Consider the following 144,179-nt stretch of genomic DNA (forward strand, 5'->3'; position numbering starts at 1 on the left):
AACCTATGATTGCGTTGGATAAAAACCGCAATTTTTATACGTGTGCATGTAAAACAAATTTCGTTGTAGAAGGGTCTAAAAACAGCACAAACAACATTTTCCAAAAGACCAAAAAAGTGAAAATGAAAAAGTATATTTAAACAAAACGCATTTGACTAACAGGTCGAACAACTGATGTTCTTTAACCCTCCTGACTGCCATTGGCGATTGCCAAATAAAATTGACCACGAGATGTAACAAAATGGATCTTAATATAAATTTAATACTAAACAGAAAACCATAAACTTGTGACCAAGATGTCATGCCACAAACACAAGGTGTCAATATTTATTTTGTACACCAGATCTAGATTTCGACAATATATGTCTCTTCGGTGATGTTAGGGATCGAAACGGTAATTGGAATGCCATATAATTTACCCTCAATTTCAGATCGACTCTTGAATTTTAAGCGTCAATATAGGATGAACGGATCATATAAACCGGAGGGAAAATATGATACAAGCCCAAACGAAAAAATATAAACGAGTCTAAATTGAAAACTACGTTCAAACCTATGATTGCGTTGGATAAAAACCGCAATTTTTATACGTGTTCATGTAAAACAAATTTCGTTGTAGAAGGGTCTAAAAACAGCACAAACAACATTTTCCAAAAGACCAAAAAAGTGAAAAAGTATATTTAAACAAAACGCATCTGACTAACAGGTCGAACAACTGATGTTGTTAAACCCTGCTGACTGTCATTGGCGATTGCCAAATAAAATTGATCACGAGATGTAACAAAATGGATCTTAATATAAATTTAATACTAAACAGATAACGATAAACTTGTGACCAAGATGTAATGCCACAAACACAAGGTGTCAATATTTGTTTTGTACACCAGATCTAGATTTCGACAATATATGTCTCTTCAGTGATGTTAGGGATCGAAACGGTAATTGGAAGGCCATATAATTTACCCTCAATTTCAGATCGACTCTTGAATTTTAAGAGTAAATATGGGATGAACGGATCATATAAACCGGAGGGAAAATATGATACAAGCCCAAACGAAAAAATATAAACGAGTCTAAATTGAAAACTACGTTCAAACCTATGATTGCGTTGGATAAAAATTGCAATTTGTATACGTGTGCATGTAAAACAAATTTCGTTGTAGAAGGGTCTTAAAATAGCACAAACAACAATTTCCAAAAGACAAAAAAAGTGAAAAAGTATATTTAAACAAAACGCATTTGACTAACAGGTCGAACTACTGATGTTCTTAAACCCTCCTGACTGCCATTGGTGATTGCCAAATAAAATTGATCACGAGATGTAACAAAATGGATCTTAATATAAATTTAATACTAAACAGAAAACGATAAACTTGTAACCAAGATGTCATGCCACAAACACAAGGTGTCAATATTTGTTTTGTACACCAGATCTAGATTTCGACAATATATGTCTCTTCAGTGATGTTAGGGATCGAAACGGTAATTGGAAGGCCATATATTTTACCCTCAATTTCAGATCGACTCTTGAATTTTAAGAGTCAAGATAGGATGAACGGATCATATAAACCGGAGGGAAAATATGATACAAGCCCAAACGAAAAAATATAAACGAGTCTAAATTGAAAACTACGTTCAAACCTATGATTGCGTTGGATAAAAACCGCAATTTTTATACGTGTGCATGTAAAACAAATTTCGTAGTAGAAGGGTCTAAAAACAGCACAAACAACATTTTTCAAAAGCATCTAACATTTGCGAAAGCAAATTTACAGATCTAACATTGTTGGGTTGATGTTTAGACGAGTTGTATATACATAGTGTCCACAGCCATGTATCACCATCATTGCTGGTGATCCGATGGATAAATCTTGTGTAGAGCTGTCACTGACTCAGACGTACCTATAAATACAATTATTTGCTGTGACTGTATCTTGCATTAATTTGTAGGATCCTTTACTATAGATAATTGAGCTGATCTGAAACAATAACATCTTCATGCTTTATATATCATGTACTGTAGCATGACGCTAGATTAAAACTGACGAGGAAAAGTAACACACGGCCACTGAAAGCTTTATTTTTGTGAAGCCCAGGTTTTCGTATGGTCTACCGGGACGGCTACAGTGCAGGTGATTAGGTGTCACGATATCTCAGTAGCATGGGTTCGAATCCCGGCGAGGAAAAAACAAAACATTTGGGAAAGAAAATTTACAGACCTAACATTGTTGGATGAATAAATCTGTTGTAGAGTTGTCACTGACTCAGACGTACTTATAAATATAACTATTTTCTGTGACTTTATGTTGCATTAATTCGTAGGATCCTTTACTATAGATAATTGAGCTGATCTGTATAAATGACATATCCATGCCTTATATATCATGTACTGTAGTACGACGCTAGATTAAAACTGACGAGGAAAGGTAACACACGGCTACTGATTCGTTATTTTTGTGAAGATAAGGTTTTCGTGTGGACTAGCGGGACGGCTACAGTGCAGGCGATTAGCTGTCACGATATCTCAGTAGCATGGGTTCGAATCCCGGCGAGGGATGAACAAAAACATTTGCGAAAGCAAATTTACAGATCTAACATTGTTGGGTTGATGTTTAAACGAGTTGTATAAAAATAGTGTACACAGCCATGTATCACCATCATTGCTGGTGATTCGATGGATAAATCTGTTGTATAGTTGTCAGTGACTCAGACGTACTTATAAATATTATAATTTTTTTCTGTGACTGTATCTTGCATCATGGTGTAGGATCCATTACTATAGATAATTGAGCTGATCTGTAACAATAACATCTCCATGCCTTATATATCATGTACTGTAGTACGACGCTAGATTAAAACGCAGGAAGAAAAGTAACACACGGCTACTGAAAGCTTTATTTTTGTGAAGCCCTTGTTTTCGTGTGGTCTAGCAGGACGGTTACAGTGCAGGCGATTAGGTGTCACGATATCTCAGTAGCATGGGTTCGAATCCCGGCGAGGGGAGAACAAAAAGTTTGCGAAAGAAAATTTACAGATCTAACATTGTTGGGTTGATGTTTAGACGAGTTGTATATACATAATGTACACAGCCATGTATCATCATCATTGCTGGTGATCCGATGGATCAATCTGTTGTAGAGTTGTCACTGACTCAGACCTACTTATAACTATAATTATTTTCTGTGACTGTATCTTGCATTAATTTGTAGGATTCTTTACTATAGATAGTTGAGCTGATCTGTAACAATAACATCTCCATGCCTTATATATAATGAACTGTACTACGACGCTACATTAAAACTGACGAGGAAAGGTAACACACGGCCACTGAAAGCCTTATTTTTGTGAAGCCAAGGTTTTCGTATGGTCTATTGGGACGGCTACAGTGCAGGCGATTTAGTGTCACGATATCTCAGTAGCATGGGTTCGAATCCCGGCGAGGGAAGAATAAAAAATTTGCCGAAGCAAATTTACAGATCTAACATTGTTGGGTTGATGTTTAGACGAGTTGTATATACATAATGTACACAGCCATGTATCATCATCATTGCTGGTGATCCGATGGATAAATCTGTTGTAGACTTGTCACTGACTCAGACGTACTTATAAATATAATTATTTTCTGTGACTGTATCTTGCATTAATTTGTGGGATCCTTTACTATAGATAATTGAGCTGATCTGTAATAATAACATCTCCATGCCTTATATATCATGTACTGTAGTACGACGTTAGATTAAAACTGACGAGGAAAGGTAACACACGGCCACTGAAAGCCTTATTTTTGTGAAGCCCAGGTTTTCGTGTGGTCTATCGAGACGGCTACAGTGCAGGCAATTAGGTGTCACGATATCTCAGTAGCATGGGTTCGAAACCCGGCGAGGGAAGAATAATACAGATCTAACATTGTTGGGTTGATGTTTAGACGAGTTGTATATACATAATGTTCACAGCCATGTATGACCATCATTGCTGGTGATCCGATGAATAAATCTGTTGTAGAGTTGTCACTGACTAAGACGTACTTATAAATATAATTATTTTCTGTGACTGTAACTTGCATTAATATATAGGATTCTTAACTATAGATTATTGAGCTGATCTGTAACACACGGCCACTGAAAGCTTTATTTTTGTTAAGCCCAGGTGGTCGTGTGGTCTAGCAGGACGGATACAGTGCACGCGATTAGGTGTCACGAAATCTCAGTAGCATTGGTTCGAATCCCGGCGAGGCAAGAACAAAAAATTGGCGAAAGCATGTATATATCATGTACTGTAGTACGACGCTAGATTAAAACTGACGAGGAAAGGTAACACACGGCCATTGAAAGTCCTATTTTTGTGTGGTATATCGTGAAGGCTAAAGTGCAGGCGATTAGGTATCACGATATCTCAGTAGCATGGGTTCGATCCCAGCGAGGGAAGAGCATGGGTTTCGAAACCCGGTGATAGAAGAACAAAAAATGTTCGAAAGCAAATTTACAGATCTAACATTGTTGGGTTGATGTTTAGACGAGTTGTATATATATATATATATGATATATGATAGATGGATACATGTGTTGTCGAGTTGTCACTGACTCAGACGTACTTCTATATATATATATATATGTATATATAAATATACACAAATAAACGCCGGGTTTACGTCAACAGGTACTTGTACATTCCAACAACAAAGAGACACTAAGAACAGACCTGATAGTACTCGCAGCTATTTACAGTTCAAAGCCAATAACAACAGATAAAAAAACATGCCTCTAAGACTAATCTAGATTTTTACTCTCATATAACATGTTACCTTCTTTTAGTCACGACTTTTTTCCCATGTATTGATGATACATTTTTTATCATTTAGAACGGATTTGCAACCAAAAAGTGCAAATATTGAACTTGTTACGTTCTTTTACGCAAACTCAAATAGGATTTCATAAATTTCGTATATGAGATTGTTGCTGTTCTAAATCAGTACTAAAGATTATACAACAACAAACAGAAACATGCATCAAGCAACTTTGTATATTATATGTATTTTAAAATGATTTGGTATGCAAGATAGCTGTCTACTTGTTTTAATACATATTTTTTCTTAATTATTTCGTCATTGACTGAACTCAAGCTTGAGCTAAATAAAGCCTTGCCATTATGGCATTGATGGGTGACAATATATATCTTTTTTATTTTGATACTGGCTATATAATTTTATCTCAGTTTTGTGCTGAAAATATCTTTATTTTGTAATTTATGACCTAGAGACACATTTTAAATTGAACATGTTGAACGAGGAGTAAAGATATGCGTACCATTTTAAAATGTTTTTTTGTATTAATTATCTATTATAAATGTTAAATTTAAAGTGAAAATAGGTTTACAGGGATCAAAGCTCAAGTAGGAATTGATTCAGTTTTTTAAATTATTATTTTGGTTTAAAACTGTATTTTGACTTTTAGCTTGTGTAATGTGTAATACCAGTGCAAGTGTAGTATATACTGTTTATATATTCTATACGACTGCCCATATTATTTAGATTCTATTCTTAGTTATATTTACCTGAATGATAAATCTCCAAATAATGTATTGATCTCGTTTTGAGATCTTTTATAGATCTGGTGTATCTAACTATCGGTATACCCGGAGTCCTTGTCGTCTCCATTTTATCAATTTCAGCTTGACGTTGCGGTAATTTTGGAAAAAGTGCCACATCGGACATATTAGCAGCATCTTCAATTGCTGTCTGGATTAAATTGACCTTGTGAAGGTTGTAACTAAATTTGCTATTCGCTGTTGACAATATCTTTAGATTCATTTCCTCATCTTCCTTTAAAGATTTTAATAAGTTCTCCTGCTTTTCTATCGATCAAATCTTTCATTCGTTCGGAATCCTCGATAATGGCCTGTATAGCAGATTTAACTTCTGACTGATATTCCATAGTTTTCTGATCAAGCATCGCAATGTCTTTTCGAAGTCCTTTAACTTTTAATTCAGCATATTTTGTGAGTTGTTCTTTCAGTTTCAGAACTGATTCATTTATCTCGGACATGTTATGTCTATTGTGTCTTTTAACGGCACATATTTTACACACAGCTGTATCACAATCTACGCAGTGAAATATAAAAGGTTCCTCATGATCAGCACAAAATGTTTTTTCTTCCTGATGGCTAACACATCCAATAGAAAATGTATGATTTTTACTAATTTTTGTTCGCAAATGTGACGTTTTACAACTTTCACAAAATAACTGGTCACACTGTTGGCAGTAGTGATGAGCTAGCTTGCCATCACATATTTCGCATGGTTTAAACGCTGCCTGTGCCATTTTGAGTGTAATGTTTACACAGTGACAACATTACACAATGACTGTAAATCAATAAAGTCTACAGGTATCCGTACAATTTTCATAACATTAAATAAACTATGGTGTGTGATAAGATTGTACGTGGGATTTAGGCAGTTGATAAACCGCGGTAAATTTAAACACATTTTCCCTCAGTTTTAGACTGTTACCCGATTTTGTTTTTTGTCCATGGATTTACGAATTTTGAACAGCGGTATACTACTGTTGCCTTTATTTATGGAATAATCACCGAATAACTCATTATAATGCGATACTTTAATAGTGTTTAATCAATGTATGGAATGATTGTAAAACAATCAGATTTGTTTCCATTTGTTTTTCTTAGTTGTAAGTTTCTGTAGGGTTCGTGTTGATCTATCTCCAATTTATATGTAGGGTTTGGAGTCTCGTTGACTGATGACTTTTGGTTTTCATTTTGATATTTTCCGCCTGTTGTTTTACTTGCTTGTTACCAAAATTCGATATCAAATGATTAAGCTGTATAACTCATTTTGGTGTTTAGTATTCCTATCGATGCTATTTTTTTATTCCATCGGTACACCTGGTACACTTTAGTACCCGTTGTTATATCAAAATCACTTAACACAGGTTTTAAAATTTGAATTGTTCATTTTATACATTTTTACTTGATATATCGTTTTAAGGAACCGTAAAACGAGTGTTGTACTTCATTTCGGTAAGATATCGTAATTAAAAGCAACAGTAGTATACCGCTATTCGAAAGGCATAAATCATTTGAGAGAAAACAATTCCGGGTTATAAACTAAAACTGAGGTAAACACATCAACTTGATCAAGTATAAGAGGGAAACAACGAAACAACAGAAACACTGAAGTGCAACAAAAAACAAAACGACAATGCAACACACACAGAAACGAACTATCTGATTACAACTGCCATTTTCGTCACTTGGTACAGGGTATTTTAATAAAAAAAAAGGTGAGTTGAACCTGATTTTAATTTACTATACGGAAACAGATAAGGACCACACATTACATGTCTGTTAGTAACAAATGAAATAAATAATATGTAAGCGGTCACTTGTAGTAGTAATACATATTTACTTGATAATACCATATGCAATAACTGAAATATTAATATATGACCCTTAAAATACTTATGTTTTTCAAACAAATTCAGAAATACCAGTTGTTTAACGGTTAACTTTAAGTCTAAATGCTTTTATGAGCAGCCTATTCCTCTGACATTTTTATAAAGATTATTCACTGATTTTATAAAATCATATAACGAACAAAATGGACGTCCCTATCATCACAGATTTGATAGTTTTATGTAACAAACGTTCAGCAATCATCAGGAAAAAAACCAACTTTAATTACAGATCAAAAGCTAATTCGAACATTTATTTTGGTAAAGGAATCAACTGTTATAAATCAGTTTAATATTTTGGTAGTTTAAGGGGATGATTGGCACCTCAAAACGAGTTAAACTTCGCCACATTCTGTATATGTGTGTCCCAGGTCAAGGTCCTCTTATTCAATGGTTGTCGGTGTTGCTGTGTTGCATAATTGTTTCTCGTTCATTATTTGTTAGCCGTTAGTTTTCTTTTTCTTATTGTTTTAAATTTGTCATACAAGGGCTTTTATAACTAACTGTGTGGATACATGCTTTGAATATTGTTGAAATCCGTACTCTGACCAATATATTATTCTGTGTCATGTGGTCGCTTGTTGAGAGTTGTGTCATGCCATATCCATTTATCTTTATATTCACTGAATGTAAGTCAAATGGAATACAATACACATGCATGATCTTATCTATGACAAACAAAAAAATGTAATCTTAGGACCTTTTTTATTAGAATTCCATGGGCAGTGAAAAGCTAAATTGTTGTTAAATCTCTTAAGAATTATGTTAATTAAAAGTAGATATATGAGTGCCAAAGACAAAAGTGTCAATCGGAGACCAAAAGGACATAACAAAGACCCGGCATGATCAATTTTGAAACAGTTAGAGATAGACAAAGAAATTAAAAAATCTTGATTGTGTACAACACATTAAACGAAAAAAAAAATATGATACATAGCAATATACGACAACCTCTCAATTACAGGCCTCGTGAATACTGTGCAGTGTTAGCAGTGGTTTGCTATCAAAGGCTGTTCCCTACCTGTGATAGTGCTGTAAATCATCAATAACAATATCCGTTTTCGAAGATCTTATTATAGTGTTCATTTGATAAGTTATTAGAATAGATTGCCTTTAGTTAGCTGTATGTGGCAAAAATGAATTTTTGGGCCTCAACGCTCTTCAACTTTGTACTTTATTTGGCCTTTACAATTTTTGATTTGAGCGTCACTGATAAGTGTTTTGTAGACGAACAAGGCGTCTGGCGCAAAGACAAAATTTCAATCATAGTATATATGATTAGTTTTTTGTACTATCTATGACACACAAGACGTTATAAGGCTACAATTCTTTATCTGATCTTCATTAATAAGAAAAGACGTACTAAATGTATAACTTGTACTATTCTTCAACTGCAAGATTATACCTGTCAACCTGTAACAATGAAAATCCAGGTTATGAGCTGCATTGAAGAGTGAAATCTCAGGTAATAACGTGTGCAAACGTTTTCGAGCTGACTTTCAGTATTTAAGGGACATTTTTCTTTTAATTAAAATCAAACTTTCCAAAACATGTTCACTTGGTCAAGAAATTAGTTGTTTTATTAATTATTATTTCATTGCACTTTAAAAAGCTTTTGATAATTTTGTCCAACACTGTCTTAATTCCTTTTGTTATTAATGTTTATTGCTTTTCATTCAATGTACTACTTTTCATTTCTTTACATATAATATGATATCATCTTCACCCTCAATCACCATTGCTAAGTTAATGGAGGTATATAGAGATATGGTCCGAGTACACAGTTATCGTCCTTTGATTTTCGTTGTCCACGAATATAGTCCTTAGTGTGGACAGTGTGTAACTTGCCAATTTTTGTTATACCCCTTCCAAATTTATTTCTCCATGTTTTATGCCTCATATAGTAAGTTGGGGGGTGAAATGACACTGTAAAAAAATTTGGGTCATAAATATTAATGTAAAGTAGTGATTGGGTCCAGCTGAAAAAGGTCAAAAATTAGCACTTCGGCAGCTGTCAAAAGATTTCAAGACCCCCTTATCATAAACATGTCCATATTTTGAGTTAGAGCTGATGAAGTTTTCTATAATTTTGATATAATTTGTTCCAAAAGTAGTACAACACACTGTAAAAATATTATTGAGAAAGTGCAGGTGGGATTTTTTTAATTTTCATTTATTGTCTAAAAGAAATGCACTACGAAATAACTGTGTACTCGGACCTAAGAGGTGAAATCAGGAAATATAGAATCTGTACTTTGGCAACTTCCCTGAATTATTTGATGGTGTCAATTTGTCAAATAGCATAAAACTAAAGGATTTAAACTTTTATTTGATAGAATTTCTGCAAAAATGACCAATTTTGGCATTATATGGTCAAAATAAGCATTTCATAGCTTTTTCAATTCTGATGCATAAGTGGCATTCTGACTTTCTATCTGACATGATTTCATGTGTCAATTTCTATGTTTCTATGCTTTAATCCAGTTTTATTACTCATTTGTGAACTCTGAATCTACAGAAAAGAAGATTATCTCAGACAATATGAGCAAAATGTGTTGTATAAATGACCCTCGTCTAACGCCCTGTTTGGATCAAGTTAAATGTGAGGAGCATGGCACATAAAAGTTGAAGTCCATAATAAAGACCTCACTAAATTTGTATAAAAAGCACTTAACAATGTCTTTTGTACCTTTTTCATTTCACATAATATCTTTCTTTACTTCTGTAGGATAGCATGTGGTTCAAATATAGGCCTGTTGAGACTAAAATTGCATGCAAGTTTTTCACTAAAAAGTGAAAAATCTTTGTATCAGACCATACTGTCTGCTAAAAAAGTTGAATGTAAGAGCCTTTTTGTGCTCAGATTTATTGTATCATGTCACATGAGTATAGAAATGATAGAAAAGACACAAATTTTTATTTCCTATAGCTTCAATATGCATTTTTAAATGTAAATATGTGCTACGGCCAAATTTGACCCTAAATTAGTTTTAGTCTTACTTGGCCTAAGACCCTTTTAAACTAATATGATATGTTATTTGTAAGTTTTCTTTCCATTTAAAGTACATTAAATACATATGTAAGGATTATTTATAATCAAAAAGCTTCACAAATTTAAAATTGCTGGAAAATATTACATCTTCATGTAAGGCCCCCCTTCATTGGAAAACCTCCATTTTTAGGCACAGGCTCATATAAATTTGACTTTTGAATAATTATGCTAAGTCTGATATATCAAATGAGTACTCTATTGCATTAAATACATGATATATTATATATTAAGGCATTTTAAAAGTATTTTTTTGCAATATTTAAATTTTAAAAGCCCCAAATGTTGATAGTTGAAATTTCTCAATTTTAACGTCTAAATTTAACACGCAAAGTTGAATATAAAATTAATCATATTGTCTATAATATATATCCTATTGCTATGAAACTTTGTAAGCAGTCTTATAATATGTTAAGCTTTAGTCATACCAAGTTTTATTAAGATTGGTCAACTTTTTCTATCCTATTAGGTCCGAGTACATAGTTATCGTCCTTTGATTTTCGTTGTCCACGAATATAGTCCTTAGTGTGGACAGTGTGTAACTTGCCAATTTTTGTTATACCCCTTCCAAATTTATTTCTCCATGTTTTATGCCTCATATAGTAAGTTGGGGGGGGGGGGGTGAAATGACACTGTAAAAAAATTTGGGTCATAAATATTAATGTAAAGTAGTGATTAGGTCCAGCTGAAAAAGGTCAAAAATTAGCACTTCGGCAGCTGTCAAAAGATTTCAAGACCCCCTTAACGGAGCACCTGAGATCACCCCTAGTTTTTGGTGGGGTTCGTGTTGTTTATTCTTTAGTTTTCTATGTTGTGTCGTGTGTACTATTGTTTTTCTGTTTGTCTTTTTTATTTTTAGCCATGGCGTTGTCAGTTTGTTTTAGATTTATGAGTTTGACTGTCCCTTTGGTATCTTTCGTCCCTCTTATAACATAAAATTGTCCATATTTTGAGTTAGAGCTGATGAAGTTTTCTATAATTTTGATATAATTTGTCCCAAAAGTAGTACAACACACTGTAAAAATATTATTGAGAAAGTGCAGGTGGGATTTTTTTAATTTTCATTTATTGTCTAAAAGAAATGCACTACGAAATAACTGTGTACTCGGACCATATTGACTGTCTATGCAACACTTTCACATTTTATTTTACTCTGAGTCATTGAATGTAGAGTATAGTAAAATAAAGTTAAACAGTTAAAGGAAGCATAGATGAAAAAAAAAATGTCAACTATATATTCTATAATTGTGTTACGGTATAAAAATAATAGAAAGTAATATTTCAATATGAATATGCATTCTATTTCTTTTAAATTTAATCTTGTTTACCCCAAAAAAAACGTAAATATAAGGAAAATTTTTAAATAATGATAAAAAAGTGGAAGTAATTGTAAGACAACAGTGAAATACGACCTAAAGCTTAGGTAATTCGTGTTAATTAACAGTGTGGTTGACACCAAAGCTGTCAAGTGAAGCCATGCACTTAATGGGTAACTTAATATTTGACATTTTATACAGTTAGCTGAACTTCCTGTTCATCGCAAATTACAATTTTGACGGTATTTCACTGATGAAATCAATCTCAAGGCTAAGAAATCCAGGTAAGTTCCCGGGTTATTCAATGACCCGGTGGATGTTCAGGAGAATCCCTCAGAATTTTAAAAATCTCGGGTCACATCCGCAAAATACGGGTCAGTTGACAGGTATGCAAGATATTTACCACCAGACGTTAAGCAACCAATAAGCAATCAGTCAATCAACTACAAGAAATGACTTAAGGATATAAAATGTGTTATACATCATTCACAAGGCGTTGAGTAATTGGTTTTATTTATTATATACCAGATTTGGTATATATTACTTGAACCTTTCATCAAAAAGGGTCGTATACACATACCTTGGCCTATCTCAAAATGTATTTTAACGGTTCCAGTTTTCTCACTTATACACAATTGCTAAGAATGGTTTATTGTTTGTAGATGTTTAGTGTCACATTCGGCACTCGAGTCTTCATTATAGTGGTTCAGTTGCTTTGTATTTGTAGAGGAAGTGGACAGCTTTGTGAATACTAATAATTTTTTTCACGAACAATTTCACTTCTAGTCTGTTAAGATTGAAACCAAACGAACCGTGCAACATGTAGCATACACTCAGTGTTGACAAGCTTGTGATCGTTGTAAATTAACTACTATTTAGTCTAAGATGCATGATTTTTTTTCTTAGTTGTTAGTGGCTTTGAACTAGTTGTAAGTAACTGCGAGTATTGTCAGATCTGTATTTAGTCATGTTAGTGTCTTTTTATTTTTGGGATGTACAAGTACCCGGCTACGTCCACTTGTATGTTTAGTATTTGTATTTTATCCATCTGATGAGTTGAGGCTTTTTCAACTGATTTTTATTGTTCGTTCTATATTGTTTTGTAACACCACTGTCCCAGGTAGGGGGAGGGTTTGGATCCCGCTAAGATGTTTAACCCCTCCACATTATGTATACATGTACCGTTTGTTTATGGGTTACATATTTGTTTTTAGTTAATTGTTTTTTACATAACTTTAGCCGTTAGTTTTTTCCGTTTAAATTGTTTTGCATGTCATGTCGGTGTCTTTTTTATAGCTGATTATGCCGTATGGGCTTGGCTCACTTTTGAACACCGTACGGTAACCTACAGTTGTTAATTTTTGTGTAATTTTTTGGTCTTTTGTAGAGAGTTGTCTCATTAGCAATTATACCTCATCTTCTTTTTATACTATGACCACTTGACCACTGCTATAATTCGGATAAAATAATGCATTTCTTCGGAAATAAAAATACACAAAGAAGGACAGAGGAACAAATCGAATAAAAAAAGGCCTTGAAAACAATTGAGCGACCAACTGTTATGTTTTTGTTCATTTTAGATTTGCATATCTGTCTGGTTTCCGAAATTGTTTAATGACTTAAGGGGGTAGACCTTGGTTCAGGGAGATAACTCTTTAAATCAGTTATGCGTTTGTAAAAGTCGAGTTTCGTCAATGAATTTTAAGCATTTACCTGAAACAGATTGGAAATAATCTATGTATCCAAGAAGCTTAGAACATATTTATGAAAATGGCTGACACAAACGTACTGATGATTTTCAGAGTTATTTCCCTTAACCTAGGTTTACCTCCTTAAGTTATACGATAAACATGTGTCATACTCCTTATAATCAATCTCAAACATTTATTTATTATTTCGGTTAATGTTTTGTCTTCTGCGGGCTTCAATATTAAGGTTAGCGTCCAACGCCCATACTGAAAAGATAAAATTGTAACGTTAAAATATATAAGAAATACAAAAAGCAGATGCAACCGAAAACAATTAGTCTAAGTGAAAACAAAATTACAAAAATCTTAGTAAATTAATTCAATTTTAAAACTAAAAAAAAAAACAGCTTTAACAGAGTTTTACATTTTTTTCAAATGTTACACTTCTGACCTATGATATGTGTTATTATGGGGAAGGTGCCTGCAAACATGATTAAACAAACTAAGTATGTTCGTGCCAAGTGTTTCAAGTAAGGGGTCTGTATTTTAGTGGTTGTCATTTCGCGGCCTTTTACATTTAAATAAATAGTGTACTTTTTATCATTGCTGGAGGCTATTAAGTCATCTATTGTTAAGTTCTATGACATTTGGTCTAAAGTGGAAAGTTGTCTCATTCAAAAATACATATCACATATTCGTAATTTAAAATCGATATTTTAAATAGTAAGTCAAGAATTATTTTTATACACTATTATGGAAATGCACATCATCCAGTTGTTATTGCTGTTTGATATAAATTTTGTTTTGTTTTGCACACATTATTAGTTTAATCCAAGGTAAACCACAAAATAAATATCAAATTGGGAAATCACGTAGTTTATAGAAAAAACAGGGTCTAATTCAGTGGATATCAACAAGTATGAATTGCGAAACTCTTACAATGTGATTAAAATTTTTAAAAGAACATTGCAATTTTCGAATATTCAGCTCAGACCTCCATAGTCAATATCTTACATGTCGGTCGTAGTAAATATCTACAGAAATTATTTTTTTAGTATAATTTTGTCCTATTCTAAAAAGAATTATACATTATGAACTTAATTCGTGAAGCAGGTCATCTGTACAAGAAAATCATTTCATTCGGTTTGTTAATTTAAACTTACCAACATGTCAATCCACAGCACTCTCCTTCCCTCATTAAATCTGGATGACACTCGTCCTTACAACCAACGATACAATCTATTTCACCTGTAATAAATATAGTAAAAACAACTCGTTATAAACCCTTTTTTGGATTCACCTACATCAAGAACGCTCAAAGCAGTATAATTGATGTAAGGATGCATAAGAACTGACAACGTTAAAGAGATACATGTAGTTATCAAATATAACCTAAAAATATAACCAAATCCATATTTATTTTCCTTACTCACTTACTCAAAATGATTTTGAGTAATCTAAAATAAAGACGGATAGGTTTTTGGAATTTTGGGTCCTCAATGCTCTTCAACTTTGTACTTGTTTGGTTTTACAACTATTTTGATCTAAGTCTTATGTAGACGAAACGCGCGTCTGTCGAATTAAATTATAATCCTGGTACCTTTGATAACTATAGGTCATTTTCTCAATTTACTGATTCCAGGGTTTCAGCTATCCTTATCATCCAGTATTTTAAAACTTTGTCATTCATAAGATACAAGGATGATTGTGATTACTTACATGGAACCGGTGTCGTTATTGGAGTTGGTGTACAACAAAACTTGTTACCACAACAACCGTTTGTATCTTTGGTTCCATCGCAGGTTTCACCTTCACCCATACATGTAGAACCATCAGGACATGTGTCTAGAAATAAGATTATCAACGATTATAAGATTTCTCACAGTAAATACTGCTGTGTGATTAAAACAAAGGATTGGTCAATCGTAATTCATATTTCATAGATGCAATGTTCGGTGACTGTTTTTATATATATTTTAATTCTATATAACTATCAAAAAGTAAACTCAATATGGAATATTTGTACAAAGTTTCAACTTGACATGACAAAAACGTTAAATTTACTTAAAGTAAATTGAATCATACTTAAAGCAAAACTTAAAGTTTCACTGTTACCAGAGAAATGGATTATCAAAATAACTTAACAAGGGGTGTATCATATGCGCTTCCATAATTATCAGACTGACTGTCTTGTTTTTCCTACATTTAAATGTAATATATTTTGCCCAGTAACACCCACTTATCTCTTCATATAAAGCTTTTAAAATACTTCGTTAAAAATCAATAACAAAAATTGAAGCAGAATCTTTATTTTCTTTCTTTTGATTTGATACCCAAAAAATACCAATGCAAATATGCAATGAAATGCAAATATAAGGTAACAGTCCGAGTAAGCCTTTTCCCGCCATATTTTGAAAATCAACTATCTCGAGCGTCGAAAATGGGTTCCATGACCTATTAATATTTTAGCTTATTTTGATCCTTATTCTTATTATAGTATCAATTCAAAATTCTTTATTTATCTAAGTTCAGATAACATTGCCAAGACAAAAAGTTAAAAAAAAAAAACAGTTCGCCTTTGAATTGGTTTACTCTGTTCACGCACTCGGTCGCGATTCTCTGCCAATTTTTGCAAATCCTTTGGTATTAAGTTTTCTCTCGTTTAAATGGATTAACGAGATTGAGCATTGGTGAACTATTGCTTTCATATTTAATGTCATGAAAATTCTATATTTTAGTTTCTATTTATTTTTGATAAATGTTGAAAGTTCGACAGACACGGAATGTATTCCGAATACATCTGTTTTGTGTATTTGTCCAGCTTCTTGTCCCTCATTTGTATTCCTGCCTTTTAATAAAAAAGTCAATCGGTATTGCTGAATAAATTCGTTACTTACCAGTACATTTGCAACATGCCTTTCCACATTTACACCTAACAGATAGTGTTTCTACCTCGCCTCCTGAGGAAGGACATGTATCCGAGTTTGAGCAGTATCCACCTCGTTTGGTACATGCAAAGTTTCGCTCGCCTGTAATTTAAAAAAAAAGTTTGGAGATAGATATGAAACATTCTACTTGTTTTCAAATCCTTATATTTGAACGGTTCGCATAGGTTATTCTTGTGAAACGCATCATTAGTATACTAGATGATCATGATAACTACCGGAAGTAAAAAGTAAAATCACAAAAATAGTGAACCTAAAGGATAATCTAATTGGAAAGTCCATAATCACATGTCAAAATCAAATAACAAAACACATGAAAAACGAATGGACAAGAACTGTCATATTCCCGACTTGGTACCGGCATTTTCAAATGTAGAAAATGGTGGATTAAACCTGGTTTTATAGCGCTAAACCTCTCACTTTGATAACAGTCTCATCAAATTCCGTTATATTTACAGTGATGAATGAACTAGGAAAAAAGGACGAATAAACAGTCCACAAATTCTTTCGTTGAAAAATTAGAAATGAACCAAACGAATCTCTACGTCATATACTTGGAATAATGTCAATCATTTTACAAAGATAACATAAAAGGTTCTATGCACTAAACAATTTTGTTGCAAACGATTTTAATTGCAGTGATGAGTTTGTGTTTTAATAAAGGAATTTGATGAAAATATATCAATCGATATTTGAAAACAAAAATCAATACAACATTATCTTTCCGATATTATTTAAATTTATCGAAAAAAAACTCGCCCGCTATTTCCTGCTTGTCTTTTTATCATTTTATAATATTTTTTACATTTAGTTTAAAATCTTATTAAATCCTTGTAAATTTATTTTCTAAAGAAAAACAGATGCCAATGTTAAATGCATAAAATATCAAGAGAGAATAATTTCCGGCCAAAATTTCAATGGATTATATCTCGAAAACAAGCACACTGACCTCTCGGGCTTTTTTCCTGCTTATTTAGTTCCTAAATTGATTAACTTTCTATAAATAACAATCTTTTGAAAAATTGTTATTTTGCAACATCCTTAAGCTTCTTATTCTCTTCAAAAAAGTACTCAACACCAATAAAAATGCAGTTTTGATCCGTTTCTCGTCAACGGAAACATCTAAAAGGAACATGAAAGTCCTACAATTTTGACTAATTTGCAAATTGATTTTATTACTATTTGAAAATCATAAATATAAACAAACAAAAACTTACCGTGAATCGTTGTTATTGCCAGAACCAAAACGATCAGAACAGTTTTAACCATGTTTGCTATCTGAGAGATAAATCAGAAGTGGCATGAAACAGCGACAATAAAAGATTTAAATCTAAATAAGTCGGTTCAATAGACAACTGCAAAAGGATGTAGTCTTATTGGATTTTTATTGTTGTAGGTTTTTGATTGGTCAATACATAATGAGCGAATTGTATGATACTGATGAGTGCGTTCACTGTCTAAGACAACGACCGCCTCCTAAAAAATCGGTGATGTTTCACTTTTATATATAAAAATTGAGACTTATATCACATGTTGAAAAACTTCTAATAGTAACATATTTATATCTTAGAATAACTGTTTACGATGATACAATTAGTTTCATCTTTAAGCAACAGATGTCAGTTCATAAAAGCAATATTAAATGTCAACCTTGCTTATTTCAAAGGTACACGTTTGGTAAATTTCCGATTTACACATAAGGCTAAATGATAAGCATGTGATTTTTGTTATTTCATACTGAAATAAAGATAATGAAGGTAAGACAATTCATAGACAATAACTGTTTAGTGTCTTTGGATATAAGCTGATTGAGGCTGAGAAACAGGTGCAATACAGGCTTAAATAAAATCATCATAGATACCAGGACTAAATTTAGTATATACGCCAGACGCGCGTTTTGTCTTCAAAAGACTCATCAGTGACGCTCGAATAAAAAAACGTTAAAAAGGCCAAATAAAATACGAAGTTGAAGAGCATTGAGAACCAAAATTCCTAAAAGTTTTGCCAAATACAGCTAAGGTAATCTATGCCAGAGGTAGGAAAGCCTTAGTATTTCAAAAAATTCAAAAATTTGTAAACAGTAAATTTATAAATATAACCATATCAATAACAATTCATGTCAGCACAAAAATTGATGACTACTGAGCGTGTGATACCCTCGGGAAAATAAATCTTCACCAGCAGTGGCATCATAGATACCAGGACTAAATTTAGTATATACGCCCCGAAAGTGATCTACCAGTCTTTTATTTTCTATGTTTTGTTTTGTGTACTATTGTTTGTCTAATAGTCTTTTCCACAAATGTTTGAATTTCCATCTGGTAACTTCCGCTCCTCTTTGGAACATCTTTCAGGGTAATATCAATCAAATTTAATAGACATTTTAAAGATTTTTTGTCTACGATAAATTTGGTGTTTTCAATAAATGCATTAGTTTGATCTTCATGCTTATCTAAAGCAGCTAAGACATATTATTTGTCTCCTATCTCCTTTCGTTTTTGTCTCCTTAAACATTCTGTGATATATGCATTTGTCTCTCAATCTATTTAACAAAACACAGCAGTATTCAAGAAATCGACACGAGGGCAATAAGACAAATGAAAAAGACTTTTTGAAGCCGATAACCACATTAAAGTATCGAGACAAAACGGCACCTCAATATTACAACATATTTTCCTGGTTTTTTTTTTTTTACAGCCTTAAGACATTCTTTGTCGTCGCTCTTAAAATAAATTCGATTCGAGATTAAACTCAATATATCATACAAGTGGAAGTTAACCGCTATAAAACTAGGTTCAATCCACCATTTTCTGCATTTGAAAATGTGTGTACCAAGTCGGGAATATGACAGTTATTATCCATTCGTTTGATATATATGTCATTTGATTTTGCCATTTGAAAAGGTACTTTCCGATTGAATTTTCCTCGGAGTTCAATATTTTTGTGATTTTACTTTTTTCATTTGTAGTTTTACAATTTGAATGTTAGTAATACGTTAATCTATTTGCAGGCATTTTGTTTCTTTTAGACAATAATAGATCAAACGATCATCATCTTCAAACACAAGATGTGCACTTTAGATCTGCGGTGCGAAAATCTTAACAGGTATGCATGTGTCTTTAGAACTTAAAGATTAAAACGAGCATCATCTTCAAACACAAGCTGTGCGCTTTAGATCTTCATTGTAAAATAATATGCATACATTAATATGAATTTTTCTTTTGCTTGAAACATGAATGTGTATATCTTCAAACAAAATCAACTACGTTGGAGATTTATTTATTTGCAATTTTTTTCTGTTATCTTTTAAGACATAATCAAAAACAAATGCATAGAATAAATAGGTACCGTAGTGCCTTGATCCCCAAATTTCCAAAGTATCGAAATGTCTTAATATCCCAATGTTTTCTGGAATGAGTGATCATCAAATGAAACTTAAAAACCGATAGTATTTATAGTTCTTATAATTATGGCGATTGTTGCATGTGGAACAAAATGTGGTGTTGTATCAATGACCAGAAATTAGCCCTATCTTGTTTAAAAGGGGTTCGTATTTCTTTGTACTGCGGCTTTTATTTTTTTAATTTTTATCAGTAACATATTTATTTTGCAACATTATCCCACGAAACATGTTTAAATTTCAACGATTCTCATTCGGACGAGAGCAGAGATAGACAATTTATATAAGCAAATCTTACTTGTTTAAGATGAGAGTTCAGTATGCAGTTCAAATCTTTATTTATCTATGTTGTGTCTTCTGTACAATTATTTGTCAGTTTGTCTTTTTATTTTTAGCCAGAGCGTTGACATTTTATTTTCAATCTATGAATTGACTGCACATGTACCTTTGGTATCATTCGTTTCTCTTTCAAGCATATTCACTTGATATATCTTATCAAAAACTTTGTAAAATCACAAAAAAACTGTACTCCGAGGAAAATTCAAATAGAAAGTACTTGGATCTAGTTTTATAGCTAGCTAAACCTCTCAGTTGTGCGACAGTCGGGTCAAATTCCATTACATTGACAACGATGCGTAAACACAACAAACAAACACACCTCATTGAAAGAGGTTTATGGTTCAAGATCTGCTAATCCTTTCAAGAGTCTCTTATTATCCCATGTCTTATTGAAGTTCGTATTGGTCTGTCTTAATTTCTATGAAGTATTGTGTAGACTATAATCGATTAACATAGAAATTATTAGATTATCGTTGATCATCTGAACGAGAATGATTTTCTCGCTTAAGCCGGTACCGCGAAAGTGATAAAAGATACATACCAAAGATAATAGTTTTAACGCTATTATACCTGTGACGTAGTTGTTAATTTCATTAGCAAAGGCACGTGTTCACTTAGTTGATAGCGATAATTTCCCATATCAAGTAAACAAATAATCACTATAAAAACAACCAAGTAATCTGATAATCTAAAACCATAAGAAGAGACTCGTGCATAGTTCATGTCAACAGCATTTGATGGTCCTTTTCAACGTTTGACTATACAGCGTGGTTCGTAAAATGAAAAAACGAACAGTTTTCAAATCTGACTTTAAAGGACTGCAATTTAACCTGTAGGAAAACCATATTTTTTGGCAGAAATGTTCATAGTTGACATCAAGGGAAACATTTGCAATCTAATTAAATCGTTTCGCCACACTTATTGTTATGGAAATAAGAAGATGTTTTGTGAGTGCCAAAGAGACAAGGCAACTCTCTATTCAGGTCACAAATTGTAAAAGTTAACCATTCTATAGGTCGAAGTACGGCCATCAACACGGAGCCTTGGCTCACACAGAACAGCAAGCTATGGAGAGCCCTAAAATGACAACTAGAATGGTGAAACCATTCAAACAGGAAAAACAACAAGTCTAATCTATATAAAAACATGAAACCAGAAACACTTATGAACCACATAAACAAGAGTGCATACGCTGATATGTCTCGCCTTCTTTACTAATCATTGATATTATTTTGATAGTCCTCAACATAAAGCTTTATCACAACTGTCACATAAACTTAACATTAACCAAGAAAACTAAAAATTGACCAATGAATCATGAAAATGAAGTCAAGGTCAGATGAATCATGCCAGGCAGACATATACAGCTTACAATTCTTTCATACAACAAATATAGCTGACCTATAGATCATAAAATACTTTTATACACCAAATACAGTTTACCTATTGCATACAGCAAAAGAAAAACACACCAAAAAACAAAAACTTAACTTTGACCATGAAAATGAGGGCAAGGTCAGATGACACTTTTCAGCTAGACAGGTACACTTTACTATTCCATGAACAAAATATAGTAGACCTATTGCATACGATATAAGAAAACTATACCAAAACACAAAAACTTAACTATAACTACTGTACCATGAAAATTAGGTCAAGGTCAGATGACAACTGCCAGTATGCCATGTACACCTAACAGTCCTTCTATACACCAAATATACTAGACATATTGCGTACAGTATTTGAGATATATATATATGTATATATATATATATGGACTTCACCACCAAAACTTAACCTTGTTCACTGATCCATGAAATGAGGATAAGGTCAAGTGAAAACTGTCTGACGGGCATGAGGACCTTGCAAGATACACATATACCAAATATAGTTATCCTATTACGTATAATAAGAGATAGTTTTACATTACAAACAATAAACTTTTTTGTAAGCAGTCAATGAACCATGAAAATAAGGTCAAGGATAAATTATGATGCAACCAGATCTTTCATGCTGAACAATTGGTGTGAGCTCGAATAAAATTATAACATTATTATAGTGTGTAATGAACTATATCGGCTGACGCTACTTAAAAGAAACAGAATGGCTAGAATACTATTTGAAAATTAAGATTTTGGGCTCTTACGTCTTTTTTTTATTGAATGAAAAACGGATATTTTAATTAATATGTTTATTTTACGTAAACATGCGTTCTTCTTGCTACAGGAAGTAAAATATGTAAATCTTAATTTTATTAAATGATAATGCTGCATATCATTAACAGTCATTTCAAATGGGTGTAATGGCAAGGAATTGTAATGCTAAGGGTGGAACATCAATGGTTTGAACCAATCCTTCAAACGTGATCAAACTTAGGTATTATTTTTTTTGTCTTTAACATTGCAATAAACGCACGAGGTTTGGCTAGCCATAAAACTGGTTTCAACCAACCATTGTATTTAAAAAAATGTCCTGTACCAAGGCAGTATTTTGGCAGTTGTTATCTTATAGTTCGTTTCTATATACATTGCATTGTCGTTTGTTTTTGTTGCACTTCAGTGTTCTGTTGTTTCGTTGTTTTCCTCTTATAGTTGATGTGTTGTCCTCGGTTTTAGTTTGTAACCCGGTTTTGTTTTCTTTCAATCGATTTCTGACTTTTGAACAGTATGGTTAAATTCCGTGTAGAACGCAACCATGAAACACAATACCCATCTAAACATAAAAGCTTAAGTTTTCTCAAACAACTCAAATACCATTACAAATATAGTTCTATCTACTCAGTTCTTGGAATATCAACTACAAACGAATTCTTTTAAACTATAATGATGATTAACATATATAAGCAAAAAAACATAAAAAGAAAAAAAAAGCATAATTAATTAAAGTCAGTCACATTTTTTATCCACTCTTCTTTGAATTTTTTTCTCAGATACATTTGTTTGTGCATACTTATTCGGGTACACTGTTGTCACGGGTCATTGGGTGCCATCTTTACTTGAATTCCCATCTATAATATAAAGAATTTGTGATGACAATAAATTAATAATGAATATCTAAAGAAAAGCAAGTGTAAACTGTTATACCACTGTCCCAGGTAAGGGGAGGGTTGGGATCCCGCTAACATGTTTAACCCCGCCACATTATGTATGTATGTGCCTGTCCCAAGTGAGGAGCCTGTAACATGTGTAATTCAGTGGTTGTCGTTTGTTTATGTATTACATATTTGTTTTTCGTTTCATTTTTTTATATAAAAAAGGCCATTAGTTTTCTCGTTTGAATTGTTTTACATTGTCTTATCGGGGCCTTTTATAGCTGACAAGGCGGTATGGGCCTTCTTTTTTTTTTATCAAATGGGCAATTCCAGTTAATTTCTGAAAGGTGGGGATGGATTTGTAGATTTTTTTTAATAGTTATCGGAAAAAAAATAATAGAAAAAACTACCTATCAGGTCATATGTCATACAGACATGAACTGATTGAAATGTTTTGTCTTTAATACATGATATTTTATTACATAAAGGTTGTTGGTTTTGAACTAGTTTCAGTAACTGCGAGTACTCTCAGATCTGTACTGTTTAGTTGACGGAATGTAAAAATTCCCTGAGATGTTCGTTTTGTGTTTTTTTGTTAGATGTTTCTATGCTTTGTATTGTTTTGGTGAGTATTTCTACATATTAGTATATTTGTTTTTACAATGTATGTTGTAAAAACACATCACTTTTAAAAATTAGGAGAGGATTTGTATAACCCCACCATTTTCTGTACGTGCCTATTCCATGTCAGGAGCCTGTAGTTCGTTGGTTGTCGTTTCTTGCTGTATAAATTAAGTCTCTGGAGGAGAGGCATCTCGTTGGCAATTGAACTGATGCTTACAAATTGACAAATCCATATAAACCAAACATAATTATTGACCATTCATTATAGCATTAATTTAATCATGAAATTAAGTTCAAGATAATATAATATCTATCAGACAGACATATACATCTTATACGAATTCAATATTATAGGTTACATAGTGTGTTAGTGACCTTATAGATATACGGTGTCCATAAAGTTACTGACCCAGTATATATCATATTAGGTCACTAACACACTATGTAACGACTTTATCATACCGACTATCTTTATTTGTCGAATTTAGACTAAAATTGTCTCATTTGCAATCATAATACATCTTCTTATTTCTTATTTACATTTAAGTGCTCAAAAGTTCAATTTTAAGAACCTTCTTCAATTGGTCTCCTCTAAAAAACTAATGTAAACAATAACTATCTATTTTCAACAACCTCGATATAACAATATTAAACAGAACTTTCATGACTTTCAAATAATCAAGCAATGCCAAAATCGTATCAAAACCGTGTATTGAAATAAGCCCAGCCTCCCTACTAACAATGACTAACCTAATATGGAATATTCACGGTCTCCACACAGACGCTTTTAACCAATCGTATTCCTTGAAATGTATAGGAGGTAAGATAAATATAGTGATCCTATTATTGCATATAGTATCCAAACAAAAAAAGTAATAAACATTAAAAACTGAATATTTTTAAATGATCCATGAAAATAAGGTTGGATGAATTCTATTTAAAAACGTTTCGATGAAACCATTATAACCAAATATATCTATCGTGTCACCTATAATAAGTGAATATTTCACAAGAAACCATAAAAATCAGATCAAAATCAATGTATATGATAGACAGACAGACAGAAACTCATAAATAAGGCATGCGGATAAAAAAATACGAAGCAACTTGGTCTTCTACCTTCTGAAATGTAATACATTGTAGTATATGTTTTTACCTAAAGTTCACTCGTCGTCGCCGTGTTGTAATCCCTATGTCACGTCTTCTGCGACGAACCATAGGCTAGACCATAAATTGCTTGATTGATTGTTGGTTGGTTTCTTAACATCCAGTGGCAAATGTTGCATGCATGTTCAGGACGAGAACAAGTTAATAATAAATACAATAGGTGCATGTAGGTCTTGTAATAATAGAGGCCATTCGGGATGATGGTCGGGAAAATTTTAACTGCGGTCGGCCATTGGAAAATGAGGTATATTGAATAGGGGCAGAAATTTTGCCTTGCAACAGGCCGACTACGGACCTTTCAAAGAGCTGTTGCGAGGGTTCTTAACGTGCAAAAAGCGTGGTACTCTGTTTACACGAGGCATCGGAATTTAACGTCCGAATTCTGACCGGACGTGGCTGCAGACTTGCTACATTCTGCTAAGCCAAACGGACACCCTACTTAGTCAAGCCTTTTACTGCCGGTCGGGAGAAGACCAAGTAATTATATTTCGTTTCCCCAGTCACCCTTTGGGAAACGATACAATAAAAAAGCGATACCCACCTAGTCCTTAAATGAATACATAGCCAGTTTTATGAGATACATATGCTGAAAATATCTTTTTAAAATATAAATATAATATATAATACATACTACATGTATATATAAAACAAGAACTATCTTTAAAAAAGATATCCGACGTATTGAGTATATGTTTAAAACTATCATTTCGATAACCAGAAGCACAAAGATACCATTTAAATAACGTTTTCTCTGTTTATGTTCAGTATTCTCGGTCCTCGTATCTTTCTGTTTACATTCGCCAAAACCCCGCGGAAATCTCACATGCGTAGGTGCGTTCTAAAAGTCATGTACGTTCGTACAACAAAGTTTACATTAACAATTATATAATTGCCCCGAATAAACAGCTGTCACGGATGCAAAGAGCTATTGGAGAAACAATTATTTTAATAAAAATATAAATCTTTGTAAGATCTAGTTCAAATATTTATAGTTTTTCACTTGCTTCCATCACGATATAATTAACGAGACGTTTTTTCAAACACAACCAAATCACCCACCATGACAGCATTTTGTCTAATCACAGAAAGGATTTTCGAGCATGCGTATTCTGTTGCCATAGTTAAGCGTCCTTGCGTTCAAAGGGCACAAACCGAAACTATACCGACTACGTCGGACTGAAATAGATCTGGTATGATTGCCAATGAGACAACTGTCCACAAGAGACCAAAATGACACAGATATTAACAATCATAGGTCACCGTATGGCCTTCAAAAATGAGCAAAGCCCATACCGCATGGTCGGCTATTAAAGGCCCCTAAATTACACAAAGTAAAAAAATTCGATCGAAAAAAAAAACTAACGGCCTTATTCATACAAAAAAGAGAATCATATATGGAAAAATAAAGTCATAAGAAATTAAAATAAAGAAAGAGATTATAAAATACTGAACCCATTAGTATATTTGACTAATTCGTTATTGGCTCGTATATTATAGATCCACATATATCGTATTTGCTTTCAATACTTGATACATACTGTCAATTTATATCGCCGCCACCGTCAATTTCTATCGCCGCCACCGTCAGCAGGTTTTGTCTTCTTTCTGAAGGAAATACATAAATATAATGATCATACAAACAAAAGAAAAATCTTCTGGAACACATGTTCAACGCAAAGATCAGTACAAAAAGCCTACACATCATAGTTTGTACTGATTTTTGCATAGCGCATGTGGTCAACCTTTTCTGTAGTTACAAATGTAGTATATATATATAGGAATGCCTATCTAATTCTGTTGAAGCGATAAAGCCAGTACATTTTGTACATGAACTAAAAATAGTCCAACCGTTTTTAAATAATATATACAGTAATTTAGATACTATAACAGATACGAACCATGATTACACAAAAAGAAGATGTGGTATGATTGCCAATGAGAAAACTCTCCACAATAGACCAAAATGACACAGACATTAATTGAAAGATCATATAGTTCGTCTTTTTTTTTCTTCCAAGCTTAATTAGTTTTAAGTTATTAAGTAAAAACAGAAGATCCAAAGCGACCTCGTGTGGAACTATTTCTTTCTAGACTTTTAAATCTTGATTTGTAAAACTTCTCGATTTGTAACTTGTGGGTTTGGCAGCGGTTATATCTGCACTGTCACGATCTAAAAAATGTTTCACAAATTAGAAGATGTAGAAATCCATGTAACGAACGAAGAAAATATGAAAACAAATTTAGAAGTTACATTTCACAAATCAAGAGATCATGTATAAATTCGTGTAATGGATGGAAAAAGCACATGTTACATATTAAGAAATTGCATCTTACAAATAAAGAAATTGCATCTTACAATTAAAGAAATTACATTTCCCTTATTAAGAATAAGATAATTATGGCGAATATTCCCTTACATATTTATGAAGTTAGTTAACACTGCCGCCCCTGCCGCCGGATCAATATCCCTATGTCGAGCTTTCTGCGACAAAACTTTTTTAAGTTGCAGTATTGCCACAAGTATTTCATAATATATTTTTAATAATATATACACATGTTACATGTATGCAGCACATCCGGGACAAAATGTGTTAACACTAAAACTTTTAATATTCTTCTATGTAAATAAGTCCAATTTGTTTTAAACTTAGAATTTACCTGCTTGACAAGAAACCAAGCAAGATATCGTTCTCTTGTATATTCTTTGGAGAGTATTTAACTTCCGGCATAGCTGGAACCTTCTTTGTCTCCATTTTGTCTAGGTCACTTCGCAGACTGTTAAGCTTTGGAAGCAGTTCCACCTCGGACATGTTAGCTGTTTCTCTAATTGCTTTCTGGATTTTGTTAACTTTACTTAAAGTTTCCTTTAATTCAGTGTTGGATGCTGAAAAGTTCTGAAGATTCTTTTCTTCTTGTGTCCTCAATGTTTTAATCAGTTCTTTTGCTTTTCGATCAATCAAAAGTTTCTTGTTGTTGGCATCCTCTGTAATTGACTGGATAACAGTTTTAACGTCTGACCGATATCCTCTGGTTCCCTGTTCAAGCTGCTGTATGTCGTTGCCTAGAGTTTTAACCTTTAAGTAAACGGATTTAATGAGTTGTTCCTTGAAATTCCCAACCGATTCCTTCATATCAGACATGTTATGTTTATTGTGCTTTTTCACAGCACATACTTGACACACAGCCATGTTGCAATCTGTACAGTAGAATATAAAACGTTCATCATGCTCTGAACAGAACGATTTATCTTCCAGATTAAGATTTGATGCACCCACAAATGAGTGGGTTTTACTTATCTTTGTGCGCAAATGTGAAGTTTTACAACCATCACAAAATAATTGGTCACATTGTTGACAGAAATGTCTACCAGGACTACTAACACAAATCTCACACGACTTAGACGCAGCCTGTGCCATTTTACTGTCCGTTATTATAAACACGGGAACGTGAATAAAGGGGAAAGTAAGCAATCGTAGTATGCCAGCTAGGATATAGATCTCATTCGAACCTCTTTGAATTTTCCATAGCTTTAAATGATTAAATGCAAGAGGTGAAATTAAAATTAGCATTGTTTCAATAAATTTTTCCTTTTTTTATTCTATTTTTAAAAAGAGTTTGGGTGGCAGATTATCTGCATTAAACGCGCAATATTTCATTTCATACAAGTGTCACTAGCAGTCGGTCGGTGTGTTTGAACTGTTGTTTTAGATTTTGTTTATTTAATATTTGCGTTTGTCTGTGTTATTATTTCATTTTTTTGTCTGCATCATCAGATTAACTGGTCTATACTCGTGCTGCGTTCATTTTGATATAACATGAACCGTGTGATATTGGCATATATTATTAAGCCGAATTTATATTTATGCAAAAAAAGTTTACATTTCGTTACTTATACATCTTCGGATTTCAAATGTTTGGCATTGAGCGTTCCTGATGAAGGTAAATCCAGAAAAGCGCTTCGGACGCAAGAAATTATTAAACGTGTTGTTTTCAATTTTTTGCAGAGATGTAAAAAAAAAAACCACACAAGAAATCTACCTACTACATTGTGAACTTAATATGTACACGTACAAATGTATGTGTCTGTCCCAAGTCAGGGGCCTGTTATTCAGTGGTTATCGTTTGTATATGTGTTACATATTTGTTTTTCGTTCATTTTTTGTACATAAATAAGTCCGTTTGTTTTCTCGTTTGAATTGTTTTACATTGCCATTTTGGGGGCTTTTATAGCTGACTATGCGGTATGTGTTTTGTTCATTGTTAAAGGCAGTACGGTGACCTATAGTTAATTTCTGTGTCATTTTGGTCTCTTGTGGAGAGTTGTCTCATTGTCAATCATACTACATCTTCTTTTTTATATTAATATGAAAAGAGCTATTTCCAATTACTTTGGCTTCTAGAAGACTACTAATATTAATATTAATTTATTTGGCCGAAAACATAAATCTTTACATACATGTTTTTAAATTAATATAAAGAACAATTACCAATACATATACAAATACTAATACTTATTCAGTTAATCTGGAATAATACACATAATGGCTGGCCACAAAAATTAAATATCCGCGCATAAGTTACTGATGCAAAAATTAAATAAAATGAATAAAATGGAAATTTTAAAACAATATAAAAAGGGGAGGGTGGGAAAATTTGTTCGAACTGATTCCTCTAAAGAATTATAATGTAATGACTAGGAAAAGAAGTTCACTTTTAAACTAAAAGTGGAGTGAACAGTTAAGCGAGAATATCAAATGATCGGCCAAAGGGGGGTAACTATAACATATTTCGTATCGTCCTTCAATTCGCCTTATTTTATGTTAAATGCATTAAAATTTCATTATTTCTATGTTGCTTTGGAATAAAATACCAACAGACGATCAACACCGGTCTTCATTTAAAAAAAAACGTATTTTACTCCCCCCTTTTTTCTTTTGTTTTTGTGCAATTAGATTAATTGTAACAATAACATAGCGATATCAAGGGTGTGATATAATGATATAAACAGGAGACATGTGAAGGTTTGGATGAGGTTAACAGAATAAATAAAGATAGGCCAAAATCTACACACAAAAAAGACACAAAAAAAATCCCAAAAAAACTTAAGAATTGAAAAAAAATAAGGTTACAAAATGAAGAATAGAAAATGATATGATGTAAAAATATGAAGAAAAGAGAATAACGAGCCAAAAAAGTTAAGAATAAAGAAATTAAATTACATAGAATATAACACTTGCGAAAAAAGTAAAGACCTAGTGCCAGTGACCCCATCCATACACTAGCGATATGTCACTTTACACCTTTATTTTTTTCTGTGTAAACACATCTGTAAATGTCGTTTTTCTTCTAGGAAATGTACTCACCACCATATTATATACAGGGGTTGGTCCAGTCATTATTTAAAAGGGGGTCATTACCCAAGAGAAAAGGGGGGTTCTAACCATCTGACTCCATTCAAATGCATTGATCGTCCAAAAAGGGGGCTTCCAAGTCCTGTATCCCCCCGTATGGAACCGCCACTGCTTACATTGAGATAAGTGTCGTTAAATGACAACAATCATTAATCGAGATAATTTGCCTAGTTCGGTGTATGAATACCACTGAGACGAACATGTATTAACATTTTAAATTCGTTGCCTCGGTATTTCATGATTTTAAACCCGGTATTTATGGATCAAGACCCCTAGCTCCGACCCCACCCCCCTTTTTTTAATTCATTGTCATATAAATCATTTTAAAAAGATTTATTACAATAACGTACAAAAAAATAACATATAAATATTTTGATTATTTATAAATGAAAACACACAACAAAGCCATGAGAAAACCACAAAGGAAAAGTATCCCTAAAACATTTACAAGCAAAAAGCAAAACAATCTATATTAATATTTATATACATAAATCAAGAGTAGATAAATTTATTCAAATCATGTGATGTTACTTCTATATACTGTTCGTCAGATAAGACAATCACATGTATACATGTATCTGATTATCATTTTCTTATTATAACGATTTACTTTGTGTACATCTTAACCTGCTGTTACTTTGACACATGATTCGGTCATAAGATAGATCAATATAATTATTAAATCACATGATAACATTTTCACATAGTATCTTACACAGGTAGGTGAACAAGGACCGTGATATGTTATATATTTTATTTTCAATTGTAAAAATGAACATGAAAATACTAGTTTTGTGTATATGTAGACTTAGACATTCATGTTAACTGTGTTTATTGTATGTACATCTTAAAACCTGCTTTGTTTACAAGACCGTACACAGTTTATTCACATGATTTGTTATAGACGCCTTCCGCACGGTGTTGTGCTAAATGCAACACAAATAAATTAGTCCAAGCGGAAATTTTATAATTTTTTATTATTATTATTTTTCAGTTCCAGGGCACTCATTTTGCATGTGAAGCACAGAAGATTAATTTAGATAAAAATAATTTACTACGAGCGATGCATCTGCAATTGCACTACTAAGGAATGCACAGTTGTTAGAATATGTCGCCGCATCATTTGCCTGCAATAATACCATTACAAGATGATTATACAATTTGCATGACAAAGAAGTAAAAAGAAAAACATTTATAATGGGTCTTGTCCCCGACGTCATTTGCTATGTTGGGGGATGGAGTAGGAGTGGTTCTGATCCCCCTCTATGTTGTCTTGTTTATAAACGTCTAATTATTGATCATTATTATTTACGTTTTTGTTAATTTAATATTATTTCAACATTTTTTTTTTACATTTCTACATTTCTAACAACAAAGTTATATTAACTTGGGGAAACATTATGTGAAGATCATTCAAACTAAGAGTGATTAGTATTCACGCTGCTTACGCAATTACTCTTATTTAAATGTTTCAATTTTAAAAACAATGTGAGTATATTGAGACCGTCGTGAATTTGAATTTGAATTTTCAGTTGAAGCTCTGCAAGGTAGTTACGGCCGTTCCACAAAAAAAATTCATTATAATTCAGTGTTGCCTGTATTATTAATATAAGATATTAATATTATTTATAAAGGTAAGAAACATTCTACTATTTGTTTAGCGTATTTTATAAGAGGATGGTAAAGGGTTATTTTCGTGCAACATGATTTGCCATTTTTATTTCACGTGCCGCCGTGAAAAAGGTTCGTTATTCACTGTGTTTCGTGAAATCGGTAAAAAGATCAACGTGCAGGAAATTTTTAATTGTTTGTTCATCGTGAAATGGCAATTTTATTTTGCGTTCTTCCGTGCAGATACCGGCCCCTTTTCGCCCCTCATATAATTATATTTTTTTTTTATCTGTGCCTGTTCACATTTTCCTGGTTGACATTGCTTAGGTCAAATATATAAACGACGTGTCTAGAAAAGAATAGTTTGAGCTTGGAATCGTTTCTTTAAATAACAGCTTTTGATGTTTTGATAAAAACCCTTTTTTCAATTTAAATAAAACAATGACTATTGCTCACTTTTTTCCTTTAGCTCACCTGGCCTTATAAAAAGGGTAGTTTCGGCCAGTACTGTCACTCATTTTATGTTCTTCGTCTATTATCGTTCGTTAAATATTTTGAAAAATTCTATAAAATGGAAAGTAAATTGCAACAAACTTGGCTGCAATGATCATTACGGTATATAGTATCGTTTTTGCATTGTATCTTTACCATGCTATAATGCCAAGGTAAGCAACACATGCTACTTGGAATCTATAGTTTGTGTATTGCAACATATTTCTACTTATCTTCGTCTCACGGGTTTTCATGCTATCAAGAATGCATTGTGACCTCACAATTTCAATTAAAAACATGCATAGTACGAACTCGTATAAAGTACGATACCATATGATCTGTCCACAACCTGTATTTTACAAAATTATGTATATTTCTTTGTAGTTAATTGATGCATCTATTAGATCAATGTAGAAAAAAACTAACCATCCTTAAAAAAACATTCGATCTTAAATAAAACGTTAATCGAATCTTCATTTTTTTAAGTTTCAGACAACATGAACATTTTGATTTTTTGCGTAGTAGTATTAGCAGTCGTCAATGCCTTAGATAACGGACTTGGACGAACACCCCCGATGGGATGGTTGTCTTGGGAACGTTTCCGATGTAACACTGACTGCTTAAATGATCCTGACAATTGCATAAGGTACGTGTCTAGATTTGATATTTTCAATGGTGTTATATGCAAAGTCTATCGAATTAAATGTATTTTGAAGAAAAAAGAAAGTTGTGACATGTTTTCTAGAATTTAAGCCAATGCTGAGCATTTACACGTGTGGAAATATGTCCTAGCTCTTTACATTTTTGTGGGGATATATTGGTTGCCTGTTGCAGGACAGAAATTCTTTCTCTCTTTATATTATCCAATGTTCCTCAAGTTTCTAGTGGCAATCACAACTCCTAGTCCTTCACCCGGACGACCCCTATTACAGGGCCGATCTATTGTTGCAGTATACATTGTGTATAGTATTCACTTGTTCTTGTCTTAAATATGCATGAAATATTTGCAACTGGACTTAAATCAAACAACAATTAATGCGAGTTGCCGCGATCGCAATACCTAATTAGATTTTTCCAAAAATATATCGGAATGTGTTGCTTCGCCTTTCTTTCTAGGCAGACACAATGCATGTGCAACTGAAACTCAAAATAAGATAATGTACATCCTGGTATAGTTGTATGTCCTCCAACGGAATGTTATTTTGTCAATTGGCATGTAAAATCAGACTCCGGATACAGTTCAACACACAATAAATTCCAAGTAATGATTGTCTGCCCCTACCATGTTTATATCATTTTTACTTCCTTAATATGCATGACATATTTGCGGCTGGATCTGTGAAAACAAAATGAAAACAAAATAAGTTAATAATTTGTCCTTTTTAGCGAAAAATTGTACATGCAAATGGCAGATCACATGGAACAAGATGGCTACCTTGCTGCTGGCTATGAGTATGTTAACATTGATGATTGTTGGATGGCTATGGAGAGAGGTTCCGACGGGAGGCTGGTGGCAGACCCAAAACGGTTTCCTCGTGGCATTAAATTTTTGGCAGATTATGTAAGTAATATCAATTAAAAAGCCTTAGCCTCGGTCACACCTTACCGGATAGCACGAACGGACGACTAACGGATGAAAATAAAAGTTGTCCGTTGACAAAATTGTTATCCGTTGGGAGTCCGTTGATTTACTGACCAAATAAAACGGACGCGTAAAGAATGTATAACAGACACACACCGGATACATGTATGCAATGTACGATAAACGGAAACGTACCGGACAGATCGGACGTCGAACGTACATCCAACGGACGAGTATCGCATGCAACGGACACCTAACGGAAGGTTATCGGATACAACGGATAAACAAGATATATGGAAAAATTAAAGACGACAATGATTATACATGTAAATCGCATAACTATTCAAAATGTTTCTGTGTTACTGGTTTTGTTTTTTTCTTCAAAATGCAACCAAAGGGCAGTGTCTGGCCTGAATAAGAGCTGCTTGATTGTGAAGACGTGCCCTTACTCTAAGATCGATTATGAATAATAAGAATTCACGAACCTTAAGAAATTTGACATATATCAATAATTGTCATTTCCTAAGCGAAATTTTAGCCTCGGTCACACCTTACCGAATAGCACGAACGGACGCCTAACGGATGAAAATAAAAGTTGTCCGTTGACAAAATTGTTATCTGTTGGGAGTCCGTTGATGTACTAACCGAATAAAACAGACGTGTAACGGATGCATAACGGACACACATCGGATATGCAACATACTAGAAACGGACATGTACCGGACAGAACGGATGTCGAACGTACATCCAACGGACTAGTACCTCAAAAAACGGACACCTAACGGAAGCGTACCGAATAAAACGGATGAACAAGATATACGGAAAAATCAAAGGCAACAATAATAATACATGTAAATCGAATAAATATTCAAAATGTTTCTGTGTAACTGGTTTTGGTTTGTTCTTCAAAAATTCCGCTAAACTGCAGTGTCTGGCCTGAATACGAACTGCTTGATTGTTAAGACGTGCCTATACTCTAAGATCGATTATGAATAATAAGAATTCATGAACCTTAAGAAATCTGATATACCAATAATTGGCATTTCTAACGCGAAATTTTCAATTGGCATTTATCCGTTTCAGATCCGTTCATCATCCGTTTTATCCGTTATACGTCCGGTAGAAGTCCGTTTCTCATCCGTTCTATCCGTTAAACGTCCGGTAAAAGTCCGTTGGTGAATTTATCTTCCAGACCTCCAACGGATGTATAACGGACACGTAACGGATACAAAACGGAAACGAAACGGACGAGTACCGTACAAAACGGACGACTAACAGACGTTCAACGGACATTTTATCCGTTGGACGTCCGTTCAAAGTTTTGAACATGCTCAAATTTTTCTACCAGACAGAACGGACGTCGACGGATAAAACGTACGCTTAACGGACATGTAACGGATATGGACGGATAAGAACGGACGTCTAACGGACATGAACGGATTGAAAAAAAGTTATCCGTTAGGCGTCCGTTCGAGCTATCCGGTAAGGTGTGACCGAGGCTTTTCAATTGGCATTTATCCGTTTCAGATCCGTTCATCATCCGTTATATGTCCGGTAGATATCCGTTTCACATTCGTTCAACATCCGTTTTGTCCGTTAAACGTCCGGTAGAAGTCCGTTGGTGAATTAACTGCTAGACCTCCAACGGATGTATAACGGACACGTAATGGATACAAAACGGAAACGAAACGGACAGGTACCGTACAAAACGGACGCCTACCGGACGTCAAACGGACATTTCATCCGTTGGACGTCCGTTCAAAGTTTAAACATGCTCAAAATTTTTCACCGGACAGAACGGACGTCGACGAATAAAACATATTCTAAACGGACATGCAACGGATATGGACGGATGTATAACGGATAACAACGGACGTCTAACGGATATGAACGGATTGAAAAACAGTTATCCGTTAGGCGTCCGTTCGAAATTAACGTTAAGGTGTGACGGAGGCTTACAATGTATCATTTGAATAAATCCATGAAGCTTACAAATGTTTTAGTCTCATCTTCATAGTTGATTAGGGAATGACCATTTAACTTCAAAGAGGGGTATGTTTATTTTCCTAAAACAATTATTCCATCCCCAATTTTATAGTATTTACGGTTTGACAAAAAGAATGTGATCTGAAAATCTGTCAAATTGAAGAGTTAACAAACAAAGCAAGTACCAATTGCAAGTTTAAGAGGGCACACATTGATTTTTAATTCGGAAAATCATAGTTCTAAAAATAATGGATGTGTATATATTCAGGTTCACAGTAAAGGACTAAAGCTTGGTATTTACGAAGACTTTGGAACCCATACTTGTGGAGGCTATCCGGGAAGTAAATTCTATATGGAGTTGGACGCTCAGACATTCGCAGACTGGGGAATTGATAGTCTAAAGTTAGATGGCTGTTATAGTGGCATTGAGGATATGAAAGATGGTTCGTATCAGCTAAGGGAGCTACCTTTGGTAAGGGGGAGGGGTTTAGGATGAACTTTGAAAAAAAAGACAGGACAGGAGTTTTGAGTAAAAGAAGGCAGGATGAACAGCTTGATAAAAAATGCAGGTAGACATTGTATCTGAAAATAAAAATGCAAGACAATTTTTTTTATTTTATAAATCATTTTTCAATTTGGATCACCATACAGGGCAACATCCTGCTCCATACCAAAGAGAACAGTTCGCTATTGTCCTACTGGGAATCGCGAAAATACAACTTTGAAGAACCTATAAGAACTCCGTTTTATTGTGGAAGAACCTGTAATATTTGCCACTGATTATCAGTAAACAATAACCAAGGTTGAATGCATGTACATAACCCTCTGTTTCAGGTTACCCTATTATGGAGTTTTATCTGAATAAGACTGGACGACCAATGTTATATTCTTGTAGCTGGCCAGCCTATGTCGTGTTTAGTGGCACAATTGTAAGTGTTAACGAAATTATTGTATTAGAAAATCTTTGTAGGGTTTGTGATAATTAGTGAAAAGGTAGTTGAGAGAATGTTGATAAACACAAATGATACAATGCAATATAAACTTATGTGTACAGCTCCAACTTGTACGTTTATCACTGAATGCACGCCAAGCACAATGACATAGGATCACTCTAGTTTTATTCCAGTGTTCCTCTTTTTTCACATACAATATGCATTGTCCTAAGAACATTCGAAAACAAATTTTAAGACGCCTCTTATCTTACATGTATACTTCATAATGTTAGTAATTAATGAGTTTTAATGTCCCTTTGATATGTATAGCCTCTCTTAAATGCAATTGCTTTTACATTAATATATCCGAAGGTCTGCTTATTCATTTATGTTAACTAACCCTCATGGAATCGTTAAGAATATAGATAACATGAAATGTTAAAATCTACATTCAATCAGTATTGCAAGTATATTCAACATCATTACAATATTTGTTTATCTATAACTTCTTTTTTTAATCTGATAATTTGATAAATTATTTTAGCCAAATTACAAATCAATTGCTAACAGTTGTAACATATGGCGAAACTATGCCGACATCGATGATTCCTGGGATAGCGTGAAAGGAATAATAGATTTCTATGGTAACGATAATGGTAGCTTTAGTTCATATGCTGGGCCAGGGCATTTCAATGACCCGGATATGGTAAGTTAATTATTAATTAAATTTTTGTTCATCAAATTTTATCAATATAACGGAACTACATGTATAATCAACTGTTCTACAAGTAAGAAGTTTAGATAGCTATAAAACCGGGGTGAAACTCACGGTTTTCGTATAGTGTAGCTTTTTAAATTTGATATCTATACTACTAACGGAAGAGACTAGTTTCACTGAGCCACAACTCCTGTGAAACCATACAAAGACGGAAATATTTGTGATATAATGAATACATGTATAAAAAAGAAGATGTGGTATGATATCCAATGAGACAACTATCCACAAAAGACCAAAATGACACAGACATTAACAAGTGTTTTGTACTTCCTAGATTTATCTCTGGAACGATTTTTTTCCCACAGAAAAGGCGCCATTTTTGAGAAATTATCAAATTCGGCGACCGTTATCGTCCCGTGTCTTATACGCTTTCGTTCAAGCTTAGTCGACGTACTGCTGGACCGCTAAATGTAAGAACTCTTTGTTTTAACACTTGCCCAATTACATCGCGATTTCGCTGGTATCTTCTAGTAATAATAAAGCCAACTAGAACATTTAAAAATTATTGTAGTAGTAGATATTATCACGAAAATAATGTATTACATACAGTGACATCAAAAATTATATAATCATGCAGCATGAATGTCTGCTCGAAACGATGCATATAGATGCCTCTTCCCAGACGAAGGTCTCTGATTGTTTAAAGTTGCTTGGCTGTGTTGAGAGTGTACTCGGCCGTGGGATATCGTATGTGAAGGATACAAAAAAACATACCATGTTTGAAGAGTGGATAAAACGTAAACATTCTTATATTTGTTGATTGGTTTCAATCAATAGACAACTTTCTTATTCAGATCATTGTTGGTGACTTCGGATTAAGCTATGAACAACAGAAATCACAGATGGCGCTGTGGGCAGTAATGGCGTCTCCACTGATGATGTCAAACGATCTGAGACAAATTGATCCTCAATCTAAAGCATTACTGCTAAATAAAAATGTTCTTAAGATAAACCAGGATCCTATGGGAATACAAGGCAAAAGAATATTAAAAGTAAGTATAACACAATAGTTACTTGGCTTAATAGTTTGTACGCTAGACGTACGTTTGGTCTACAAGACTCATCGGTGACGCTCGGATAAAAATGTTTAAAAGGCCAAAAATAATGCACAAAGTGAAAGACAGAGCCAAATAATGTACGAAGTTAAAATGGAGGCCAAATAATGTGCTCGGTTGAAAAGCATGTCAAATAATTTAATGTACGAAATTTAAAAGTATTGGGGACTTAACATTTCAAAAGATTTTTTTCCAGATACAGATACGTTAATCTCTTCCTGCATGGTGTAGAAACTTTGCATTATTCAGAAACTATATAAGTTTTGTAAACAAGAAGATACACAAATGTATATATATAATGTGACATATTTGGAATTGTTTGTGTGTAATATTTGTCCTTTGATGGTCTCAATTTTAACTATCCTGTAGAACATCACCACTTCCGTCAGTATCAATGTAATATTCTGTGTCTTGGTGTAGATGATGTCGACAAGGGGGTCTTTACTAGGTTTCATTTTTGTATTTCTAAATTTTTAGGACATTTTTCTCTTCTTTTTTTTCATATGAAGTTTAGGATGATGATTGAAAATCGGTTATTAAATCGATATCCAAAATTTTCATATAGCAAATTTAAGAATAAGAAACTTTACAATGTCATGTAGTTGAAAGTGTCAAAGATTTCAAATATTTAATGTATCCTTTGACAGATACATAAAGTATACCAAAGTCCATGATTTAAATATCTAAAATCATAACCTGGTTAAAAAGATTTACTGAATCGTTTTATTGCTGTCAAACAAATATTTTACCCTGCATCTTATTTTAAACATATATTAATCAAACACTATTTGTTTTGACTTGATATTTGTATATATTTATAGACAAAGGATATGCAAGTATGGACACGGCCAATTATGCCAAAAGGATCAGTGGCTATTAGCATTCTGAATACTGGAGAAGGAGGCGCTGGTGCTAAAGTAAGTAAACCTTAAGAATAAAAGTCTTGTTTAAAAGGGATCAGTAGAAAATCAGTAAAAACAATCAAATCTAAGGTGTGATGCATCGGTTTTGAATCCTGCACTTAAGGAGGTAGACCTAGGTTAAGGGAAATAACTCTTAAAATCATCAGTACGTTTGTGTCAACCATTTTCAAAAACATATTCTAAGCTTCTAGGTTACATAGATTATTTTCAATCTGTTTCAGGTAAATGCTTAAAAAACATTGATGAACTTGGCTTTTACAAACGCTTAACTGATTTAAAGAGTTATCTCCCTGAACCAAGGTCTACCCCCTTAAAAGCATATAAAGCTCTTCGGAAGCACCTTAAATCAACCAGAGTTTTTGGTAGAGAGTAAACATAACTTTTGCAAGATGCAGGCATCAACTATCTGTTCTAAAATTATCCATGATGTCATCTTGGAAAATCGGAGTTACAGAACTGTACTTAAATCATCTAAACCCAATGGTTTATACAAGCGCTTTAATTGTCAGTACATAACGTATCTGGTATCTAGTATCTTGTATCAATGCATTATTTAATTTTATATTTAGGAATCTTTACCAGTCAGTGCTTAGAAACCACTTTGCTGCGACTGTCGTACAAGTGAGAGGTTTAGCGATATAAAATCAGGTTCAATCCACCATTTTTTTCATTTGAAAATGCCTGTACCAAGTCAGGAATATCAAAGTTGTTGTCCATTCGTTTGATGAGTTTTATCATTTGATTAGGGACTTTCCGTTTTGAATTTTCCTCAGAGTTCAGTATTTTTGTGATTTGACTTTTTAATAAGTGAGTTTCGTGTTACTTAGTCATAGTTTACATGATGTGTTTTGTATACTGTTGTTGGTCTTTAATCGTTTTTCTTTTTAATTTACCCATGGCATGTAAGATATCCGTTTGACATCTTTACATAGCGTTAATATGTGTGTAATGTACATAAAACATGGATATCATTAGTAAGACGAAAGAAATAATCATGTAAGCAATAAACTCATCATAGATACATTTACCAGGACTAAATTTTGTATATACGCCAGACGCGCGTTTCGTCTACAAAAGACCCATCAGTGACGTTCGAGTCCAAAAAAGTTAAAAAGGCCAAATAAAGTACGAAATTGAAGAAAATTGAGGACCAAAATTCCTAAAATTTTTGCCAAATCCAGCTTAGTTAATCTCTGCCTGAGAGTGCTGACTACTAGGCTGGTGATACCCTCGGGGAGATAAATCTCCACCAGCAGTGGCATCGACCCAGTGGTTGTAAATAAACTCCTCATAGATATCAGGACTAAATATTGTATATACGCCAGACGCGCGTTTCGTCTACAAAAGACTCATCAGTGACCCTCGAATCCAAAAGAGTTAAATATATAGTTATCGATTGTTCAAAATTCAAATTAAATGTTCAAAATTCTCCCCCATACAAACAAATTTATATCGTATTTAAGATGGTCAACAATTAAACGTTAGAATGAGATCTTGAATTGGAAACAAAATGTACCGATTTTCATTCAAAGTTGTAGACTTTCATCAATTTCTCTGTGGCAACAATTTGAAAGTAGTGTCTGCGCGAGATGAATATATAAGCAACCATTTTTTTAAGGGCAAAGAGATAAAAATATAGCACTTACTTTACGAAATAGAAGCTGCTATTGAAGGGTTTATTTGACGATTTCTTTACATTATTAAAACTTGATGATTAGCTTGTTATAAACACATTATTATTCAAAATGCATAGATAACCCAATAAATTTATCAACACACAAAAAAAGAGAATTAAATGGTCATATGTTTGTGTGAGAACTCTAACATAACTAAAAGTACACGCTTGTTTTGTCTATCATGTATGTAGAACTATGAAAACTTATGTTGCAGTGCCTTTCGTTTCAGGTAAAGATGTTATGTTCAGACCTGGGACTAACGAGCCCTGGTGGATATAGCATCACAGAGGTTTTTACAGGAACTGTTGTAGGATCATTCAAACCTCAGCAATATCTGAACGTCACAGTGGTGCCATCTGGTGTATTCTTTGGATCAGCTACTCCACTCTGAGAGCAAAGAGGAGAAATAGTATGTAGTATGAAGGCCATTTGCATGAATGGGGACAAATATTATGAATATTATGTACACCTCTCTTTGAAAGTTGAATGACATTTTATATGTGTGAATGGAGAAATGGTCAGATGACTTATATGTAATATAAATCCTTTGTCATGTTGTGCGGTTGATTCTGTGTATGTGGTTCTAGTTGTTGAAATAATTGCATTTTGAAGTGCAACTTCCTAATATGTAAGCGAGGTCAATTGTTGATATACATCCTAAGTTTTGTTTTCCCCCTTTTAGGATAATTATATTTTGAATTTCGATTTTGTATTAAATTGTTTGTAAAAACACTATAATTGTTTTATCTTTATATCATTGAATATGAATATATGCTAAAAAATAATAGGAGCTTCCAGGATTAACGTCTAGTTGAGAGAAAACAAATTGGCTTTAAAATAAAATATCTTGCCTTGGTCATATATACATAGATAAGTAGATTAACATGGAAATTCAAATGATTACAAAATTCTGATTTTAGTTTTGTTTACTCTTTTATGCAGCGGAGAATTAAGTTTTACCACTTTTCGTCCGAATTTTACTTCGTCATTTACACTTTTGCCCATTATTTTGAAAACTATTATAGATAATGAAAATTTCTAAATAGAAAAAAATACCAGCAAGACAAGATATACTAGACCAGGTAGGCTCATTATAAGAGTTATAGTCCTTCAATGACGACCTTTTTCCATTTGTTTGCTGTTTTGATAATAACTAAACAAGATAGAGAGAAACTGTAAACAGTAGTCAACAATTGACATATACATAGATGAGCGACACTGGCTCTTTAGAGCATCTTGTTTTATTGAATAGCGGTATACTTCGGTTGCCTTTATGTAGGGCTAAACGAATGTAATTTGTTCTCAGCATTAGTGATAATATTCATATATCGATTAAGCAAAAACAAATCCGAGTCCCAAACCAAAACTGAAGGAAACACATCAAGAATACAAATCGCTTAATATCAATAAGAATAATTACATTGCAAAAAAAACAACAACGATCGTTTGAACATAAAACAGTTTTTGAGAATTTATACAGAGACATCCTTAAATTTGAATATGCCAACTTTAAACCAGTATAATTGTGAACAGTTTTTAATTGAAATGAAGAAATAGATCAATACTGTCTGAAACCAAATGCATATTGTGACGCATATTCAACAATTGACATATACATAGATGAGCGACACTGGCTCTTTAGAGCATCTTGTTTTATTGAATAGCGGTATACTTCGGTTGCCTTTATGTAGGGCTAAACGAATGTAATTTGTTCTCAGCATTAGTGATAATATTCATATATCGATTAAGCAATTTATATCGTATGCAGTTAAGTTTTTCTATACTCGAATTTCCAGTTTAAGTTTCATGCCATTCACAGGTTTTGTAATTCCACCTTTTGTCAGTTGTAAGGGAATCTGAAATAAACGAAAAAAAGAAGGATAATCTACCATGGTCCATATAAGGATTTTTATAGTGACAATGTATATAAAGTAACAAAAATAAGAAAGTAACTCGATACATGTGTAAAAACAAAATTGTTCCGATATCGTATGTGACAAGTAGTAGTGGTGAGTAGCAAAGTCCCGCCGCGTTAGAGAAAACGATAAACCACGATATTCCAATCCTTCTTACTAGACAAATCATTGGTCCATATGTGTTGGATTCGTTATTTCTAAGGATAGCAGTTTTTTGGATAAAGGAAAAAATAGGATTTTTGTGTATATTTGTTTTCGTGGATTTACTAAAGTCTGCATTCAAGCCTTTAAAACCATGTTTTCCTTCATCATTTAAATTCGTGGTGTACTTATACTAACGAAATCCCTAAAAACTTGATATCCCATGAAAAAAGAAATGAATCCACAATAATTGAGACAAAAATAAATTGTGGTACGGTTACCATTTGATATCATAAGTTGTTTAAGTTAATTCATTTTTCTGTGCAGATCCATGATGGACTCACGAGTTAAATCTCTTTATTTTACACACCATAATTACTCATGGACAGGAATGACATACACAAAATACTCAGACAAACGTGATAAATACTACAGCCAGTAGTGTGAAATACATAAAGTCGGATAACTCAATTCCTCTGTGTTCGATTGTTTCCCAACAGCAGCATAATACAGCCATATTAGAGCAGCGGGCTATAAGGCACGCGTTGTTCGGGTAAGAGGTACTTTGGTATATTTTGTGTATCTAGCTTTAAATGACTGTTCTTGGAGCGCTCAATAATATGATTATCAGTCTGAAAAAAATATTTTAATCGCTTATGAACCAAAATAACATGGCCAACTGAATTGCAAACAATATCAGCACCATGCCCTTTATAATATAATAAAATTGTTTTACGTAACAAAGTTCTAAAATAGCCCCTCCCTTTCAATTTAATCATTTAATTTACCTCTGTTTCTGCGCATGTTTTGAACCTGTAATGTTGTAGAATGTACACTAGTGCATATTTGGCTTCTACCTGCGCCAGACGCATGCCAATACAGCTTCGAGGTCCATGGCCAAATGGTAAATAACAGTAAGGGTGCCTCTTTGCTTTGTTTTCTGGTGTAAATCTAAAACATAAGTTGTTTATGACAAACTTAAACATTAAAAAAATATTTTTTTTTGTAATCTGTGATCACGTGTTACAACAAAGTATATAAAACGTTAAGATTAGAAATCTCAGAATATTATCTTTTTTTTAATCGTAATATTTTGACAAGTGCAAAACTCCGTTCAGTTATCGTTTCCGTACCAGAACAATTTTCCTCTTCCCAGGAGCAGAGCTGGTACTACCGGAGAATTTGAGCAATTACTTACCTTTCAGGGTCAAATTTGTCAGGTTCTTCCCAGAATTCAGCATCTCTGTGAATAGCGTGTATAGGAATCATTATCTCTGCATTTTTGGGGATTTTATATCCATTAACAGTCATTTCTTTCTCAACTTGTCTGCCTGTTCTAAACATAGACACAACAGAAAAAATAGGGGAAAAAAATATTAATCAAATAATAAAGTGTTCAGATATTAAAGTGTTTGTTGCTGAATGTTTCCGATTGATTATTTTGACTCGGAAGATTTTAATCATTGACATGGACAATCCCTTCATGCAAGTTGAATGATTTGAGCGGTGTTAACCAACTACTAGTACATTTGAACCTGCTTATATCATTCTCCTGGTGGATGAAGGCGCAGTGGTTCACTATATACCCGATTACGTACATACGATGCCACTGCTGGTGGACGTTTCGTCCCCGAGGGTATCACCAGCCCAGTAGTCAACACTTCGGTGTTGACATGAATATCAATAATGTGGTCATTTTTTTTTATAAATTTCCTGTTAACAAAAGTTCAAATTTTTCGAAAAACTAAGGATTTTCTTATTCCAGGCATAGATTTCCTTAGCCGTATTTGGCACAACTTTTTGGAATTTTGGATCCTCAATGCTCTTCAACTTTGTAATTTTTTGGCTTTATAAATATTTTGATATGAGCGTCACTGATGAGTCTTATGTAGACGAAACGCGCGTCTGGCGTACTAAATTATAATCCTGGTACCTTTGATAACTATTCTGCCTGGTGCGTATATCATAATTGTTTATTGTATATAATCTTTATTTATCATTATTATTGATGCATTGTTTATTTTTAATGTAATTATTATTGTATTTAGAGAGCCTTATTGAAAATTGGTGTAATCCAAATGAGTTACTCTCTCTCAATAAAGATATTATTATTAGCTCACCTGGCCTAAAAGGCCATGTGAGCTTTTCTCATCACTTGGCGTCCGTCGTCGTCGTCGTCGTCGACGTCGTCGTCGTCGTCGTCGTCGTTAACAATTTTTCAAACATCTTCTCCTCTGAAACTACTGAATGGATTTGAATGAAACTTAAAATGATTGTTCCTTAGATTATCCTGCACAAAGTGTGTGCTTCGATTTTTGATCCGTCAAAAACATGGCCGCCGTTACTTAAGATAGAACATAGGGGTCAAATGCAGTTTTTGGCTTATATCTCAAAAAACGGAAGCATTTAGAGCAAATCTGACATGGGGTAAAAATGTTCATTAGGTCAAGATCTATCAGCCCAGAAATTTTCAGATGAATCAAACAAACCATTGTTGGGTTGCTGCCACTTAATTGGTAATTTTAAGGAAATTTTGCAGTTTTTGGTCATTATCTTGAATATTATTATAGATGAAGATAAACTGTAAACAGCAAAAATGATCAGCAAAGTAAGATCTACAAATAGGTTAATATGACCAAAATTGTCAATTGACCCCTTAAGGGGTAAATGTCCTTTAATGACAATATTTCACAATTTGTTCATCATATTTGCTAACTTTAAAAAATCTTCTCCTCTGAAACTACTGAATGGATTTGGATGAAACTTAGCATGATAGTTCCTTAGATTATCCTGCACAAAGTGTGTGCTTCGATTTTTGATCTGTCAAAAAACATGGCCGCCCTTACTTTAAATAGAACATAGAGGTCAAATGCAGTTTTTGGCTTATATCTCAAAAACGAAAGCATTTAGAGCAAATCTGACATGGGGTAAAAATGTTCATTAGGTCAATATCTATCAGCCCTGCAATTTTCAGATGAATCAAACAAACCATTGTTGGGTTGCTGCCACTTAATTGGTAATTTTAAGGAAATTTTGCAGTTTTTGGTCATTATCTTGAATATCATTATAGATAAAGATAAACTGTAAACAGCAAAAATGATCAGCAAAGTAAGATCTACAAATAGGTTCATATGACCAAAATTGTCAATTGACCCCTTAAGGGGTAAATGTCCTTTAATGACAATTTTTCACAATTTGTTCATCATATTTGCTAACTTTAAAAAATCTTCTCCTCTGAAACTACTGAATGGATTTGGATGAAACTTAGCATGATAGTTCCTTAGATTATCCTGCACAAAGTGTGTGCTTAGATTTTTGATCCGTCAAAAAACATGGCCGCCCTTACTTTAAATAGAACATAGGGGTCAAATGCAGTTTTTGGCTTATATCTCAAAAACGAAAGCATTTAGAGCAAATCTGACAGGGGTAAAAATGTTCATTAGGTCAAGATCTATCAGCCCTGAAATTTTCAGACGAATCAAACAAACCATTGTTGGGTTGCTGCCACTTAATTGGTAATTTTAAGGAAATTTTGCAGTTTTTGGTCATTATCTTGAATATTATTATAGATAAAGATAAATTGTAAACAGCAAAAATGATCAGCAAAGTAAGATCTACAAATAAGTTAATATGACCAAAATTGTCAATTGACCCCTTAAGGGGTTATTGTCCTTTAATGACAATTTTTCACAATTTGTTCATCATATTTGCTAACTTTAAAAAATCTTCTCCTCTAAAACTACTCAACCAAATTCAACCAAACTTCATTTGAATGATCAGTAGGGTGTATAAAATAAAGTTTGTGTTTTATTTTCTATTTCGTCAAAAACATGGCTGAAGGCATTGTTTACCAGGTGAGCGATTCAGGCTCTTGAGAGCCTCTTGTTATTATTATTATAGGCGCAATATGTTATTGTATACCTGAGTACATACTCTCCGCCTGGCGCGTAAAGAGTCAATTTTTCACTGTATACCTGATTCCGTGCCTAGCTTCCTCATGATGCGTATAGGTGCAAAGTTTCACTGTCTGCCTGATTACATGTATGTACTTTCCTTTTGGTGCGTATAGGCCTAATATTTTACTGTCTACCCGAGTACATACCTTCCTCCTGGGGCGCATAGTCGCAATGTTTCGCTGTCTACAAGATTACGAACCTTCCGCCTGGTTCGTATCGACGAACTTTTATACTGTATATCCGATTAAGTACCTTCCTCGTGGTGCGTATAGGCGCAAAGTTTCACTGTCTACCCGATTAAGTACCTTCCTCCTGGGGCGTATAGGCGCAATATTTTACTGTCTAGCCGATTACGTACCTTCCTCCTGGGGCGTATAGACGCAGTGTTTCACTGAATACCCGATCCAGGTAATCCATCTTCTGGATATTGTCGTAATTTGGACAATCCTGAAAAATATCATTTTGGTATATTGTCACAATTAACCTTTTTTTAAATAAAATATTATTCGTTTTTTTCAAAAATCTTTACGATACAAATGAGACATACGTGTTTATGGTTTCTTCTTCTCACATTAAATCAGATGCTTAATATATTATTGCGAACGTCAACTTAAAGATGTCTTTCCGTTTCATGTATCGTTAGGTTTCTTCTCGAAGATTTATATCATACCAATTCGGTTTATTCATTAAATATATTATATTTTGATTATCATTAGAACAAAATCCAATATTTGAATAAAAATGTAAGTAATATTTTAACTGGAGTCCAAACAAACTATAACAATGTCACAATAAAAAGACTATTTATGGGTAGTACTTTTCCTAAAACGGAGTCTATTTCTTTAATGAGTTTCTCTTGGCAATCCGGGTTGGTTGCTAGGCAATAGGAAACAAATGTTAGTGCGGAGGCAGTGGTATCGTATCCGACTAACAAAAACAAAATGGCGTTCCCAGTAATTTCATCCAATGTTAATCCTGTAATTAGAAAACATGACTTAATATCGTTATTGAATATTGAGAAGCACTTATATGACATCCACTTTATACAAGAACAGTAACTCAAATATCCATCTTAACGAATGTAAACATCCAATGGGTTTAGAGTAAAGACGTCATACACAGTAATGATAAGACACGAATATTTCATGCAAGGCAATTATGTCCACATTGTCGTCAAAATAAAATAGATGACGAATAACATTTTTTATTCACATACATGTACAAAAAATGACGATTTGAGATTTGAATTTTTTACCAAAAGTTAAAAAATATCTATTCCGATATAGATAATATATTTGATTTTGATAAATTGGTTTTATGTCTTTCGTTTCCGTCAATTATGTAGTATGCTGATCTATTTGTTAAAAAGTCACAGTCACTGAGGAGGGTGGACTCAACAACTGCATGATAGATACAAATGTGTATAATGTTTGTTCTTTTATTGGGTGTTTTTTATGTATTGTAAACTTATTTTGTTGTTTTATGTATGCCTTCAACCCTATTGTGGTATAAATGCGCATAATTGAATATACTAAACTGTTTGTAATTGGTGAATAAACGCTGACGGTTGAAGTTTAATATTTTTAACGGACCGTAATCAAATGTCAAACAAAGGAGTCTATCCGTTGACTCGTGCATTTTTGTTAATAAAATTTCGACTGTCATTTTCTTCTTCTAATATCGATAGAATTACATCAACAAACACATAAACAAACAGGCAAATCTCTTTGACACATTCCCCATTTACCCAAATTGTCTCTTTGACACATTTCCCATTTCCATTCTCAATTTTAAATATTAATAAAAATTATTCAAACTTTTACATATTTGTGTGTAGATCGTAAATGTATTACATGTATAAATACCTCTTTTCTTCCATTTCTCTGGGTCCTTTTCATACTGGTGTACAGCCTCGTTATCATTCACATCTTTGTCGTTGTGCGCGTTCAGCATCATTTGCAGCAGATCTTTTGGTTTCTGAAACCATGGGCGACACAAGCATTATTTGTTTTATTATTAAAATATAAAGTTCCGACTTCTCGAAAATTTAACTAAAAAATATTAGTGTAACAACAAACAAAAATGTGCTTTGTTTATAAGTGAAAAACTAAAAACAAAGATTATGAAAATTTGAGAAATAAAGTTTAACTTACATTGTTTGCTAGTCAAAGAGGAGCACTTGCATAGACAGATAATAGAGATTCAAATAACTACGGTTGTAATCCTACTTAGTTTAAGCTTTTAGATATTGTAACTTTTTTAACTTAAGGACTATAAAGGGCGTATTTGTTTGTTAATGTGTTAATGTGTAATGTTTATATTTCTATTGTTTTATGCCAGAATTGTAATTTTCAAAATTACTTCTTACCTGGTCAGTTTCATTCCGCATACCAATAGCTGTTTTGACAACATATTTGAAAAAGTCCATTATAGTTCGGTTATTATTCGGTGATATGTTAAACCAGTTGAAGATGATGTCAACACTTGGAAAGGCCACTACAAAAGATAACTAAAGTTTGCATAAGACACTATATGAAATAAATGGAAATTAAATACTTCAAATCAATGTACATTAAAATAAATGGAAATCAAATTAAAACAAAACATGTACATGTACGTGGTAAATTATTATACATGTGTAATGTAGAAATTCTGATAGCTTCTTTTTCTTAAAAATATCCGCCTTTATTTGATCAAGACAGTTATAATTGGACAGGAGTCTCACAAGGTAATTACTAGTAATCAGAAACGTACTAGAAATTGATTATCAACGTGCACATTGTTTGAATTTACATGAGAAAACCACGATCTACATACCCTTCCGCAGCACCTGAGATAATATCCCCTGTTTTTGATGGGTTCGTTTCGCTCAGTCTTTAGTTTCAAATATTGTGTTTTGTGTACTGTTGTTTTGTTTTCTCGTATTTTTCATGTTTTGTTTACATATAATCCAGAGTAAAAAGTCGATTGTAAGAAAAAGGTGTATTGTCACTAAAAAACTGTCTCGTTTGTTTAAGCTGTGTATTCCTACTTTGGTAATAATATCTTACTTATCAAAATAATCAACCTTGAAAATTTAAAATCGAACAGCATTTTTGCATATTTTGTAAATTTGTTCTCTGGATTTTTCTGTGAATCAACGTCAAGACCAAATCCAGCTGAGGCTATGATATCCATAGTATACGCTCCAAACACCCTGAAAAGTGGAAACGAGGCTTTGTTAAAAATAACTTTTCACTTTAGGCTGACACACTATTGTGCTAAGTTAAAACTTTGATCGATCAATAAACATGATTTTCAAAACAAATAATAAAATTTACAGTAAGTGCTTAAGTCTGACAGACGCCATCATAAATTGTTTGATCGTTATTGCATGCTTGTATTATAGATGACACAATTCAATCATGTTCCATATTTCTCTAAACTTGATACTGTAGAATCTCTTTATTATCTGTTGTTTGCTTTTTTTATCTTCTCTTTTTATATGTCCTTTAATATGCACGTTACCTATATTCTGAAAGCCCTTTCGGTACCCTCAAAGTAGTATAAAAGTTATCGTACTGGTTTAGTAGCACATGTACTTTTAGCAAAAGAGGGACGAAAGATACCAAAGAGACAGTCAAACTCATAAATCTAAAACAAACTGACAACGCCATGGCTAAAATAAATAGGACAAACAAACAACAGCACACACGACACAACATAGAAAACTAAAGAATAAACAACACGAACCCCACCAAAAAATTAGGGGTGATTTCAGGTGCTCCGGAAGGGTAAGCAGATCCTGCTCCACATGTGGCACCCGTCGTGTTGCTTATGTGATAACAAATCCGGTAAATAGTATAATTCGGTAGGTCACATTCATGAAAGGGAAGGGGATTGTAGTTACGACGTAAGGAACATATCCGATATCATTTGTGAAACGGTTATTCCATGACAACGTATATAATTGTCGTCATTTTTTTTTTCTTTTAACTGTTGTGCTGTTCTTCATTACAAAAAAAAACAATTTACGTTCCTTACTGTTTGAATTCAATTGGTTCTCCAGCCTCAGCTTTCGGCTGCAAGTTCTCTACTAATTGTTCGTATGAACGTTTAAAGATAGAGTTCAGCTGAAAATAAAATGTTTTATTTATGATGAGTAAACTTATAGTTATGGAAAATCAAGTTAAACATCAAGGATTTACCTTGGTAAAGAAAGGCTCCCCGTAAAACCCTACATCGAAGGTCGTCCTAGGCATATTGGATGTAGTTAAATAGTCGTAATGTATTCCTGCTTGGAACTAAAAAGTGTGCTGACAGGATGTTTTAAGGCTGCAATGGACACGAGCATATGTGGTGTGGATAAATGTTTAAAGATACAGTCATAATGTATTCCTGTCTGGAGGGTACTATTTGGCTGAAAGGGTACATGTCTGTTTGGATGCAGTGGACATGAACATACGTGGCATAGATAAATGTTTATAGTTTATACACAGTATAATGTAGTCCTGCTCTAAGGTAACTTATGTGCTGAGAGGGAGTGTCTTTGACTGCAACGGACGTAAACATACGTGGAAGGATACCTATGTATATATTTAGTTATAAAGTCGTAATGTATTCCTGTTCGCAGGTAACTATTGTGCGAAAAGGGTGTCTGTTTTGCTACAATGGACGTGAACATACATGATATGTAAAACTGTATAATATAGTAAATACGTCGTTCATTAGAAAAAAAATCAATTATATTAGCATTTACAAAAACAACAATAAACATTCAATGAAACCATTCTTCACAAGACAGGCGCGTAGCTCCCTATACGCCAACACGCAGTTGCGTGCACATCAATTCGGCATGCAAAAAAAAATTGCAAAATAAAAATTTATAAATTAAAAGAATACACATACGAGTATATGCTGTCGCTTTTTCAAATGATGTAATGTCATTAAATAGCGGCATTTGGTTTCAAAATTAAAGTTTTATTGCAGATGACAAAAACGGACAGTAACTTGAATCTATTACAAGATTATAATTTGTTATACTCTTGTAGTTTCGGAGAACATTTTACAGAGTACGGGTTATCTGTTTGGAATGCGATGTACCAATCGGCCATTAGATTTATCAGAACCCTTCGATATCGTTAAATATGCCGATGCGATGTGACTACCAAAGCCAATCACCCTGCAAACACGAAAAAACAGTCTTGGAAAGTCTTATTATATTTTGCGTCCATAGACCACATGATAATTTATGAGTAATATCTTTAATCAATATTCTTTAATATTGTTAAAAGTAGTATAACACTATAAAACGTAGCATAACACCATAAAAAGTCTTTTTCTCGGGATATATCAGTTTGTTTTGGGGATATAATGTTTTTCTCGGGAAATCGTGGTACCGGAAAATGGTTTGTTTTTCGGGTTTTGGCCATAGGACGATTAATTGAGAAGCTACATGTACATAGGTACACGATAATTCATGGAACTGGAGTCGCGTCTGATATCAGTCAAAAAAATCACTGATTTGCGCATATCTGCTTCCTCGTGTTGTAGGAAATACAACAAACGAACAAATCGCAGCATTGTTTGAGACATACGAAACTGACTTGTCATGTAATTTTGACAAATTCAATCGGGAGGTCGCTCGATGGCGAACACGCTGGATTACATCTCGCGGGTGCTACCGCAGAGAGATCGTTCAGTGTTACGTACGTCTGTTGAAAACATATGTACGATTAACAACGAACAACGACGGTTTAGCATCGCTAGCGTTGCTGCATATTCATCGGGATTTTTGTGTGAATATTGACAAAGTAATGGAGAAATTCGTTTCTGCTAAGTCTCGAAGGGCAGATTTTTGACAATTTTTAGTAAATTCCATAACACACAAATGTGTTGTTTATGTATTCAATTAACCATGCTTTATTCTATTTAGGTGTTCTATTCAGAAGATTTTTGAATAGTTTTGCATTCATGAATTATGTATAAGTCTAGCTTCTCAATTAACCGTCCTATGGCCAAAACCCGAAAAACAAACCATTTTCTGCATAAAAGGGTCCCAAAAATTTTCCAAAAGTATATTGCTTGCACATCGTTTCATTCTAGCTACGCCCCTGCAAGAGACCAAATGACACAGAAATTTCAAACAATTATATTTGAGCAAAGCCTATACCGCATAGTCAGCTACAAAAGGCTTCAAAATGACAAATATAAAACAATTCAATTGAGAAAACTAACGGCAAAATTATATACAAAAAATTGAATGAAAAACAAATACAATATATCTTTTGTACTTACCGCTCTCATCTTGCCAGAGGAAAACGTTGGCAGTAAAGTATTCCTAATAAACCTCCAATGATCGTCTCGTAGATGTATCAATGAGTGTTTTAGTTCATTTCTCGACGGCAAAACATTCTGTAATTATATAATTTTTACGAGGAAATTTAAAAGAGGGTCTGGATGGGTGCTGAGGTCCTTTATTCTGCGATCTTTATTTTTTTCTCCTTTGCTTAGCCCTTTTAACCCATAATCTGTATTCGTTATATTTAAGAACCTCAACCTAATTATTTTCTATTCTATATTGTTTATAGTCGAGTAATTCTATTCTGTTTGCACACCATTCTCTATTCTGTTACCCACCATTCACACCCCATAAAAGTGCCAGCAAAATTCAAGAAGTACTACAGTCAGTTCTCAAAAACTTTTTTTATAGAGAAAACTTATGGTATAGTAACTAGGAATTATCAACTCTATCGGATATGAAAAAGGAACTTCCAAACCTTACATGTAACTAAATATTACATGTTCAGGTCACAAGTGTACCCGAATATTGTTTAAAAGAAAGTATAGAACACATCATAATACGAAATAATAAATATGGAACGTGTATATGTATAAATATGAAACAATGGCGGTATATCGCATTTTATATCTCATTGAGAACGAAAAACGGAGGAGAACAATCTATGTGTTGTGACATACATTTTATAAATATACTAGTACTGACGAGTTTCCAGTGTTCGACAGTTATAATGACATATGCACCAATCCAATTGAAGGTATAATATCAGTTCAATCTCCCAGTAAGGAACAAAAGCAGAAGAAAACGTAAATCTTACGTCAATCCTTTTTATTGGTAATCAGATTATTGATTTTCAATAGTATTTCAAACTCATTATAATTTACCAAAATACATCCTTATTATACTTACTCGTCTGTTAGGACAATTAGAGAATTCTTTGACCAGAACTTCTTTTATTGTTTCCGGGTCAGAAATCACCAGCGTTGGAACTAGCCCTTGATATATCCTTAATATAAAAAAAAAACAACGTATTGTAAATATATAGTTCAAACAAGCACGTCTCGTTCCACTTGCATGTTTTCCATCTGATGAGTTGAGCCTTTTTCAACTGATTTTTATAGTTCGTTCTTATGGTGTACAGTTATACCACTGTCCCAGGTTAGGGGGAGGATTGGGATCCCGCCAACATGTTTAACCCTGCCACATCATTTATGTATGTTCCTGTCCCAAGTCAGGAGCATGTAATTCAGTGGTTGTCGTTTATTAATACGTTACTTATTTGTTTTTCGTTCATTTTTTTATATAAATAAGGCCGTTAGTTTTCTCGTTTGAATTGTTTTACATTGTCATATCGGGGCCTTTTATAGCTGACGATGCGGTATGGGCTTTGCTCATTGTTGAAGGCCGTACGGTGACCTTAAGTTGTAATGTCTGTGTCATTTTTTTCTCTTGTGGACAGTTGTCTCATTGGCAATCATACCACATCTTCTTCTTTTATATACGTCATGTTGACGCATGTGTAATAAAATTTCTGTAAAGATTTTACACTAATCAATTTCGTTAGAATGCTTAGTCGATTTCCTTCCTAGACCAAAGATACGCATTATGTCATTCAAGAAAGTCATAAACTCTACCGAGAAGCTCTTTAAAGCCACCTTATGTGATTACCTGTGATATTATGAATCAGTGGCAAAAAGAGTAGTCTTTTAGATTAGTATGTAATAGTGATAAAAATCACTATTAGTTGTTATTGGATTTAAACTAGCTGTAAGTTACTGCGAGTACTCTCAGATATGTACTTTGTATCTTTTATGTTGCAAGGGATGTATAAATACCCTGCCACGTCCGGTCTGTATTTTTGTTAGATGTTATGTTTTTTTTTCTGCTTTCTTTCGATCTGATGAGTAATATTGAGCCATTTTCAACGCATTTTTATAGTTTGTTCTTAAGCTGTGCTTTAAAACCACTGAGGTTAGTGGGAACGCTTAGCGTTCACACACACATGTAATTCAGCCACATTTTGTACGTACCTGCCAATAATAGTTCAGTGATTTGCCGTTAGTTCATATTTCATATTAGTTTTTCGTAAATTTCTTTGTTATAATTATAAATCAGGCTGCTAGTTTTCTTAATTGAATTGTTTCATATACAACAAATGAAAGTTTTTAACGACCTTGGCTTCCTATACAGCCCTTGCACGGTCGGTTGTTTCATATTTGTCATGCCTCTGCCTTTTACAGGCGACCATATGGTATGCGATTTTCTCCTTGTTGAAGGCCGTATAGGTTCCTGTAAATGCTGATCTCTTTCATTTCATTTGAACTTTGGTTTTTATATATATGGTATCAGTATCAGTGAGATAAAATATCAATTCAACTTACCCAAAACATCTGCCGTACTTCTTCACTAGGTCCAGGTCTGTTTGTATCATTCCCTAAAACATAATTTGAGTTTTGGACATAACACGACGTCTTCCGATTGACTGAAAGTTTTTTGTATATTATCCCCTCATATATTTGATTTGGCAATGTGACCGTGGTTTTATTCGTTACCCCGAAAAAGTTCATTTAAAGTTAAACAATAAGGAATGGCTCTAATGTTTTTTTTCTGTCTACGAAGAATAAACATATACAAAATGTCATGCATACTTTTAGATATAACACTACGCAGGATATTCAATGGGGACTACAATTCTGATTTTATTCTTAATAGATAGAAAAAAAATATATTACAGTCATTCCTTTAACTTTTTTGAGCCAATTAAGCTAAGTCACATACTGACAAAGATTGAATAGCATTTTCCTAAAAGGCCCAAAACAGTCTTGACAGATAAGAACCAGACATCACTTTGACAGAGAAAGCAATTAACCATTTCATAGTATAATGCATAATGGGTAATGTTCTCAAAAGAATATACCAGAACGCTCACGATGCATCACTTCCAACGTTCAAAACAATTGAAATCCAACCAACACTGTTTAAATTTGCGGCTTTACCCTTTTACCCTTTAGATTCTGAAACGGCGAATTATGAAAGAAGTTTGATTCTTATATGACGTGCTTCTTTTGCTTTGTGAACAAACCCATGTTCAAAATCCCAAAAAAATTTGTGTGCACATGCATATATTGTACTTCTTCAGAAAAATGAATTTTATAAATTATCATGCACTTAATATATTTTAACTTTAAAACATTTTGACTATTATATTTATTGTGTTTATTTAACGCATCAATGTAAAAATATCGGAAATTGATGAGACTGTCATTAAAGTGAGAGGGTTAGCGCTATAGAACCAGGTTTAATCCACCATTTTCTACATTTGAAAATGCCTGTACCAAGTCAGGAATATGACAGTTTTTGTCCATTCGTTTTTGATGCGTTTTGTTATTTGATTTTGCCATGTGATTATGGACTTTCCCAATTGATCTTCCTCTAAGTTCAGTATTTTTGTGATTTTACTTTTTCAAAACTCCTAAATGGTGCACATGATGTTACTAATTCATTTATTATGACTTTTATGTGGTTGCATTCCGAAATTGACATATTTGCTTCTTTACAAACAAAAAGGGAGGTTTATGGAAGAGCCTACACAAACGCTTTTACACTTATACTTATCGGACATAGAAATTACCTTAATTGTCCTATTCAGAATCGAAATAATTGATGCAAGCTATTATACTTTATTGTAGTTTAAATATGGGTAGGCATTATGTTTGTATTATTGTAGCCCTCACTTTCGCTCGGGCAAAAATAATGACGAATAAAATGCCTACCTATGTTAAAACTACAATAAAGTATAGCTTGCATCATGCTTGCATCAATTATTTCTTAATCATAACTCTAAAAACGATGTTTGTTATGCGTCCAGAAGCAAATATTTCAAGTGTTTTTTTTAGAACGATACGGTTGTTTTATCTTACTTTAGTTCTATACAAGGGAGTTATTCCGACAAAAGGTTTCGATTTTGGACCAGGAACTCCTGCTCGACTCCATACTGTATGCTTAGATCGGAAATGGCTGAAATAAAACATGCATTCTAGGTGATATTCTCACATAAGTTGAATAGTTTCATTTCAAAAATATTTTTACATTGTGTACTTTATTCTCTAAAACGGAACAATTTATACAAAGGCATATGCACTTTGATTTGTCGAATCTTTCTTCAAAACACCAAATGACTGTTTTTGTGCGTTTTTAAAATATTTTCAAATTGTCGAAAATGAGAAAAAAATCGCATACTTTCGGGTTTGTTAATGGGCTTCGAATTGACTATATATTTATAGTGAGACGTTTTGTTGTTATACTGACATCCCAATTGACAATTAGGCACTGAAGGATGGTCTAGCTGGGGTCCTTCAGTTTTGTTTTCTATAATATTTAGGATTTCTCTATTCCAAACAAGTTTTGCTTATCATTCTTTTATATCATAACTCTTTTTTCTTTTTTTGTCGTTATTTCTCTATTCTTCTTCTATAAACCTTCTATTATGAATTACAAAATACGTTGAACCACACACGTCAAAATCATTCAATCGCGTAGTGGAATTAACTATTTATGGATCCTTATAAATTCTATATAACTTTTGGACTATTTTCAATCTCGGTCTATTTCTGAAATTTATTCTTACATACTTTTGATTTTTTTTAACCCTGTATGCTAACATTGACTATGTGAAATTTAAAAATTGTTTGTCTGTACATTGAACGACAAATGTATGTGACGTATAACATTTTCTGACGTCAGACCTTTTAAAATTGCTACACGATGATGACTGTTGTACCCATATTTTGACTATTTTATTTATTGTGTCTGTTTAGTAAACGCATATCATCATTGTAAATATAACGGAATCAAAGTGAGAGGGTTAGCGCTATAAAACCAGGTTTAATCCACCATTTTCTACATTTGAAAATGCCTGTACCAAGTCAGGAATATGACAGTTCTTGTCCATTCGTTTTTTATGTGTTTTGTTTTTTGATTTTGCCATGTGATTATGGACTTTCCGAATTGATTTTCCTCTAAGTTCAGTATTTTAATGATTTTTCTTTCTTCTGATTATTTGTTTTGGCCTTTATTCTGCATTAGTTACTATAGTGTCTATGGAAGCATGGTAGATACATTGGTAACCGTCTGCTGTGACTGTTAAAGTACTTGCAACCTTAGGCGTTACTGTTTTAGCGATCAATCAGCGGTCATCGATCAGTCACCGATCAGTCAAGTTCGCGTCAAACTCACGTCAACAATCCAACAGACTTATAGTAAAAGTCATTGACTGATCGGACGGACCGAACTGATAGGACCGATCGACCTATCTGACGCATTGAACTCTACTAAGTCACATGATAATCTAACACAAATTACGGAATTGTAGTTTCGTTTTATTAAATTAAAATGGCGACATGTAAAGTACGAAACGTTCAAGTACAACTTATCAATAACATCTGTTTTATTAAAATATTCAGCAAATTTTAATGAATTTAAATGAAAAAAAAATATACAAATAAAACATAAATTTGAATATTAAAGTCATAAGAAACGAGTGACCGGTGAAAAATAATGTTCTTCCAATTCTTGAACCAATGCATACAAACATCATAAACTTAGTCTTCTGTGCACAAACTTATCATTTTTTTCGTGTAAATTTCGTCTAACCCTTAAATCTTTTTTCAATCGGACAGTGTTGTTGTGAAAATATGGCAGGTAATTAAAGTTCGTGTTTTGAAGCCGAAGTTTAACAATTGTTACCTGTTAGTCAACAATGGACAAGAAATCAACAAAAAAGCATGGAAAAAGCACGTGTTTAACATGTAAATTCAGATAATAGTTTATTTTAAGGACATCCATGCGTTTTGTGATCACCGGATTTTTACGAGATGGGTCACACTGAGGTCACTTTGCATACGGAAAATATGTCGGGGGAGTTGCTTCCTGGAAGGAAGCAATTAAAATAAAGTAAACTTCTTCTAAATAGGAATGAATTAAAGAATTTTCTTCAGAAAAAAGTATATGTACATAAGTTTTATAATGAAAACTATCCATTGAGTTATAAAAAACATATGCATTCTTTTTTTTATTTGAGGTTTCTTATGACTTTAAAGGGAAACTTCGCAAAACAATCAAAAATTGATAGTATGTCCATTCTGTATATTCTGTATTCTGCTAGATAAGAGATCACCATCGATTTTAAATTGAGAGTGTTAATCCATTGCTTGTCGCTATTTTGTCATCTCCTCCGATAAGAGACCCGGCACGATATGTCTAAGGACCAAAACTATAGTAACCTGATGTAGTCGTAATTGCGTATCAATATCTTGTCAATCGTACGGTTGTTTTATCCGACTAACTAACTTGATACGGAAACTTTTTATTTTTTAAATAACCATGGTCTGTCATTTTAAAAACTGTTTATATTGGAATTAGTTAAAAAGTCACATCATAAATAAGTGTACCGTGGAAATTGTTTTCGAAAATCTAATTTGTTCATTATGACATTATTTTAATATGTGATTTAAATAAATTCGGACCTTCCCTCATCTGATCACCAGCATGGCTAAAGATATTACCCCCCCCCCCCCCCCCCAAAAAAAAGGTATTGCGAGGTGACACGTCCAGGTATTCAAACGTATTCCTGTCGGACATGCAAGTTCAGGCATCATTACCTCTGAGGGTATTGGGGGGTGTACACGGTCGATAACTTGTAACTTTCCATTTTTTACTATCAGTAACATTTCTGGTGTAAAGAATATTATTTATAAAAATCTTAATAATACCAAATTATAAAAAGATTTGACACATTTTTTTTCCAAGAGTAAATTTGGGAAAATGTAAGTATATACTCGTTGTCAATAGTGAAGGATCTTGACTTACATCTAGAAATTGACAATGAGGGTCGGTTGAAAACAAAACTTTACGACAAAAGAGATGATTTCAGCTTTCCAATTGTGAACTTTCCATTTCTAAGTAGCAACATTCCAGCAGCACCTGCATATGGGGTATATATCTCCCAATTGATACGATATTCCCGTGCTTGCATTTCCTATCATGATTTTCTTGATAGAGGTTTGCTGCTTACAAGGAAGCTATTAAACCAAGAGTTCCAAATAGTGAAGTTGAAATCATCCCTTCGTAAATTTTACAGACGCCATCACGAGTTGGTTGACCGTTATGGAATAACCGTTTCACAATGATATCGGATATGTTCCTTACGTCGTAACTACAATCCCCTTCCCTTTCATGAATATGACCTACCGAATTAGACTATTTACCGGATTTGTAATCACATAAGCAACACGACGGGTGCCACATGTGGAGCAGGATCTGCTTACCCTTCCGGAGCACCTGAGATCACCCCTAGTTTTTGGTGGGGTTCGTGTTGTTTATTCTTTAGTTTTCTATGTTGTGTCGTGTGTACTATTGTTTTTCTGTTTGTCTTTTTCATTTTTAGCCATGGAGTTGTCAGTTTGTTTTAGATTTATGAGTTTGACTGTCCCTTTGGTATCTTTCGTCCCTCTTTTGGAACATACCAGAAATAATTATTTAAAGAGTAAATAAAAAATCTATTTACATTTTTTTTCCAAGAGTAAATTTGGGAAAATGTAAGTATATACTCGTTGTCAATAGTGAAGGACAAATTGGAACATACCAGAAATATTGATTTAAAGAAATGTACGCACTTGCCGACCATTCGTTTATACGCCTGGATATAAAGTTACGGAACTATAGCGCAATTTAAAATATATATGTATACATAAGAATGAAACATACATTTTGTGTAAATTGGGGTAAAAGTTTTGTAAATAGACTAGTCCACGTATGCCAACAGTATGTAATCATCGAATGTCGATAGTGTATTGTATACCAATAGAAGAAAAAGAAGACGAGAACCAATTTGATTTAAATACAGGTCGATATATAACTTGCTTTGGTTCATCGAAGTTATGGATATAGTAAAATCACAGATTTATTTTCAATTAGATTGTTCTCGAATAAAAGAAGAAATTCGTCATCTTCGCAATTGTTCCGACATGCATGTAATATATATGCAACTGAACGTACACAACTTATCCTCAAGGGATGTGAATATTTTCCAGGAAAACTATAAAGTATGAAAGTTTCAAATCAATTTTGGGATTTTATCTGTTGCCACGGTTACTCTCACAAATCTTGTTTGACTTATCTAACGGTTTCTATGGGTCACCTATCACCGATCACTCATCGATCAGTAAAACATCCGTCACCGATCATTCACCGATCAGTCAAGTTCACGTCAAACAGTAACGCATAAGGTTGCAAGAACTGTATATACATGCAAAAGAGTGGAACACAGTAATAGAATAGTTCTAACATCCAATAATTACATTAGATGTATGTTTCATTATAATACGTTATTCTGATTGGCTAACTAGCAATCTCGTGATATTCCTTAATCAATTGCATTACACAATGCAACTTTTCATTCATGATGACACGAGGTCCCACAATAAAGTGCACAGGTAAATGAAATAAAAACTTGATAAAAGGCGTGTTTTCATTATCCTATAGGTAAAAATGTAGTTATAAGTATTGAATGCTTTTTTTATAACTTTATAGGGTTGTAAAAGCGTTGACCGTGCGCACATTTTTAGTATGAAGCGCTTCCGCGCTTCATAAAAAATGTACTTCGGTCAACGCTTTTACACCCCAATAAATTTACAAAAAAGAGCATTCAATTCTTAAATACTAAAAGAAAAAATGGCTATTTCAAACAAGTTCTTGGATAATCAACTACATATTAGCCCCCCCCCTCCTAAAAAAGTAAACAAACATAACCTCCTGAATAAGTCAGTACAATTTGTACCTTATTCTCAATATGTTGATTTTTTTTGTAATTGTATTTTTGTCTGGTTGTCGGTCCGTACATGTCACATTGTGTCAATTTCTAGAACGTTTTTGAAATTGACTACGGTTACTATAAGTACGGATACATTATAAGTTTGTAAGATCAGATTTATAATTAAGGTATTTGCATATTTTATATTCTTGCAAATGTGCCACTCAAGGTGACCGCGGGGTGGCGGTGGGTGGGTGGGGTTGACTTTTTCAAACTTACTGTTTATTAACGGAGTGACCCTGTGTCCTTTTTGTGTGAAGGTTAAGTTTTGAGAAGTTTATAAAAATAATAAAACAATTAAAATTTAACTTACGCGAATATAATAATAATTGTCACACAAAGAAAAATCACAACCAAAATCCATCCGTTTATATCTATCAATCCTAAAATATCCATTTTATATGATCAAATTGAGCACTGTTGATAAAAACTATTATAGACCAGTTTTGATGTGAAGGTATGCAAATTACCTTATTTGACCAAGATAATTTTTCGTTTATATTTATATACGTGTTTTTATCGTACTTTACAAGGTGAAAGCAATGTGTACACAGCGATTTCATCAGTTGTGCTAACATGACATTTTATCAACAAGGTCATTAAAAAGGACGACTAGTATATGCCCTGTGCTCTTTCTCGTTGAAATGTACATTACTAAAAAGTAAAATAACAAAAATACTTAACTCCGGGGGAAATTCAAAATGGAAAGTCCTTAATGAAATGGCAAAATCAAAAGATAGAACACATCAAACGAATGGACAACAACTGTCATATTCCTGTTTTCATATGTTTAGCCTAAACATATGTTTTCATATGTTAAGCCTAAACATATGTTTTCATATGTTTAGTCTAAAAATATGTTTTCATATGTTTAGTCTAAAAATATGGTTTCATATGTTTAGTCTAAAAATATGGTTTCATATGTTTGGCCCAAACATATGTTTTCATATTATATATATCTTGTATATGTTTTTTTTTAAATTGTTCTGTATACTGTACATAAGCATTCCTTTATGTAGAAAAATAATAATCACAGTCAGTGCTCCATAATTTATATATCAAGTAGAACCTTTATTTTATTAAGTTGCAATTGTTGTCTCTTTTATTTTCATATGTTTGTCTCTTTGACATACACCATTTTATTGTAGATATAGGAAGATGTTGTGTGAGTGCGAATGAGACAACTCTCCATCCAAATAACAATTTTTAAAAAAGTTAAACCATTATAGGTCAATGTACGGCCTTCAACACGGAGCCTTGGCTCACACCGAATAACAAGCTATAAAGGGCCCCAAAATTACTAGTGTAAAACTATTCAAACGGGAAAACCAACGGTCTAATCTATATAAAAAAAAAAAATCGAGAAACGAGAAACACCTATAAATTACATAAACAAACGACAACTACTGTACATCAGATTCCTGTGTTTTTTCATATGTTTGTCTCTTTGAAATATCCCATTTCTATTCTCTAGTCTTTGTTCTATTTTCATATGTTTGTCTCTTTGACATACTCCATTCTATGTTTGGCTCTTTGACTTTCAAATGTTTTTCATATGTTTTGAAAACATAAAAAATAAAAACATATGTTGCAATTTTCCCTGTGTATCTAGGACCCAAAACCTAAAATTAATCTAATATATTCCTTGTGCAGAAACTCTGTAGTATTGAGAAAAATATAAGATTTGTAAACAAGAAGAAACATGTTTTACGAATGTTTTGCAGAAACACAAAATGTAAATATAATATGTGACATGTTTGTAATTGTTTGTGTGTCTTCAACTATTATACTCTGCATTTTAATCATACTGTGTTTGTTTTGTTTTGACATGCTATTTGTATATACTTAATATAGACAAAGAATATGCACGTATTGACACGACCAATCATGCAGAAAGGATTAGTGGCTTTTAGCATTCTGAATACTGGAGAAGGAGGCGCATACTACAGGCAATAGTAGTATACTGCTGTTAAATAGTAGTTAATCAATTTAACTGAAACACATCTGGATTATTAATCAAAAGCGAGGAAAACACATCAACTATAAGAGGAAAACAACAAATTAACAGAAAAACCGAACTGCTACAAAAACAAACAGCAACATACATAGAAACAAACTATTTGATAACAATTGTTACATTCCTCACTTGGTACAGGACATTTTAAGAAAAAATAGTGAGTTGAACCTGTTTTTTTTGGCTAGCTTAAGCTCTCACTAATATGATAATGTTAAAAATTAACTTATCAGGAATATAGTACAAATGAATGCAAGAAAAACTCCGGACAGAGAAGTAAACCTTACGAATAGACTAGTTAAAAAAGGGTTTAGTATAAGGTCGGTAAAAGCAATCATGTCTAACGCGTGATGTATATCTTTTTTAACCATGACATGTCAGAAATCCGTTATGGTATCTTTCATATCTCTTCTTTACATAATATTGAAATATGCGTAAATTAAAAACACAATCATGTCATTAGTAAGACGAGAGATTTGGAGGACAAACAGTTTTATTTTGTATGTCAGATGCTTCATAATTTAAGACTAACGTAGATCTTGAATTGAAAACAAAAGAAATTGTTTCGATTTGCATTCGTTGCTTGAACTTTCAATTTCTCTGTGGTAATTTCAAATTAGTGTCTGCATATGAAGTATATAAGTACTTATAAAAAAGAAGATGTGGTATGATTGCAAATGAGGCAACTATCCTCCAGAGACCAAAATGAAACAGACATTAACAACTATAGGTCAACGTACTTTTAAACGAAAAAAGTCCATACCGCATAGTCAGCTATGAAAGGCCCCGGTATGACCATGTAAAACAATTCAAACGAGAAAAATAACGGCCTTATCTGTATAAAAAAATGAACGAAAAACAAATATGTAACATATAAACAAACAACAACCACTGAATTACAGGCTCGTGACTTGGGACAGGCACATACATAAATACTGTGGCGGGGTTAAACATGTTAGCGGGATCCCAATTCCAACTGTATCTTTTTAGCCAAGGAATCTAAATGTAAATATTAGATTGTAGCACTAACTTTACGTTATAGGAGATGAAGGGGTTCAAATTTTTTTTAATACTTGCTGATTATCACAATTTTATTCCAAATGCAGAGATAATAGTTATCAAAGGTACCAGGATTATAATTTAGTACGCCAAACGCGCGTTTCGTCTACATAAGACTCTTCAGCGACGCTCATATCAAAATATTTATAAAGCCAAACAAATACAAAAATGAAGAGCATTGAGGATTCAAAATTCCAAAAAGTTTTGCCAAATACGGCAAAGGTAATCTATGCCTGGGATAAGAAAATCCTTAGTTTTTTCGGTAAATTCAGTTTTGTAAACAGGATTTATAAAAATGACCACATTATAGATATTCATGTCAACACCGAAGTGTTGACTACTGGGCTGGTGATACCCTCAAAATGATTGGCATAATGTAAAAAAAGAGAAACACAGACAATATATAAATGAAAAAACTCTTTTACATTACAACTGAATGTACATGACAATTCCCTCTATCATGTATGCATGACTGAAAACTGTAATGGGGAATTGCAATTCATTTCAGGTTTTTATGTTCAGACCTCGGACTAACGAGTCCTGGTGGATATATCATCACTGAGGTATTTACAGGAACTGTTGTAGGATCATTTAAACCTCAGCAATATCTGAACGTCACAGTGGTGCCATCTGGTGTTTTCTTTGGATCAGCTCCTCCACTTTGAGAGCAAAGAGGAGAAATAGTATGAAAGGCACTTGCATAAATGAGGAAAAATATTATGAATATTATGTACACTTCTCTTTGAAAGCTGTTAGGCATTTTGTACGTGTGAATGAAGAAGTGATCAGATGACTTATATGTAATATAAATCTTTTCTCATGTTGTGTGGTCGATTCTGTGTATATGGTTCTTGTTGTTGAGTTGATTGCATTTTGACAAGTGCAACTTCCTAATATGTAAGCAAAGTCAATTGTATATATATACATATATAATTTTGTTTTCCTTTTCAGCATAATTCTGTTTTGAATTTTTATTTTGAATTAAAAATTGTTTTCAAAACACTATAATTGTTTTAGCTTTGTATCGTTGATTCTAATATGCCAGTGTTCTTTGACCTTGGAAACAAAGCCATGTTCTAATTCCAATAAAACATAGGCTGCACGTCATTGACGTCTTAATTAAAATTGCAACGTCAGGTGAATTTTAAACAAAGATTAAAATGGACATTTCTGTTGGTGTTGCTCGCTAGTAAATTGAATAAAAACATTATAGATTCAAAGTAAGAATAAATGTGATTGGGTCTTTATTTATTGTTAAACTATTTCTATAAAGTTTTTGTTTCTAAAAATCAAAATGGCGACATTTCCAGGTGTATTATATGTCCTCTTCAAAGTACAAAAGTTCAAAATATTTCTATTATCATGCAATGCTCTAGTTCATTTTTACCTGGGTATTGAGATATTGATACAATGCTTTAACCCCGCCACATTATTTATGTATGTGCCTGTCCCAAGCTAGGAGCCTGTAATTCAGTGGTTGTCGTTTGTTTATGTGTTACATATTTGTTTTTCTTTCATTTTTTTTTATATAAATAAGGCCGTTAGTTTTCTCGTTTGAATTGTTTTACATTGTCTAATCGGGGCCTTTTATAGCTGACTATGTGGTATGGGCTTTTCTTTTTGTTGAAGGCCGTACGGTGACGGTGTTAATGTCTGTGTCATTTTGGTCTATTGTGGGCAGTTATCTCATTGGCAATCATACCCTTCTCCTTTTTATACTAACCATGTGAAATGAGCATAGATCACGGTATTATGGGATCATATCTTAAATATGAATATATAGCAAGGAAACAGGAGCTTTCCTTTTGTAAGTCTAATTGATATTGATATAAAAAAACTTTGGTTTTTAATTAATAACTCACCATGGTCATTTATATCAGTAGATTGAACATGGAATGATAACAATATCTTTGATTCTCTTCTAAATCTGACTTTAGTGTAATTAATTTATTTATTTGTTTTGCCCCCAATGCGGCATAGGTAGGTTGTACCCCTTTTCGTTCGAATTTTACTTCTTCGATTACATTTTTGCCCGTTTTCTTGAAAAATATAATAGATAGAGAGAATCTTTAAACTGTAAAAATGACCACTGTCCAGCAAGACGAGATCTGCAAGATCAGGTAGGCTCCTTATAATAGTTTTTTTTTCCTTTTAATGACGGTTTTACAATTTGTTTGCGGTTTTGGCAATAACTAATTAGGATATAGAGAAACTGTAAACAGTAGTCCAAAACGAACATATACCTAGGTGAGCAAAGAGGGACGAAAGATACCAAAGGGACAGTCAAACTCATAAATCTAAAACAAACTGACAACGCCATGGCTAAAAATAAAAAAAAAGACAAACAGAAAAACAATAGTACACACGACACAACATAGAAAACAATAGAATAAACAACACGAGCCCCACCAAAAACTAGGGGTGATCTCAGGTGCTCCGGCAACATAGACTCTTTAGAACATCTAGTTTTATTAAACAGCTGTATACTTCTGTTGCCTTTATTTAGGACTATATGAATGTAATTTGTTCCCAGCATTAGTGATAATACATGTAGTCATAAATCGATTAAGCTAAAACAAATCCGAGTCGCAAATCAAAAACGAAGAAAAAACATCAACTATAAAAATCGCTTAATATCATTAAGATTAATTACGCCAACCACACGAACAAAAAAAACAACGATCGTTTGAACATAAAACAGTTTTTGAGAATTTACAGAGACATTCTTAAGCTATAATAAGACAACTTCAAACCAGTATAATTATGTTAAATTTTTGAATAAAACAGAAGGCATTGCTAAATACTGTGTGAAACAAATTGTATATTGTCACGCATATATCCTCTCAAATTGTATCATCCATCTATACAGTTCAGTTTTTCTACATTCTACTTTCCAGTTTCAGTTTCATGCCATTCACGATTTGTAATCCCCTCATATGAGTTCTTATAATAGCATTTTTTTGTGATTTGATGAAAAACTGGATTTTCATGTATATTCGATTTCTGGGTTTTTCCAAAACCTGCATACGTCATACATTTGCTTCCTTAATCAGTTTAATACATGGTACACTTATACTCAAGAAATCTTAGAAAAAATGATAGCACATGAAAATTGTTAATCCTGCACAATAATTGAGATGAAATATAATTTGTGGTTCCATTTAACATGTTTAACTAACTTTGATTTACTGTTCTTCAAGTTATTGGACCGGGGACTCAAAAATAAGAGTCTGAACAACTAAATTAAACCGCTTATGAACCAGACTTTTTATATAGATTAGACCGTTGGTTTTCCTGTTTGAATAGTTTTACACTGTCTAGTAATTTTAGGGCCCTTTATAGCTTGTTGTTCGGTGTGAGCCAATGCTCCGTGTTGAAGGCCGTACGTTGAACTATAATGGTTTACTTTTATAATTGTTATTTGGATGGAGAGTTGTCTCATTGGCACTCACACCACATCTTCCTATATCTATTTTATAACATAATAAAAATGAATTGCACAAAGTTTTAAAATGACCCCACCCCTTTTTTCCCTGAAATCATTTTATTTACCTCTGTGTCTACGCATGCTTTTAACCTGTATTGTTGTAGCATGTACATTAGTGCATATTTGGCTTCTACCTGTGCCAGACGAATTACGCCAATACAGCTTCGAGGTACATGACCAAACGGTAAATAACAGTAAGGGTGACTCTGCTGTTTTCTGGAGTAAATCTGAAAGATAATACAAAAAGAAGATGTGGTATGATTGCCAATGAGACAACTATGCACAAGAGACCAAAATGACACAGACATTAACAAATATAGGTCACCGTACGGCCTTCAACAATGAGCAAAGCCTATACCGAATAGTCAGCAATAACAGGCCCCGATAAGTTGTTTATGGCCTACTTTAACATTAATTAACAAGCATGGTGTGATTTTGTAATCATGTGTTCAAACAAATGTGAAACGTGAAGACCTCTCAGAATACTCTCTCTGACCGAATGTGCGGAGGCTTTATAGCCAGTCAAGGTCGTTTAAAACTCACATTAGTGAATATTGTCTATTACAAAACTCCATACAGTGATCGTTTCTGTTCCGGAAAAAAATCCATTTACCAGGACCGCAGCTGGAACTACCGGTGAGTTGATCGTGAGTTTGAGCAAAAACTTACCTTTCAGGGTCAAATTTGTCAGGTTCCTCCCAGAATTCCGGATTTCTGTGAATAGCGTGTATAGGAATCATTATCTCTGCATTTTAGGGGATTTTATAACCATTTACAGTCATTTCTTTCTCAACATGTCTGCCATTTCTAAAAATAAACACAATGCATAATATATTATATTATATAATATATAATATATAATATTGCATTGAAGACCTGTTGGTGACCTTATGATGTTGTCTGCTATATGGTCGGGTTGTTGTCTCTTTGGCACATTCCCCATTTCCATTCTCAATTTTATACTAGTATTACATGTACAACTAACCCAAATGACTGTTTAATATTTAAGATGCTCTCCATTTTTGATATCGACTTTCTTCATATAAAATCGTGAATGTACCCCACTGGTAAATGTAACTTTAAAACGGGACATACATGTAAATCGTGAACAGTAAAAAGACTTGATCTGTTTTTTGTAGAATAATCATTGTGTATTAGTTTCATAATAATTGATTGAGACAAACTAAGCTAGAGAACGGAAACTATTTCTAGGATGTACGGATTGACAAGGTTTATACCTAATTGACTTGACGCACCATCCACTGCAGCAAAACATAAAATGTTTTACGTCATTGTGTTATTGTGCTATGGTCATGTTTGTATTCTTGTATTTCATTTTTGCTAGTGTAATTTGTCTATAGAGCTTTTTGTTTTTCTTTACTAAAAAAAGTTCTTGGTACTGAATATTCGACGGCTTACCTTCCTTTGTTTGCGTATGAAAATCCCCTTACGTACCATCACTCCTTGTGCGTAATGGCTCAATATTTCACATTTTTTAGGTCACAAAATTTGACCAAACTTGGCCACAATCATTATTAGGGTAGCTTGTTTAAAAAATGTGTCCGGCAATCCGGCCATCCAACAAAGATGGCCGCCATGGCTAAAAATAGAACATAGGGGGGAAATGTATATTTGGGCTTATAACTCTAAAACCAAATCATTTACAGCAAATCTGACATGAGGTAAAATTGTGAATAAGGTCAAGATCTTTTTCAGATAAATCGGATAACCAGTTGTTATGTTGCTGCCTGAGAATTTGTAATTTTAAGAAAATTTTGTCGTTTTTGGTTATTATCTTGAATATTATTATATAAAGTGATAAACTGTGAACAGCAATAATGTACAGCAAAGTAAGAGCTACAAATAAGTCAACATGACCAAAATGGTTAGTTGACCCCTTAAGGAGTTATTGCCCTTTATAGTCATATTGTTACATTTTTAGCTCACCTGGCCCAAAGGGCCAAGTGAGCTTTTCTCATCACTTGGCGTCCGGCGTCCGGCGTCCGTCGTCCGTCGTCCGTCGTCCGTCGTCGTCGTCGTCCGTCGTTAACTTTTACAAAAATCTTCTCCTCTGAAACTACTGGGCCAATTTTTACCAAACTTGGCCACAATCATTATTAGGGTATCTAGTTTAAAAATTGTGTCCGATGACCCGGCCAACCAACCAAGATGGCCGCCATGGCTAAAAATAGAACATAGGGGTAAAATGCAGTTTTTGGCTTATAACTCAAAAACCAAAGCATTTAGAGCAAATCTGACAGGGATAAAATTGTAAATCAGGTCAAGATCTATCTGCCCTGAAATTTTGAGATGAATCGGACAACCCGTTGATAGGTTGCTGCCCCTGAATTGGTAATTTTAAGGAAATTTTGCTGTTTTTGGTTATTATCTTGAATATTATCATAGATAGAGATAAACTGTACACAGCAAAAATGTTCAGAAAAGTAAGATCTACAAATAAGTCAACATGACCAAAATGGTCTGTTGACCCCTTTAGGAGTTATTGCCCTTTATAGTCAATTTTTAACCATTTTACGTAAATCTTAGTCATCTTTTACAAAAATCTTCTCATCTGAAACTACTTGGCCAAATTAAACCAAACTTGACCACAATCATCATTTGGGTATCTAGTTAAAAAATTGTGTCCGGTGACCTGGTCAACCAACCAAGATGGCCGCCATGGCTAAAAATAGAACATAGGGGTAAAATGCAGTTTTTGGCTTATCACTCAAAAACCGCAGCCTTTAGAGCAAATCTGACATGGGGTAAAATTGTTTATCAGGTCAACATCTATCTGCCCTGAAATTTTCAGATGAATCTGACAACCTGTTGTTGGGTTGCTGCCCCTGAATTGGTAATTTTAAGGAAATTTTGCTGTTTTTGGTTATTATCTTGAATATTATTATAGATAGAGATAAACTGTAAACATCAATAATGTTAAGCAAAGTAAGATTTACAAATAAGTCAACATGACGGAAATGGTCAATTGACCCCTAAGGAGTTATTGTCCTTTATAGTCAATTTTTAACAATTTTCATAAAATTTGTAAATTTTAACTAACATTTTCCACTGAAACTACTGGGCCAAGTTCATTATAGATAGAGATAATTGTAAGTAGCAAGAATGTTCAGTAAAGTAAGATGTACAAACACATCACCATCACCAAAACACAATTTTGTCATGAATCCATCTGCTTCCTTTGTTTAATATTCACATAGACCAAGGTGAGCGACACAGGCTCTTTAGAGCCTCTAGTTTTGTAAATTTTTGTTATCTTACAAAAATCTTCTCCTCTGAAATTACTAAAACAAACTTAACGAAACTTGTCCACAGTCATCATAAGGGTATCTTATTTAAAAAATGTGTCCGATGACCCTGCCTGCGAAACAAGATGGCTGACATGGCTAAAATAGAACATAGGGTAAAATGCAGTTTTTGGCTCATACCTCTGAAACCACAGCATTTATAGTATATCTGCTGTGGATAAAATTGTTCATTAAATCAAGATCTATCTGCCCTGAAATTGTCAGAACAATCGTACAACTTGTTGTTGGGTTGCTGCGTCTGAATTGGTAATTTTAAGAAAATTTTGCAGCTTTTGTTTATTATCTTGAATCTATAGATAAACTGTAAACAGCATAATGTACAGCAAAGTAAGAGCTACAAATAAGTCAACATGACCAAAGTGGTCAATTGACCCCTCAAAGAGTTATTCCCCTTTAAAGTCAATTTTTAACAGTTTTCATAAATTTTGTAAATGTTTGTTAATTGTTTACAAAATATTTTCCAGTCAATTCTGTGCCAAGTTCATTATAGATAGAGATGATTTTAAGCAGCAAGATAGTTCAGTAAAGTAAGATCTACAAACACCAACACCAAAACACAATTTTGTCATGAATCCATCTGTGTTAGTTTAATACGCACATAGACCAAGGTGAGCGACACAGGCTCTTTAGAGCCTCTAGTTTTATAACATACTTGTCTCCTGGTGCATATAGGCGCAATGTTTGACTGAATACCCGATTACGTACAATGAATCATCCTCCTGGTACTTATAGGCACAATATTCCACTGTCGACCCGAGAACGTACTATTTTTTTTGGTGAGTATAGGATCAATGATTCACTGTCAACCAGATTTTGATTCACTGTCAACCAGATTTCGTACCTTCTGTCTGATGCGTATAGGCTCTATATTGTACTGTATATCTGGTTACATATCCTTTTCCTGGTCACGTCTATATAGGCGCAATGTTTAAATAGTACGTATAGGCGGAATGTGTCACTGTAAGCCCCCTTACGTACCCTCCTCCTTGGGCGTATAGACGCAATGTTTAAATGTCTACCCGATTACGTACCTTGACTCTGGTGCGTATAGGCGCAAAATTTCACTGTCTACCTGATAACGTACCTTTCTCCTGGTGCGTATAGGCGCAAAGTTTCACTGTCTACCCGATTACGTACCTCCCCCTGGTTCGTATAGGCGCAAAGTTTCGCTGTCTACCCGATTACGTACTTTCCTCCTGGTGCGTATAGGCGCAAAGTTTCGCTGTCTATCCGATTACGTACCTTTCTCCTTGTGCGTATAGGCGCAAAGTTTTACTGTCTACCCGATTACGTACCTTCCCCCTGGTGTGTATAGGCGCAAAATTTTACCGTTTACCCGATTACGTACCTTTCTCCTTGTGCGTTTATGCGCAAAGTGTTGCTGTGTACCCGATTACGTACCTTCCCTTGTGTGCTTATGGGCGCAAAGTTTCACTGTCTACCCGATTACGTACCTTTCTCCTTGTGCGTATAGGCGTAAAGTTTCACTGTCTACCCGATTACGTACCTTTCTCCTTGTGCGTATAGGCGCAAAGTTTCGCTGTCTACCCGATTACGTACCTTCCTCCTGGGGCGTATAGACGCAGTGTTCCACTAAATACCCGATCCAGGTAGTCCATCTTCTGGATATTGTCATAATTTGGACAATCCTGGAAAATAGCATATTGGTATTTTGTAACAATTAACCTTTTTTCCATTAAATACATGTATCATTCGGTTTATTCAAGAACCTTTAACTCATTTGTTTATCTTTCCTTCTTCTCACATTTAATTAGAGTCAGATGCTTATATATTATTGCAAACGTTGAATTAATATTCTGTTTAATGTGTCGTTAGGTTTTTTGCTCGAAGATTTATATTCGGTTTATTCATTAAAAATATATTTTGATTATCATTGGAATAAAAAAAAAACTTCCAATGTTAGAAAAAAAAATGTAAACAAATTCATCTTTAGTCCAAGCAAACTATACAAACTGTCATAACAAAAAATAAATAAAAGTTTAGATGCTATTACTTTTCCTAACACGGAGTCTATTTCTTTAATTAGTTTATCTTGGCAATCCGGGTTGGTTGCTAGGCAATATGAAACAAATGTTAGTGCGGAGGCAGTAGTATCGTATCCGACTAACAAAAACAAAATGGCGTTCCCAGTAACTTCATCCAATGTTAATCCTACAATTAGAAAACATGACTTAATATAGTTATTGCATATTGAGTAGTACTTATATGAAATCCACTTTTTAGAGCAACATTGACTCAAATATTTGGGGAATTTCAATTGACCAATATGGATATATGTTAAATCGATGTTGGATAAACAATAATTGCAGCAAATTTTACCCCCACCCCCAAATTATTTGATTGAAGATCTTTTGATGTCGTCCCTTAGAGTAAGGACTTCATACATAGTAAGAAGTAAGAAACGAACATTTCTTGCAAAGCAATTATGTGTAATAAGCTGACGGTTAAAATTTTAGGACTTTTAAAAGTTATCAAATGTTAAACAAAATTCAACGATTCTATATATTCAGTTTTCTTAATAAATTATTCGAATGCACCTTTTCTGATACATTTAAAATTACGCCAACAAACAAATTTACAAACAAACAAACAATAAAACTTGGCCCTTTATAGCTTGCTGTTCGATGTGAGTCAAATCTCCGTGTTGAAGGCCGTACCTTGAACTATAATGGTTTACTTTTATAAATTGTTACTTGGATGGAGAGTTGTCTCATTGGTACTCATATCCTATCTTACTATATCTATTTGATACAAAATAGAAAACTTTATATATTTCAAATTAATTGTGTATCGTAGATGTATTAAACATACCTCTTTTCTTCCATTTCTCTAGATCCTTTTCATACTGGTGTACAGCCTCGTCATCATTCACATCTTTGTCGTTATGCGCATACAGCATCATCTGCAGCAGATCTGTTGGTTTCTGAAACCATGGAGACACAAGCATTATGATTTATGCATTGTTTCGTTAAAATATAAAGTTCCGACTTGGCGAAAATTCAGATATTAAATACATTGAAATACTGGTGTCAAAATTGAAAAAAAAATGTTTTTAGTTTAAAAGTGAAAAACTACCACAAAAATTATGAAAAGTTTGAAAATTTAACGTTTAACTTCCCTTTTTCTATTCAAAACAGGAGCACATGCATAGAAAGATAATTTGGAACTCATATACATGTAACAATGGTTTGCTTTCCTACCATGAGCTTAATCTTTTAGAAAATATTGACAACTTCAGGACAAAATGGGGTATTTGATTGTAATGTGCTGATGTGTAATGTTTTTATTTTCGATTGTTTAATGCCAGCATTAAAATTAACAAAAAAAACTCCAAACCTGGTCCGTTTCATTCCGCATACCAATAGCTGTTTTAACAACAGATTTAAAAAAGTCCATTATAGTTCAGTTATTATTCGGTGATATGTTAAACCAGTTAAAGATGATGTCAAGACTTGGAAATGCCACTACAAAAGATAATTAGAGTTGGCATAAGATACTATATGTAATAAATGGTAATTTTATACTTAAATCAATGTACATGGATTTTTTTTTATAATGCAGACATTCACATAGTTTGTTTTACTCAAAATATCCGCCTTTATTTAATCAAGTAAGTTATAATTAGCCGGGAGTCTCAAAAGGTTATTACTAGTAATTAGAAACTACCCTGAACATAGCTTCTCAAGTTGCACATGGTTTGTAATTACACGAGCAAACCATGATCTACATAACTTTCAACAGCACCTGAGATAATACCCCCGCTTTTTGGTGGAGTTCGTATTGCTTAGTCTTTTTTTTCAATGCTGTGTTTTGTGAAATGTTGTTTGTCTAATCGTTGTTTTTCGTTTTTTTTTCATGTCATTGTCAGTTCTTTTCAACTTATTAATTTGAATATCCCTTTGGTATCTTTCACCGATCTTTTATTCATCTTATTTTATTTATTTTATTAATATTTAACTTACTTATCAAGATAATCAACCTTGAAAATTTTAAATCGAACAGCATTTTTGCATATTTGGTAAATTTGTTCTCTGGATTTTTCTGTGAATCAACGTCAAGACCAAATCCAGCTGAGGCTATGATATCCATAGTATACGCTCCAAAAACCCTGAAAGGTGAAAACGAGGTTTTGTTTAAAATAGCTTTTCATTTTAGGCTGATAAACTATTGTGCTTAATTAAAACCTCGATCTATCAATATACTTGATAATCAAAACAAAGTTTGTTACAGCAACTGCTTTAGTCTGACAAACGCCATCATCAATTTTTGATCCTTATTGCATGTCTGTATTATAGATGATTCAATTCAATCCTGTTTTTCATATTTTTAGCCATTTTTCTCTAAACTTGATATTGTAGAATCCCTTTATTATCTGTTGTTTACAATTTATAGCCATCTTTCTCTTTTTATATGTTCTTTAATTTGCACGTGTGCCTATTCTGTAAACCCTTTCCAGACCCTCAAAGTAGTATTCATGTTGTCGTATCGATGGTAGTTTAAACAAAGTATATAATTGTCGTCAAGTTTTTTCATTGTAACATTACCATTGTGCTGTTCTTCATTACAAAAATAAAACAGTATACGTTCCTTACTGTTTGAATTCTATTGGTTCTCCAGCTTCAGCTTTCGGCTTCAGGTTATCCACTCATTGTTTATATGAACGTTTAAAGATAGAGTTCATCTTAAAATACAATGTCTTATTTGAGTAAACTTATAGTTATGGAAAATCAAGTTAAACACAGAGGATATGCTATGGTAAATTGAAGACGGCTAAAGTCCCTGTTAAGTTGTCCTAGTTGCGAATACATATTGGATTTAGTTACACAGTCATAATGTATTCCTGCTCGGAGATTACTATTGTGTCAAGAGGGTGTATGTTTAGCTGCAATAAATGTGAACATACGTGATATGGACACATTTTTATAATAATAAACACTACGTTTATCGGCCAAAAAGCAATAAGCAATTACAGAAACAACAATCGTACTTCTATATATATAAAAAAAATGAGATGTAGTACAAACGAGAAAACCAACGGCCAAATACGTGGTATGGAGAAATGTTTATAGTTTTACATTCATAATGTATTCATGCTCTGAGGTAACTATTGTGCTGATAGGCCAGGTGTCTGTTTGGCTACAACGGACGTAAAAATACGTGGAAGAACACGTGTTTATAGTTACATTATCGTAATGTATTCCTGTTCGGAGGTAACTTTGTGCTGAGAAGGTGTTGGTCTGTCTTACTGCAACGGACGTGAACATACATTTACAAGTTATGGACAAATGTATATAGTTATATAGTCGTAATGTATTCTTCCCCAGAGGAAACTATTGTGCTGAAAGGGTCATGTTTGGCTACAATGGACGTGAACATAAACAGGATATGTAAAACTGTAAAAAATTATGACAAATACGTCGATCATTAGAAAAACAGAAATACGCAATTACAAAAACAACAATAAGTAATACATACGTAAAAAAAAAGATGAGGTGTGATTGACAATGAAAAAAATCTTCACAAAAAACTAAATGACACAGAAATAAACAACAATGAGCAAAGTCCATACCGCATAGTTAGCAATAAAAGGCATCAACATGACAAATGTAATTCAAACGAGAAAATTAACGGCCAAATTTATATACAAAAAATGAAATGAAAAACAAATAATTAAAATATGTATGTACTTACCGCTCTAATCTTGCCCGAGGAGAACGTTGGAAGTAATGTATTCCTAATAAACCTCCAATGATCGTCTCGTAGATGTATCAATGAGTGTTTCAGGTCATTTCTCGACGGTAGAACATTCTGTAAGAAGATAGTTTTAACGAGGGAATTTAACAACTTAAGGGTCTGATAGGGGGTCCTTTCTTTCTGTATTTTTTAATTTTATGGTCCATTTTTTTCTTTTCCTAAACCTTTTTAACTAATATTCTGTTTTCTTTATATATAAGTACCTAATTATTTTCTTTTCTTTATTTTTATGGTCCAGTTTCTTTAAAAAAAATGTGCCTATCATTCTCTATTCTGTTACCCACCATCCACATCCTCATAAAAGAGCCAACAGAATTCAAGAAGTACTACAGAGAGTTCTCAAAAACTATTGTTATAGAGAAAACTAATGGTATAGCAACTAAGATCAACTAAGAATTGTCAACTCTATTGAATATGAAAAAGGAAATTCCCAACCTTACATGTAACTAAATAAAATTGAGAATGCAAATGGGGAATGTGTCAAAGCGAACAACAACCCGACCATAGATCATACAAAAGCCGAAGTCAACCAATGGGTCTTCAATGCAGCGAGAAACTCCCGCACCCAGAAGCGTCCTTCAGCTGGCCCTTAAACAAATATGTATACTAGTTCAGTGATAATGGACGTCATACTAAACTCCGAAATATTTACAAGAAACTAAAATTAAAAATGATACAAGACTAACAAAGGACAGAGGCTCCTGACTTGGGACAGGCGCAAATGCAACATATGCACCAATCAAATTGTAGGTATAATGTCAGTTCAATCTCCAAGTAAGGAACACAAGCAGAAGAAATCGTCAATCGTACGTCAATCTTTTTATTTTTAACCAGATTATTGATTTCAAATAGTATTTTCAAACGCGCTGTAATTTACCAAAAATTATCCTTTCATACTTACACGTCTGTTAGGACAATTAGAGAAATCTTTGACCATAACTTCTTTTATTGTTTCCGGGTCAGAGATCACTAGAGTTGGCACCAGACCTTGATATATCCTGAATAAATAAAAAAAATGTCGGTACAGATCGAACAAGCACGTCATGTTGATGCATGCGGTAAGAACTTCTATAAAGATTTTACACTTATCAAGTTTGTATAACATGTAGAAATCCAAAGTCGATTTCCTTCTACGTAAAGATATAAATACATTATTTCAAACAAGAAAACCTGTTAACCATAAGAATTCACATCGAGTAGCTCTCTCTTAGGCCACATTGTGTTATAACTTTGATATAATGAATCAGCCAGTGGCGCCGCGGATCAAAAAAAAATATAGAGAGGGGGCGCTGACTGGCCTAAAGAGGGCCATATAAATCCCGATAATTTTTTTCCACAAAAAGGGGACCAGACCCCTCAGACCCTCCCCCTGAATTCATCTAAGTCAGTGACAGAAAGTGTGATAGCCTTTAAGATGATGGTGATAACTTAAATTTAAACAAAGACAAATCACTATGATAATTACTTATTATTGGATTTGAACTGGCTGTCAGCAACTGCGAGTACTTTTAGATCTGTTCTTTGTGTTTTTGTTATTGAATTGGATGTAAACAAATGTTTTTCTGCTTTCTTTCAGTCTGATGAGTTGAGCCATTTTCAACGGATTTTTATAGTTTGTTCTTTTGCTGTGCTATAAAACCACTGTCCGAGATTAGGGGGAATGTTGAACGTTCACATACACATTTAACCCCGCCACATTATGTGTGTGCCTGCCCTAAGTCATTACCCTATAGTTCATGGTTTGCTGTTGGTTCTTCTCTCGTATCCGTTTTTCGTAAATTGCTTTGTTATTATTAATTTGGCCGTTAGTTTTCTCAAATGAATTGTATCATAGTTGTCATGTCGCGGCCTTTCATATTAGACTATATTTTTTTCTCATTCTTTAAGGTCATACAGTTACCCACAATAACTAACATTCACTTCATTTGAACTTTTGTGGATATTTGTCTCATTGGCAATCATACCGGAACTACAACTCCTTATTTTTATATATGGTATCAGTGAGATATAAATCTAATTTACCCAAAACATCTGCCGTACTTCTTCACTAGGTCAAGGTCGGTTTGTATCATTCCCTTAAACAAAATATTTAATTTTAAACTAATCGTCCTCTGATTGGCTGAAAGTTTTTTGTAGCTCATATACATAGTTTTGTCATGGTTTACTCCTTTAAAAGGGAATTTATAATTAAATTATAAGGAATATACTGTTTTATTTTTTCTGTTTATTTGAAGTAACCTCATAGATGTTGTGAACACTTTCAAATAACCTGTACACATATTATTCAGTGTTCACTTCATTTTATAGGCTATTTCTTCATATTTTTTTAGATAGAAAAGCGTGACAGTCATTCATTTACACTAATAATTCAATTCCTCTTCGTTTCCAGTTTTCTTCCATTGTACATCAGCGGAAGATGACGAATTAATTATTCGAGTTATCCTTTTTAAGTTAGTTCAAAAAAATATTAGGTACGAGTTAATTTAAACACGGAAAAGACAAACAAGAAAATGATGATACATAAACAATTAATGTAATTGAAAATGTCTTGTATAACAGTGACCAGTAAATGCACAAGTTTTCCAATCTTAATCTCTAATGAAATTATTTCTTTCTTATAGTTAAAAAAAGTACTTTTGAATTAGTTGAACATATGTACTAACCCTGCATACTAGTATTCTCTGAGCTAATCAAGCTAAGACAAATACTGACAGAGACATTAAGTTGAGTCGATTTATCAATGTTTGATTTATACGTCCAGTGCCAAATATTTCATTTTTTATGTAAGAACGATACTTTCTTACTTTAGTTCTTTACAGGGGAGTTATTCCGACAAAAGGTTTCGATTTTGGACCAGGAACTCCTGCTCGACTCCATACTGTATGCTTAGATCTAAAATGGCTGAAATAAAAGATGCATTCTGGTTACTATTCTAACAAAAGTTGAATAGTTTATTTCAATTTGTGTACATTGTGTTATTCTTTCAAACGAAACAGTTTCACACAAAGATCTGTAATATGACTTATAGAATGTTTCACCGAAACATTAATTATATTTCTTGCGTGTTTTTATAGACTTTGTAGAAAATGAGAAAAATCGTATACTTTCGTAATGGATAATCATGGGCTAGGAATACATTTTGAAAAGGCGACCTGGTATCGTTGACTGAAACACTTATCTAACAGATACCAACAGTCGTCGATGTTTATAACTATTGGACACTCTACGGCCCTCAACATTGACCAAAACTAGTACAAAAAAAAATCTATAAAAGACTCTGTGTTACCTTTCAAACTAAAATATCAACGGTATTGTGTATGCTTAGAAAACACACAAAAAACTAATACTAGTATGACAGACAGCAACGCAAGAAATCACCATGTTTTGTCTTTTCATTGACATCCCAATCGAGTATTCGGCATTGGAGGAATGTCTGGACGGGGTCTTCAATTTTGTTTCCTTTAATTTTAAGGATTCTTTTCTCTATTCTGAACAGTTTTTGTTCATTATTCTTTAAAAATTATTCTTTTATATTTAGCCCTCCATTATTCTCCTTTTTTTATTTTCAGGCCTCTATTCTGCAATATTTACCAGGGGCGTAGCTAGAAAGAAACAATGTGCAAGCAATTACCGCCGAGCGGAGCGAGGCGAAAAAATTTTGCGACCCTTTTATGCAGAAAAATGTTTTCTTTTCCGGTTTTCGGTCATAGGACGGTTAAAAGAGGAGCTATATGTAGATAGGACTTATAAATAAATTATGAATGTAAAACTATTAATAAATCTTCTGACTAGAGTAATACATAAACAACACATATTTGTGTGATATCGAATTTACTCAAAATTGTCCAAATTCTGCTCTTCGGGTCTAGGCAGAAACACACCTCTGTATTACTTTAATTGTCAATATTCACACTGAAATGCCGATGAATATGCAGTAATGCTAGTAAATGTCGTCGTTCTTTGTTGATCGTACATTTGTTTTCAACATACACAAAAAATAATGAGACTTTCCAATACTGTTTTGGCGTGTTTGCAGGGTGATTGGCTCTGGTAGTCTGTCGACCACATCGCCTCGGCATATTTTCAACGATATCGAAGGGTTCTGATCATTCTAATGCCGATTGGTACATCTCATTCCAAACTGATGAACCGTACACTGTAAAATGTGCTCCAAAAACTACATGTCTTAGACTGAGTATTACAAATTCAAATCTTGTAAAAGGTACAAGTTACTGTCCGATTTTGTCATAATCTCCAATAACACTTTTATTTTTAAACCAAATGCCGTTAATTAATGATATTTCATCAATTAAAAAAGTGACTACATAGGTGTTTCCTTTAACATTCAATCTATAAATTTTTATTTTGCCATTTTTTTTTGCATGCCGAACCCGTCTGTTGTTACTATTATATATGTTCCGGATCATTTGAGTATTTGGACCATACGCGTATGGTCATGACCATATTTATATACTGATATGGTCCGACCATACGCGTACAGTCGGACCATATGAGTATATACTCGTTTTGGTTATTAAGGGAGCGGACCATATGGGTATTTTTTAAGTATGCATTTTATTAATATAACAAAATTTATCTTAAAAAAACCTAATGATGGTTGCATAGAAATGTATTAATTTTACAATTCAAAGGCTACATAAACATTTTAAAAATAATATAGATGCCATAGTCAGTTGATCTTAGTTTTTATCGCTAAAGTAATTGTATTCTTGCATAAAATTGAGAATGGAAATGGGGAATGTGCCAAAGAGACAACAACCCGACCATAGAAAAAAAACAACAGCAGTATGTTTAGGGTGACATTTACTTCCACACGGTATCATAGCTTTTTGGTATGTGCACGTCATGGTTATGCTCGATCCTTTTCGGTTACACGTTGCAGCTGCGGGCAGTGATACTAAGATCGTGGGCCATTCCGATGTGTCTACGGTGTTTGTAAGAAGCTCTAGATCTCCCATATCGTAACATGACTGCAGTACACCATATACAAGTATATAAACTTATTTGCATACAAAATTGACTTCTGTTACCCGATATGGAAATTAAAACACAAAAATCAATTGTGTGAGACAAAATTCAATTTTGTGAGACAAAATTGACTTTTGTGAGACAAAATTGACTTTTGTGAAACAAAATTGACTTTTGTGAGACAAAATTGACTTTTGGTAGACAAAACTCAATTTTTGGAGAAATTTTGTCTCACAAAATTGAATTTTGTCTCACACAATTGATTTTTGTGTTTTAATTTCCATATCGGGTAACAGAAGTCAATTTTGTATGCAAATAAGTTTATATTTGCATTATGTGACCTTTTTGACAAAATTGACTAAAAAATCAAAAAAAGAGAAAATGGTCTGAAAAATTAAAGAATTATTAATTAATTTCTCTTTTTTTGATTTCTTTAGACCATTATATTCTCCTTTTTTTAATTCAAGTTCCCAACAATAACTATCATTTGTCTTTTGTTTCCCCTTATCATTTTTTTGAACATTACTCTGCACTTGTTTGCCCATTATTTTCTATTATGCAAACTTCATCAAGACCCTCATTTGTTATAAACCACACACACGATGCTACATCTTCTGAATTTCACATGTAACTATACACATATATCATAAAAAGGCCGAGCCTGTGATATTAGGAAGTTCGGAAGGATTTTTGTTTTATTTTGCATTTCCAAGCCTACTGTCCAAGAATGTGATCTTACAAAAATTATTCAATATTCTGTGTTTTTGACAATGAGGACATATAAGTAAGTATTTATAAACACATACTTACCTTTTAAACATCTCAAACACAAACAAGCAAACACAAACAATTATTTCAGCAGTTTTATATATCATTTTAGGGCCTTTTTAGCTGACCCATTCTTGAAGGTCGCATTGGGACCTATAATTGATTATGTATGTGTCATTTGGTCATTTTTTACAGTATTTCGCATATAATTGAGAATGGAAATGGGGAATGTGTCAAAAACACAACAACCCGACCATAGAAAAAACAACAGCAGAAGGTCACCAACAGGTCTTCAGTGTAGCGAGAAATTCCCGCACCCGGAGGCGTCCTTCAGCTGGCCCCTAAACAAATATATACTAGTTCAGTGATAATGAACGCCATACTAATTTCCAAATTGTACACAAGAAACTAAAATTAAAATAATACAAGACTAACAAAGGCCAGAGGCTCCTAACTTGGGACAGGCGCAAAAATGCGGCGGGGTTAAACATGTTTATGAGATCTCAACCATCCCCCTATACATCTAGCCAATGTAGAAAAGTAAACGCCTAACAATACTCACATTTAAAATTCAGTTCAATGTGATGTCAAAAGATGTAACCAAAGAAAATAAACAAAATAACAATAATACATAAATAACAACAGACTACTAGCAGTCAACTGACATGCCAGCTCCAGACCTCAATTAAACTGATTGAAATATTATGATTTCATTATATGAATATCAGGCACAATAGGGGTTTAGTATCATACCATCATAACATATATGAGAAGAACATAACACGTGTCATGCCAACAACTGGTTTTTGAATAAATGTGTTTAGTTCCGATGCAAAGACTCTATAAGTAAATCAATATTAACGCCAAAATATCTTTAATGACATGACAACAGTATCGTAACTATATCCCTTCTTAATAAGTCTATTTAAAGGGGCACTAGCTACGAGATATATAAAAAATCTAAAGTTTGATTTTTTTTTGTTCTATCAATAATGAAAGTGAAATTAATTATTGTGAAATAACAATTCGCTTTTTGCAGACAAAAAGGTTCAATTTTGTCAAATTACGCTAAGAAACATTGATAATTAGTTATTCACTTGCAAGTGAATGAGTCGACCTCTTTAAATCCGTATTCATGTGAACTTCAATTGTGTCGTTTGTTTTATCTTATTTTTGAGTGTAAATTCACATTGCGATAAGACGTGTCACGGTACTTGTCTATCCCGAATTCATGTATTTGGTTTTTATGTTATATATATATGTTATATTTGTTATTCTCGTGGGATTTTGTCTATGTTTGTTACATTTTAGTGTTATGTCGTTGTTCTCCTCTTATATTTAATGCGTTTCCCTCGGTTTTAGTTTGTTACCCCGATTTTGTTTTTTGTCCATGGATTTATGAGTTTTGAACAGCGGTATACTACTGTTGCCTTTATTTAACCCCTACATTGGAGGTTAATTTGACAACGCATGCATTGTACGTGTACTGGTTATTTAAAGAACAAGAATGTCAACAATGAAAGTGAAACTACGGTAAATCATTTGATTACTAATTCGATGCACATAAAATCATTCGAATACGGTTAAAAACAATGCGAAACCGTACATCTAATTTTAATCTATATAATAAAATCAAAAGGAACTATAAAAATCCAATTGCACGTGATGGTTTAATCTATTCATATCTTTATTTATGTTTACATCGCTTATCTGGTATCTAAGGTCAAATCGATAGTTAGTTAGATGGCGTCTGGACTAAAATACACACACAACGAACCTATATATTATCTACCCCATGCTATGTAAACTGTTTATTTTAGACTTTTGATAGTTTGTATAAATGTTGTACATTGTTATAAATCAAATATGAGAACTTGAGTCAAATCGGTGACCATGAATTTGACAGCTAGCGCCCCTTTAAAGGTTTTGTTAGTTTCTGAGGTGAATACTGACATTTGTGTGCTTTATAAAGAATATTTCCATTAAAAATTGGATGTGAAATACCTGAACGTATAAGAAGTCTGCATGTTCAGCTATATTTACGAATGATGTCCTTATACCGATGATAACATTTAGTAAATGTTTTGACTAGTTTGTGATATCGATAACCCTGGTGTAGTAATTTTTCAGTAATACATAAATTTCTCTCGTTAAAATCTAAAACATTGTTACATACACGAGCGAATCGTACAAGTTGAGATATATAAACACCGTAAGAAGGTGACAAGGGAACGTCACCATCTAAAAATGGATAATTTACGATAGGAAATGAAAAATCATCTCTTTTATCTTAAATTTTAGTATTAAGCTTTCCGTTAGTGATATATATATCAACATCGAGGAAAGGGCAGTGGTCATTGTTAGTATTAGCTTTATTTGTAGTAAGTTCAACAGGATAAATTTCTTTAGTATACATACTGAAATCGTCATTATTGAGAGCCAAAATATCATCCAAATATCTAGAAGAATTATTAAATTGTTTATCAGATGTTGTTTCGATGGGTCTTTGCTGATGTTTGTCATAAATTGTAACTCATAGCAATACAAAAAAAAGGTCCGCAATAAGTGGTGCACAGTTAGTCAACATTGGAATTCCGATAACCTGACGATATACGGAATCTCCAAAGCGAACACAAATGTTATCTAGTAAAAATTCAAGGGCATATATAGTATCAAAGCATGTCCAATTGACATCGTTTTTTTTGTTTATTGCTACTAAAAAATGTCCTAAAAGAGTTTGAACATATATATTCCCATTCTGACTTTTTATATGCCCATTTAATTAGGTTTGTGAATTTTTTTTTAATGAGAATGTGAGGCAATGTGGTATACAGGGTAGAAAAATCAAAACTTTGAACAGATTCAAAATCACCAATATAAGCATGCAATTTATCAAGTACTTCCAACGAGTTCTTGACACTCCAAAAGTAATTAATTCCACTATTTTCGAAGGCCTTATTAGAACAATTTATTATCAGGTTTTTGATTGTACCAAGTGTACTGGTAAGAAGAGTAGACAATTTTGTAGTGGAACAATGGCTTGAAGACGAAATAAATCTATATTTGTAAGGTGTTTTGTGTAGCTTCGGAAGCCAATACATAGTTGGGACTTGCTTTGTATTGTACATGTATACATCGAAAAGACAATGTGAGCAATTTCCAATGATTTAGCAATAAATTAACCGATAACTAACAATATATTTAGAGACAAACATACAACCCTCAACAATAATACTGTAATATTTGTCACTGAATATACAACTAAGAATAAACTATACAATACATTAATATGTAAAGTCTCGATTTGTGCAGGTAGCAGAATGTCTTCAATGGCAGGTACAGGTAAATATTAATCGTTTTAACAGTTTCCATTGTATATATTTTTTTAAAGAACACAAACCCTAAATCTGATTAGTTTTTTCCTAAATAAATAATTGACAAACAAAGTTGTACCATCTAATCTTCCCACAGTGACGGGAAAAGAATGAGACCAAATTAGATGTATTATTGTATACCAACAAAAATTAAAAAAGAATTTTAACTGTTCTTAACCTGTACTCAGCTTTAAAGGAAATCAAAATAGCAATCTTGCAAGGAAGTTTGTTAGAATGATGTTAACTGGTTCATTTAATATTCAAATTAAAAACAGTGATATGAAAAAGTGGCATCTTATTCCTTCTACAAAATTCAATATGAACTTCTTCACAATTTTATTTGTTGATTGATTTATTGTGCTATGCACACAGGTTTATATATCGATGTGACGAATACGGAAGGAATGAATTCATGATAAAAAAAAATATGAAATGGATTTGGGACACTTGAGTTAAACAAATTTTGTATGGGTTTTCCATCTCAAATTGGTCGACCCCAATCATAAAGTAAATATATCTTTTTAAGATAATAGAGAATTCACAATTTGTGTCCTTATATTGTTGAAAATACGGTTATCTAGAGTGTTATCGAAATATGTGAATTCAAATGTGATAACGACGCATATTATACACCCCATTTTGTCAAGAGTATATTTGAACCAACATGTAATTGGATTTAAAGACGAGCTGAAAACGGCTAGTGATCTTAACTAGATATAAAGGTAATACAGTAACTGAATCATATGAAAACTGATTTAATATTTATAAGATAGCAGTGTAGTATAATCAATACATAACCCTTACTGTGTGCGATTGTAATACGGAATTAAGTTTAGAAGTTAAACAGAAAAATATACAATTTATAACATTTTTAACTGCAATTTTTAGTTCTGGTTATCAAGGTGACATGTAACTACTTTCTGGGCGAATGTTTAAATTTTATGACGTGTATAATTGTTTATTTGGTCATCTTCCATATTACTATTTGACGTTGTGTCTTTCTATCTTGTGGTGTGACATTATTGTTTCAGATAAGAGTGAATGTTTGGTACCATTAGAACGTTTTAACGTGCTGTACTTGTATACACCTGTCCTAAGTCGGAATCTGACGTTCAGTAGTTCAGTTAGTTGATGTGGTTCTTAAGTGCTTCTCTTTTCTGGTGTTTTATATAGGTAACACCGTTGGTTTTCCCGTTTGAATGGTTTAACACTAGTTGTTTTTGGACCCTTTATAGCTCGCTGTGCAGTGTGAGCCAACTTAGAGGCTACGTGCTGGAGAACATACTTTGACCTATAATGGTATCTACGGTATTTTTATAGTATGATTTGCTTGTTGCACTGTATATATATTTGTTTAGATTAATGAAGATACTTTCATTGTGTAATGATATTATTGAATTCAATTGCAAGGAAAGGGTATAATTCCTTCGTACAAATCTGGTCAAAATTATTTCTTACATCTATAATTTATTAGACAATAACCTGTTCTTAATGTATGCTATTTGCCATGTTAACAGTTTTTCTATGGAAGGGAAACAGCGGTTTTTACAGTTACTTGCTTTTACCACTGGACCAGCAGTTGACGTCGTGCAACACTTTTTTGAAGTAAAGATTATACATCAAGGTACAGACTTTGAAGATTACCTGAATGATCCACAAAACAAACACAAGCTATTCCACGAACGTTATCCTAAAATCCCTTGTTGCGAATGCATACAAACTACTTATATAGCAGAACCTTCAAAATGGGGTTGTTTGGTATATAATCAATTTTCTCAGCTTTATGATGAAAATGGCATTGTCAAAGCTGGTCATCAAAAGAAAAGGGGAAACAGGATATTACAAGACTGTATTTGTAAAGTGTCAGCTCAAAGGTCAATTAAAATTACTGGTGTTGATTTAACTTTGTTGAATGCAATCATTCAAAAATGTTGCTCTGCGTCCATAACAACACAAGTATCGCGATGGATGATGGATATAAAAGAAGTAAGAAATAAGTTTTCCCATTGGGGAGATGGACAGGTTGATAAAGATCTGTTCGATCAGACTTGGAAACAACTGAAAACTGCTACGTTGCAATGTGCAGGTGATATCGGACACACGAGCGTAAAAATGTTCCAAATGGCAATTGATCAAATTACTACATGTTCTATGGATGATCTTGGAGACAGAATTTCGCAAACAACTGGCAAGCTATCAGAGGTATTTAGATTGATATTCTTTAATTGGTTATCAAAGGTTCCAGGGTTATAATTTGATACGTCAGACGAGCGTCTCTCTCTCTCTCTCTCTCTCTCTCTCTCTCTCTCTCTCTCTCTCTCTCTCTCTCTCTCTCTCTCTCTCTCTCTCTCTCTCTCTCTCTCTCTCTCTCTCTCTCTCTCTCTCTCTCTCTCTCTCTCTCTCATAATTGAGAGGCAATATTGTCCCAGAAAATCACTATAGCAATACTACGCATTTTTTTCCTTCAAATTGGATGTTTTTCTGAACAAAAATAACATTTCACAGCAGTTTTATACTTTTACTTTCATAATTCATTCCTTATTTTTATTTACATTGTATCACAGATCAAATGTATTCGTTCATTGTGTGTTAATTGATGTCACTTCGATTTTTGATTGAGTTAAGTCATTTCAATTGATATTTTATAGTATGTCTGTCTATGTTGTTATGTTATACTACTGTTTCAGAACAGGAGAAGATTTGGTACCATTAAAACGTTTAATCCCGCTTAAATTGTTTGCAAAAAGTCAAGAATCTGATGTTTAGTGGTTGTCGTTTGTTTTGGTGGTTCATAAGTGTTCCTCATTCCTAGTTTTTTTATATAGATTAGACCGTTGGTTTTCCACTATTATTTTGGGGGTTCTTTATAGCTTGCTGTTCGGTGTGAGCCTCGCCTTCGTGTTGAAGACCGTACCTTGACCTATAATGGTCTACTTTTTAAATTGTGACTTAGATGGAAACTTGTCTCATTGGCACTCATACCACATGTTTCTATATCTATTTACTAAATAAATCTGTCTCAACACATGCAGATTTACACACATAAGTTGATCGATTGTTTACTCTTAATTGAGAATTCAAGAATGTAGTATACAGTTAACATGGTTAAACCTCCTTTAAACATCACATTCAGGTACAAAATGAAACATTTGACATGATACTGATCTTTGGCATTACATTTTTTGTATGTAATGCATATGAAATATAATTGCACCAATGCATACATCATTTACATTGTTGTATGTAATGCATTTGAACTACAATTGCGACTGTCCCAATGCATACATCAGGTTAATCTTGTTTTACTTTTGAACAATCTCGACGAGGTTAGATTGAATTAAACATTGTCATTATCTATTTGTCAAAGTGGTTTTTTTTTCTGTTTTATATTTATTTAACTTGTAGGTATGTAAAGACCTAAATGGTGTTATTCCAATGGTAAAGCAAGTTTGTGAACATGTAAATACCCAAAAGAATGATTTGTCAGTAGTAAAATCCGAAGTTGGTAAGTATTATTAAATTTCAGACATTTGATGTCTCTGTTGATTTTATATATTTAGCATCTCTAAGCTGACATAAATCAATTTAATTCATCATTCAACTGCGTTCCTAATTATAAAAGCCTACACAAAAATGTTGTGATTATTTTCAACGTCCAAATCAATATAAATTACAACTAAATATGATAGGTGTGTCAATTTGTGGAAAAGAATTGAATTACATAGCATGCTGTTCTTTAGGTAGGTTAGATTCCGGAACGGCTAAGGTAATCTATGCCTGGTATAAGAAAATCCTTCGTATTTCGAACTTTTGCAAACAGTGAATTTATAAAAATGGCCATATAATTGATATTGATGTCAACACCGAAGTGCTAACTACTGGGCCGGTGATACCCTGATGATTTTTTTATTAGTTGTAATTGGCTTTGGACTAGTTGTCAGTAACTGAGTACACTCCGATCTGTACCTTTTCATTTTTTGTTGTGTGGGGATATGAAACATGTCCAATTCCACTCTGCTTTGTTTTGTTATATTTATTTCTATTTGTATCCATCTGATGAATTAAGCCTTTTCAACTGATTTTTACAGTCTGTTCTTATTTTGTACTGTTACATGTATACCACTGTCCAAGGCTAGGGAACAGTTGGGGCGCTTAAAACCAGTCGATGTACATGTATGTTACTGTCCTAGGTCAGAAGCTTGCGAATCAGTTATTGTTGTTTGTTGCTTTGTAACATGTTTGTTTCTCCTTTCTCCTTTCTTATTTTGTATTTAGATCAGGCCACTAGTTTTCCTGTTTGAATAGTTTTGCTTTTTTTATATCTGTAGAAAAATTCAGAAGTATAATTTATCAACATTTCAGTAAACTCAACCACACTATTAAATTTATTAAGATTTCAACCGCTCATAACGATCCAGAAACAACAAGGGCAATCGCATAAACAATCTGTAGATTCCCGTAAAATTATCGAACTGTTTTGGATCAAACGACTTCTAACAGCTTATCCCCGGGTCTAAATGACAATATACTTGGACAAGGGAACACATCTACTACTTTTTCTATTGATATCATGACTATTATGGATAATAGACAACAAAATAATAGGTCTCATGGCAACCATATCAATCGAAATCAGACGTGAATTTAGAAAACAATACTCCCTTAGAAATAAACTTCAAGAACTTTTAAAACGGTTTGTGTTTGTACCACTCGACAAAGCAACCAACAACGTGGTGGTGGTATGCCGTAAATACTACAAGGACGTTCTTTAGAATGAAATTTTAATTTCATCTACATTCAAGTCCATGCGCTCCACAGAGTGTGATATAGTAAACAAGCATATCATAACCACATCAAAGCGTAAGGCTTCTTCTGAACATTTGAAAGTCCCAACTACATTTATATATTGGGTACCTAAACTACAAAAAAACACATTTAAATATCGTTTCATCTCGGCCTCTTGTAAGTGTTCTACAACTAATCTTTCAATGCTTTTAACAAGTTCCTTAACTACTATCAAAGAGCTTATCATAAACTGTTATAATGATAAATATGAACATAGTGGGATTTACTTTTTTTGGAGTGTAAAAAATTCTTTGGATGTTTTTGATGAATTGCGTGCTTTTGATGGTCCTTTTGATTCTGTTGAAAGTTTTGATTTTTCTTTTCTTTACATTACACTTCCACGCTATCTTATCAAACAAACGTTTCCATATTTAATTAAATGGTTCTTTAATAGCAGACCCGTCGAAATTAATTGCATTTTGATAAATTGAACAACACTTACCGTTATTTCGATGATATTTTTTCGTTAAATAATCAAGAATTTTCTCACTATACTTCTGAAATTGACCCCAAGGAACTTACTTCAAATAAATCAAATTTAAATGGTAAAAACTGTCCTTTTCTAGATTAGATATTTCGGTTTTAAACGGAAAACTCCACACTAAAATTTATACGACAAAAGGGTCGATTTTTCGTTCCCTATTGTTCTATTTTTTTACGGTGATGTTCCTTTGGCACCATCTTACGGTGTATATATTTCACAGCTCGTTCGCTATGTCCGTGTCTCATTTTAACGAACGTAATCTATGTATAACTGGTAAATTATTAAGCCAGGGATTTCGTAACCATAAATTACGTAAAACGTATACTAAATTTTTCCCTAGATATAATGATTTGGTTTTGAAGCTTGGTTGTACCTGTATAAAACTTATTTCAAATTGGATAGCACATCCTCATTTTTACGAAAATGTTGTTAACCATGCCTGGACATTTAGAAACGATCATGAACGTAAACTTATCGATCCTTTTATTAAACTCATTCTAAACGGTTACCAATTCCACACTAGTATATTATATACATATACACATGTATGGATCTACAATCTGTCCATACCTGTATCTTGACTTTGCACAAGGTCATGTTTTTCTTTGACTGTTTATGACGTCTTTACACTACATCTATTGGATGTTGGATGTGTACGGATTAATAATTTAGTCTTAAATGCATGATTTTTTTTAAGTTGTTAGTGGCTTTGAATTTGTATTTTTTGTCCATCTGCTGAGTTGAACTTTTTTCAACCTTATTTTATAGTTCGTTCTTATGTTGTACTGTTATATCACTGTCCCAGGTTAGGGGACGGTTGGAATCCCGGTAACATGTTTCACCCCGCCATATTCTGTATGTATGTGCCTGTCCCACGTCATGAGCCTGTAATTCAGTAGTTGTCATTTGTTAATGTGTTACATATTTGCGGAGAGTTGTCTCATTGGCAATCATACCACACCTTCTTTATATATATATAAATATTTATATATAAGAAAAAGTTAAGTAAAGTCCGTATGCTGGTATATATATATATATAAATAAATAGATAGATATAAAATTCAGTCATTATTAAAACCACAAGTAAATCGGATAGTATAGGTGACATTTCTGTAAATATAGACAATGCAATTTTCAAAAGGAACTCCTTCTGCGGCATTTTACTATGAAGTTTCATGAAAAATTATATTCCAGAATGGAAACCTACCTTTTACGTTTTACCTACTTCAGAATTCTTCTTTTATCGCAATAGAATGCTTTTATACTAGAAACAGTTCCAAGCGATGTCTATATGAGATGCAACATACAGATCATATCTGGAAACCCGTATGTCAACAAATCAAATTATCTATGACATTATAAACATTATATATCGAGCCAAAAAAAGCGTGGATAGAGAAACAGCTGTGTTTACAATATGCAATCCATATACATGAAGTAAATGTCTTGCTTTATTATATATATATATTGTTCATAATTTAAAACATATTATAATTGATCAATGTATATAACTTGTATTGTATTCTTTCTTGTTACCGTCAGCAAATTTGATCAACAATGACATGTTTAATCTTAGATGCATGTTTTTTTATTAGTTGTTAGTGGCTTTGAACTAGCTGTCAGATAACATCGAGTACTCTCAGATCTGTTCCTAGCGTGTTTTTGTTATCGGGATGTACAGGTACCCGGCCACGTCCACTTGTATTTTTGGCCATCTGCCGAGTTAAGTCTTTTTCAACTGATTGTTACAGTTCGTTCTTATGTTGTACTGTTATACCACTTTCCCAGGTTAGGGGAGGGTTATGATCTGGCTAACATGTTTTACCCCGCCACAGTATTTATGTAAGTGCCTGTCCCAAATTAAGAGCCTGTTATTCAATGGTTGTCGTTTGTTTATGTGTTACATATTTGTTTTCCGTTCATTTTTTATTTAAATAAGGCCGTTAGTTTTCTCGATTGCATTGTTTTACATTGTCATATCAGATCCTTTTATAGCTGACTATGCGGTATGGGCTTTGCTCATTGTTGAAGGCTGTACGATGACCTATAGTTGTTAATGTCTGTGTCAGTTTGGTCTCTTGTGGACAGTTGTCTCATTGGCAATCATACCACATTTTCTTTGGTATATGTGATATATATTCTTAAAGCTCTATTCGGGGAATTATTTTTCTTCGTATTAACATAAAAATTGCCCTCTTTCAAAAGAACGATTGACAATATTCAACAAGAACTTCAAAAGTTTCATCTGTCATTGCATAAAATTTAAAACAATACATAAAAATTGATGCATATTTACTTAAAGAACAAGCGAAAGATATAATAGAGAAAGTAAAGTCGAAATCAGAACAAGAATGTGTCGAATTGAGGGAGGACATGGGCAATATGAAGCATAACATTAAACAAATAGAAGTTTTGATTGCCATAGCATTACAACGACCTGGTGAAAATCCCTTAGAGTTTGACAAAGGTACATTTATTCAGAAAAGTAAAATAAAATAACAGATTGATTTTTTTAATAGAAAATAGACTAAGTCAACTAAATAGTTGAATGGAAAATAAGGATTGTCTGAAATATGCCATACTTCCTTATTTCGATTATCATCAAAAAAAATTATAATCTCTGTAAATAACTCTTTATTAATTTGGTACTTCCAAAGTGTTTTTCTGAATAAACTTTTTGAAACCAGAAACTCTTAAACCTAAAAGTTTGAAACCAAGTGATGTGTAAGACCTAAACACACGGATATCTGTATTATCGAAGAGACCAGAAACCAAAACAAAAAGAAATCAAACATAGGTCATCTTTGCCGTAACACGTTGTCAGTTGGAAACTTAGTTTCTTAACACTGTTTTATTTTTTTCAGCTGGGAATATCAGATAAGCTTGATACATATGATCTCAATAGCGAAGCACTGATTACTGAGTTGATGACACATTTTGGTAATCACAGTCCACCAGCAGTGGTATAGACTTGTCTGAGACGAACTTTTTTTACACAATAAATAAGGTTAAATGAGTTTATCATTTGAATATCAGACAGACCTGTGCTAGAATAGGGTATCGTGTTTATATTGCGGCTATCAAATATTTCGATAATAAGAATTCATAATTTTATATATATTTCTTTTATTTTAGGAGAGAAAAAAAGAAAGTTAAATCTGGATGTGGATGCTACGTGTGCATCATGGGATGAGGAAAAGACCACACGTAGTTTAGTAGACGAAGTTCAAAAAGTTAAAAACTGTAAAAATACAAATGACAATGATGGCAACATCGGTTTTCAATTGGAAAAAGTAGAAAATAAATGTATACATTTAGAACTAAGTGCTTCTCAAGATGTGTTTGAAAGTTCAAATAATTTGAGAACAGCAATAAAATCTCTGATCTGTCAGTTTGTAAAGGCCGGAAAGCTCGATGAAAATGTTCCAGCCACTTTGAATATTAATATCGTAGTGAAAAGTGAACTTACTTCAGGTAGGTATAGATAACAACTCATTTTTACACGTTGGATGTAAACAACAAATAAAACCGTATGATTTCAATTTAGGGGACGTATGTTTTTCTATTGTTTTTTCAACAGTAATATTTGATCCATAGTTTCAACAGATATATATTACCACAATCATGTCCTCTTTTCCCCTAATGAGGCCTACCGATTTACACTGAATTCAGGGTTTGTACTCACCTGAACAACACGACGGATGCCCCTTGTGGAGCAGAATATGCGTACCGTTTTCGAGTACCTACTATCACACACGATATTTTGTTTTGGAAGGGGGGATTCTGTTACTTAGTCTTTGGTTTTCTATGTTGTGTTTCGTATACAGTGTGTCTATAAATCGTTTTTAACCGGATTTTTGTGACAAAAATGTCGGTTATTGATTTGGGGATGCTCGGCGGGCGGCCGGTCGGTCAGTCGGGCGGTCGGGCGGTCGGTCGGGCGGGCGGCAATCAAATGTTGTCCGTGCATTAACTCATGAACCGTTCAACCAAAACTTTTAAAATTTAGATATGTTGTTACTGACAACTCAATGAAGGTCAAGTTCAATAATGGCGAACTAAATAAAACGAACTCAATAAAATGTTTCCAGTCGTGTCCGTGCATTTACGCATGAACTGTTCTACCAAAGCTTCCAAAATTTTAATATGTTGCTACTGGTGACAAAATGGAGGTCAAGTTCAATAATGACAATTTTGACTTTTACCGTTCAGTAGTTATGGTTCTTGAAAGATCGTAAAATGGCGTTTCCAGTCGTGTCCGTGCATTTACGCATGAACTGTTCTACCAAAGCTTCCCAAATTTTGATATGTTGTTACTGATGACTAAATGGAGGTCAAGTTCAATAATGACGATTTTGACTTTTACCGTTCAGGAGTAATGGTTCTTGAAAGATTGAAAAATGGTGTTTCCAGTCGTGTCCGTGCATTTTCTCATGAACCATTCAACCAAAGCTTTTCAAATTTTAATATGTTGTTACTGATGAAAAAATAGAGGTCAACTTCAATAATGACGATTTTGACTTTTACCTGGTCAGGAATTATGGTTCTTGAAAGATCGTAAAATGGTGTTTCCATTCATGTTGTTGCAATTACTCACGAACCAGCTTTCAAAGCAAAGCTTTTCAAATTTTGATATGGTGATACTGATGACAAATTAGAGGTCAAATTTAATATTGACGATTTTCACTTTTACCAATCATCAGTAATGGTTCTTGTGATATTGCCAGGACACAAATAAATGTTAATAAGTCCGGTTTGCTGTCGTTGTGACAGCCTCTTGTTTATTTTTGTCTTCTTGTTTTTACATGCTCATGATGATGGTCTCAGTGTATGAATTATTGATACTGACGATGTTTATGCATGTTATAATATATGTATCGTCCTTAAAAGTTCATGTTATAGTTTTTCATTTTATTTGCGGCATATCTCAGTTTTTATTTCGCCATTGTGTTTTTATGCTATGGTCACATTTTGTATTCTTGTCTTTCAATTTTGTTTATGTGCTTTGTCTAAAGGGATTCGAAGTGTCTTTTTTCTTTGTTGACATAGTTGTTCTATAGTGATTTTAACACAATAATGACTGCTATCCAACTTTTTAACATTTTTACCTATATTATCTGTTATGTTAACGCATTGTTGTAAATATAATGGAATTTTGTATACCACTGTCATACAAGTGAGTGGTTGAGGCACCTTTAAACCAGGTTTAATTCACTTTTTTTAAAGAACGGGTAACACAGTATGGGAACGAAAATGTAATTTTGGTTACGTTCCCACGTTCTGGAAATACGTATTTCAAGTCAGGAATATGACATTCGGTTTAGAATTATTATTTTGAAAGGGGGATTTCCGTCGTGAATTTTTCTTATATATAAGTCTGAATAATATTTGTGTACACTGTTTGTTTTATACTTAGAGGATTACATATTACAAGGTGATGTTAACATATGCATAATAAACCATTAGTTAATTTGCAGAAGAGAAGAATGTTGTCCGTTCAGTATTTAGAGATAATAATACCTTAGACGAAAAAAGTTACGATGAAAAATTGCCAATATTTGTCGGACCACCAACCGTTGAACCAGACAAACAGATAGCTTCTACGTCATTCAGTTTGTATAAATAAAACGCTAAAACAAAATTATTTAAGTTATTAAAGTTATTTTGGGAACGACAAGTAAATCCGATAGCGTTTCAAAACAATTGATTATATTCCTTCTCTCTAAGTTACAGCCTCTGTCTGAACGATTCCACGTTAGTGAAGTCATCTCTTCAATGCAATTACATCAATTTGAATGCATTATCGAAATATTACTTGTGTTTCGGATATGTAGATATAGTGTCTGTGCATCTTTTCAAAATGTATGCATTCTAAAAATATATCTTCTGTTTGAAAACTTTAGTTTAATAACTTAAATCAGTCAGCTTCAAACACTTTGATCTTTACATATCAACGAAAGAAAGTTAAGTAAAAAAGAGTAAGTTAAAGAAAATAAATTGTCATTTGTACAAGAACGTGTCAATCTATTCACTGAACCAGGTTTTTGATGGGATTAGTTTAACCATTGTTGGTATGTATTTGCTTTGTTTATTTCTATTTGTCTTATTTGTCTTTTAACGTCTTTTCTTTTTTGTTGTTGATTTGTTATCTTTATCACTAACTAATCACGTTCTGTTTGCTACTCAGTATATGTCTCTGTTCACACACAAACAAAACAAAAAAAAACATAATATGTCTCGTTTATCGATAAATTTAAATTTCCCAAACAAAACAATATTTTCCATATTTATCGTAAATCAGTACGTCAATTGTTCTCTCTAAAGCTACTTACAACTTACATTATGTTGCCATAGGTGATATTCTGTACAGTCGACACAAAATCAGGACTTTGGCCGATGTGGATGTAAAGACAGAAAGACATGAAGATGCAATAGGTGCTGTTTCTAATATGTTTTAACACGTTATTGGAACTTCATTTTGTACATAACTTAATATACAGCTCCAATGTTGGGCCGTTACATATACACTTATAATTCATTGATCGATAAAGAGCTTTTTCATCTACAGATGAAATTTTAAATCATAATCTGAATGTTAGTGAACAAATAACCCCTTTTATTGATTAATTGATAGGTGTTCAACGCTAATTTTAGAACTATTTTGATGTTTAGTAGAAAATAAAGACACAGCAGCAAAACAAACAACAATAAACCTGGGTTGATAAAAAAAAATACTGTGAAGGGGACAGCAGAATCTGCTCTATATGTGACAACCGTTTAGATAAACTTATATTGATAGGTTAATAATTACGCACCAGTTAATTCTTATTTGACTCTTATATTACCCAAGTCATCCTTAAATTAAAAAAATAACCATCGTAAATGTAACTTTTCTAGTCCCAGCACTTCAGCGAATATAAAATTTAAAAAAAAAAAAATCATGACTAGAGATACATAATACTATTCCCGGTATAGACTTCACATACACAGCAAAAATACTTTTAAAAAAATCACTTTAACCTTAATAGTTATCAAAGGTACCAGGATTATAACCTAAAGCAAGAGGAACACCAACATTATTTAAACAAACAGAAGAAGTGATCGCTCCTGAAAATGAAGCTGCTTAGCATGTGGCAACCGTCCTGTTCGTCATGAAAGTACCAACGCAGTGTACAATTCGGCAAGTTATATTTGAGGAGACGGGTATGAGGAACAGCAGTAGTTGGACTGTTTTTTTCCAATAAAGAAAAGTATAAAATCCAACCTTATTCAAAAAGAAGAAAACATATAATTATTTTGGTGACTATCCTAAAAAAACATCACGGAAATTTACATTGTTTACTTTAATAATAATAGTATTGTTTAGGCATTTCCTGTTACTTGTACAATTTGTTCTATTCAATAAATGTTTTACAGAGCTAATGTCAGTCCATCTAGAAAATGTCAAATTCAACTTCCAAATTAGAGGCATTCCACGCAGTTTATTAGAATTATCGGGCATGGAACCTGCAATGAATGTGAAAGGTAATTAACTAATGTAGCATCGTTAGATTTCTCAGTATTACCACTTTTTAGAGTTATAAAAATACCAGATTAGGATTTCAATGTTTGTTTCAGCAATAATCTTTATATGGTTTCCAAAAACCCAAAGCATCGAAACCAAAAGGGTAAAATTTAAAGCAACGTCTATGTTACGCTGGGTTTTTACTTGAATTTATATGTAATTTACCATTTACATAAGCTTTAAAAAAAAATTATAAGATAATGTATTTCAAACTAAACAAGAGGCCCTCAAGACCCTGCATCTCTCAACTGTTATTTTTTGCTTCAATCTTTCATCAATAATTATGTTTGTTTTTCATTAAATATTATGAGTGGGTTAAATGCCATTTAAATGTTCTTTATATCTGACATATTTTCTTCAAAAGCAAATACATGCATTTTAACCATGTGTTTCATTGTAGTCATAGTGGGTATGTTTTTTAAGGAACAAGGAAATAAAATACAAAATTTTTACTAGATTCATTTGAGAAGATTTTTTAAAGATAGAAAACCATAAAAATGAGTAAAATTATCATCCTAGTCAATTTTGGTTTTGTTGACTTATTTTGTATATCTTACTTTGCTAAACAATTTTGCTGTTTACAGTTTAAATTTATCTGTTATAATATTCCAGATAATAACCAGAAAAATGCAACATTTCCTAAAAATTACCGATTTAGGGACAGCATCCAAACAATGTGTTGTTCAATTTGTCTGAAAAATTCGGGGCTGATATATCTTGACCAATGAACATTTATATCCAATGTAAGATTTGCAGACAGAGTGAACTTCAGATTAGGAATACTAAAGAAACTAGATGGTCTGCTTCATATCTTAATAATTTGCTTGATACTGGTATAGAGGAATGATTCTATAAGGTTTTTGACAAAAACGATGATTGACATACTCACATTTTCAAACTCCTGTTTGGCATCAGTAAGATAACATCTTCTCATGGCAAAAGAGGGACGAAAGATACCAGAGAGACAGTCAAACTCATAAATCGAAAATAAACTGACAACGCCATTGCTAAAAATAAAAAAGACAAACAGACAAACAATATAGTACACATGACACTACATAGAAAACTAGAGAATAAACAACACGAACCCCACACGAAACTAGGGGTAATTTTATGTGCTCCAAAAGGATAAGCAGATCCTGCTCCACATGTGGCACTTGTCGTGTTGCTAATGTGATTACGAATCCGGTAAATAGTCTAATTCGGTACGTCACATTCATGAAAGGGAAGGGGATTGTAGTTACGACGTAAGGAACAGTTCCGATAACATTTGTGAAACGGTTATTAACTGGTGATTGAGTCCGTAAAATTTACGAAGGGATGATTTCAACTACACCATTTGGAACCCTTGGTTTAATAACTACCTTCTGAGCAGCAACCCTCTATCAAGAAAATCATGATAGGAAATGCCAACACGGGAATATCGTATCAATTTGGAGATATATACACCGTATGCAGGTGCTGCTGTAATGTTGCTACTTAGAAAAGGAAAGGTCACAATTGGAAAGCCTAAATCGTATCTTTTGTCGAACGTTTTGTTTTCAACCGGCCCTCATTGTCAATTTCTAGATGTAAGTCAAGATATGAGGGCAACTTAACTGTATCTGTGGTATCCTATATCTCTAGTTCGATGGGATATCATTGGTATGTTACGTTCATTCATGGTCATATTATTCGATATATGTTACAATTCTTTGCTCCTTACACATAGCAACTCCAACAAAGTAATGACGAAGAAGGACGGTAGTTTAACGGACAGCAAATTGTTTCTTTTTTCAACGCTCCCACGATATTCTTTTGGTCTCAAACATAAGTTACCAGAATGTATCAGTTTGATACTTTACATGTTGATTCACATGGTTGGTGTTGCAATCGGTCTCTCTTCGTGCGATTCTCTTTATTTTGTATCTTGATGTGTAGTTTTTCATTTGGTGTATGTTTCCTATATTTATACTTCTGACATGACCTCATTGGCTAGATTGGACGAAAATATTTACTTTTACTTGACCTCTCATTCGTTCCAAAGAGAAAACAAACGGTGAACTAATACTTTTTGTAGGTATAAAATTATTGTATTTGTGTTCTAATATTTAATTTTAGTATTTTGTTAACCGGATCAATATTTTGAATAACGAACCAAAGTATGCAAATAAAGTTCGCATGAAAACAACTGATTTTTATATTTGTTTTATTGTTGACGTTAAACACACCAACAAAATAAATACAGAGAAGCGTTAAATTGGCTTTTTTTCAATTTATTCTAAAACTTAATATTAGATAAAGTTCTATGATTAAAAATCTTCTTTAAGTGTACAATTTTCCTGTAGAGAGTACCAATTTTGCTGTTATATGGACCTGGCATTACACACAAAAACAACACCCATGGGATGTGATTTTAGAAACAATAAATAGAAGGATGTCAAATCTAAGCGACTGGTTCTGCGTAGATTGTGCATATTGTGATAAATCTAGCAGGCTAGTTCTACAAACAACTACAGCTAGTCATACATTTAGCTCACTTCCATCACTTGAATTGGCAGTAAAATCATTTCTTGGAAAGTTCATAGAAATATGTGAATTTAAAAAATACCTGGGAGAAGAGCAGTTGATCAATATTGATGTAAAAAGTCTTCTTCATAATTTTAAAGGTACAGTTAAATAAGCGTACAGCCTTAATATGTTGTAAAAAGTCCGAAGTAGACATATTTCAAGTATAAAAAGTTTCATGATAACTTACTGATAGGTAATACCATTGTGCACTATACCTTTTTTGTAATTCTAAGTCAAAAAGTCATTTACATCGATTAATATATTTTGCTTTATTTCAATGATTTTGTTTTAAAGTCAGATTTGAAATTGGAAAAAAATATGAGAGAGATGTTGCTGTCATAATATGAAAATCATTTGGAACATGCAGGCTGATTCCTGCCGAAGTAAAATTATTTTAGTGATATCAAGGGACTACTATAAGCATTTGAAAGCCTTACACAATTATCATATATCAACGTAGACATTAATTTTGAACGAACATATTTTATGCAATGTTTTTTTTTCTACAATAATCATTTTACTGGTATACTAGTACATTTCATTTGATCGATATCTTAAAAATTGTAGACAAAAGTGCAGAGTTGACGGACAAAGAGTGGGCATGGTCAGGGGATACAATCGTCACATGTGACGGTTGTTACAAAGATTCGATATGCCGTAGATGCCGATTACACGAGAACCTAATATCGAGATTGAAATATAAACTATTTCAGCAAAGAAAAATAACCATGGGTAAGTTGATGTTATTGGTACAGTGTACACTTAAGCATTAAAAAAAGAAAACAACACGTTTGGTAATTTCAATGCGTCCAAATAGCTTTTCTGGATTTACCTTCATCAGGAACGCTCAAAGCCATAAAATTCAAATCCGAGGATGTATAAGTACTGAAACCGTTAAAGAGCGGAAAATTCCATTTTATTGACAATGTGTGAACAAACAATTGATTGATGTTTTGCGTTTGAATGCCATATTTAAGTTCCACTTTTGTGTTATTTCGTGGCGTTCAATTTGTATTCATGGTAGTAGCCAGAGGTCCACGAGCAAACCGTAGTCTATCTAGATAGGAGTCTAGCAACTTCAGAGTTGACAGGCCAGTGATTACAGTACGTAGTAACTACATAAAATACTCGACCGCGTATGATCTACTTAATGCATGTTATATACATCGGTCTGATTGCTAATGAGACAGAGGTCAAGAGACGTTGATGAAACCATTTCAAAGTAGCCTTTTAAAGTCCCTTAAGAAATTGCAAAACCCATATCGGCTTACCACATACTAGTTTCCGATAAAGTTTATGATAAATAAACAGTAATAGCGACGGGATTGTACCTGTTTACTGAATGTTACATAACAGATATAGGAAGATGTGGTGTGAGTGCCAATGAGACAACTCTCCATCCAAATAACAATTTAAAAAGTAAACCATTATAGGTTAAAGTACGGTCTTCAACACGGAGCCTTGGCTCACGTTATTTATTCATTTTAGTGTAATTAAGTATTTACAATATTTTTCATGTCTTTCATGTCGGTATTTATAGGATTACAAAATCGTATATCATCATTTGAAGAGGGGACTGAAGGTAAATTTTTAACATATTTTTTTAGGTATATGAATACAACATACGTTGTGTTTTTTTCCATTAATGACCGCTGGTTTAAATAATCTTCCATGTACCACATTTCTAAAAAGAATGACGAAAGATACCAAAAGGACAGTCAAACTAATAAATCTAAAATATACTGACAACGCCATGGCTAAAAATGAAAAATGACAAACAGACAGTACACATGACACAACATAGAAAACTAAAGAATAAACAGTACGAATCCCAACAAAAACAAGGGGTGATCTCAGGTGCTCCGGAAGGGTAAGCAGATTCTGCTCCACATACGGCACCCGTCGTGTTGCTTTTTTTATAACAAATCCGGTAAATAGTCTAATTCGGTAGGTCACATTCATGAAAGGGAAGGAGATTGTAGTTACGACGTTAGGAACATAAGTGTCATTAAGCTTCAAAATCAGGCAGTTGGTGGAAAATAACAAACAAAAACTAAAACAGGTTATACATTAATGTATGTTTAAAATGTGTAACGGTGTACGAACTAAACATTCGTTACATTTTTCGGTTTGGTAATGTGACATATAATTTGGTAAAATGCACTTGAAATTAAAAATGAATGGACGCTAACTCTGTTATTTGCTATTTTTCTTACCAAAAGTTAACTGGAAATTTCTCGAATTACCAGACACGTACAAATGAAACACTTACCATTTATACCTAAGGATGAGGATAACATCAAAATGGCAAGGATGGTTGTTTTTTCAGCCATGTTTTATGCGTCTAAATTTTCCCGATTCTTACACAGATTGACACTGGATGTAATATTTCCGCAAAAATAAATCGTAGTAAAACTTGTATAACTGTTGTTGTCCCCTTACAATCTTTATGTTGTGTCTTGATGGGATACTGACGTTTCAACACTTATAACCGGGTTTTATTCTTAATAGGTCAATTTGATTTATTAAAACGTATAAATCTAAAAACCGTTGAAGTCTTGGTAAGAGTTTACATCATGTTTTAAATTACTTTTGAAAAAAATCAGTATGTTGTTTTTGGAAATGTGTAAAGTAACAACTAAATATTCTGAAAGTGGACTGTGTTGATCTCAATTACTGCAAGAGCATTTTTTTATCAGTTTTAAATTGACAGTACTGTATGAAAAAGATCGAAAGACTAAATAAATATGACTTGATAAATTATTGTTCGGTCTTTTAAGAGCTGCTAAGATCCAAATATTCAATCCAATTTAATTCAAAATGTGATGACTAGTGATAGTTACTTCAAATAAAGAAAACAAATATGAATAAAAAAAAAATATGCACATGTGGTATGATTGCCAATGAAACAACTTTCTACCATAAACGAGAAAATGTAGAGTTTAAATATTATACACTGTTATAGGTCACCGTACAATGTTTATGTCATATTGAAAAAGCATGACAATACAATTAAAGTGTGATCTCCATTATGATCGGTGATAATTTCTTGATATTTCAATAACTCTAAACTTATTTATGAATTTTTGATATTTTGATTACTCTAAATTTGTGTACATGTTTTTATATCAAATATAAGGTTTGGAAGAGGACATGTACACTTGGTCCACGGACGATGGAGAAGAGGATACGCCATTGTGTAATTTTAATGATAGATTTTTTTTCTTATTTATGATTCACAAACGTGTAATCCATGCAGTCTTTGTATTTGTGCATAAAAACGAAAAAGCAGTAAAAATCATTTGGAAAACATCATTTCAAGTAGAAAGAACATAAATACTTCAGAGTTACTTTATTAAACACTATTAATTTACCTAAACGACATTAGACATATCATAGATCGTTGATTGCCTCATATCCTCTAATAAGGTTAGCAGATCCTTCCGTTCAAGTCCAAACCGCTGATGACAAGTAATTATCTTTTCTTATATGTTTCGTGAGTTCAAGTCGTTTTCTGGAACAATCTTCAACAGAAACAATGAAAGCCAATTTACAAAAATGCACAAAATACACGGGAAGCAAAATAAACAATATAAACGGTATATCAGTCAAATTCATCTAATTTCAAAGTTGCTAAAGGAATTTGATACGTTTGTTTTACTACTCTTTTAAGTAGTCCACGTTTATTTCAATAAGTTATAATCGAAAATTTGATGCATCTTGCATATTGATACTATAAAAACTAAAAGAAAACACTTAACCAACATGTAAGTCATTTCCATGGTCTTTCACAATATTGGGGTAAAATTATTAAGAATAGGTATGTTCGCAAGTGAGACAACTCAGTTATTGAGTTTTTTTTGTAAAAAGAAAAGGGGGTTCACATGTCGCGCTGTATCGCAGAAACTATTTATGAGTATCGCATAAAACGTAACCCACAAGAAAAAGGGCGTATCATGCGCTTTATGTGCAGCTCTTTATTAATGTTGTTTGACATCGTATTTTATTTAGATAGCTCTAACTGTGTTGTTTCGGTCGCCACTTATGACAATGCAGCTGAATGTACAAATGTTAATCTAGGAAAGCGCTTTAAATGTTGATTAGATTGACCTTTTTGTTACTATGTCGTGTTTATTTGCGAGATAAAATGCATGCCTTAGAGTATTTTCTCTCAGAATAAATAAAATTTCTATGAAAAATTCCTTTCAGAACAACATTTATTTGTTAATTGGTGATGTGTTGATATACACAAGAAAAAATGTAACCGGGTAAAGCGATGACCATGAAGAAATTGTATTTAACATATTTTTACAGATAATTTCATGTTAAAGAAACGGAAAAAATCAATAGAACAAGTAGATAAAGGTAATTATTATACTTCACGTAAAAATGACATATTTTGATTGGCTTATGCGAGGCTGTTATTTTACTCTATCACACTTTTTTTTAAATGTTACCCTCTCGTCTAGACCAATCAAAATCGATAGTTTAAAGGACAACGAATTGAAAGTACATCAAGAACAGTGCTTGTCTCAGCTAGATTTTTTATTTGACTGTGAAATAAAAATAATAAAACATCTTGCTTAACTTGTGTTGCCTTTTCTAATACCCATAACGTTGTTATGAACTTGACGTCATATACAATCCTTTTAAAATAAAATTAGTTTGGAAGACTATAACGATAGGCCATTTAGTATAATAAATTGAATAACACATAGCTGAGAGGTGAAAGGACAGATTGGTACCCCTCGAAAATGCATTGGTAAACTTGGCTTTGCCGCGGTTGACAATATTTTTCTCGGGGTAATCATTTGCTCTATCCCCCTCTCAACTGTGTTATTTATATGGTGTCACTGATGTTTAGTGTCATTATTATTTTCCAAAATATTATTTGAAAATTACAATCAATAAAAAAAATCGCTGGCTTAAATCTTTTTTTTCAGAAATGCTTTTATTTAGCATGTAGAACAATAAGTGTTGAAAACTGTAAGGAAATACATCATGTATATGCTGAGTTCTATTTTGGTCTAATTCATTTATAAGAAAATTAATGTAAGTTCCGATGAATTACTTGTCAATTATATTTTAAAAGTGTTTAATTGATAACATTTTAAATATGTGTATTCAAAGCATCGATACTCTTTCATGAATCATATCTCAATCTTAACGTAGGATGTGATTCCCAGTTAGAAATTAATTTGCAACCATTCATTTCAAATCTTGTTATCGAAAAAGGTAGAATCACAAAAATAATGAACATCAAGGAAAATTCAAAACGGAAAGTGCCCAATCAATTGGCAAAATCAAAAGCACAAACACATGAAGCAAATGGATAACAACTGGCGTTTTCCTGACTTGGAACAGACATTTCTTATGTAGAACATGGTGAATTGAACCTTGTTTTATAGCTAGCTAAACATTTCAATTGTATTACAGATCCATCAAATTCCAGTATATTGAATTGTGTAATTATAAAAATAATATATAGGTATATTATAATATTGAAATCATTGACTAAACAATTCAACAGTGATACATTGAAAACGTTCGATGCAATATTAAATGTCAATATAGACACGGGTTTAGCGTAGACATTTGAATATATACACAGAGAAAGATTGGTTAAAAAAAACTCATCAAAGATACCAGGCTTGTAATTGTTTTCCGTCATACCCGCAATTTATTTCACGAAAGAGTTCTCAGTGCCGCTCGAATAAAAAAGGCCAACATAAGGTACGACGTAAAAGATAACTGAAGACAAAAAAGGTGAAAGGTTTAAACAAATATAACTAAGATAATTTTCTCTTTGGTAGAAAGTCGTTACCATTTTGATCCATTCAAAGTTTTGTAAACAACTTGTTTTTTAAATGACTATATCAATGATAGTTTATGTCAGAAGTGCTGAATACTGACCTGGAACCAAAGGAACTTCAGCATGGTCATCGGTCTACAAAGAATAAAAAGTTATTATTGTAACAGTTGTGTTTAAATTTTAGGATATTATAAATGATCGTCATCTTTTTCATGAAAGTAAGAGTTTAAATAGAATAAACAGTCGTGTACCTTAGTTGGTTATACTCTTCTTGTTATAGTTAACATGTATTTGCATCTGTTCTTGTTGATTTTGTTGTGAGAGGTATGAGGTATCGTTTTCGCAGTCGTTTCTGTTCCTTTGATGTCATTGAAAAACGAGATAGTGACTAAAAATCAATTTTATTAACAGCAGATATTGAATTGAAGAAAAGAAAAATGTCAACTGAAACGGAACAGAAATCAACCGATACAGGTAAGAGATATCCTTCATTTGTCCCATTTGTATCCTTTCATAAATAAGCTGTATATGTTTTTTAGTTATTCACTTAAAATGTTAGATTTGAGTGCATTTCGTTTGAATGTATTTGAGCTTGTGGTTACCAGTTCAAGCCTTTCATGATTAGACTTGAGTATAAGTAAAACTTTGCAGACCAGTTGCTGGGCTTTACATATTGTATCTTTAATTTAACTGGTTGTAATAGAAAGTAAACCAGAATTGATTAAGTTTTTGTGGGCTATCAAATGTAAAACTTTTACTTCTAGATAAAGTTCTGTTACAGAATGCTATGATGAAATTGAGATAATAGGAAATCTAAGGGAATTCCTTTTTTAAATGAATGAATCCATTTTTTCTGATGAATATTACATCTTCTATGGCCTTTTCTATTTTAACATTTAACATAAATGATTGTTTCAAAATCATTACAGCTATAAGTCATACTTTTGAACGTATTTCTTTGCTATACTATTTTATTTTATGAGTTCATTGCTCCCTAGCTTTTGTATATAAACAGATTGTAATTTCTCCCATTGAGCACGGTTACAAATGGTTCCAAATGGTGAAGTTTGAATCATCCCCTCGTAAATTTTACGGACGCCATCACGAGTTGGTTTACCGTTATGGAATAACCGTTTCACAAATGATATCGGATATGTTCCTCATGTCGTTATTACAATACCCTTACCTTTTCACGAATATGACCTACTAAATTAGACTATTTCCCGGATTTGTATTAAAATAAGCAACACGACGGGTGCCACATGTAGAGCAGTTTTTGGTTGGATTCGTGTTGCTTAGCTTTAAGTTTTCAATGTTGTGTCCTCTACACTATTATTTGTCTCTTTGTCTTTTTAATTTTAGCCATGGCGATGTCAGCGTATTTTCAATCTATGAGTTTGACTATCACTCTGGTATCTTTCATCCCTTTTTTACCTGTAACAGCCTGCTTTGACATTTATTTTCACACTTATATTCATATTATGTTTTGGTTGGAATCTAAAAATATTATATTTACATATATCTAATTTGATCATTAAATTTCTTTAATTCTATTTGTTGATCTTCACTAGAAACAAGCAAAGTTTCAATCTAAATTGTTTTATGTTTGTTTTTTTCTAATTTAATACTGCAAAAAATGTAAATTATTATATATTGGCGAATTTTCAAGTTTCAATGGTGTATACTTAGCTTGTAACGTTACAATACTATCTCAACCAATAACTTATTCAGGCGAGACATATGTTACTTTTCGTTTAAAGCTTTATATTTCAGAAGAAGACTTGGAAGCTTCATATCTTGTATGCATATACCTCATATTAACTTTCTGTATTTCATATGTCCATTGCCCTATTCCCAACTTTCATGGTTTATCGACTGCTTAAAAAAAGAGTGTTTTATAATGTATATTTGTCATTTATTATAAATAGTAGGATAACAATATATGGTAATTGGTCCCTCTCAACGTCTACATGTCCATAAATTGGGGGTTATCTGACCTCGACCTCATTTCATGGCTAAGTGATCAATGTTAAAGTTACGTGATAAAATCCGTTTCTTAAATACTAAAAGTAGTTGGTCAACTACATGTATGGAATGCCATTTCATATTGGCAGGTTTCATCTGACTGTCCTCAATTTATTGTTCTTATATCATTTATCTGATCTGAACATTTTGCAAATGAGTTATCTCTCAAGCAGAGACATAGTGGTTACAAATGTAGAAATAAGAGCAAAAATCATACCATAGTAAGCCACGAGAGGCACAAAAATGATAAAAGGTAAATAAAATGAAACAAAAAGTTAAAGTCAATATTTGTATATACAAAATAAAATTGACCTATTTGCACATTAGCTAAAATGTAAAGACAAGAATACACAAATTGACCATAACACTAACACATCGATATCATGACGGGATGTATAAGTGTGAAGCTGGGTCTATTGTAATAAAGAAACACAAAAGGCATGACAAAGAACATTTATAAATATAATCTCAAAGTCATTCTTTTAATCGATTTTTTTAACTTAATTTCGCATATGGGGAATGGTGGTATACAAGGTTGAAATATCCACGGTTTTGATAGAACTTATTACAGAAGAATATTAAAATTTAAAATAACTATTTTTTTAGAATCCACACATATATCTGAATACACACTTTTACTGCTGATATATTTTTTCAATTTAATGGACAATTAAAGTAGATGGGCCCGCAATGCACCGTTGTTTGTACATAGTTTTCTGAAGTTTAGCTATAAATTAAAAACAAAGTTAGTCCGATTTGCTGTTCAATGTTATGTACATTGAGGTTATGAAGAACATATGATTTGCAAAACTTTCTTCTTTGTCAAACGATATATTTTTGAATGTGGGGTTACCTGAGAGCTCATTTATTCAGTATTCTTCAACAATACACCAACACATATTTTTGAACCTTAGTCCGCAAGAACAACAACATACTTTTGTTTGAAGTGATGATAAACATTTCAGAGCCTGTTTGTCTCTAAAAACTGATTTGGTCAATCATTCAAACAGTTTTTGAACTTTTAAATGCGACGTTTTTTATCAGAATCCTGATAGTTTTGACCCATTCTGACAAAGTGTTCTATTCAATTTGTTCTCGTTTCGTCCATGCTCTGTTTTACGTAGTTCCCAATTATTTTAAAATATCTTTTTTCCAGTTGACTTGCTGGGGTTTTCTAAACTTGAAATATTACCTTTCAGAGATGTTCATGTTGAATTTTGTTTATATCCTCAGTTATAACACGTCCGAAGTGGAACTTTAAATGTTACCTCCGTGTGATATAGAACGTTAATTGGTAAACTGAATGGGGAGGAATTTCCTCTTTTTCTCGTGTAAATGTTCCGTTCTTTCTGGTTTAAAAAAATCAAAAGAGCTACATTATAAATTATACTGATATATTTACGAAAGTTTGTGTATGCTTCCTTTGTCAAGTGCTTAATCTCTTAAACATTTAAGATTATTTGCAGGAAGTTAATTTTTTTAGTTCTAATGTAATGTAGTCCTAATATGATGAAAATGTGAAAAAAGTTCATCAAAGTTTCCAGAGGACAATCGATTTGGACTTTTGTTTAACATATGGCCAGTGATAACGCTTTCACCCATGACTACGTTGGTGTCGTCAAGTATTACTAATAAGCTCAGTACATTAACACCACTGCAGCTGGGTGGACTTGATAAATTTCCTTTGATGAAATATTTGCACCAACATGACATTGCAGTACTTAGTTCCCTTTTCTAGAATTTTTCATGCAAAACATTAAATAAAAAGACCCATTACTATCCCGCATTGTAGTATATTGTGATTCTTTTTTTAAGCATCTGGAAAAGAAATACAGGAGTATGTGATTGATAAAGAAAAGGCATTAAAGAAACTTGGAGAAATACCTTTAATAGACATGAAAATAAAAGAAGAACAACGAAACAAGAATAAAACGGTAAACTTATGTTTTTCGATTCCGGATGTTTTAATTTGTTTGAAATTTAAGTGGATACTTTGAAATTGAAATCGTCAATAAATAAATTCATACAACAGTTAGATAAATTGTAATAAAAAATGTATAGATTAAAACCATATATGATAATAAAAAGGGCTTCCAAGTGTTTAACATAAAACAACGAAACAAAGTATGTGCAGCACATTTAATGAAATAGACAAGCGTTAACAGCAATATAACTAGCTCCACCGTGACGATAAAATTGAGCCAACAAACAGCCCTTGGATGGTGTAAACTTCCCAAAAAAACGTGTATGGTGTGTGGTAATGGCATATGGTGCAATTGTAGAAGGTGTATAGAGCTATTGTATATGTTGTAAGGGAAATTGTGAAATGCTGTATGGGGAACGTTGTGATTGTGTAAGATATTTATAAATTGTGGTTATCAAAGTTTAAAACTATGCAAAATATTGATTAATCTTTATTTTTTTATTTTTTAACATTAATTTTCAAAATTGTGATAAAAAAAGGTTTTTTTTTAGAATAAATGAATAATGTTGTAGTTGCATGCTTACATGTACTTTGAAATTAAATTGCATTATGGGTAATTTTGGATGGTGTAGATACATGTAGAATGTGCAAGGTGTATGGTGCAAAACTGTGACGTGTATGATGTAATTGCACAAAATGTATGGTGTAAGGGTTAATGGTGAATGATTTAATGGTGTATGGTGTTAGTAGGAAGTTTACACCAAGGACTGTAAATTATCAACGTCAAATCTAAAAAAAAATCACTATGAAACTACAAATCGAAGTAAGATGTAACCTGAAGAAATCGCATACACTCTAAAAAGAGCGTCACGTCGAACGTCATCAGGTAAGTGTCTATTTAAGGATGGGTCACAGCCATTCAAATCGACAATCAGAATAATTTCCCAAACTGGAATGGGACACAGTCGGTTCATTTAAAGATCAAATCTACAGTGATTTGTAAGTTGACAACATAAACATCATATGTATCTATAAATCAGCCCAACAATGTTTGATTTGTTCATTTGCAGTAGCCAATTGTTTGTTCTTCCCTGGCCGGGATTCGTCTCATGCTACTGAGATATCGTAGCACGAAATCGCATTGCACTGTGCCCGACGCGCTCGATCAACTGACCTACTAAGCTCTACAAAATAAAGCTTTCGGTGGCCTCATGAGTTTTTATCTAGTGTCGTAACACAGTACATTATATATATGGTGTGAAGATGGGTTTTATACAGATCAACTGAATTATATATCGCAAAGGATCTTACAAATTAATATAGGATCTAGTCACAGAAATGATATATAAGATAAATATATATCAACCATTTCGTGATGACAAATCTATGGTGCAGATTTCTATCGTTTTGCCTGATAACTTGGTATGAGCATTTGAGCAAGGCCCCTACTGTTAGTACTTAGTTACTTTAAATACTAACTGGATTTCATTTTTACATGTAGAAAGAGCGCGCATTCATCTACCATCATTATGATTCATCTGTTCATTTCAAATGAATATACTGTTCCCTTTATCATGTTAGAATGTTCGATAAATTGGGTTACTGTTGCAAAATCTTCACTTTGATTCTGACATAATGAATACAGTTATCAAAGATACCAGGATTGTATTTTAATACGCCAGACGCACGTTTCGTCTGCATAAGACTCATCACTGATGCTCATATGAAAATGGTTGTTTAGTCGAACAAGTACAAAGTTGAAGAGCATTGATGACCCAAAATTCCCAAAAAAGTTGGATATAAAACGTCTAACTCAAGGTAATCTATTCCTGGGATAAGAAAATCCTTAGTTTTTCGAAAATATCAAAGTTTTGTAACAGGAAATTTATTAAAATGACCGAATATTTGATATTCATGTCAACACCGAAGTGCTGACTACTGGTCTAGTGACACCCTCGGGGACTCGGATATCTAATCCATTTGTCATTTTTGAACAATACAATATGTTTAAACTAAACCCTAGGGGACGAAACGTTTATCAGTAGTGGCATTGATCCAGTGGTGTAAATACTTATAAAAGGACCCAGTATTATAATTATTATTTAAATCAGCATGAAATAAACTGCATTGACCAATTCATTATACAATACAATTAAGGTAAGAGCCCTGGTCCAACTTCCGAACATCAACCATTATAATTAAAATGCACTGTGTCAATTAAATGTATGACATCAATATTCCGTCAACAGTTGAGTAAAGAAAGTATATAACTTATTTTTTAGTACAAATGTGATTATCTAACAATTGTGTTACGTACTTGTGACGTCACATTGTTTCATCGCCATGCCAAGACAATATCATCATTTCACGAAATATTGGTTTGATGAAATTTTACCATGAAAAATAAATTGAAATTGACGGATTTGTTTTTTTTTGGGGGGGAGTAAAGATAAATATATTGTGTCTGAATCTTGACCTACGTGTACAGGGGGTTTTGATTAATAATATCTGGTACTAGGAATAAATTGGTCGTAAGGCGGAACAGACGTTTTTGTGTAGTACTGCGTTTGCACTAAGTGTAGATATAGTGTAACTGTACTGGTTGACGATAATAGGTCGTCATATTAGAATTTTCGATATTTAAATTCTTTAAATAGTTATTCTTTTTATTACATTGACAAATAGGTTTTTTTTCTTTAATTAAAGCAGAAAACGTAAGGAACTATATATTTCTATGCAGTCATAATATTTATCCTTCGCACTCGACGTTTTCACATCGCTTATGAATCATGTAAATTTCACATGTGTAATTGTCGGTTTTTATTTCACTTTGAAATCAATGTATTTCATTGCAATCAATACATTAAAATTTGTTCAATTTGTGGAAACCGTACCATAACAATCCAGTTACACCCAATTTACAATAACCTTGACAAATATCAATACTAGCTTTGTTAATGGTCTGCTCGACTATCTTCCCTTTTACTTGATTGTCTATTATTGTCCATTGTATCCCAAAGAATTCTTTAGAAAACTATTTAGTAACGCTTCGCATACCAGATGATTAGTTTGGTTGGTGTTTAAGCTCTTCAATTACTTGATTACTCTTTGTTGCTTTATCTAGTTTGAATTCTTTTGTCATTTCGGGGCATTTAATAGCTTCAAATACATGGTATCGGGATTGCTAGTTAAGTTGAAGCTCGTACGAGTACCTATAGTTGCAGTAATCAGCTTTATTTGACTTGGTGTGTTGGGGGACGACTTCTTTTTTTTTTCTAAAACGGGGGGGGGGGGGGCAAAATTGAGGATATCAAAAGTCTTGCCTGATTGTTAAATAATTTCCATCCCACAAAAAACCTACCACTTAAAATGGTAACTGGTTGTCTCCTTAGATTTCTAATTGGCAAGAATACCATTTCTCCTTATTCTATTTACGACTTTGAAGAATAAATGCAACACATTAAAATATCTAATATTTTGTGTAACGACCTTGGCATAAAGACATAAGTATACAATGGTCAAACGTATTTTTTTCACTATTAGTAAGTTTTCATAAGCCATGATCTGGTCAGCAAAGTTACACATTAACAAAATAAAAAACATGTGAATATTACAATATTAACAGGTAAATTTATAAAAATCATGTTATAATGAGTATCTTGGGTGGTGAGCATCTTGGATGGCTTAGACTTATCCTCTTGGTCTTCGTCGGTACTACTGTGGTAATTATCGTTTCCCACAATACGGTTCGTAATGTCATTGATAAGTATCAATTAGATGGTTCTGTGTCTCCATTTTAATATCAACATGGTGCAACGAAGCTTAAAATTTCCGAAGACGTTGTCCAGGCTATAAGACACTATAAATTTTGTCAGCCATCAATTTATGGGAAGAAATTCAAAGAAAGTTATTGTCTGATGGAGAAACCAGAAATGAACTTTTACCAAATCTATCTTTAATTTCAAAAAATTTGAGAACTGATTGCCAAATGTCACATAATTATTATTTAAGAAATATAGCCAAGATACAATGTGTGTAAAGTGGGGATTAGAGTGGGGTTCCAAAAGATTTACGCTCTTTGGGTATTAAATATTCAGTAGACTTGCAAGAAATGGAAACACTATATTTTGAACTCAAATTTTAAGAGGTAGAAAGAACAGAGATGGTCTAACAAATACTTATCCCCAATTGAAAAAAATTACTATTATTAAAAGTCTTATAATTTCAAAGCTCAATCACCTTTTGTCTAACTTTACCAAATCTTAATAACGGATTACTAAATCAATTCATAAAATAATTATTTGATTTTATTTGGGATGGTAAACCAGACAAAATTAAAAGAGAAACAATTGCTGAAATATATGAACTCGGTGGACTTAATATGTTAAATCTAAAACAATACATCAAAGGATTAAAACTAACTTGATAAGAAGAATTTCACGTAATAAAAATATCTACCTAATCCATGCTAGCTCAGATTAAGATTTTCTGTTCTTTTTTAAAATTATGATTATTAATATTATACGTTTATAGAAGGATTCAAAATATCAACTTTATGTACTTGTCTCGATTTTGCTGATGTACTATGAACTTAATTACTTAATTATTATTAATATATATGTAGTTTTTTTGCCAATAAACGCATTACAAAAAAATTAATTATTCTTTACATTTCTTTGACGAATCATCTGTCATAAAAACAACTGGGAATAGACTTTTGAAAATGACAGTGCGAATGAGGCATCCGTGTACTATTAGCACACAATTAGCAAACAAAGCAAACGTTTTGAGAATATACTTTATGCCATAAAGAATGTGTTCATGTGAGCATTGTCAACTTCTTTTCGTAAAAGGACAATTGCAAGCATTGAAATATTTAAACATAAGACTGACAACTGAAGATGTTTTTAATTTGTAGAAGGTAATTATCTTCAGAAGAAAAACGTTTGTTGAACTCCTTCCGGATTGTCTTTTATCTGACTTAAGAAGACAGCGCAAAGAAAGAAGCGCTATTGTTGGAACACTTGTAGAAATAGTTACCGAGAACAGGAAAAAAGTAAGTAATTTCAATTCGTTTGCACAAATTAATAATGCTTTAGACGGTTGGGTTACTGGTGGATAATGTTTAGATATCGACCTGTCGTATGAATGAATAAACATACATAAAAAGAATAAGACAATAACCTGTAAGGTTACAAATCATTTTAATAGATCCAACTTTTTGTAACAATTTTTTTCATTTTCACAACTGCGGTCAGTTTTGTTCAGAACGTAACAACTATAGATCATCGTACGGCCTTCAACCAGCTCCTTACTTTGGAAAGATACATACCAAATGCGGCATTGTTAAACACATATGAACGTACCTATAATCCGAAATAACGTTGGACAGTAGTGTAACAGTTTATCATAAGAATATACCATCAAAAACAATTAAATAAAGGTTGAACTCATCAGTTGGATATCATTATAAAATACTATAGGGATGGCAACGAGTACTCGATTACTCGTGTACTCGATCGGAAGGGCGAGTACTCGTGTACAAATAAAGTACTCGGAAAATCGTTTGCCTTTTATAAATCTATAGATACTTCTCATATTTCCCCAGACTACCCTGTATAATAGAAGTACCAACAACGTCTGTTCTTTCCTAGGGGATGTTGTTTTGTGCAGGATTTGTAATAAAACTTAGTTATACAGCCATTCATCTGAACAAGGAGGTTATATGACCTCCTTGATCTGAAGTTGTGGTCTAAATTATATTTCTAAACAAGACAAATATTAAAGACCCCTATGGAAAACCCGACGCAACTAATGTAATTATAGATTATTGTACACGGATTAAGACTTTCCCCAAGCTGTGAAATAACCTTGGTTTGTTAATCACGACTTCATCGTAAACATGATTGGGAAAACATTAAATGTAATTTTTTTTTAAATACATTATTGTTTAATTTTACAATTTAAAGAAAGGTGAAAGATACGAGAGGGACATTCACACTCATAAGACGAAAAAAACTGACAAAAACCCGACGCAACTAATGTAATTATAGATTATTGTACACGGATTAAGACTTTCCCCAAGCTGTGAAATAACCTTGGTTTGTTAATCACGACTTCATCGTAAACATGATTGGGAAAACATTAAATGCAATTTTTTTTAAAATACATTATTGTTTAATTTTACAATTTAAAGAAAGGTGAAAGATACGAGAGGGACATTCACACTCATAAGACGAAAAAAACTGACAACTCCATGGCTAAAAAAGAAAAAGACAAACAAACAAACAAACAACAGTACAAAAAACACAAAACAGAATACTAAAGACGGAGCAACACAAACAAGGAATATCGTTGTTCAACATGTTCAAGTAATATGAAGTTTATATTTTTTTTTTGACAAATTACTGGACAATGCGTAATATAAAAAATAATTACTTCAAAGATGATACAGATTGTCAATTTTATATGCCAATTTTTATGGTTCATGAACACGTACACAATCAATAATTGCTATTATAATAGGACAGTCATGGAAACGGTGGTCAGTAATTAATGGTTTAATTGACACAAAAACATTTTGAGTTCTTGGATAATACGTCTTTCGTTAAGATGGCATGCGATGTCATACCACATATATAATAATTAGGTTTATAAAAGTTAACAAATAAATACTGCATCCCACCAACAATCTAAATTTTTCAGTATACGTGTAAAATTTAACCTAGTACTCGAGTACTCGCGAGTATCATGATCGAGTATACAAGTATTAATTTTAAGATCTTTTGACATCCCTATAAAATGCATATATCAAAAACAGAGAGTGTACTAGGCCGGATAGTTATACAATTAAAAAACAAACAAAAAAACTAAATACAGATCTGAGATTACTCGTATTTGCTAACAGCTTGTCCAAAGCAATTAAAAACTGATAAGCAAATCATATAAAAAGATGTGGTATGATTGCCAATGAGACAACTCTCAACAAGTGACCAAAATGACAGACACTAACAAGCTCCTTACTTTGGAAAATGGTACGGGTAATGTTCTTCTCCTATATTTTATCATGGTATAATACTAAAGCCCTAACCGGAGGGATTGTACTTGATATTTATATGATGAAGACATAATCTTTTAATCAGTTTAATTGAGGTTTGGAGCTGGCATTTCAGTTACTGCTAGTAGTCCTTTGTTTAATGTATAACTGTCATTTTGTTTAGTTTCTTTTGCTACCTATTCAGACATCGGCCTTGACTTTTTAACTGAGTTTTACTGTTCGTATGGTTGTGCGTTTGCTTTTTCTAAACTGGCTAGAGGTCTAGGGGGCTCGAAAACATGTTTAACACCGTCGCTTGTCCCAAGTCAGAAGCCTCTGGCCTTTGTTAGTCTTGTATGATTTTAAATTTTAAATAATTGTGTACAGTTCGGAGTTTAATATGACGTCCATTAACACTGAACTAGCATATATATAGTATACATTTTTGTTAAGGGGCAAGATGAAGTACGTCTTCGGGTGCGGGAGTTTCTCGCTGTATTGAAGACCCTTCGGCTGCTGTTTGCTCTTTGGTCGGGTTGTTGTCCTTTTGACACATTCCCCATTTCAGATATAGTTACAGTCTTGAATTGGTAACCTTTTAATTCAGTTTATTTTTTTAAATTATCGATAAGTTTACCCCAATCTTTTCTTAATTTCCGAATTTATTTCTATAATAATGAGCATGTGCTATCTGCTTTGAAAAGGCTGAAAATGAAATATCGTAGTTCTCTTCATTAAAAGTGTCTGGATGAAACAAAGTTGATTTGTTGTTTCAAATGACGTCGATTGGATCAGTATTCACATCATGAGTTACGACGTTAGGGGACATTGCATGTTGTTTTTTGTTTGTTTGTTAAAAAAAACTCCTCAAATATTTCGGGTGTTATACATCCTTCACATTCAAGTATTTAGCTTTTTGAGTTCCCGGTAAAGGTGAGTCGATAGAAGCGTTTTGGATAATTTATACATTTTAAATATATCTGATTGCATTATGTATTGCATTAAATCGTTTCTTATGTTGACCTCTATATAAATATCACAATATTGAATGGTGATATAGGTTATTTTAGAGACACATTTCGTAAGGTTTAATCGTTTTTTTTATTTTTTATACGCCCGTATAACGGGACGTGTCATGGTATACAAATGTATGGCGTTCGTCTATCCGTCTGTCCGTCTGTCCGTCGTAAACATATCTCCCCGTATCTTGAGAAAATCTTATCCAAATTTTATTAAAATTTACATAGTTGTTTCGTATGATTGTCAAAAGATCTGTTTGGTGAAAATCAGATTAAAACTTTTTGAGTAACGGGACTTTGTAACTAAAGCTGGGGTCTGGTTTATTTTTTCGCATGTCGCAATGTATCTGAAAAACGATTTATGATTATTGCTTAAAATTTTACACACTTCTTAGTTATAAAATTCTACAAATCTGTATGCTTTTTGGTGATGATTCAAATTTTATTTAAGAGTTATTGATTTTTTTAAGGAAGGTGTTTCACATGTCGCGCCGTATCTTAGAAACAATTTATTTTTATTGCATAAAATTTTACAAAAATCATAGTTATAATAATCTAAAGATCCGTATACTTTATGGTGACGGTTCAAATTTGGTTTATGAGTTATTCAGGGTTTTTTTTTTTTTGTAAGTTCCGCCGTATCTCAAAAACAATTTATGATTAGTGCTTAAAACTTTACACATTTCTTGATTATATTAATGACAAAATTATTTTATTTATTAAATTAACTTTTTTCTGTTAGGTCTGTTTTTTGTAATATACATTTGACGTGACTCTATACTTATGTATCCCGTCATACTTTGAACCACACTATTATTTTATTTATTATTATTACTTTTATCGTTAAGTCTGTTTTTTGTTATATCTATTTTACGTGACTGTATGTATGTATTCCGTCATACTTAAAACGACAACATTATGTTATGTCTACCTGTGCGAATTTCAAACGTGCAATTTTACACCAGTACTTAAATCTTCCATCCTTTATGGTTGGATTTTACATAGATAAATAAAATCGTATAATATTAGCAAAATGAGGATGTTAAATTTGATGTATGCCTTTTTGTGCTTCTTCGTTATATTTTTTTTTATAGTGATTAAGATGTTAACACAATGTTGACTGCTGTACCCCTATTTTTGACATTTTTACCTATTGTGTCTGTTTATTTTGTTCACGCATCGGTGACAATATCATTGAATTTGATGCGACTGTCATACTGAGGTTTCGCTAGCTATAAAACCAGGTTCAATCCACCATTTTCTACTTAAGAAAATGCTAGTACCAAGTCGGGAATATGACATTTGTTGTCTATTCGTTTGATGTGTTTGAACTTTTGATTTTGCCATTTGATTGGGGACTTTCCTTTTTGAAATTTCCTTCGAGTTCAGTATTTTTGTGATTTTACTTTTTTTTTAAGCATTAAACTTTACACACAAGACTACTGGCATATCACTCGCTCGTTACACAGCTTTTTTTAAAGTCCTTAAGTATGAAATATATTTTTCTATTACTGTAGTTAGTTAAACCAGAAGATAAGAGATATTTGGAAGACTTGGGTACGTATATATTGTATATAAATAAATTTGAGACGAACCAACAATGTATTTTACACTTTAGATAGCTTAGATAATAACTTTGAATTCAGCTAATATTGTAGTATGCTATATTTTTGTTTTTAAACATGTTGTATTATTCCTTAAGTAGGATTCATCACAGGTAATCTGGACATCAGCTACATCATGCCCACGTCATTAAATGTCCAGTTCAGCTAAGGTGTACACAATGTATTTAGATTTTCAGGTTAGAACATTACTTGTCTGTTTTATGATTTTTACATAAAATATACTTTTAATATGGTAAATACTTGTAAAAGTGTTCATTATAATATGGTATGAAGGATCAAGTACATGTTTGTATTATATACTTAGAACTTTTAGACTTGTGTGATGCATTTCGAACTGTTTACACGTGTAGTGATATTAATCATATGCGGAATCTAAAAAAAACTTTTAAAAAAAAAACTTAAAAAAAACGTCATTCTAGATAATGTTAAATCTCGATCTTTTTCTGAAATTAATTCATTTTTTTTTTATTATTATTATTCATCAATCTTGTACATCACCATTCCAAAAGTCGAAAAAAAAATGTTTATTTCTAAACTCATTAAAGACCCGTCCAAATCGTATTTAATTGAAAAATAAATTCAACAACACTCCCGGTTATCATGATGTTTGGGTTTTTTTTCTGCTAAATTATCAAGAACTTTCAAAATCTACCTATTTGAGGTTCATTCTTTTCTTTGAAAGAGGGCAAAATATATTATACTTCAATATTTAATTTGTATGAAAGTTTGTTGTTGCCAGTTAGTAAATCTATTGTTTTTAAGTTCCATCTTTGACTCGAATTTAAACTTTAAAACAAATAATGTGAAGTTTTGCTAATTCAACTTTACAATAAATGGACATCATATATGTGAAATGAAAATCTCGTCAATTTACACTGAATAGAAAATCATACTATGACCAATATGCATTGATATTTGTTTCCGTGTTACATGTACTAATGATGTATTACTTCTTAATTTTTTACATCTATATTTTACTTTTAACTCTATCAAATAATCAGATAAAATTTCCTATATTCTATTGAATAGGAGCTACGTACCTCATATTAAGATCAGGGATTATAGAACTAAATCCCGATTCTTTGTTAAACAAAAATGTTTTGCCATTTTCTGAATTGTTCATTCGTTAAAACTTGTTGAAGAAAATAATTGTTCTGCGATTAAAATGTCATAACAAATAACAGGTGGATCTAGGGGGTAAGCCCGACCCCCTCGCTTTTTTTGAGAAAAAAATGTATGATTATATAGGGAATCAGTAAGACATGACTGGAGCAGGCCCCTTCTAAGGCGGTCAGTTCCCCTTACGAAAATATCTGTATATGCAACTTCGAAAAGAAAATAAAACCAAATTACTCCCTTCTAAAAACTAAGTTCGCAAAATAAATTACTTATAAAGTGACTTGTATTTTTCATTCACCGTCATCGGGTAATACCCATTCATTAGTATTTTACTTTATGAATTTACAGTGAAAGCTTGATTGTTTCTGGGTAATTATTTCAAATATTTATATCTAGATTAATAGTGACTTTTATTTTACTATCTTAATCTTTCAAAACCTAAACGGATCTGAAAAGAATATCCCATGTAGTGTGGTTGGTAAGATAGGATACTAATTCTGCAAATATTTGTGGAAACTAATATTTTTACGGTATATAGGTTTAAAGTTTGTCTTGTCGTAGAACACACCTAGGAGTGTCAGGATTGCACACAGAAAGACTTTGTCGATCTTTCGTTTGATCAATCCTGGCACCCCTCGGTGTGTTCTCCGACAAGCAAGAAAATCCATACAAAATGCATTATTTATAACGTAATCTGTGTATTACCGGTAAATTAGTGATTTCGTTACCACTAATTGCTTAAAACTTTACTCAATTCTTCCATAAAGATTCATAAAAGACATAAAGATGTGGTTTTGAATATAAAAAGAAGATATGGTATGATTGCCAATGCGACAACTCTTCACAAGAAATCAAATGACACAGAAATTATAATTTTTAGATCACTGTACGGCCTTCAATAATCAACAAAGCCCATACCGCATAGTCAGCTATAAAAGGACCCGAAATGACAATGTAAAACAATTCAATCGATAAAACTAACACCCTAATTTATGTACAAAAAAAGAAGGAAAAACAAATATGTTCAAGGCCATGTTTTTCTCTGACTGTTTATGACGTCTTTACACTATATTCATTGGATGTCGGATATGTACGGATTGATAAGACTTAGATGCATGATTTTTTATAAGTTGTTAGTGGCTTTAAACCAGCTGTCAGTTAACTGCAAGTACTCTCAGATCTGGTCATAGTGTTTTGTTTTTTTTTGTTGTTGGGATGTACAAGTACCCGGACCACGTCCACTTGTATTTTTGTCCACCTGATGAGTTAAGTCTTTTTCAACTGATTTTGATAGTTCGTTCTTGTGCCGTACTGTTATACCACTGTCCCAGATAAGGGAGGGTTTGCATCCCGCTAACATGTTTAACCCCGCAACATTAAGTCAGGAGCCTGTAATTCAGTGGTTGTCGTTTGTTAATGTGTGACATATTTTTTTTCGTTCATTTTTTTTGTACATAAACAAGGTTGGTTTTTTCGTTTTAATTGTTTTACATTGTCATTTCGGTGCTTTTTATAGCTGACTATGCGACATGGGCTTTGTTAATTTTTGAAGGCCGTACGGTGACCTATAGTTGTTAATTTATGTGTCATTGATGTCTCTTATGGAGAGTTGTATCATTGGCAATCATACCACATCTTCTTTTTTATAACACATCAACAAACGACAACCACTTACAGGCTCCTGACTTCGAACAGACCCATACATACAGAATATGGCAGTATTAAACGTCTTAGCGGAATCCAAACCCTCACCTAACCTGGGACAGTAGTATAACAGTACACTAAAAGAACGAACTATACAGATCAGTTATGTCTTCGAGTTTGGTTGTACCTGTAGAAAACTTATTTCAAACGGGATAGCACTAATTTTACGGATATGTTGCTTAATATGTCCGGAAATTTAGAATCAATCCTTATAAACTTATTATAAAATGTAACCAATTCCACACTGTAGTTAGATTATTGAATTTTGTTTTATTGGTGTTAATATTGACTTTGTCATCAAATAATTAAAATCAAACTTAATATAACTGTTATATACATATACACATTCACGAGCTGTGCGCCTCCATTTTCCGACCTCTTCTTGTTTTCGTACGAGTCAATGTCTCTTCAGACACTTAAAATAATACTAGGAGATGAAAGAAGCCAAATCATTTAATATCACATTCAGATATATTCTTTTTATCAACAATTCAATCTTTTCTGATTGGCATAATCTGGTTTCATAAATATATCCTTTAGAATTAGAAATGAAAGAAACAGCAGACACGACTTCCTCTGTCTCATGTTATATTCATACCTCGAATTTTCAGTCATCTAAATATCAGAACCTATAAAAAAAAAAAAATTTAAAAACGATTTTAATTTTGAAATTATTAATTTCCCAAAACTTAGTAGCAACATACGAACTTCAGCTGCATACAAGATATAATCCTGGTTTCTTTGATAACTATAATAATACATTTCCAAATTCATTCGGTATTCAAGAGCTTGCAGCTGCTATGTTATAAATAAAAAAAAACAAGAACATGCCGGGTTAACTTTTAGTTGATACATTCATCTATTTTTTTTACTCTGTCGTAGCCATTTCCTTTGGTGTCCATTTTCCTAATATGGAAATAAAAAGAACTGTTGATTTGTTCATTCAAAATGCAACTAGACAACTATTCCTATTGTTTATATTTGCACTCAGTTCTATTTCCATGGAGTGGTTACAACAATTTTACATTGCATCGATATCTTCCAAATTTTTAATTTGTATAGTTATGATGCCTCTTTCGGTCGGTTTTTCTAATAATGTCACGTTTTACGACATATTTTAATATTTATTATAATTCTATGAATTTCCAGATAAATTTCTCTGACCGATACGATATTGATTAACTTTTCATTGACGGAACGCTTCAGAAATTGTTCGTGTATCTTTTAATTAAATATGTCTTTCATGTTTTATCAACAATGTTTTAAAATATTTTGACTGATACAGTTTTGCCAAAAAGAAAACTTATCTTCTTTTTTTTAAGTAAGAAATAGATTTTTTTTTTTAAATAAAAGTCAAACTGCCTCAAAACCGTTATTACGGGAAGACTTGAAGTCCACTAATGCTGACTTTGGAAACTTTTTTTTTAATTAGCATAAGTATGCTAGTCTGTTCTCACCAGATAAATGTATATGACTTTTGACTGGACTGCTAGTATGTTCTACAAACAGAAATCTTAGAAACACGACAAATATATATATTGCACTGAGTTTTAAAAAAAAATCTAAAATAACAAAATTTCTAAACGAAATTCGAAAATAAATTCATTCCATAACGAAGGACCATTACTACAGGGATTTTCCTGTTATCTTTACAACATGTACAATTTAGAAATTCGAAGAAAGAAGATTTCAATGCCTTTCGTGTACGAGAAGACTTCTCATTGTCTGTTTTGTGCTATGCGTGAAGATTTGCTTGTGCATAAACAAACCTTTGTCATGTCTTTTCTTTTTGTCACTTCCTACGTCACAAATTAAGTACGACTACAATGTACGTTTGCAAAACCACAAGCAAAACCAATCTTACTACGTAAAATATGAATAAATTGTCGAAAATTTTTAAACTAAAATTGAGACACTTAATAGCAATGAAGACCAAACATTACATACAGGAGCTTCAATAGTTCCTACTGATATTTAGTCTTTAGTCTTAAGAAATAACAAATATGACTTACCAAACAAAATCTAAACTATCTATTTCATATTCAATACAACACTCATTTCTTGCTAAAAAAGTTCGTGGTATGGAAAGTTGATACTAAAGCTTATAATTGTAAGGTTTGGTATCGTAGTTTCTTACATTCCCGGCAAGTTAAAGCCAACTCATTGAAGTTTTAAAGCAGAAAACAAACACGTTAAACAGTATAATAAATTTTACTTGAACTTTAGAGATCTTTGACGTTTGGACGTACAGTTTTGATTTGAAACAAGTCAGTTGTCTGTTGTTCAGTGGTTGTCGTTACTTGATGTTGTTAATAAGTGATCTTGTTCTAGTCTTTTATATATACAGTCCGCCATAAGTTAAGCACTACCGAAATATAACTTGAACTATTGCGAAAAAATATTATTGTTTGGTGTTATGAATTGCCTTTAACATCGACTAAGCAAATTCATTATGAATTAAAAAATTGAACTTCGATTAACCCATGAAGCAACTGTTATTTTAAGGTCATCTGCACTTTCACATATACACTGTAGCGACACATTTGAATCATATCCCACTGTCATGCATACCGGTGAAATTTAACGTCATTAGGTCATTGAATATATGGTAAGGCGTAAGTTATTAGTTGCTGATGAACGATGGCAAGCATTTGGCTTGTCAAATGACTGTAACAGCACTAGGAGCACATGTAACCGTTTCAATGTTAATCACATCGTCATTGGCAGAGGTTTACAACGTCATGTTGACACAGGAATTGTAAATTCTAGAAAAAATACTTTGTGCTGTTTAAGGTGGTACGGGAGTCTAAAATAAAAACAAGAGGCTGTCACAACGACAGCAAACCGGATTTATTAATATTTATTTGTGTCCCGGCAATATCACAAGAACCATTACTGATGAATGGTGAAAGTGAAAATCGTCAATATCAAATTTGACCTCCATTTTGTCATCAGTATCAACATATTAAAATTTGAAAAGCTTAGATTGAATGGTTCATGAGTAAATGCAACAACGTGAATGGAAACGCCATTTTACAATCTTTCAAGAACCATAACGCCTCAACGGTAAAAGTCAAAATCGTCATTATTGAACTTGACCTCCATTTTGTCATCAGTAACAACATATAACAAGAATGTGTCCAAAGTACACGGATGCCCCACTCGCACTATCATTTTCCATGTTCAAAGGACCGTGAAAATGGGTAAAAAATATAATTTGGCATTAAAATTAGAAAGATCATATCATAGGGAACATTTGTACTAACTTTCAAGTTGATTGGACTTAAACTTCATCAAAAACTACCTTGACCAAAAACTTTAACCTGAAACTCGCACTTTCATTTTCTATGTTCAGTGGACCGTGAAATAGGGGTCAAAAGTTTAATTTGTCTTTAAAATTAGAAAGATCATATCATAAGGAACATATGTACTAAGTTTCAAGTTGATTAGACTTCAGCTTCATCTAAAACTACCTTGACCAAAAACTTTAACCTGAAGCGGGACAGACGAACGAACGAACGAACGAACAGACGGACGGACGAACGGACGCACAGACCAGAAAACATAATGCCCCTCTACTATCGTAGGTGGGGCATAAAAATTTCAAAAGCTTTGGTTGAATGGTTCATGAGAAAATGCACGGACATGACTGGAAACACCATTTTTCAATCTTTCAAGAACCATAACTCCTGAACGGTAAAAGTCAAAATTGTCATTATTTAACTTGACCTCTATTTTGACATCAGTTACAACATATTAAAATTTGGGAAGCTTTGGTAGAACAGTTCATTCGTAAATGCACAGACACAACTGGAAACTCCATTTTTCAATTTTTCAAGAACCATAACTCCTGAACGGTTAAAGTCAAAATCGCCATTATTGAACTTGACCTTCATTTAGTTGTCAGTAACAACATATTAAAATTTTAAAAGCTTTGGCTGAACGGTTCATGAGTTAATGCACGGACAACATTTGATTGCCGCCCGCCCAACCGCCCGGCCGCCCGACTGCCCGACTGCCCGGCCTCCCGACCGCCGTACATCCCCAAATCAATAACCGACATTTTTGTCACAAAAATCCGGTTAATGATAGAATTTGTTCATACTTTGCAAAAACGTAGTATCTATTAATACATGTTGAAAAATAAAATAAAATTATAGGCCACCGCGCTTTTCTCAAGCTACAGGACGTGAGAAAATGACACATTTTGTATGGATTATACAGGAAAAAATACCTTTTTGGGATTAGAAACTAAACAAAATGATAGAATTGTTAAATACTTAAGGAAAAGATAGCTTTCAGACAATGCTTGGGGAATATCAAAAGAAAAGATAGGGTCACCGTACGTTTTTTTTCCGGCTAAAATACAAAATAGGAAAATTCCATGTAGAATCCTTCAGAAAATGCAATGTTTAAAAGTAACTCCCCTAAAATGCCAATTTAAAAAAACTAAAAACAACCAAAAATAATCAACATTTGCTAAAATATTAATATTTATGAGATATATTCTTATAAATTGGTTCTTTCAAATGAAAATTCACATTAAATATCTGCATTCCTGCATCAAATTTTGCTAACTTGATAGAAAATCTGGACCTTTTGCTCTTTGTTTTTTACAATCAAAGATGGAAGAAGACACCCATACCACCTTAAGAAGGTCGTTTTACAGTTTTTATCAGGTAGCAATGGCCTAATGACCTTCGAAACTGGAAGACTAGAAGATGGCAAAAAAAATCTTGGTCAGATGAGTCTCGCTTTATGTAACGATAAGTAGACGGCATAATACATGTTTGTCGGGGAAATAAAACTGGTTATGACCAAAACAACATTTGCTTAAAGTCTACATTCGGTACTGGTGTTGTTACAGTATGGGTTTGCTTCTCATACCGTTGTAATCTGCATTATCTGCAGGGTAACTGAAGCAGACAGACATTCACTGATTTTGTGTGTAGAAACATTGTAGTCCCTTTTTTTTTTTATAATAACCCACTTGCGTGAAGATCCCAGTACATGGACGAAAACACATGACAAGGATTTTAACCGATTATAAAGAGTAAGAGCCATGAACACTATATTTTAGCCTTCCATGTCTCTAGACAGAAATCTCAATTACAGAGATCCGTAACTGCATCATTTTGGCGAATTAAGATTGGCAATTATAGATGAATGGAATAGATTTTTTCAACTAAAGTTCAGAAGGCTTGAACAGAGTTTGAGACACCGTGTTATAGAAATGTACAGAAAGAGAGTTGGTTATACATTCTATTGAATCAAATATTAACACTTTTAACATTTTTCGAAGACACCAAATATTATTTATAGAAAACTATAATGATATTGGGTGATTTTATTTTTTGCACTATTTCAATAAATAAAAAAAATTAAAAGCATAGAACCTGCAAAAGTGGGTTGATCGCTTGTTTATTGTATATGGTTTATCGAGGACTAACTGATTTTTTTTAATGAAAAACAATTCGACGCATTAAAATAAGTAGTGCGTAACTTTCGGCGGACTGTATAGATTAGACCGTTGCTTTTCTCGTTTGAATGGTTCTACACTAGTCATATTTAGGGCCTTGATAGGTTGCTATTCGGTGTGAGTCTAGTTTCTGTGTGGAGACCGTAATTTGACCTGTAATGGTTTACCTTTACAAATTGTAACAACTTGGATGAAGAGTGGTCTTATTGACACTGACACCTCATCTTCTTGTATCTATGTCACATGATTCAAACGTAAATGCACTTGAATGAAACTAAACAGTCATGAGGTTTAATGAACCTTCGTGTCCACATGACTATCAGTTTTATTTTATACGTATAAATATACTGTTGGTAGTTTCAATGGAATAAAGGTAACAATGTTTTATTTGAAAGCATTACTATTATTATCTGGTTATCTCACAGTTTTAATTCATAAAATGTTTCTTTGTTAAGAATATTGACATATAAAATAAATAGCATGCAACATTTCCTCGTCTGATTCAGATGAGGTATAGAACATATTAAAACATACCTGGAGTATGGTATTTTACACCACCCTCGCTTTTCATGTTTTGCGGACATCAGGAGCACTATAATATGAACAGTAGAAAGACCATTTCAATTCGGAAGTTGTAGAACATTGAAAAACCAAAAATTCTAAAAACTATGTGTGTTATCTGGCAGACGCCATTTATGCCTATGGGGACAGAAAGCATGTTGAATGATTATTAACAGTAACTGTTTAACTTTATGGAATATGTCATGAACTCATTAAAACAAGCAACCATAATAATATTTTTATTTGCAGATTTTCTCAAAGTGAATTTGGAATCCCTTGGTAACCGGTACGTATGCTATTTATTATTATTCTATGAAAAACTCAAATGTAATATTACTGTGAAGATTCTAGGATAATATTATTCTGTTAAATATCCAATGATTTCTGTCGAAACAGTTTTTTAATTTTTCAAAAATCCTGTCATAATCGTTGTATTTTGTTTAAATTTGTCTCAGTATTTTCAGAGGAGGAGATTTATTGAAATAGATTTTTGTAAAAGATTACAAAAATTTAGAAAAAAGAGTTGTTTAAAATTGACCATAAAGAGCAATAACTCCTTGAGGGGTCAAATGTCCATTTTGTTCATTTTGATTTATTTGAAGAAATGATTTTTCTGAACATTTTTGTTGTTAACATTTATCTCTATCTAAATAATATTCAAGATAATAACCAAAGACTTCAAAATTACAAATACAGGGGTAGCATAACAAGATTGTTTCATTTGGCATTAAATTTCAGGGTATATAGATCGTGACCTGATTATTAGATTTTCTCTTAATGTTTTGGTTTCAAAAATATAAGTCAAAATCTATATTTTACCCCGTGTTGAAAATATTAGGCATGGCAGCCATATTGGTAAGCGGGCCGGGTCATAAGACATATTTTTGATAATAAATGCATCAATGATGATTGTGGCTAAGTTTGGGTTAAACCCAGTATTTTCAGAGGAGAAATTTTCTGTAAAAGTTTACAGACCTTTGGGCTACTGAGCTGTAATATGGTATTTATGCCACCTTTGCCCATCCTATTTTTTTATAATTATAATTTAATATTCCTTAATTTATTTTTCAAACTTACATTTGACTATGGAATTGATGGCGCTGCATATGAAATCATTTTACCGGTTGAAAAGGTGACACACTTCTACAAAAATAAGCTAGGCTGTAGAACGTTTCCCATTGCTTGATATGTATGCTCTTTTGTATTTTGAAAGTGATGGTGTTCTTATTCTCGATACAATTTTAACAATATTTTCAACATCATTGTTCCAATCTTAGGTAAGTTTGTGTACACCACCTATTTTGCTCTGATCCTGTTAAAGTAAGGTTTTTATTTACTTCCAAACATTTTATGGAGGCGGGACCAATATACCGGTTTTTTTTATACATCAGACCGTAGAGGTTACCGGAATAACGGATACACGAAACCAAGAACTATATATCTAAAAACGGTCAAAAATTGCCATCAATTTCAGATTCCTCTGGTAAATGTTTGTATTATCAAACTGTGTTTTCTACAAGAATCACATATCCTGCTATTTTATCTGACACCTAAACTACTAAACTATGTTCATCATAGTTTTAAATTTACACCTATACGTAGGAACTATTTTGTTTAAAATATAAACGGCTTTCCATAGTTTCATAGTTTATTAAAGAAAACTCAGCCGCAGAAGACTGCGTAACGGGAGCATATTATACACAATATAAATCACAACATATTTCATAATACATACAGTATACATTTTTAAATTATACATCTTCAGAAACAAATCTTTGTTTATTGCAATTTTAAATCAGACAAGCATCTTTCCTACCTTTTGAATAAAAATTGACAGCTTAGACAGCACATTATTATTACAATGTTTAAGCATGCCCAATTCTTTTTTAACGTTTGGATATTTTAAATAATATGGAGGTATGAACTTCCCACTTAAATCTTTAACTTCACAATTGATACATATACATATATAGGGGTACACATCCCCATGCCCAGCTTTACAAAGTGGACAAATTCTCACATTTCGTGGTACATATCTCCATCTTCCTGTTTCAAAGGGAAACTTTGTATTAAATACCCTTAATTTACATATATTTACTCTATGACCCCGCCTTAATTTTAACAGATATGGTTCCAAGCAAAACTCTTCTTTAAAGTGTAAATAAAATCCCTCCCTTGATGAGTTTTTTTTATATCAGAGAACTAATTTTGAATAAACTGGTCCTGGAGACGCTGCCTCACATTGATTTTAATATATTAATTATAATCAATTTGCTCCGGAATATTATATATTTCACGAAAGCCACAGTCATTAAACACAGATCTTACATAGTTAAACCATTTGAAAGTATAACCTTCATGCTCATGCATATACCAAAGTAACTTATACAGTTTACCCGATAATTTGTTTTCGTTTGTTGCAAGCTTGTGCAAAAAACATACCATTTTTAACTTGATCTGCAGTTCAAGTGGAAATCTTCCAGGTTCTCTATACACCATAAAATTTGGCGTAGAGAATCGCACCCCCAAAATGCGCTTGCAAAACTGTAGATGTAATTTTTCAGTATTATTCATATTTTCCAACCCCCATACTTCCGAGGAATAGATCATAATAGGAACCTCCAATGCATCAAATAATTTTAACTGTAAATCAATCGGGAGTGAGATATTTTGCATTTTCTTGTAAAGAGCATAAAGTGCTTTTTGAGCTTGAAAGAAGTTTCCGTTGTAATTAAACAGCAGACCAAGATAAACATAATTATAAATCTTCAATTTCAATTATTTCTTTACATAGTTTAAAAGTAACATTCTTATTAAACTTTCTCTTTGAAAAAATTACCATCTTAGTTTTTGAAACATTCTCAGTGAGTTTCCACTCAAAACAATATTGCTCAAAAACATTCAGAGCCTTTTGCAACCCTTCTGCCGACTCCGCTAAAATAATAGTGTCGTCGGCGTATAGAAGAATAAATTACTTGATATACAAATCAAGATTCTCTGTAAATTTTTCATTTATAAATGTTAGACCTTTCACAGAGTTTTCATCCATATATTCCTCCAAGTCATTCAGGTATAAGGCAAAGAGAAAAGGTGACATATTTTCTCCCTGTCTTACACCTACCTCACACGGGAAACAAATCTTTTTTTAGTTCTCCATTTTTAACACAAGACTTAATATCCGTATACATGCTCAATATAACTATGAACATTTTCCCACAAATTTTGTATTTTGATAATTTTTGCCATAGTCCCTACCTCCACACTGAATCAAAAGTTTTTTTTAAAATCTGCAAAAGCGCAAAATAATTTCTTTCCCGAACTCAAATATAGTGAAATTAAAGCATGCATGATAAACATACTATCTTGGACAGAATACCCCTTACGAAAACCACCCTGGGCATCAGTTATAATCCCGATCTCGTCTGACAGAGCATTAAGTCTTGAATTAAGTATAGAGGTGAACACTTTTCCTAAATTCGATGTAAGACACATAGCTCGGTAATTATCCAAATTATTTGAACCCCCTTGTTTTAATTAACGGCTTAATGAAACAAATAAGCCATGATTTGGGAACGATTCCAGAAACAAACACTAAATTAAATAACTTAGTGTAAATAGGCAAACATTGATTCACCTTGCTTTTTATATATTCGTTGACAATCCCATCTTCCCTTTGGGCTTTGCCATTAAATAATATTTTAACAGCTAACAATATTTCGTCCTCTGTAATTTCCTGATCTATAATTTCAATAACCCCCTGAATTTTTATACTATTAACTTAATCCTCAAAATCAATATCATCATCTGGAACATCGCTCTTATTTAATGACTTAAAATACTCACATAATTGATCAATAGTAATTTGGATATCTTTATCAGACCCCCCTCTATCCAATCTTTTCCAAGATTTTCAATCATTTACCAGAATCTTTTTTCGAAAGTTTATGCATGTCAGATTCTAGTGCATGTTGAAAACTCTCAAAACTTTTATTCATTTCGGCCGTGTAAACTTTCCCGCACTTTTTCATCTCATCTCGGTTCGCTTTATTTTTATTTAAACTGTAACGGTTTATCGCTTCATGGAAAACCTTTCGCTTATCTCTGCATTGTTTATTAAACCAAATTTGGTTAGAAGAACCAGACAGATAGCATCTTCCCGTTGGTTTAAAAACACGACTAGGAGTGCTCTTAAAAATATCACATAATTTGGCAACGACTGTTACAGTATTGATTCGTTTTTTTTTTCCTTCGACAAAAGCAGTGATATCTCGTCTAATTTTGTAACGTCACTGACGAGTGTTTCAATAAACCGGTTTTCCATGTCTGGAACCTATCGCGCATGACCACACTGACAACTAAAATTATCATCGGAATGTGTAGTAAAAATGTTCACTGAAGCACGAAAACAAAAACATAGGCCACAATGGACATCAGAAAAAAGTGGATTGAATTCGAGAACATTGAATTCTTTTATCAGTGAAAAAATGCTGGAGGACAGTAATAAATAATCAATAAGAGATACACTATTACATGTAGTCAAGCCTATCATATAGTCATTACCTGGTAACCTACAGTTACCAATATACAAATTGTTACGTTTACAAAAATCTATAAGTTTTTACCCATAGTTATTAGGCACACTGCCATCTTTTGAACATCGCTTTAACGATACCTTACTGTCACATAAATGTTTGGTAATCGTACTGATATGACACAAAACTGTCATCTTCAAAATCATCCAGTATATCAAAACGACCGTCATCGGGGATGACAACATCATCTAAGAATTTGGTTCTGACATTCAAATCACCAACAATTAGAGGTTGACCGTTATACTTATTAACAAGTTCTATCATTTCAATTTCAACCTCTGTGAACGCCTCATTGCTTGTATACTTAGTATTTTCAGGTGGAAGATACATACAGCCCATTAACAAGTCTTTATTTAAATCAACTAACCCCTTTTCCAATACTACCCACTGTACAAATTCAGAATTAGATTTTTGGAATTCAAAAACTTTTCTAGATTACTGTTAAAACAAATAATTATACCACCCGACCTCTTTTAAAATTTTGTTCTATGCTTAGCAAAATACTTATACCCATCAGGCATCCCTAGAAGGTCAAATTCATCAGTCTTTGATTCCAAAAATATAAGTATATCATATATCAGCATCAGTTCCTGAAATTCCGGAGACTTAAGCCACGATCTCAACCCACATACATTTAGGCAAATACATTTCAGAGTATTATTTGAAAAACAATACTTCTCAGTACTCAACAGATCACTCCCGCTATGGAGTCCATCCTAGATACTTTTGTGGTGTTTACCTTGCTTTTCAGTTGATGAAGGGGTAGTATTTGAACTCAGATTGCGTTTCGCAGGACTGGTGTGTGAACAATTGCCTCAACTACATGAGTATTCCAGTACGTTTTTTATTCACTGCAAATAAACGGTTTTTTTTTTACTTTTTGTGTGTTTATTTTTGTGTGTGGTATTTTTTTTTTGTGTTTTTTTTTTTTTTTTGCTGTGCATATATTGATTTTGTGCCATAAAATCCTTTGTTTTTCTATGAAATGAAATACTTCCTATTGCATGGAATAACTTTCAAAAAGTCATACATTTTACTTTAAAAAAAACATGTAGCCATCCATACATATAATATGTATATATATAAAAAGATGCAGTATGATTGGCAATGACACAAATGACACAGAAATCAATTTTATAAACCACTGTACCGCTTTCAACAATGAGCAAAGCTCATACCGTATAGTCATCTGTAAAAGGCCCTTCCATAACTAATGTAAAATAATTCAAACGAGAAAAGTAATGCTTATTTTTTAGAGAAAAAAAGAACGAAAAACATAAATGTTACACAGCAATACACAAAAACAACTAAATAACAGGATGCTGACTTGGTACAGGTACACACACAGAATGCTTTCAAGACTAAATTATCAATCAGTAAACATCCAACATCATATGGGTTTAATTAATTAATGACGTAATAATGGTCAGAGAAAATCATGACCTTGTGCAATGCCAACATACAGGTATAGACAGATTGTAGATCCATAAATGTGTATATGTAAATAACATTGGTACTGTGTTTGGTTTTAATTTACTGATAATAAAATCAAAAGTAATACCAATAAAAACAGTATTAAAAGATCTAATTACAGCGTGGAATTAGGAATTTTCAAGAATTGCTTTTTTTTTAGAATCAATGAGTTAACTCATACCGTTTCTAAATTTCTGGGCTCAATAAATATCAACCCTTAAAATGAGGACCTTTTAAATATGTTTTCGAAAGGTACAACTAAAGTAAATGTTTTAAATAATATGTGATTCTGACTTCTGAAGGATTGTGACGGTTAATCACTTATTTAATGCTTCATTAGAAGAGGTTCAGAGAAATTGGCAAAAACATAGTATACGCATTTGTACATATTTATTTTCTATTGTTTGTTTACCATCGTATCGTCAAAATAAGCAATGTTCATCATCAGACCATCATGATATTATCTTTGAGTTAAAATTAAGCTTCGTTTAAAAATTATCTTTTACGACGCGCAATTATAAAGAGATATATAAACATGCTTGACTATTCAAATCTCAACTGTCTCTTTAAAATTAGTATCCTAACAGTTATACGAGTTATATTAATAAAATGCATTGTATTGTTTTTCTAATTAGGTGTCAGCAATGCGGCTCCCAATGCTTTGATATAATGCTTTGTGTTTGCATTGCATGTAAACGTATTTTCTGTGAGGCTTGCATGGTGGAGCATACAAAAGGGTTTCCAAATCATATATACGAGTTTAGTGATATCATTCCACGTAAATTGATATATCAGACTACGATTCCAATAGTTAATGAAGAAACCAGTTCAATGCCAGTTGGTATTATGGAGGTGATTGACATGAAATGTGTAAAGGGAAATGTTGTCATTATAACGTCGTTGTGGTATAACGATTGGTTGCGTGTTTATAGCACGATGAAGGGGAACCAGAAAGATTCGAATATCCAATTGAAAATTGAACTCGACAAGCATAACAGTCAGATTGCTATCATCGACGAAAATAGTGTTGCAATAACAGTCCCATGCAAAGATTATATTCATATTGTGAACTTCAAAGCCAATAGAATAAGAAAGATAAATGTTATTACAAATATGACTGGTGCAATTGCCTTCAGAGATAGTAATCTCTATGTTGGACGCATTGAAAATATTCTAACAATGAACTTACAAGGCGAGAATCGTGTAAGTGTTAGCCTACCCAACATCCAGTTTCTTCATCCCGTAGGACAGAACAAACTGTATTGTGTATGTAGAAAAACCATTTCGTACTTAGATATGACAAACATGGAAGAGCACAAACTATCAGAATTTCCCTTTCATCCAGTATGTTTAACTTCAGATGACTGTGGTAACATATATTTTATTTCGAACGGAGTTGTCTGGAAAGCTGCACATGACGGGACAGATTACAAAATTGTCTTAACTAAATCATACATCAGCCCAACAAGTATTTGCTCTGACATTTTAAATAATCTGTTACTTGTACTTTATAGCGACGGAAATTTAAGAATTTACCGGAAAGTTTAAATCGAGCTATTATTGTCTAAAGGAATGTGGTACATGTAATAGTGTTTTGTTTTAATAACATTATGCAGCATCTGTATAATGCTCCAAGAGCAGACAAACACCGAACCTGTGCATATTTTGTTTTCGCTAGAAAATCTGTGAACGTATTCTGATTTAGTATGGCGATAATGAATCAGTACTGATAACTGTTGTGTTCATTCATTGTCAAATTGTACGTGATTTATTCATGTGAGTTTATCTCAATGTAATACACTTGTTTATTAATGTATGATTGAAACAAATGGAATTAAAACAAAACTTGTATTATTTCGCGCGTTAGCGGCACTTATCTGGTAAATTTACTTTCATTAGATATAATCAAAGCTAGAAATGTAAACAAAATTATGTTTTTTGCTCTTTGGTCCGGTTGTTAACTCTTTGACACATTCTCCATTTTCATTCTCAAGTTTACAAGGCCTGAGGAGCGATAGTACAAGGACATAGAAAGAATACCCAAAATCTTAACAAAAATGCATAGAAAACCAACAGAAATTACATTTATATTGAGAATACAATTGAGAATGGAAATAGGGATTGTGTCAAAGAGACAACAACCCGACCATAAAAAAGACAACAGCCGAATGCCACCAATGGGTCCTTGAATCCCACTAAAAGTTAGGTGCTCCAAGAGTGTTAATAATGCATTAAGGTATTGAAATTACTTTTTAATCGATTGTTTGATTGTCGTTGAACGCTGTACTTCAGCACTATTGGGCTATTTTATAGAGGTCAGTTTTTATTAGTAAAGGTGGTGGGTTCGAGCAATCCCACAACCTTTACTAATAAAAACTGACCTCTAAAAAATAGCCCAATAGTGCTGAATTACAGCGTTCAACGACAATCAAACAATCGATTAAAAAGTAATTTCAATACCTTAATGCATTATTAACACTCTTGGAGCACATAAAGTACATATATCGGGAACTAGCAACATTAAGTCATTCTAAATTACTGAAATCTTCAAAATTTTAGCATTTTAGTTTTAACTTATAGGCTATATAATAGAAGGGCAATCATATTTTTTTTCAAAGAAAGAACCTACATTTAAGAATATTCACAAGAACAAGATATGTGATAAAATGAAAGAAGTTGATAGTTTTGAAAGTTTTTATAAGTTTTTATATAATAACGTTTCAAATTGTTTTGTATATATATATATATAATTTAATTGTTTTCATTAAAAGAGTTTTAGTTTCTTTAAAGAATTATCCTGACATTTTTTGGTATCGCACACTGATGATTTCTGATTTATGTTTATTCTCTTAAATGACAGATAAATACCCATTCTTTTTAATTTGGGCATGATGTACAAAATGTATGACACACTTCATTATACACATATTAATTATTCTAGCAATGCCTTTATTCTTATCATATATTTTTTCAATTTTTATGATATATTGATTGATGTCTTAAATTTTAGTTATATATTTAGTGACACTTAATCCTGTTGGTCTCATTTCATTTTTTTTATTTTTTGCTGTGAAGATGGAAGTGCACTTTCAAATGGGAAATTTGGAGCGTAAAATACTGACGAAACTCGTTTGTCGATTAGTGTTAAGTTGTTGGATATTTTTTAACTCACCTGGCTGAAAAGCCAAGTAGAATTGGTTTATCACTTGGCGTCCGTCGTTCGATTACAAAAATCTTCACCAAATTAAATTAAACTTGGCCACAATCGTATTAAGGGTATCTTGTTTACCAAATGGGTCCGATCACTCTTTATGCCATCCAACATGGCTGACAAGGCTAGAAATGGAACACAGGGACAAAATGGAAGTTTTGTCTATTATCTTGAAAACTGCAACGTATAATAGAAAATCTGACAGTGACCGAAATATTTTAAATGTTGACACTCACCTTCTGTTAGTTTACCTCAGAACTATAACACGGTTTCTTATATTTTTTGCATGGAGCTATTGCTCGTTCATGATGATTTTTATTAAAAAGAAATTGCCATTGTTAAAGTTCAAATGTTTCATGTGTTTGTTCATTTTAAACTCAGCAATTATAAAGTAATCATTCAAGCACCTGATTGGTTGATTGTTTTTGCTCTACGTCAAATATTTATTGTGCTTTTCATGTACATAAATGAACAAGTTTCGTCCGTTGTGTTAATTTTTGCAAGTACAACGAAATATTATGAAAGGAAACGCTAGCACCATTATTTCATATTTAAACTGGGTGATAATGCTCAAAATTCGGGCGTTTACTAACCCCATTGTATCACCATTTCATTTTATTTCCCTGAACATGTATTAATGCATCTTAAACCAATGAATTGCTTTTTAGATTGTGTTTTGTTAATATATTATTAACGATACCAGTGTTTTGAACTAAATGCACATTTCGACAATTGATGTCTTGTCAATGAGGCGCTTGATAAATATATTTTGAAAACCCTAAACCTATATAATATAAATTTTGTAATATTGAAATTGGTGAAATGATTACCTTGATATAACTTAGCCTTATTGCGAAATATGGGTGAAAGATTCCAGAGGGACAGTCAATAGCGATAGTTTAGCTCTGTACATAAACGTTTATGCTCCCATTTTTTATTTATGTTTTACATTCGAAATGAAGTCGGAGAGTACAAAAAAATAATAATAAAAAATTCCTAAAATTTGGATTTTTCTTTTTTGGATCAGAATTTTGCAAAGTTTTTTGGGTAACAGAAAATAAGTGTTTGCCCAATTACTGTAATGTTTGGTATTTTATTTTTAAGAATTAATATTCATTAAATTTACTGATTAACATATTTTCTAAAATATCTGCTCTCACAAAAACAAAAAGTTGGTATTTAACATAAAGGTATACATTTGTTATTTTGATTTTTAGAAAAACACATATTTTGCATGTTAGATATTCCACGAATATTTTTATAGGAAAACTTGTGTACGCTTTGCAGATTTTCAAATAGTAAAGCTTGTAAATTTTGAAAATATAATCAATAAATAAAATAAAACATCCAGTACTTCTTCAAATTATTCTACAGAATATGTCTTATGTTGTATGCATGCATAGATTTTTTTAACAACCAACAACATATCTAAAAAAGAAAATATTTTATCATTACGAATAAGACGTACAAAAGACACCAAAGAACTAAAATTACACATTAACAACTATATTTCTCCAGATGTATGAGTAAAATGTAACAAAGAGTAAAGATAATTCAGTACAATAAGCTAAAAATAAACCGAAATGACAAAATCCACAACTACCAACTATTTTATATATGAACAAAACAAAAGGCAAAAAAGGGGAGACATCGACCAAGGATCTGCATACTGTGGTACTGTGAAGGTTCATATGTGTCTAGCGATAACAATAAATTTTGTTTTGGTTTATTGATAACAAAGTCACTTTCAATACCGATATCAAAAATATTCAAAGATTTGATAACAGTTTTATTGTGAACTTTCCATTTCTAAGTAGCAACATTCCAGCAGCACCTGCATACGGGGTATATATCTCCCAATTGATACGATATTCCCGTGCTTGCATTTCCTATCATGATTTTCTTGATAGAGGGTTACTGCTCACAAGGAAGCTATTAAACCAAGAGTTCCAAATGGTGAAGTTGAAATCATCCCTTCGTAAATTTTACGGACGCCATCACGAGTTGGTTGACCGTTATGGAATAACCGTTTCACAAATGATATCGGATATGTTCCTTACGTCGTAACTACAATCCCCTTCCCTTTCATGAATTTGACCTACCGAATTAGACTATTTACCGGATTTGTAATCACATAAGCAACACGACGGGTGCCGCATGTGGAGCAGGATCTGCTTACCCTTCCGGAGCACCTGAGATCACCCCTAGTTTTTGGTGGGGTTCGTGTTGTTTATTCTTTAGTTTTCTATGTTGTGTCATGTGTACTATTGTTTTTCTGTTTGTCTTTTTCATTTTTAGCCATGGCGTTGTCAGTTTGTTTTGGATTTGCGAGTTTGACTGTCCCTTTGGTGTCTTTCGTCCCTCTTTTAAATTGGTAACAATTTAAAATAAGAATGTAAAGGATGGAATATAAATGTGGGAGCTCTATAAACAACATTAGTGCACAAATATAAATGTGTTACACCGTTCGAGCCAAACGGTTAATCTTTCATTCCAAAAAGTAAAATCACAAAAATACTGAACTCCGTGGAAATTCAATCGGAAAGTCCCTAATCACATGGCAAAATCAAATGAAAAAACACAGTAAACGAATGGACAGCAACTGACTTGGTCCAGGCAAATGTAGAAAATGGTGGTTTGAACCTGGTTTTACAGTGTTAAACCTCTCACTTGTACGACAGTCGTGTCAAATTTAATAATATTGATGTGTGAACAAAACAAACAGGCACAATCGGTAAAACTGTCACAAATAAAGGTTAACAGTCTAATTTGGCAGGTCACATTCGTAAAAAGGGAACGTGATTGTAGTTACGACATACGAAACATATCCGAAATGTTTGTATCTACGAAAGAGTTGTCAACTACAGCTTTAATCACCTTATCACACTTCCAGTAAGTATATCTATCCTATTTATCTTTTTCATTACAGAAGAAGGCTTTATATATGAGTACCGCAGTTACATTTGCAATCCGATTTTTTTAAACTTGTGATGTGGTAGGTTATTGATTTCTACACGTTAATTTCTTTTACTGAGTAAGTTAAGGATGTCAAGATTTCTTAACATTGATATCTTGTAGTGTGGAAGGTTTGGTTTCTACACATTGGTATCTAATGATGGAGAAGTCATTGATATTTTCCTATTCATATATAATTAGAAAATGTGGTAATAAGACAACTTTCATATTGCATAATCAGCTATAAAAGTCCCCGAAATGACAAATGTGAAGCAATTCAAACGAGAAAACTAACGGCGTTATTTATGTACAAAATTAATAAAACGATAAACAAATATGTTATACAGCAACAAACGACAACTATTTAGTTTCAGGGTTCTGACTTGGTACAGGCACATACAAAATGAGGCAGGGTGAGACTAGTTTGACGGCGCCAACATTCTTCTAACTTGGGACAGTTGTACAACATACTATACAAATCAGTTGAAAAAGGCTTAACTCGTCAGAAATGTCAGATATATACAAATAGAAATACATCTAACAGAGGATAGACGTGACAGAGTACTTACACATTCCCATAACATAACTGATAGTACCAGCATCAAAGACCAAAATATCAAGAAAAAAAAGAAAATTGTGACCTTTTGCAAAGTGAAGATAAAGGTATCGACAGATTGTAGAGCCATCAATTAACATCTGTACTAGTTTATAAATATCAAATTTAAATTTAGTTTGATTTTAATTCACTGATAACAAAATCAATATTTATACCAATA

The 144,179-nt window shown here is 32.9% G+C and overlaps 4 protein-coding genes and 1 pseudogene across 8 annotated transcripts; 1 reads left to right on the top strand and 4 right to left on the bottom strand.

Moving 5' to 3' along the window:
• Nucleotides 1-13,446: 13,446 nt before the first annotated feature.
• LOC139486312 (keratin-associated protein 5-1-like) lies at nt 13,447-17,827 on the bottom strand. Its single transcript, XM_071271162.1, has 5 exons — nt 17,682-17,827; nt 16,417-16,548; nt 15,239-15,364; nt 14,683-14,767; nt 13,447-13,786 (listed from the first exon to the last, which is right to left on the bottom strand). Exons 1-5 carry the CDS (start codon nt 17,731-17,733, stop codon nt 13,768-13,770), a joined length of 414 nt encoding a protein of 137 aa, XP_071127263.1. The 5' UTR covers nt 17,734-17,827; the 3' UTR covers nt 13,447-13,767.
• A 5,183-nt stretch (nt 17,828-23,010) lies between these two features.
• On the bottom strand, nt 23,011-28,485 carry LOC139486313 (nuclear factor 7, ovary-like). Of its 2 annotated transcripts, none has more exons than XM_071271164.1 (3): nt 27,684-28,485; nt 26,586-26,630; nt 23,011-23,210 (listed from the first exon to the last, which is right to left on the bottom strand). In XM_071271164.1, exons 1-2 carry the CDS (start codon nt 28,439-28,441, stop codon nt 26,588-26,590), a joined length of 801 nt encoding a protein of 266 aa, XP_071127265.1. In that variant the 5' UTR covers nt 28,442-28,485; the 3' UTR covers nt 23,011-23,210; nt 26,586-26,587. The 2 variants fall into 2 exon arrangements, with proteins under 2 accessions (XP_071127265.1, XP_071127264.1); XM_071271163.1 differs by having other exon boundaries at nt 26,564-26,630; nt 27,684-28,484.
• A 2,467-nt stretch (nt 28,486-30,952) lies between these two features.
• LOC139486314 (alpha-N-acetylgalactosaminidase-like) lies at nt 30,953-42,204 on the top strand. 4 transcript variants are annotated; one of them, XM_071271167.1, is made up of 9 exons: nt 30,953-31,155; nt 33,032-33,185; nt 33,926-34,100; nt 36,376-36,550; nt 36,942-37,036; nt 37,584-37,745; nt 38,612-38,809; nt 39,694-39,789; nt 41,701-42,204. In XM_071271167.1, the coding sequence occupies exons 2-9, from the start codon at nt 33,037-33,039 to the stop codon at nt 41,860-41,862; spliced, it is 1,212 nt and encodes a 403-aa protein (XP_071127268.1). In that variant the 5' UTR covers nt 30,953-31,155; nt 33,032-33,036; the 3' UTR covers nt 41,863-42,204. The 4 variants fall into 4 exon arrangements, with proteins under 4 accessions (XP_071127268.1, XP_071127270.1, XP_071127267.1 ...); XM_071271169.1 differs by lacking the exon at nt 30,953-31,155 and adding an exon at nt 31,431-31,612; XM_071271166.1 differs by lacking the exon at nt 30,953-31,155 and adding an exon at nt 31,958-31,983.
• Nucleotides 42,205-43,220: 1,016 nt separating this feature from the next.
• Nucleotides 43,221-63,086, bottom strand: LOC139486315 (cytochrome P450 3A14-like). Its single transcript, XM_071271170.1, has 14 exons — nt 62,947-63,086; nt 57,685-57,781; nt 56,146-56,198; nt 54,674-54,770; nt 53,761-53,877; nt 51,508-51,596; nt 50,535-50,680; nt 49,853-49,980; nt 49,350-49,461; nt 48,302-48,459; nt 47,843-47,931; nt 44,727-44,864; nt 44,317-44,479; nt 43,221-43,327 (listed from the first exon to the last, which is right to left on the bottom strand). Exons 1-14 carry the CDS (start codon nt 63,027-63,029, stop codon nt 43,250-43,252), a joined length of 1,548 nt encoding a protein of 515 aa, XP_071127271.1. The 5' UTR covers nt 63,030-63,086; the 3' UTR covers nt 43,221-43,249.
• A 3,414-nt stretch (nt 63,087-66,500) lies between these two features.
• On the bottom strand, nt 66,501-80,441 carry LOC139484363 (cytochrome P450 3A14-like; annotated as a pseudogene).
• Between the last annotated feature and the right edge of the window lie 63,738 nt (nt 80,442-144,179).

Source organism: Mytilus edulis, chromosome 8, assembly GCF_963676685.1.
Source record: "Mytilus edulis chromosome 8, xbMytEdul2.2, whole genome shotgun sequence".
Taxonomy (NCBI): Eukaryota; Metazoa; Mollusca; class Bivalvia; order Mytilida; family Mytilidae; genus Mytilus; species Mytilus edulis.

Excerpts from the sequence above, each read along its gene's own strand:
- LOC139486312 (XM_071271162.1), bottom strand. The coding sequence starts at position 17,733 with ATGGTTAAAACTGTTCTGATCGTTTTGGTTCTGGCAATAACAACGATT. Across the intron at positions 16,549-17,681 it reads GGCAATAACAACGATTCACG|GCGAGCGAAACTTTGCATGT; the intron begins GTAAGTTTTTGT and ends TTTAAATTACAG. Across the intron at positions 15,365-16,416 it reads GGCATGTTGCAAATGTACTG|ACACATGTCCTGATGGTTCT; the intron begins GTAAGTAACGAA and ends TCTTATTTCTAG.
- LOC139486314 (XM_071271167.1), top strand. The coding sequence starts at position 33,037 with ATGAACATTTTGATTTTTTGCGTAGTAGTATTAGCAGTCGTCAATGCC. Across the intron at positions 34,101-36,375 it reads TTAAATTTTTGGCAGATTAT|GTTCACAGTAAAGGACTAAA; the intron begins GTAAGTAATATC and ends GTATATATTCAG. Across the intron at positions 37,037-37,583 it reads TCGTGTTTAGTGGCACAATT|CCAAATTACAAATCAATTGC; the intron begins GTAAGTGTTAAC and ends AAATTATTTTAG.
- LOC139486315 (XM_071271170.1), bottom strand. The coding sequence starts at position 63,029 with ATGGATATTTTAGGATTGATAGATATAAACGGATGGATTTTGGTTGTG. Across the intron at positions 51,597-53,760 it reads CCTCTGGCAAGATGAGAGCG|CTGAACTCTATCTTTAAACG; the intron begins GTAAGTACAAAA and ends TTTTATTTTCAG. Across the intron at positions 49,462-49,852 it reads TGCGGAATGAAACTGACCAG|AAACCAAAAGATCTGCTGCA; the intron begins GTAAGAAGTAAT and ends CCATGGTTTCAG.
- LOC139486313 (XM_071271164.1), bottom strand. The coding sequence starts at position 28,441 with ATGGCACAGGCTGCGTCTAAGTCGTGTGAGATTTGTGTTAGTAGTCCT. Across the intron at positions 26,631-27,683 it reads CTTGGTTTCTTGTCAAGCAG|AAAGAAGACAAAACCTGCTG; the intron begins GTAAATTCTAAG and ends TATTTCCTTCAG.